The sequence below is a fragment of the Papaver somniferum genome, unplaced genomic scaffold, assembly GCF_003573695.1.
Source record: "Papaver somniferum cultivar HN1 unplaced genomic scaffold, ASM357369v1 unplaced-scaffold_128, whole genome shotgun sequence".
Taxonomy (NCBI): Eukaryota; Viridiplantae; Streptophyta; class Magnoliopsida; order Ranunculales; family Papaveraceae; genus Papaver; species Papaver somniferum.
The window spans coordinates 12274279-12418457 of NW_020621936.1; the positions used below are offsets into that span (position 1 = coordinate 12274279).

At 38.3% G+C, this 144179-nt stretch overlaps 5 protein-coding genes, 1 long non-coding RNA gene and 1 pseudogene across 14 annotated transcripts; 4 read left to right on the forward strand and 3 right to left on the reverse strand.

Moving 5' to 3' along the window:
- Positions 1-40909: 40909 nt before the first annotated feature.
- Positions 40910-42077, forward strand: LOC113331916 (annotated as a pseudogene).
- A 14072-nt stretch (positions 42078-56149) lies between these two features.
- Positions 56150-60179, reverse strand: LOC113331980 (protein TRIGALACTOSYLDIACYLGLYCEROL 5, chloroplastic-like). The gene is made up of 3 exons (XM_026578636.1): positions 59862-60179; positions 57443-57620; positions 56150-56601 (listed from the first exon to the last, which is right to left on the reverse strand). The coding sequence occupies exons 1-3, from the start codon at positions 60034-60036 to the stop codon at positions 56586-56588; spliced, it is 369 nt and encodes a 122-aa protein (XP_026434421.1). The 5' UTR covers positions 60037-60179; the 3' UTR covers positions 56150-56585.
- Positions 60180-65225: 5046 nt separating this feature from the next.
- Positions 65226-69078, forward strand: LOC113331979 (malate dehydrogenase, glyoxysomal). Its single transcript, XM_026578635.1, has 9 exons — positions 65226-65581; positions 65802-66017; positions 66126-66440; positions 66723-66812; positions 66891-66974; positions 67815-67850; positions 67968-68057; positions 68166-68260; positions 68756-69078. The coding sequence occupies exons 1-9, from the start codon at positions 65510-65512 to the stop codon at positions 68826-68828; spliced, it is 1071 nt and encodes a 356-aa protein (XP_026434420.1). The 5' UTR covers positions 65226-65509; the 3' UTR covers positions 68829-69078.
- A 12484-nt stretch (positions 69079-81562) lies between these two features.
- Positions 81563-86002, reverse strand: LOC113331917. Its single transcript, XM_026578556.1, has 6 exons — positions 85916-86002; positions 84422-85136; positions 84138-84307; positions 83149-84049; positions 82938-83059; positions 81563-82060 (listed from the first exon to the last, which is right to left on the reverse strand). Exons 1-6 carry the CDS (start codon positions 86000-86002, stop codon positions 81620-81622), a joined length of 2436 nt encoding a protein of 811 aa, XP_026434341.1. The 3' UTR covers positions 81563-81619.
- Positions 86003-87457: 1455 nt separating this feature from the next.
- LOC113331716 (dynamin-2A-like) lies at positions 87458-88429 on the forward strand. Its single transcript, XM_026578360.1, has 3 exons — positions 87458-87546; positions 87645-87820; positions 88120-88429. The coding sequence occupies exons 1-3, from the start codon at positions 87518-87520 to the stop codon at positions 88353-88355; spliced, it is 441 nt and encodes a 146-aa protein (XP_026434145.1). The 5' UTR covers positions 87458-87517; the 3' UTR covers positions 88356-88429.
- A 3670-nt stretch (positions 88430-92099) lies between these two features.
- On the reverse strand, positions 92100-97565 carry LOC113332018. 9 transcript variants are annotated; one of them, XM_026578682.1, is made up of 8 exons: positions 97397-97565; positions 96707-96895; positions 96561-96631; positions 96213-96450; positions 96001-96128; positions 93497-93860; positions 93012-93378; positions 92100-92859 (listed from the first exon to the last, which is right to left on the reverse strand). In XM_026578682.1, exons 2-6 carry the CDS (start codon positions 96889-96891, stop codon positions 93814-93816), a joined length of 669 nt encoding a protein of 222 aa, XP_026434467.1. In that variant the 5' UTR covers positions 96892-96895; positions 97397-97565; the 3' UTR covers positions 92100-92859; positions 93012-93378; positions 93497-93813. The 9 variants fall into 9 exon arrangements, with proteins under 9 accessions (XP_026434467.1, XP_026434465.1, XP_026434466.1 ...); XM_026578680.1 differs by having other exon boundaries at positions 96213-96459; positions 97305-97565; XM_026578681.1 differs by having other exon boundaries at positions 92100-92855; positions 96213-96459; positions 97397-97564.
- A 31852-nt stretch (positions 97566-129417) lies between these two features.
- LOC113331820 lies at positions 129418-130837 on the forward strand. Its single transcript, XR_003351216.1, has 3 exons — positions 129418-129631; positions 130230-130351; positions 130603-130837. It is a non-coding gene; the product is annotated as an uncharacterized LOC113331820 (long non-coding RNA).
- Positions 130838-144179: the final 13342 nt, after the last annotated feature.

Sequence of the window (144179 nt, forward strand, 5' to 3'; positions counted from 1 at the left end):
GAGAAAAGTTTGATATAAAGAATTGATTTGACACTTTCACCAGGAATGGTAGAAAGTGTAAAACCTTTCTCTGCAAGATCTTTTCGGACGTCTTTTAAGTTTTTCTCATGTTTATGGCCACTTGGAGGCATACTTGAATATAAAGTATATGAATTAATAAAAAGTAAGAAGATTGAAGAAGAAAGGATTACAATAGCGGAACTTACGGAAGAACAATAGAGTTGCAGAGATGAGAGAATAAAAAGAGAAGATAAAGTAAAAAGAAAGTGAAAAGAAGAGTAAGAAGAATATATAAAGAAGAGTTTTTACTCGAAGAAATAAACACCATTAAGACGAAAATACATGAGCGGTTGAAAAGCAGCGGTTACAGAAGACGTGTCAAGAAACAGATGGAAGAAAGAATACGTGTGATAAATGCAGAATATGAAGAGATGAACAGCTGCGGCATTTCTCACATCCTTCTCTACTTTGCAGAGAAGATATGAGAAGAGGCAAGATGTAGGATCAGAATCTCGCAGCAATAATGCCTCAGCGAAATTATCAACAACACAACACAACAGCATCGCAGAACAATTTTAGAAACGATATAATAAACGACGTCAGCTAAAATCACGAGAAAGATGTGATGATCTTGCGAAAATTAGAGAGTCTGCGAGATTAACATTTGTAAGGTTGCGAGAATGTCGCAAGCCATATCCGAAAATAAAGGACAGATTAGCTGTCATCCACTATGTATTTCCCTATAAATAGTCGTTCAATTGTGAAGGAAAAGAGAGAGATCTTTTTTGAGTAAGAAACAAGTAAATAGGAGAGAGAAACTCTAGAGCGGTGGTTATTCTTGATTCTTTTATCTTTTCTTGTAAGATTGGTCAGAGATTCATCAATAAAATTAAGATTGTTAATCTAAAAATGAGTTGAGTATTAATGAAATCATATGAGGGATGTAGTGTAGGATTTCCTGCAACTACAATATTAAAGCATTAAAACACACAATATATTACGATGCAATAACAGGTGGTCTTGAGACTCTGGACTATCTCCACAAAGCTTACAGGAACTGTAAACATCCATACTTTTGCGTTGAAGCATGTTCATTGTGTTTTCCATGGTCTGCATACCAAACCAAAAAATGAACCTTAGGTGGGATGTCCTTTTTCCAAATGAAAAACCACGAGAATTCCTCCACTCCATCTGTTTCACAGACAAATCTGAAGAAAAAGAACAATATATATGAAAGTGCAGACAAGAATCGCCTCTAAGAATGAAGAAAATTATTAAAATCAACGAAATAACTCCTAAATCAAGATCAACTATATAAAAACTTATCAAGATCAACTATATAAAAACTTTTGAAAAACAAGTAATCTTTACTCGTACTTGGTGAACAGAAGATGAAGATGGAATATTTTCTAACCAAACATATTAAAGACCGGTATTCACAACACGCTTAAATTGAATATCATCCCCAAAGTTTGCTTCTCTATGTCAGTTACCGATGAGATCAATAAAAAGTGTAGATAAAAATAGTTGCAAGAATGATATTGTCAATAAAATAAGGAATTACATACATATATTTTACAGAGCCAGACTATGTACATGGAGTCGCTTTCGACTTATAAGTTTTCGAGATGACGTTTTATTATCATCGTTAAACTTTATTTCGTTAGTTACTACCTAGTCAATCAAATGATAGTGTCAAATAAACACTCTTTTAAAAAGTTTGAACAAACTTAATTCCCATCTAGATAAACCTGGATGCTTCACTGATTTACTAATTGTAGGATAAATTATTGGATTACTATGGAGGTAAGCAACTTAAACAAATGTGGTTGTAATTTATCACCACTAGCAAGCACAGATTTATTAATCATTAGTAATTAGTGGTGATAGGTTTTATAATTTCCTTTTCTTTCTTTTTTTTTGATGAAAAGTTTTATAAGACATCTAATATCCAACATTTCCATCTAAAAACTACAATAACTAAACAAGTCATGTCAAATGTATTTGACTAGTAAAATTTCTAGAGAGATAATAATTTTAATCCATATTTTGTTAGTGTGTGGCTACACATACATAAAGAGATTAGAACAAATTAAAACATAACATTAGATATGTATATTGTATTGACGGATGCTTTGATGACGCTTCAAATTATACTTTAAAAACACAAAAAGAAAAAGATATGTTGATTTTACTTGTTTTACCACTAATGACTTGTTAAAGAGCAAAGTTGTAAAGCCATGAAACTGAATTAGAAGTGTCTTTTAGTTCAGAATATTTCTTACCGCTATACAGATTGTAACAACATCACAAATTGAAACTTTTTCTTTCTTTTTTTCTTTTTTTTCTTCTTAGAAATAAGAAACTATAAAGATACAACATTAGTTATTTTGAGGATCGATTATATTGTAAGACATTAAATATCCATGATGATCAGAAATTAATCTCTCAAGACAACTTTTAAAATAACTTAATTAATAGAAAAATAAAGACATAATAATACAAATGAACCCTTAGTTAAATCCTAAAGACATAATAACATAAATGAACTCAAACACACTACTCCAACATTACAAGAATCCTCACATACTTCATAAACACCACTTGGATTTCCGTCTTTCTATTCATGCATCTTGATTTACATCATCAACTTTGGACGACCAGATAAACAATGTGATAATTAGACAAAAACCTGTAGAACAGAGCTGAAAAAGTTGTGATCTTATGGAGACACACATTTTGTCATGTGATTTAAAAAATATCTTCATTGAAAACTAAAATGAAGAAGCGTTTAAAAGCTCCTCTAAATAAGCCAGTGGTGCCTGTCGCAATTTTTGAGCTGATAAAATAAAAAACACTCAACGCATATATCACTGCACTCAAATAAACATAAGGGTTTTCAAGCCCACAGAGATACATACCGAGTTTTAAAAATATTTTCTCCAATCTTCCGAGCTTCATGAATCGCACACACTCTTGACCGAGCATCATTAAACATCAGAGTATATTTGTTTGCGTAAGTAAAAGATGTGTTTTTTTTATGTGAAGATCATGGTAGTTTATTTTCGAAATGAAAATGACCAATTAGTTGACGTTCTAGATTCTTTTTTACTTTAAGTACGACGTTGTTATTCTCTAAATGGGTAGTAATATACAATTTTTTTTATTTTTTTTTTATTTTCGGTAAATGACATAGACATGCCTAGATTTTGATATATCCATAAGCATACTTAGTCCAACCGTGAAAATATTTACACAACATGTCCATTGGGACCCGCCAACACATCAAGCGCGGCTGGGGGACTGAAAATGCCTATCACGTATTTGTAAGGTAAGATATAAACCATTTTACCAGAGTTTGGGACACTAATACTATACAACTAATTGAGGATGATTTAATAAACATTAACTAGGGTATAACCCATACTTACAGAAACAAGTATGGCTAATACTATATTGATTCCTCTAGGAATATCTAAATATCCAATATATAACAATTACATGATGGATATTTAAAATTGATATAATATATGTTTGATAAAATTATTGGATATACGATAATATTTGACAATTACCTAAAATACTATATCCAAAGAATATGTATACTTTTTTTTTGTTTAAGTCTACGCTTCTTTGCTCGTGATTTCATAGTTATCGCATTCTTTTATTGTACTTTTTAAACTTACAATACTAATCTGAAATATATTTTACATGTTATCGGATATAGAATAAATATCGTGTGATATATTGTTGTATCTGTTTCGACAAAGGAAGAAACATCCTACATCCAAAACTTCAAATAGTATCGTAATTTCCGATACTAGTGCAGACAAATATCATATGAATAATCTATTTACTAGCATTCACAATATAGATCGAGAAACGAGTTTATTTGTTAGACTGTTTATGGTTTGTACAATAAATATTCCTTATTAATTTAAGCTAATGTATGTTTTATTTAAGTATAGCCAGATTTTTTTATTCTGGATTATGATATGGTTAATCATTTTAATCACGTATGTTATCTTATTTTTGGTTAAGGCTAGTTTAAGCAAATCAGTGTGAGCTTTCCCATGTATCCAATAAGGTGGCTTTCCAACTCATGATAGAAAAGTTGTGAAACATATGGTATGACCATGATTCTCTTCTAGCCTTATATAACTTAAAGAAAATCAGACTTTATCCATCATTGTAATATGAGAAAATAGAAATAAAAGTCCATGTATAATTTTTTACTTAATTTTTTTTATTACAATCTGTTTTTGGTTTCTACTATGTGATGCTGCTTATGTTAGTTGCAGAACATCCATCCAAATGACAATAAGTTTACTCTCCCTAAAGGCAAACTAGGCATATATTCAATCCGAATATAACTGTTATTTCTTTCCTTCGTATGTGAAGTATCTTTTTAAGTCTAAGCATTGATAGTTAAAGAATTGAATTTCTAACAGTTTTAACTTGTATTTTTTATTTCCAACTAGTAATTATTATGCAGGTGAGTTTTGATCTCAAAACGTAATTTACCATCACAAGAGCATCTATAATTTCGCACCACCTTTGCACAATTTTTATTTTACTTTTTTTTTTTTAAATATTTTGGGACTAATGTATAAAATTCTCTGATACTTGACGGAGAGCAGTGGTGGGGGCGCTTGTGGCAGGGGTAGTGGTAGGGGTAGTGATAGCGGCGGAAGTGGTAGGGGCGCTTGTGGAATGGGTAGTGGTGGTGGGGGCGGTGTTACTAGTGGCACCGATGATGGTGGTTATGGTGGCGGTGGTGGTAGGGATAATGATGCAAATGCATATGCAAGTTACCCTTAGCCTACATACGGTTAAGCTTCCTTCTTGCAATTGGTGACGGTCACAGTGGGGACGTTGGAAGTAGGGGTGGTGCTGATTCTGATGGCAAAAACGGTGGTGGCGGTGCTAGTTTATAAGGAAAATATAAGAATTCACAAGTTTCCGCCAAAATCTTGTGCCTTTGGTTGAGATTTGCGGAGGAAAATTATATAGATATTTTGCCTTCTAATATTCATGGATTCCACAAAAATCACGGGTCCTAGAAATCCATAAAAATCTAAATAAATTGAATACCTCTGATTTTTGTGGAGTTTAATTAATATTCATTAAATTGAACACCTTAAAATTTTAAGAAATTCATATCAATCTAAATTGTAGCGTAAAATTTCTGGGAATCTTGACTATCCTTATGATTCATAATCACATTTTTATGCGCGTCTAAAATCTCTAAATACACTAATGCAGTAACTTCAAAAATTGTACGAGTTAGAAATAATATTAACGTAGCCGTTAATTCTAAGTTGACACCCAAAAATTCCTGATAATACCCTATAAAAAGAATCTAGTGGCGGAAAGTGGAGATGCAGGCATTGAAATGGTAAAAGGGTGAAGTGGGAGAGATTTGAGCAAACCACTCCTACTTTGGGAGCATATTTTTCTAAAGAAGAAAAACAAACTAAATGGTTGGGATTTAATTTTACTTCTGAGAAAAACCATTCTTCCTCTTATTTCATCGGATCTTATTCATACTTGTATTTGTCTTACTCCGGTAATCCTTCTCTTTGTCTTGTCGGATTTTTCGTAATTGTACTCTTACGCTATGTTCTTGTTACTTTGTATTCTCTTATTTTCGATCTTAAACTCATAGTAACATTGTTAAATTATCAATAGGATCGTATGTCCCTTTTCTCATTCATATCAAACTATTTATAATTTTACAATAGTCGGCATTGCCTTTATTCTCAAGGAATTCGTTTCCTAGAATAATTCTGTTTACATAGATATCAAACTCCTAACTATAGAAAGATATATTCTCATAATACCCTCCCCCAAGATGGATCATGTAGATCACGATTGTCCGTCTTGGACAAGAGAGAGTTAAATTGAGCTTTTCCCAAAGCTTTTGTGAAAATATCTGCCAATTGCACCGTTGTATGAGTGTATGATGGTGATATGAGCTTACTTGTTATTGCATCTCTGACAAGATGACAATCCACCTCTATATGTTTGGTTCTTTCATGAAACACTGGATTTTGTGCAATATATAGTGTTGATTTCCTATCACAGTAGAGATTCATTCCTTGAGTATGACGAACCCCTAAATCACCAAGTAATTGTTTTAACTATTTTAACTTACATGTCACAGCTTCCATAGATCTATATTCTGCTTCTGCAGACGAACGAGAGACTGTATCTGCTTCTTAGTTTTTCCAAGACACGTGCGAGAAACCATGAAGTACAAACCAACCAGTTAATGAACGCCTTGTCAATGGACAACTTGCCCAATCTTAATCACATCATCCTTTCAAATGAAGAGCACTATCAGAACGTAAAAGTATACCTTGTCCAAGATTTTTCTTCAAATATCTAACCACACTGAGTGATGCTTCCCAATGTTCTACTTTGGGTTGTTGCATAAATTGTGATAATATATGCAAGATCTGGTATCGTCGCTGACAAGTATATCAAATGACTTACTAATCGTCTATATTTATACACATCCTCTAGTAATTTTCCTTTTACTAAAGCTAGACGATGATTTGTTTCAATTGGAAATTCTGCAGGCTTTGCTCCCAATAATCCAGTCTTTATGATAATGTCAAGTGCATACTTCCTCTGGCATATGTAAAACCCTTGTCTAATATGTTCCACTTCTAGTCCAAGAAAATATTTCAACTTCCCAAGATTTTTCATTCTGAAACAGTGACCCAAGTATGTCTTAGAATTATGAAGTTCAAGCAAATCATTGCCTGCCACAATTAAATCATCAATATAAACCAATACGTTAAGTTGCATCTTCCCTTTCGTCATTGTAAAAAGTGATTAATCTGAATTGGACTGTGTAAATCCATAATTCTTCAAGGCTGTCAATAACTTTACAAACCAACATCGAGGTGCCTGCTTCAAGCCATACAACGATTTCTTCATTCTACAGACCATATTAGGATTTCCCTTAGCAAACCCCGGAGGTATCTTCATGTACACTTCTTCTTCCAAATCACCATGAAGAAATGCATTATGTACATCCATTTGATGCACTTCCCTGTTCTTAACAGCTGCAACTGCCAGAAAAGTTCGTACTGTCGTCATCTTTGCCACAGGTGCAAATGTCTCATTATAATCTAAACCCTCAACTTGATAATTCCAAAATATCACCAACCTTGCTTTCAAGCGTACCATATTTCCATTTTCATCTCTCTTTTATGTATAGATCCATTTACTTCCTAATGCTTTCTTTCCAGGAGGTAACTCCACCAATTCCCATATTCCTTGTTATTCCAAGGCTCGGATTTCTCTATCCATAGTTGTTCTCCAACCTGGATGTTTCATAGCTTCCTTAAATCTCTTTAGATCATTTGCTGCATTAACTGCTGCAAGATATTTTCTATGCACAACGGAAAAACGTTCACAACTAACATAATATGTTAAAGGATAAGGTGTACCTGAGGTAGATGATTGTGCAGATTGAGTAGACGATGCACTATTTTCTCGAACTGTATGCATCACAAAAACTTTGAGTCTAGTCGAAGGAATTTTCTTACGTTGTCCCTTGCCCATCTCATTGGTATTGTTATCTACCACTGTCTCTGTTGGTGTACTACATTCACTGTCACCACTAGAATGCGATATCGTATCTTGTTCTTTTTCCTCTATATGTTCTTTACTATTTTCCTCTATCTTGCTATTGGTTGTGAACAACTGGCATGTATAACTTTACCATTTTCTGGAAGTTCTCTTACGCTTCTAGGTAACGATAACTCCTCCACATCCTCATCATCGCTCCAACATGCTTCATTACTTGTTGTTGCATTATTGGGAAGCTGTTTATCTTTTATCTCAACATATGGAAACTGCAGTTCATAAAAATCCACATCTCTAGACACTAAAAATTGGTGTGTGTCCAAATCATACACTTGCCATGCTTTTTTACCAAATGGATATCCAAGAAACACACATCTTTTTCCCCTACTAGCAAATTTGTCACCTTTGATATTTTGATTATGCACATAACACAAGCACCCAAACACACACAACTGATCATACGGAGGCAATTTTCCAAACATAATCTCATATGGTATATTATTCCCAAGCAAAGGTGTTGGTGTTATATTAATCAAGTATGTTGCAGTCAATGCACACTCTCTCCAAAATTTTATTGGCAAGTTAGCTTGAAATCTTAATGCTCTTGCCACATTCATAATATGTTGATGTTTTCTCTCAACTCTTCCATTCTGTTGAGATGTACTGTTGATACATGGAAATACCTAGCCCTAGAAGGAGAGTATCCCATCACCCATTAAGAGTCCCCTTTAAGAAGGATGAACTTGGGGATTAGGCTTAACCCATTGGAAGTGGGATAATCCTAGTCCATGACAAGACAGTTGGGCCTTAACCCAAGAAAGAAGCCTCTTAGGATTTGGTATTAACTTAAGGAAAGGAAAATGGTAGTTTAGTAATATGTTAATCTTATGGGTTTTTATCCATAAGGAGGTCACTATAAAAGGGAAAGGGGGCACATTTCTTGAGATCATCATTAATTCCCCATTACTTCTACCTATCTACCTTCTCCTTGGGAGTACTTTATGTGATTAGGGCCAGTTCCTCCTTCCCACATTTTACCCATCAACATTGCGACCATAGTGGGAGGTTCTTAGCCTTTTTACCATCATGATACTCCCAAGTGCGAGCCACGAAGTACCAGCATGCGGAGCAGGAGATGTCCGAGATGCAAGAGGAGTTAGACGCATCCATTAAGAAACAACAGAAGCTGCGCGGGCATCTGAAGCGAGCGAGGGAACAGAGCGCGGTAGCAACTAAAACTGCCAGTACAAAAAATTCAGCTCCGGGCATGACAGAGGATGCGATCGCCAAGTATCTAGAGGCAAACTATCGAGTAACAAAGCACAACGCCTATGATTCATTAGAGCCGCCGTACTCTACAGAGGTCGCTGATTACTTATATCCTGAAGATTATACTTCGCCAAAATTCAAAACATACGGAGGAAAAGGAAATGCGCGTGAGAACGTGAGTCGTTTCATCAGCAATGAATGCGTACGCTCAGGATGAGAGTCTCCATATGAGGGAGTTCCCTAAGTCGCTTACAGATAATGCTTTTACTTGGTATGATAACTTGAAACCCAGAACTATCGGCTCGTGGCCCGCCATGGTACAACTCTATATGAAGAAGTTTTATTCCGCCCAAAAAAGAGTCACGACAATAGATTTGGGAAGGTGCACCCAGCGGGTCGGAGAAGAAATTGGGAAGTTCATCACTCGCTTCTGAGATTTCACATTAGAATGTAATGAGGATATCCCAGAGGAGCGCTTGGTGGAGATCTGTATTCGAGGAATGAACGCTATATTCCGGCTGAATTTGACGAACTTGAAATTCCAAACTTTTGTAGAAGTAGAAGATGCTACAGCTCGGATATCAGACTGCACGGACATTATGAACTCAGGAGAAAGTGGACATAATTGGCAATTACATTTTGTTAACGCTGCGTCCAATGACCAAGGAGGCGACAGAGGAAAGAGAGGATCTACTGCTTTTGGCCCTTATCGAGGAGGACAATCAGGCAGGAGAGGTGGGAGAGCGGACGGAGGAAGATCAAACCCACCACCACCACTACCATGCAGCAGGGAGCAGATAGTACGACTTATGAAATAATGGGAAGCTAAGAAAAAAGAAACTTTGCCACCCGTGGCTACATAACCTACCGCGACAGACAAGATGCATGAACGATACTGCCATTTTCACAGAAGAGTCCACCATCCGACCGTAGAATGTTTCTCTTTGCCTTACATAGTGCAGAGAAAGCGAGATAAAGGCGAGTTAGAGATAGGAGAGCAAAGCATCCAGAAGGATCCGCTCCCTCAGCACCAAGTCATGATGATTTCCCATGAACTCACAGAAGGAGAAACCTGGAAACCATGGGAAGGCGAGGAAGATGAGGAAGCGTATGAGGCGACTGAGACGACCATATTTTCGGATACCAATGGAATCGCCAGCAAATTCTCCCAAACGGTTATATACCAGCAACTATTCAACTCTCTTGGTTTCAGTGAAGACCAAATCCGCGAGGCATCCAAAGCTATCGCAACAATCGCATCTAGAAAGGCGTACAATCCGCTGCCTAGAGAAGCCATTACCTTCATTGATGAAGATATATGTTATCCAGGGGAACATCTCCGACCCTTATACCTCACAACCCATATCAGCAAGCATCTCCTTAAGCGAGCTTTCATAGACGGCGGAGAATCCCTTTGTTAGAGCATAGCTCGGTCGACCTCGCATACGTTGTTATATCAAGCATGTTTGTCAATATTAGTGATCAAAACTATGAGTCTTGATTTCTAATCTACATATCTAAGTCTCGGACTAGGATTGAAAAGTGTAGTTGAGCTCAAGGAATTCATGGCGATTCATCATACGATGACGAAGATCTACTCAAGGAACCGTGGAACTTCATCAACAAAAAGGTATATGGAGACTTGAACTTATCTATCACTCAAAAGTCTATCTATTCTATCTCCTACTTCTTATGAGACAAAAGTCGTATGCTATATAGACTGGATCATACACATTTGATATTTCGAGCTGAGTATACTCTACTTATCTTTATCTCGAAATCATGTGTTGGTAAAGCGTTTCGCTTTGATCGGGTTTATCTTCACCTAGTGACGAAAGTCATAATGTTTCACTCACTTTGAAAATCGCTTTGACGAGAAATAGTGTAACAACTATATAACGACCTCTAAGAATGTTTCAATGGTTGGAATGAGAGTTTAGGTCTATATAACCAATGATGGATATAAGAATTGTGTGGAAACATATATGTGCATAAGTCCTATTTCTTAATCCGAAGTTTGCGAACTTTTTTGATTGAGAGAAACCGGAGGAATTGGCTTTGCCAAGTCCGCGAACTCAGTCCCGAACTGACGGAAGTTCTCTTACTGAGAATTTCTGCTGGGATTTCCAAAAACTCGTTTGCGTGTTTAGTCCGCGAACCTAGTCCGCGAACTGGCGGAAGTCTCATTGCCGAGATTTTCTGCTGAGTTTGGAAAACTTTGTCGGTTGCCTTAAGTCCGCGAACTTGTTTGCGAACTTGAGTGGGTTATGATCTAAAGATGTGCTCTAAACATGAAACTTAAATTACTAAGGAATGCAGTATGCAAACCGTGGCTAAAGTTCATGAGCCGATTCAAATCGAATCGAATCATATTTGTTTCAATTGTGTCTCTTGTAGTTATAAGATCTCATAAAAATTGAACAACTCTCTAACTAGTTCATTTGAGTCAATTGAACTAGTTATGGTGAAGAAGAACAATGTTAATATGAAATGTTAACCTTTTGGGTTACTATGTTGAACCAACATACACGTACATGTTTGGGAACGGTTTTCACAAACCCAGTAAACGTATATCTCAAGTGTGTGTGACAAACTAAGTTTTTGATCTAACAGTTGAGAAATATTAGCTTGAATCTAAATCAGGTTTTCATCTAAATGGTGAATATTGATTGTGTTAGAGCATAGCTCGGTCAACCTCGCATGCGTTGCTATATCAATCATGTTTGTCAATGTTAGTGATCAAAACTATAAGTCTTGATTTCTAGCCTATTAGCTAAGTCTCGGACTAGGATAAGAAAAGTGTAGTTGATCTCAAGGACTTCATGGCGATTCAACGACAACGAAGAAGATCTGCACAAGGAACCGTAGAACTTCATCAACAAAAAGGTATGTGGAGACTTGAAATTATCTATCACTCAAAAGTATATTTATTCTATGTCCTACTTCTTATGAGACAAAAGTCGTATGCTATATAGACTAGGTCAAACACATTTGATATTTCGAGCCGAGTATTAAATGCTTATCTTTTTCTCGAAATTCGTGTGTTGGTAAAGCATCTCGCTTTGATCAGGTTTATCTTCACCTAGTGACGAAAGTCATGAAAAGTTTCAATCACTTTGAGAATCGGTCTGACATGAATCGGTCTGTGAATAACGGCTACATAGCGTCCTCTGAGAATGTCTCAATGGTTGAAATGAGAGTTTAGATTACATAACCATGTATTCCTTGATTCGAAGTTCTTTGAACTTTGTTGAACAAGAAGAATCAGAGGATTGTGGAATTGGGTTGCCAAGTCCGCGAACCCAGTCTGCTGGCCAAGTCCGCTAACTGACGGAAGTTTTCAAACCGAAAATTTCTGCTGGGATTTCCAAATAACTCGTTTGCTGCTTAGTCCGCGAACTCAGTCTGTGAACCCAGTCCGCGAACTGGCGGAAGTTCTCTTTCCGAGAATTTCTGCTGAGTTTGGAAAACTCAACCGATTAAATTAAGTCCACGAACTTGTTTGTGTACTTAAGAGGTTATGATCTAAAGATGTGCTTTGAACATGAAATATAAATTACTAAGGAATGCTTAATGCAAACCGTGGCTATAATGTTCATTGAGCCGGATCAATCGAATCGAATCATCTTAGTTTCAATTGTGTCTTGTGTAGTTACATAAGATCTCATATCAATTGAACAACTCTCTAACTAGTTCGTTTGAGTCAAGTGAACTAGTTATGGTGAATGAGGAACCAGGTTAATATGAGATGCTCATATGGTTAACCTTTTGGTTACTGTGTTGAACCAACATATGCGTACACGTTTGGGCATGGTTTCACGAACCCAGTAAACGTTTACGATAAGTGTGTTTGACAAGCTATGTCTTTCGATCTAACGGTTGAGAGATATTGGCTTGAATCTAAATCAGGTTTTCATCTAACAGTGGATATGGATTGCTTTGTAACTAAGGCAAAACCCTGATTTGAAAGGCTATATATATGAGACATCTAGCTAGAGCAAAACTTAATCCCCACACGTCTGTGTGATACTAGTGCGCTCGCTAGAGTCGATCTCCATTAACCCTTGAGTTTCGTCTCTAAATTCGGTTTAACGACTTAAAGACTTCATTGGGATTGTGAAGCCAGACCGATACTACTTTTATCGTAGTTGTGTGATCTGATCTTACTTTTCTATCGTACTGAAAAGGCGAGGGTACCCAAATATACCTCAAACCAAAACTTTTCTTACCTATAAGTCCTTTCCCCGAAAGTGATTGTCTATGGATATGAGATCGAGACAATACAACTAATCGGTTCACACTTAGTGTGATCGTCTATGGATACGAGATCGAGACAATAGAACAACCAAGTGTGTTTACTTGATACAAAGGTTCGGACTTAACCAAACACAATAGGATTGATTATCAAGTAAATAGGATATTAACGTTTGTGTAATTTACTTTAATTATAATAAAAAAATTATAATGCGGAAAATAAAAGTAAATGACACAGCAAGATTTTGTTAACGAGGAAACCGCAAATGAAGAAAAACCCCGGGACCTTGTCCAGAATTGAATACTCACATGATTAAGCCGCTACACAAAATACACTTACTTCGTATAGTTGAGACCAAGAACCTAACTCTATAGTATACCTAGTACCGTCTGTATTCCCATGCCTCCAACTTATAAATAAGTCACGTATTTGGAACAATCCCTTTGGTTTGTATTCCAAACAGTAAAGGAACAAGAAATATATTTGGTATCAACTATCTTCAACCAAGTGATATGAGTCAAATAAAGGCTCTTCTGTTTATCTCAACATAAACTCCTTCGTCAGGTCTAGATCTATCTTATGTTCAATCACCCTAAGGTAATCGGTTAAGATTAAGCCAACAACACCTTTATTCCCAAGGAATCGTGTTGATGCCGATCTACTCAATTAATCAATCCAATCTACCACAAGGATAAACCGATTATTAATTGGATCCTCTTTTCCCAAACAAGTATTGTGCACACAAAAGATTATAAAACCCAAGTTAGATCTTCAATATCTTCTTTGTCTTCAAATCTTCTTTAATCTTCAATAAACACCTGCACACAATCACTTGAATCTTCTTGTGATCAATCACGCACAGAACGGAGTCTGTTAATAATGGATTATCACAAGATCGTCTTTAGCACTAACAACAGTCTAAAGATCCCTGTCGAAAATCTTTACTAGTTTGAGTGAATCTTATATCAGAAGAGAAGATTCTCAAGAATAAACCAAATAGGCGCAAACAGATTTAAACCACCGTTAGTCAATCAAATAAATCGAAAACAAAGATAAACCACAATTATCTAGTTTCCCACCAACGGGTCGCGCTAGAGCTTCTCAATCCCAAAGAAGACTTTAAAACGAGCGGTCGTAAGAGATTTCACCTAATTAGATTATTGTCTTCTCCGATAGGCGGCTACACCAGTAACAATGACAAAAGAGGAAGTCAAATTGTTACGAAGGATTAGTTTGCTAGAAAGGCAAACTTCGTGTATTTATAAACAAGGAAGTTTGGACACCAAGGAATTTCCAAAACCGAAAATATACTCAAGATATTCATTAATGCACATATTCGGTTTTCATAATTCCTGGAAATGCTCTTTCCAAAAATAACAATCGAAATCTCTTGGAAAATATAATTAGTAAATGCACATTACCAATTCCGTAATTTCCATACCAAGATAAATTAATAACCTTAATTAAAAGATTCTTAACTTACTTATGTTTCGATTCTGGGACTTTCTTCCACTTAGCCTTTAAGGAATATCTTTGAACAATTATAGAAATAAACATTCAGCACGTGTTCAAAGTTAGTCGACATCTTTACTTTGTAAGTTCTCTTTCATACTTACAACCTTGAAACCGATTTTCCACACTTCCAAACAAGTTTTGAATTGGTTCATCTGACTTTCAAGAACTATGTGATTGATCAAACCAACATTCAATCACAATCATGGGTTTGCGGTTCTACCAAAACAAGTTTCGGTTCTACCTCCATGTGAGTACTACGCATAGTCACATTAGCTTACCAAAGATATGGTTGACTAGGTACTAGGATCGGTTCCCCACATATATGGTATCTAACTTATATGTGTTGCACCCCTTCACAGGATCGATTCCCCTATCTTCTGTAAATGTGTTGCACCCCATACAAGGATCGGTTCCCCTATTGCACTGCACCCCTTACAAGGATCGGTTCCCCTTCACCCCTTACAAGGATCGGTTCCCCTTACAAGGATAGGTTCTCCTTTACCCCTTACTAGGATCGGTTCCCTTCACCCCTTACAAGGATCAGTTCCCCTCTTCCATTGGCAGCTACAAAACCGATACATACCAAGGTGATTACTTAAGATTGGTTTACTAATAAAAGTTCTACCAATACAAAAGTCAGGCCTTTGTGAATTAGTTCTACCAAGAACACAACAAGTTGTGAGCGGTTCTACTCTATCACACATATTGGTTGATCATAAGATATGCAATGAATAACAAAACCAATAACGCTTGGCAATTTCCTTTTCGGTTCACAAAACAAGTTTATGAACTTACTTCCTTAGAACACATGTAAACATTGTTCCCTAGGATGAAATCCTCACCTTATACCCATACATAATCACAATAGCATTCAAATGATTTTGGCGATGTCTTATCTACAAAGTTTGATGGTTAAGCAATAAACCTCGTATTGTATTCCTTAATACTATGTCTATCTAGAGTTCAACATGCTTCGTAGTTATGTTTTCAATATGCACGACTTGAAAGATACGTTAGGGAATGAAACAGTTCAAGTCAAATATCACTAACCTCAAGTGGAAGGATGATTGTAGTCGTTGTAGCTCCTCGCTTCTTCACATCTTCAAGACTTTGCAATACTTGTAATGTCTCATATCCTAATGCTTTCAAGCTAACCTATACAAAGTTTAACTCTAGTACATAATCAAGCGACTCTTAACATGAGCTTTGATTCACTAAAATATGACAACCAAACTTGACATACCAACGCTTGGTGGGTTCAACCGAGCAATGCTCTTAAAATATCCCCCTTTGTCAATTTTAGTGACAAAACTCTTACATCATATGGATAAACAAATTACAAGAATTCATTACACCGCTTGACTCCCGATTCAACATCACAGTAAACCTGCTTACATTCAATCCTTGAAAATGTCGTTGCTGACATCATAATAACAAAGCAAATACTCCCCCTAAGGAAGATAGGTAGATATTCAATTCGCACGGCTTTGTTATACCAATCAATATGACATGTTACTCCCCCTTAGTTTGTGCTTTCACTCTTTCATTAGATAATAATATTCAAGCACCAATGTTCTTTTCCCTAGTGATACCAATCAATATAAATATCAATGCCAGTATCACCTGTTTACTCCATATATTTCTCCCCCTTTTTGTCACAAAAATGACAAAGAAACGAAAAAATAAAGGGCAACACGAAAAGAATCTTACAAATCTCAGAAATAGACTTGCAAACCTGTAGAGTTAGGCACGAGGGTTCCACAGATCACGTTCTGATAACCATTATCAAACCGAAACTACAAGTAGTTTTATTTTGATATGTTACCAAGGAAACAATTGCCCGAAACAATTTTTCCCATTTAGTTTACCAAACCAAAACGACTAATCACATTAGTTCCTTTGCTAAATCGATTGTTCCAAAAACAACCGCTTAATTTGATAAGACCAAAATAAAGTATAAACTCCATTTTTCTCATTAGGTTCTAATTATCCATAAACTTAGACCTTTCAATTTCAAACAAACCAAATACTAGGTTAGTTAACTAGCATTTCTTTGTTTAGGCATTCGATTAGACTTGAATAACTGAAACCTCACTTTGATAAGACAAACTAAGATTAGAATTAACTTAGTTTCTTATCCGGAATCGAATTGGACTAAACAACTCATCCCGTACACATATTATTTCGTTAAGTCATAAATAATTCATACAAACCAATATAAATCAACTTGCAAAATTATCCACCTCAACCGGAAGCAATTGAATCAACATAAGACGTTATAAGCACCGCAATTGCACCGTTATTTTGTAATCCTAAACCATTGATAATATAAAAAAGCAAAATACCAAAGGTTTTTCTTAACCGGAACCAATTGAATCACACACATATCAATTGTACCGCAATTTTGTAAGCCTAAACCATTGAAACCATACAAAAGCAAGATGACAATAGTTTTTCTTAACTGGAACCAATTGAATCAACACACACATCAATTGCACCACAATTTCGTAAGCCTAAACGAGTGATACCACACAAAAAAGCAAGATAACAATAGTTTTTCATAACATGAATCAATTGAAACACACATCCATACACACATCATGGAATAAAAATCAATTGCACCTAAATTTCGTTAAGCAAAAGCAATAAATATATAATATAAACTCAGGCTTTTCTAAAACAGGAAAACAATTAACTAACAAGATTGTTTCCTCAGATTTCGCATCCACTCCTCCAATATGATTGCATCTTCGTCCAGGGAGAATTGATTACGAAATATCCCCACGTTGTCATCCTTATGCGTAAACAAAACAATAACAACATACCTCAACCTTTACCAGAGAAAGGTTGAAAACCGGTTTTAACTATTGCAAGAAAAAGTTGAAAACCGTCGAAACACATATGCTTTTATGCTAAACCAAAACAGATTCAACATATTGTGACTTTTTCACATATTGTTTCTATCAGAACCCCTCATAATCCTTTGATAAAGCCTACCTACTAGGGCTAGAACTAATCCCGCTAAATCAAAAAGTCACCCAAACCATGAGGGTCCATACCATATGAGATCGAACATTAAGGTAATAAAACCGAAAACATACATCTCATAATCATACATGGCAATAAGATAAAAGCAATAAATCACAAGCTATGTAAACCAAAAACTATCACAAGAAAATTACTCAAAAAAAATAATTTTATTCATAATAGTTTATTAAACTTGCAACCTAATCCTTCATATCAGAACCGAATGAAGGTGCATTAGTACTTTTCAGCTTTTGAATTTCTTCAAGTAGAAAGCCTTGTTGCTTGACCAGAATCTCTTGCAGATGAGAAATCTTCGTGAAGGATTCTGCAAGAGCATGTAATTCTGTCTTCGATTGATCACAAAAGTGTGTCAATGCCTCAATACACTGATCTTTCTTCAAAGTATTCTCTCTTTCCTTCTTGCTAAGCCAATCTCCCTTTCTGATTTTACCCTTAATGTCAAGAGATAAACCGAACTTAGTTTTAAGATGATCCTTCTGATCTTGCATCTTCTCCAGAGAAACCATTTGATCCAGACCCATAATTCAGACAAGGAATGATCAAAATAGGAGAAGAGTCATTTTATATTTTTCATACTTCCGAAAATATAATATTCCTATAAATACGAATATATCAAATATCTTCAAATACTAGATATTATTTCCATAAACTACACAAAAGTGCCTTGATTTTTATTCTTCCTCATTCAAAATTCGGTACACAGGTTGAGGAAAGAATTCTAACACCGATCAAGTGGCATTAGTATGAGATTTTATCTCATTATGGAATTTCGAACAACCAGAGTGTTCTTGATCTAGTATAGTATGAAAAGATCTCCTTTTGTTATTCTGAACTAACAAAATATCTTGAGAAAGATCGGAATTGCACACGCAACTTTTAGCAATTCTATGTTTAAGACAGTTTTTGCATCTTGTCTTCTTTTTCCTTTTACCATTAGATGATTTAATAATATCGTAATACATGTCCATTTTTAAAATGGGTAAATCATTAATAGTAGAAGGAACAATACTGACAATCAATGCAATATTAGTTGTTTCCTCTCCTTCAGGATCATATGACTCAGAGGACTCATCTAGAGTTACAGCCAATGCCTTGCTTCCAGTGTATTTCTTAAGATTGGGACAGTCTTTAGTAATATGACCAAACCCTTTACACTTGAAGCACTGCGACTGATATTCATAATCTTCTTCCCGATCCTTCTTGACAGGAACTCGATCATGTGGCCGAGAAGATCGATAAGTATCCTTAACGAATCTCTTGTTTCTTTTCTTTAAGAGATCTCGAAACTGTCTAGTAATTGATGACAAAGATTGTTCAATCTCATCATCCGAATTTCCAGCAATCTCTTCATTCGAATCATCCAAATGTCTATTCCTTTCTATTGGTGCTTTTGGAACTTTTGCTTTAAAAGCGATTCCTTTACTTTGAATAGACTGTGATTCGTGATCAAAGATCTTCAACTTACCAACGAGAGTACTTCATGAGAGAGTTGAAAGATCGTTTGATTCTATGATTGCATGTTTCTTAGAATCGTATCTAGATGGCAACGATCTGAGAATCTTGCATACTATATCTTTTTCAGAAATAGTCTTTCCTAACGAGAAAGAGGCATTAATTATCTCAGAGAGTTTAAGGTGAAACTCCTCAAAAGTGTCGTTGTCATCCATTCGAAGGTTTTCCCACGCGGAGGTGAGGGTTTGAAGTCTATCTTCTTTCTCAGAAGAGTTTCCTTCGAATACGATCTGAAGATTATCCCAAGCTTCTTTTGAAGTTTGACATGTAAACACATGATGTTGCAAGTCACGACTTACAGCATGAATAATAGCATTCAAACCATCTGAATTCTGCTTTACCAATGTATTTTCTTCCCTCGAAAATTCACTTAAGCGTTTAAACTTAGTTTCTGAATTTTCTCTCTTTGGAAGAGTATAACCATCGACGACTAATAGCCAAGTATTAAAGTCTCATGATTGAAGAAAAGATCTCATAGCAGATTTCCACCATAGATAGTTTGTTCCGTCAAATCTTGAAGACACGTTAATTGAAGTCGATTCGTGAGAACTCGAGTTCATTCTCAGAGGTTGGATCGCACAAAACACAGATTGTTAGATATTTTCGTGTTTGCCTGCTCTGATACCAATTGAAAAGGCGAGGGTACCCAAATATACCTCAAACCAAAACTTTTCCTACCTATAAGTCTTTTCCCCAAAAGTGATTGTCTATGGATATGAGATCGAGACAATACAACTAATCGGTTCACACTTAGTGTGATCGTCTATGGATACGAGATCGAGACAATAGAACAACCAAGTGTGTTTACTTGATACAAAGGTTCGGACTTAACCAAACACAATAGGATTGCTTATCAAGTAAATATGATATTAACGTTTGTGTAATTTACTTTAATTATAATAAAACAATTATAATGCGGAAAATAAAAGTAAATGACACAGCAAGATTTTGTTAACGAGGAAACCGCAAATGAAGAAAAACCCCGGGACCTTGTCCAGAATTGAATACTCTCAGGATTAAGCCGCTACACAAAATACACTTACTTCGTATAGTTGAGACCAAGTACCTAACTCTATAGTGTACCTAGTTCCGTATGTATTCCCACGCCTCCAACTTATAAATAAGTCACGTACTTGGAACAATCCCTTTGGTTCGTATTCCAAACAGTAAAGGAACAAGAAATCTGTTTGGTATCAACTCTCTTCAACCAAGTGATATGAGTCAAACAAAGGCTCTTCCGTTTATCTCAACATAAACTCATTCTTCAGGTCTAGAACTAACTTATGTTCAATCACCCTAAGGTAATCGGTTAAGATTAAGCCAACAACACCTTTAATCCCAAGGAATCGTGTTGCTGCCGATCTACTTAATTAATCAATCCAATCTACCACAAGGATAAACCGATTATTAATTGGATCCTCTTTTCCCAAACAAGTATTGTGCACACCAAAGATTATAAAACCCAAGTCAGATCTTCAATATCTTCTTTGTCTTCAAATCTTCTTTAATCTTCAATAAACACCTGCACATAATCACAATATCGTCTTTAGTGTGCATAATCACAAGATCGTCTTTAGCACTAACAACAGTCTAAATATCCCTGTCGAAAATCTGTACTAGTTTGAGTGAATCTTATATCAGAAGAGAAGATTCTCAAGAATAAACAAACTAGGTGCAAACAGATTTCAACCACCGTTAGTCAATCAAATCAATCGAAAACAAAGATAAACCGCAATCATCTAGTTTCCCACCAACGGGTCACGCTAGAGCTTCTCAATCCCAAAGAAGACTTTAAAACGAGCGGCCGTAAGAGATTTTACCTAATTAGATTACTCTCCTCTCTGATAGGCGGCTACACCAGTAACAATGACAAAAGAGGAAGTCAAATTGTTACGAAGGATTAATTTGCTAGAAAGGAAAACTTCGTGTATTTATAGACAAGGAAGTTTGGACACCAAGGAATTTCCAAAATCGAAGATATACTCAAAGATATTCATTAATGCACAGATTCGGTTTTCATAATTCCTGGAAATGCTCTGTCCAAAAATAACAATCGAAATCTCTTGGAAAATGTAATTAGTAAATGCACATTACCAATTCCGTAATTTCCATACCAAGATAAATTAATAACCTTAATTAAAATATTCTTAACTTACTTATGTTTCGATTCTGGGATTTTCTTCCATTTAGCCTTTAAGGAATATCTTTGAACAATTATAGAAATAAACATTCAGCACGTGTTCAAAGTTTGTCGACATCTTTACTTTGTAAGTTCTCTTTCACACTTACAACCTTGAAACCGATTTTCCACACTTCCAAACAAGTTTAGAATTGGTTCATTTGACTTTCAAGAACTATGTGATTGATCAAACCAACATTCAATCACAATCATGGGTTTGCGGTTCTACCAAAACAAGTTTCGGTTCTACCTCCATGTGAGCACTACGCATAGTCACACTAGCTTACCATAGATATGGTTGACTAGGTACTAGGATCGGTTCCCCACATATATATGGTATCTAACTTATATGTGTTGCACCCCTTCACAGGATCGGTTCCCCTTTCTTCTGTAAATATGTTGCACCCCATACAAGGATCGGTTCCCCTATTGCACTGCACCCCTTACAAGGATCGGTTCCCCTTCACCCCTTACAAGGATCGGTTCTCCTTTACCCCTTACTAGGATCGGTTCCCTTCACCCCTTACAAGGATCGGTTCCCCTCTTCCATTGGCAGCTACAAAACCGATACATACCAAGGTGATTACTTAAGATTGGTTTTACTAATAAAAGTTCTACCAATACAAAAGTCAGGCCTTTGTGAATTAGTTCTACCAAGAACACAACAAGTTGTGAGCGGTTCTACTCTATCACACATATTGGTTGTTCATAAGATATGCAATGAATATCAAAACCAATAACGCCTGGCAATTTCCTTTTCGGTTCACAAAACAAGTTTATGAACTTACTTCCTTAGAACACATGTAAATATTGTTCCCTAGGATGAAATCCTCACCTTATACCCATACATAATCACAATAGCATTCAAATGATTATGGAGATGTCTTATCTACAAAGTTTAATGGTTAAGCAATAAACCTCGTATTGTATTCCTTAATACTATGTCTATCTAGAGTTCAACATGCTTCACAGTTATGTTTTCAATATGCACGACTTGAAAGATACGTTAGGGAATGAAACAGTTCAAGTCAAATATCACTAACCTCAAGTGGAAGGATGATTGTAGTCGTTGTAGCTCCTCGCTTCTTCACATCTTCAAGACTTCACAATACTTGTAATATCTCATATCCTAATGCTTTCAAGCTAACCTATACGAAGTTTAACTCTAGTACATAATCAAGCGACTCTTAACATGAGTTTTGATTCACTAAAATATGACAACCAAACTTGACATACCAACGCTTGGTGGGTTCAACCGAGCAATGCTCTAACACGTACGAGTACCATCGATTGATTGGCTTGAGAACATTCGAGTTCTCCGATAGGTAAGATACAGAAGTCACGAACATCTTCGTCTCACTGTTCGTGATTCCTCGATAATCCTCTTGTGTAGCCAGGAAGGATTATTGAGATGTGATTGATTAATCTAGGATGTTCTTCGGGAATATAAGACCAGATTATCAATTGGTTCATGTTACCTTGATTTCATATCTAAATACGGAACAAAACCTAGGGTTTATCTGTGGGAGACATATTTATCCTTCGATAGACTTTTCTGTGTGAGACAGATTTGTTTATTTATCAATCCTGCGATTTTGGTTCGTAGAAACTCTTAGTTGTGAGTGAGATCAGCTAAGAGAATCAAGTACGTAGTATCCTGCTAGGATCAGAGGCATAGAGGTGCAACTGTACCTTGTATCAGTGGGAGACTGATAGTGTGTATCTAATCTGGACTAGGTCCCGCGGTTTTTCTGCATTTGCGGTTTCCTCGTTAACAAAATCTCTGGTGTTTGTGTTATTTCTTTTCCACATTATATTTATATAATTGAAATAATACAGGTTGTGCGTTAAGATCATCAAATTCTCTAATCCGACCTTTGGTTGTTGATTGTAGTTAATTGATCCTTGGACATTGGTCTTTGGTACCGTCCAAGTTATCTCTCTTTGATTTGACTCATAGATTTCTATTTGTTTGAGTAACAATCAAATTGAGAGATTGAGATATTAACTCGTTGATATACTTTTAATTGATTGAGTCTTGTTGATTCTCTTAAAAGTTTATTCGAGTTTGTCCATACAGATTGCTAAGCGAAATATTGGGTGGTGTTGTTAGACCCCCGCTTTTTCAGATTGCTTTGTACCTAAGGCAAAATCCTGATTTGAAGGCTATATAAAGGAGACATCTAGCATTGTGCAAAACTAATCCCCACACGTCTGTGTGATACTAGTGCGATCGCTAGAGTCGATTCTCCTCTAACCTTTGGTTTTCTTCTCTCTAAAACCAGGTTAACGACTTAAAGACTTCATTGGGATTGTGAAGCCATATCGATACTACTTTATCGTAGTTGTGTGATCTGATATTTCATGTTCTATCGTACGAGTACAATCTATTGATTGGCTTGAGATCGTTAGAGTTCTCCGATAGGCAAGATAAAGAAGTCACAAACATCTTCGTCTCACTGTTTGTGATTCCTCGATGTCCTCTTGTTTATACAAGTAAGACTGTTGTGAGGTGATTGATTAATCTAGGATGTTCTTCGGGAATATAAGACCGGATTATCAATTGGTTCCTGTTCACCTTGATTTCATATCATAAGACGGAACAAAAACCTAGGGTTCTTCTGTGGGAGACATATTTATCCTTCGATAGACTTTTCTGTGTGAGACAGATTTGTTTATTATCAAGTCTGCGATTTTGGGTTGCAGCAACTCTTAGTTGTGGGTGAGATCAGCTAAGGGAATCAAGTGTGCAGTGCCCTGCTGGGATCAGAGGCGTAGGGAGTACAATTGTACCTTGGATCAGTGGGAGACTGATTGGGATTCAACTATAGTCCAGTCCGAAGTTAGCTTGTAGTAGGCTAGTGTCTGTAGCGGTTTAATACAGTGCGTATTCAATCTGGACTAGGTCCCGGGTTTTTTCTCCATTTGCGGTTTCCTCGTTAACAAAACTTCTGGTGTCTGTGTTATTTCATTTCCCGCATTATATTGTTTATCTTTATAATTGAAATAATACAGGTTGTGCGTTTGTATCAATCAATTGGAAATCCGACCTTTGGTTGTTGATTGATATTGATTGATCCTTGGACATTGGTCTTTGGTACCGTCCAAATTATTCCCTGTGTTTGATTAAAGACTCGCTATTGTTTTAGCTTGAGTAAATCAATACAAGTGAGAGATATTAACTCCTTGAGATACTTTAATCTAGATTGAGTCTGACTGTCTAGTTGATTCTCTAGCAAAGTATTTCGGAGTTAGTCCATACAAATTGCTAACCGAAATATTGGGTGGTGTTGTTAGACCCCCGCTTTTTCACCCTTAACATGATTTCCTTACACACATTGGAGTCCTTAGGAGTATCAATGACATCGATCAAAATGCGCGCAACGACTGTGAGATGATTCGGGGGACAGACTCATACGGCAATGGGAATAGTACATTTGATGATGAAAATCGGTCCCATCAGAGCGGTCACTCCTTTTTATGTGCTTGAGGATGATACCACATTTCACGTTTTACTAGGACGAGGATGGATTCTGAACCACAAAGTGTTAGCATCTACATACCATCAGTGTGTCAAAACTAATATTGGAGGAAAACAATTCCGGATCCCAGCTACGAGTAATCCGTTCGGTCCAGAGAAGGCTTACATGGCGGACGCGGTTTTCTACACACAGCCAGTCGCAAGTCAAGGCGAACAATCAGAGTGTTTCACTACCCTACCTAAGTGGGAAGAATTCCAGCCGGAGGCGCAGACAAAGGAATAGGCTAAATCCATTTTCAGTCCATCCCCGATGGGACCTGTCGTAGGGAACAAACAAGCTGTAGTCGAGACAAAGAATAACCATTTTAAACGCTTCTTCCGACCAGAGGGCGGACATGTTATCGCTTATAGAAATTACCCGGGGAAGCTTCCAGTCGAAAACACGACTGTGCTATGTCGTCAGCGCACGAAGAAATGATGGAAGCAACCCCAGGAATAGAAGATTTGCTAGAAGAGGTAGAGTCCTTAATATCAGAAGAAGAAATGATCAAAGGTTTACCTGAAGAAAAAGCGAGGCTCGATCCGACCCTCGACGGGTTAGAGGAAGTGAACCTCGGATCAGAAGACGAACATCGCTGTGTACGCATTAGCAAGCATTTGGAAGAAGAAGAAAGGTCACGACTGATTAAACTGCTCCACGAATATCGGGATGTATTCGTATTTACACATGATGAAATGCCGGGCCTTGATAGTAACCTGATTGCACACAACCTTAATGTCTCGCCTGAGTATCAGCCTGTTAAACAACGGAGGCGTAACTTTCCAGAAAAAATAAATTGGCTATCAAGAAAGAAGTGGAGAAGCTGTTGAAAGCCAATTTCATTAGACCAATTCAACACCCCATGTGGCTAGCTAACATCGTCCCAGTGGAAAAGAAGAATGACAAAGTCCGGTGTTGCGTCGACTATCGAGACCTGAACCGAGCATGCCCTAAGGATGATTTCCCAGTGTCAAACATCGACATGATGGTAAACAACACGAGCGGATACGATATGTTTTCTTTCATGGATGGATTTAGCGGAAACAATCATATCAAGATGTCCGTAGAAGACGCACACAAGACAGCCTTCCAAACCCCATATGGGAATTTCTACTACACAGTCATGCCGTTCAGATTGAAGAACGCGGGAGCGACTTACCAACGAGCTATGGTAGCGATCTTCCACGACATGATGCATCAGATTATGGAAGTATACATTGACGATGTGGTAGTGAAATCTCGGGCACGGAAGGATCATCTTAGCCACTTGAGACATGTTTTCAACAGATGCAGAAAGTACCATTTAAAGATGAATCCACTCACATGCGCCTTTGGAGTTACCTCCGGAAAATTTATGGGGTTTGTTGTTACCGACAAGGGGATACAAATCGATCCGGATAAGGTTGAGGCGATAAAAGAGTTGCAAACTTTCATTGGCAGAGTGTCTTCCGTCCGGAGATTCATCCCAGGGCTGGCACAATTATTATGTGCATTCACACCGCTATTAAAAAAGAACAAGCCATTCGAGTGGGTTGATGATCAAGAGCAAGCCTTTCAGAAGCTTAAAGAATGTTTGATCAGCGCGAGAGTCTTGCGACCCCCCGTTAAGGGTGAACCCCTCTACTTGTACACATCATTCACTAACGTGGCAATTGGATCATTGTTGGCTCAAGATCTCGGCAATGACCAATTGTGCCCAATTCATTATATCAACAGAGGGTTCAGAGATGCAGAGTTCAGATATTCGAAGGTGGAGCAGGCATGCTTAACGCTCATTTATGCAACGCAAAAGTTACGATCGTACCTTCTTACTCATGAAACCGTGGTGGTGGCGAAAACTAACCCGATCGCTTACCTAGCAACAAAACCAGGACTATCAGGCAGGACGGTCGTTGGTTACTACAGTTGTCCGAGTTTGAACTAAAATACCAGCGGCCGAGAGGAGTACGCGGGCAAGCGTTCGCAGACTTATTAGCAGCATTCCCAGGTACGGATATGACAAAAATAAGCGAGGAAATACCTGGGGAGGTCGCGGAACTCGAAGAGGAAGAACGCTGGACTATGTTCTTCGATGGGTCATCACACGGCTCTTACGGAGGAGCGTGGATAGTCTTCGAGAGGTCTAAGAAGGAGTTGTTATCATTCGCTTTTGAGCTAGACTTTTAATGTAGCAATAACATGGCGGAGTATGAAGCACTGATCCTCGGATTACGAATGGCCGAGGAACTCAATTTAGGAGCTATCGATGTCAAAGGAGAATCAAAGTTAGTCACAAACCAGATATCAGGTGATTTCCAGGTAAAAGAGGCGCACTTGGCACCATACCGAGCGGAAGCCCAAAAGCTTATAGCGAGAAGAGGAAGCACTGTTATAGAGCATAGGGAAGATCCACTAATAAGCATGCGGACACTATGGATACCTTAGAAACTAAGATACAATTAAATGGGGCCGATGAAGGCACCATAGTGGTGAAAAGAAGAGCATTACCCAGCACATGGAAAGAAGACGCAGAATTTGAACTTAAAGATGATTGGAGAACCGCGTACATCTAGGATATGACTAGAGAGGCCGATGATCAGATATTTTCCGTCAAAGTGTTAAAACAATTTGTTATGATCCGAGGAGCATTATACTTCCGAACATCCGGAGGCGCTCTGTCACGATGTGTGGGAAAATCAAAAGCGCAGGAAACACTGCATCGCATTCATGAAAAATCATGTGGACAGACAGGAGGAATCCCGCTGTACCGAAGGCTACAAAGGATGGGCGTGTATTGGTCAAGTATGGAAATTCAAGCAGCGGTAGTCCAAGATAAATGTGATGATTGTCAAGCACCCCCACAACAGACGGAAATATGCAGCGCGGAGATAGAAGACTGGAGACATCCTTACATATATTTCATCCAACGTGAGCATATGTCGTCAAATAGACAGGAAGCATTAAAAATATAGAGGAAGTCCGGGCAGTTCTTCATGAGTGAAGGTATCCTCTACAGGAAAAGTTTCGGGGATAAGATATTACGCTGTCTATCACAGGAAGAGACGTAAATAGTTATGGCTACAACTAACGATGCCAAGCACCAGGGCATGAGAAAGCTCTTCTTGCAACTGCACGATGCAGGGTATTATTGGCCCACAATGGAGTTTTATACATCCGAGCATGTAAAGAAGTTCCAGCAATTCCAAAGCCACGGATCGCTAATCCACGCCCCGCGCACCTTGTTGCATAGTATCGTCACCCCGTGGCCTTTCCATAGTTGGGGGCTTGACATTATTGGGAAAATACACATGACTTCATCCGGGCGGCATAAATATGTCATCACCGCGACCGAATATTAAAATGAAGTACACAAATAGTCCAAGAAAGGACTAGGCTCCGGGCATGGCTTAAGATGAAGTGCACCAATAGCCCAAGAAAAGACTAAGCTCCGGGAACGACTTAGATGAAGTACACAAATAGCCCAAGACAGGGACTAGCGCATGACCTAGAAAAGGCATACCAATGGTCTAATAAAAGGTTAAATCTCATACTTGGTTCGACGAATTCTGTCAATGACTCCAGAGAACGATAATCCCCGTGCAGGGTTGACACGAAACTATGCAAGTATAGATTTTGAACAATTCGGAGAACAAGATATTTTTACACAAACAATAATCTAAAAGGAACACGCATATAACACATGGAAAAATAACACAAACAACACATTTATAAACATCTGGCGCAACACACAGAGCAAGCAAAACAATACGTCCGGTGGCGAGCTCCACTAAGTCAAAAGAAATGACGACAAAACCGAGTGGGCGCGCCTCAATCGGCCGCGGGCAACGACCAAATCGCCCTCCTGCCGTTTCATCCGGCAATGAGCTTCAGCAAAGGCTGCAGAAGCCTCATCCGCAGCCATCACGTTCTCTATTGAAGGGTCGATCCGGCTAGCGCTCAAGCAATACGCATAAAGATCCATAGCATGGAAATATTGCACTTGACTAACCGCGAATAAATCCTCACATTCACGAGCAAGCCGGGCATTCCCAGTAACAATAGCTTGCAACAATTCAATCTTTTGCTTTCGTAGAGATAAACATAAAACATTAATTGATTCTTCCATTTAAAAAAAAAACACAAAAGAGTGAAATTTATGTTTAGAATATTTAAACTATATATAAAAAAAAAGAGGGGAAAACTTTTGCATAAAAAAAAGGAGGACAATTCTTAAGTTGACTCAACAGTAATGAGCACGCGACAACGTGCGATTTCCTGCTCCACATCTTGCATCATCACAAGCACCTCTTCACACTGAGTAGTAGCCTCAACTAAAGCCACTCGCAAATCCCCTAGCACTTGATCTACCTCATATAGAATCTTCTCGGACGCGTTACTCTGATGAGCCAAGTTGGAAGTTTCCTCCTGCTCCTCAAACGCTTTGCGTGCATGACCTTGCACCGCCAACCTATGAGTCCGCAAAGCTTGCGACTCACTCTTCAGAACTAGCAACCGCCAATTTCACTGGTATAAGTGTAGGATGCATTAAGGCACGTATCATATGCAAAGATAAGGCATAACCATGCATACGTCGACTTGAAAGATGAGAAGCGGACACATTGTAATCCACAATGACTTGATCAATGTCTATGATCATGAGATTTATCTCTTGTAACAGTTTATCAACTTCATGACGGGCGGAAGCAGCATCATCCAAAGCACTATGAATCTCGAAAGAAACCGGTCCGGATGATCGAGTCTCTCGAGCTTTAAGGAATATCTTGTAACGTTTATCAAATTGAGCTCGTGCGTTTGTACGGCTCGCCAGCCTCTTTTCCCTAAGCAATTCCATCTCGGCTCTCACAAGCCGTAAACGATCTAGCTCGGACCCCCTCCTATAAGGGGACACCAATGCTGGAACGAAAACCAAAGCTAACATATAACCATGTAAGCGTTCAGACATAGAGAAATTACTAAGCACACACAATGAATAAAGTAGAGAATGAAACATTATACCAACACCAAAAGTTCCATTTATAAGAAACATGTACATCGAAGCATTTATTACTTCATAATTACCGTCCCCAAAAAAAAATTAAAAAAAAATCACGGTAACATGCTAAGCGCCAAACGGACTTCAGCAAGAGCAATCTCAATAGACCTAATGCTCTGATCCGCCTCAATACATCGAAAATATGTAGTCATGCGCCGCTCACGACAATGTCCAGGATACTTTAGAAGGGCTAAGTCAGGAAGACCGCCTTCACTTTGAATCCTACGCACCAGATGATCCGCAACAGATAGTTGTTCATGCCAATTTGAATTTTCAATTTCGAATGTATCTCGAGCAAGGCACATCACTCGGAAAAGAAGATCTAGATATTCCATTTCAAGAATTAATCTCACCCTATTATCCATACACCCAAAATAGAAGAACGAAAAAGGGAAAGAAACTTAAGCAAATTTACACTGATTAACCAAAACAAATTCTCATATATGTAATCAAAGGGAACATGACAACCAAGACAACATTAAAAAAAACGACTAGTTATAAGAGAACGACAATACACGATATCATGATCCACATCTTCCATCATCAGAAGCGCCTCATCATATTGCGTAGTAGAAGTAGCATAAGCCTCCTGCACTTCTCTACGCACTTGATAAATCTGAGCCATAATGTCATCAGAAACACGAGTCTTCAAGGCCATGTTAAGCGCCTCATCATATTGCACGATTCTTCTTACCTTGTAATTGTATTTTCGATTTGTTTGAATTCAAAAATTCAAGCACTTGTTGAAGTTGAGTTGCTGTCATTCCGACTAATCCAGCTCCATCTGCAGGTCATGCATTTGAACTCGACTGTTGTTTGCTGACATACTCAAGTTATTGGCACGAACAAGATTGGTGTTGTTATTGTCTCTTCCACCTCTTCCATATGCAAAACCACCACGACCAGGACTATTTCTACCACCACCCCTATTACCTCTGCCATATCCTCTACAAGAGACAGGCCCAACTCGTGGTTTATCTCCCCATCAGTAAGGGTATCCAATTAATTGGAAACAACCATCTTCTGTATGTCCTTCTAGCTAACAGTGGTTACATACCTTTAAACTAGTATCAAAATTACTAGTGCTTCCTTTTTGGAAAGGTTGAACCTTAAAAGCCATCACATTATCTTGTACTTCTTTAGACAGTGAGACATCTCCTATTTTCAAACGCTCAGCATTCACTACAGCTTGGCATGCACCATCAATCGTTGGCAATGGATCTCTTGCCAATAATTGTTCACGAATCGACCCATACATGTTGTCTAAACCAATTAAAAAAATAGTGAGGATAATCTGCTTCTCGTAAAGTAGTGACTTGTGTTGCGATATCACAAGTACACATACTACAACTACATCGTGGTGTCTTCATATATGTGATCAACTCATCCCATATTTTATTAAGCCCTCCAAAGTACACAACTACATGTTCAAATTTTCCTTGCTTGCACTCACTCAGAGAAGATTTGAGTTGGAAAATTCTGGTTCCACTAACGACACAAAATCCATTCTTCAAGTGTGTCCAGAGAACACTTGCATCATCATAATCTCCCAGTGTTGATCGGATAGAAGAATCTAACGTATTGGTTATCCTTGAAACAATCATAGAATGTACAACAATCCATTCCTCCCCCTGATCAACATCTCCAGTAGGTTTCTTTACGGTTCCATCAACAAAGCCAAACTTACGCTTTGCTTTCAAAGATCTTCCAACGGCTCTAGCCCATTCATCATAGTTAGTTCCCTTCAATATGACCGGGGTAATAATAATTCCCGGACCATCACTTGATCCTAGATGATAAACTGGATCTTTCTTCGTCATCTTTGACGTTGTTGCTTCATCATCATCTTTTCCCATTGCTTAAAAAGTCTTTTTAGGGTTTCTGTTTTTAAATAAGAGGTTTTAGGTTGAAACCAGGCTCTGAGGCCATGTTAAATTATCAATAGGATCGTATCTCCCTTTTCTCATTCATATCAAACTATTCATATGTTTACAATAGTCGGCATTGCCTTTATTCTCAAGGAATTCGTTTCCTAGAATAACTCTGTTTACATAGGGTGCGGATCCCCTGTCCCCATGTCCCACCAAATGTAGTCAATATCGGCCGTATCAGCCGATATGTCATCGAAATATCGGATATCGCTCTGGAACGATACGATAAACAGTATATCGGCGATAAGATATCTTCCCGATAATATCGACCGATATGAGCCGATACGATATTTTTACGAAAATCCGGTATGGGTTAAATCAATCGTTTACGTAAAGATTAAAGGTATTTTAGGTTTTTCGAATACGGGAAGGGATAAATCCTTGTTTAATTACCATTTTTGGTAGTAAATTTTAAAGTTATTGAAGTTACTCTCATGTCTCTAGTTTGAACTTGTTTAATTATCATTTTAGGCAGTGAACTTTAAAGTTATTGAAGTTACTCTTTTGTGTTTTTGATAAAATTGATGGTATCTATTACATCTTAACAGAAAATGTATGAAAAAAATGTTTGCTATAAAATTATAGTCTCTAAATTTGGAACCGATATTATACCGACATTTAAATGATAACATCCCCGATATAAAATCGTACCAGTGTATCGGTCCCGACCGAGATGAACCGATATCCCATATTAACTACATTGGTCCCACCCATTAAAATTCGACACGTGTTCCAAAAATATTAACCAAATTAATTCCGTTATGATCTTACAGCACGGAACTGTTATCTATAACTAGGGAAAGTATCCTGGTTTTATTTTACTTTTCCTCTAATCTTGTCTCTTGATTATGATTTTTATCAAAATTGAGAAATTGTGTGAAAATATATCCGAAGCTTATCAATTTTTAAGATATGGCGATATTATTGACAATTGGAATAGGGTAGTGATCCTTACACGGTCATTTCTTTCTCTCTGTCTTTCAACACTTTGAACTTGAGCAGCCTTGATCCATAGAATTGTTATTGCATATTGATCGATGTTCTTATTATCACCATTAAAGTCCTTTTTTTATATTTTTGTGCAATACCACCATTACAGTCCCTAACCAAGTTTATTGTACTAATATTACTTGTTTCTTCCTCCATGATATGATCGATAGCTGTATAAATTTGAGAAACTCTATTAAGGATCTAATTATAGTCATTGTAATCAAAGTCCTAATCAAAATGTTATTTTGGAGAGTCTGATTAAAGGTTGAACTCTATCTAATTTGATGATTCTTTTTTTCTCTCTTTATAAACCTTAAGAGTCTCCAGCATTTTATGATAATAAAGAAGAAAAAAAAAATCAAATCTAAATCTGTATAAAAATCTAAAGCTCAGGAAGACGATGGACACCGCTGCTTCAAAGTTAACGGCGTTAACTTGGTGGTTGTATTCTTGACACGTGGTCTATTGTGATTGGTGGGACACGAGGGGATAGGGGAGCTGGGATAGGGGATCCACGCCCGTTTACATAGATATCAAATTCCTAACTATAAAAAGATATATTCTCCTAATAAACATCGAATTTCCGTTAATAAAAATGTTCCTTCTTAGGAAAAAAAAAAAAAGAAGAAGATTGTGTGCATGGGAACCGGCCTAACGAGTCACAGCCTATACGGAAGCAAAAAAAAAAACTGCAAGTAGGAAACATTTTGGGGAACATTGTGGGTTGTCGATCTTAATAATTTTCACCTTTTCGTCTGTACGTACTATTCTGATTCCTGGAGTGCATGCCTGCACTCATAACAGGTGTTGTTGTTGTACAACACGCACATACTCAGCTAACCACAAAAGGAGAAAAGATTGCTAGCTAGCTAGTAGCCGACGTACAAAGGACAAAATCACAGATTCAGGACTCCCACGGGTTGTTTAGCAGAACAGCTGACTAATAGCGTGTTCGTTTCGAGTAATTGGGAGCCCAGGAATTGGATCCCAAAGGAATAGGTCCAATTTCCTTGAACCGAACGGCCATAAAATTTCCAGAATTGGATTCCTAAGGAATCCGATTCCCTCCTATCAGCTCTATTCCATTGCAGCGCTGGGTGGGTGGAAAAGAATTCGATTCCGGAGAAAACAAGGGGAATTGAGTTTAAATTATCAAACTGTCCATCTGAAAACAAAATCTCGATCTGTTTTTCAATTTTCATTTCTAACCATTTCTTCGTAATCGAGAGAGAAGAAGAATAAAACCACTGAAGAACGAGAGATTGAGATCTACGATGATTAGGTTAGGGTTTTAACTTCTGGTATGTATGTCTTTCATCTTCTATCTGTATGTAATTTCCTTATCATTTTTAACTGCTCATTTAGTTTCTTTTTAGGGTTTTGATTTCTTTTTATTTTGTTGCTGGAGTTATTAATTAAACGACCAATTATCATCTCAATTGGATTTGCAGCTTTGTGATAATCGGTCATCAACTCAGGAACAATAATCTCTTCCACAAGAACTGTAATTTTCATTTTCAACAGTACCAATTTCTTCTTCTCCCGACTCAATCAACTACAGTATTATCAGCTTTTCCCTTTGATTCAATTATTAAGAACTTTCAAGGTATAATTTGTTCACCAATTTCATTTAAATTGATTTCGGTAATTTTTTAGTATGGATTTGAGTGTTGGTTTTATGATAAAATTAGCTTATGCATGTGTATGTGTGTTGGGTTTATGATATAATCCATGAAATCATCTTTTCACTATCTCTTGATTGTGTTGTGTTATGTTAGTAGTAGTACCCTGCATAAATTTGTAGTTGCTGTAATTGGGGTTGTTCTATGTCTTCTCATATGAGTCAGGGAAATGATGTATAACAAAATTTGGTGCAAGAGATAGAAAGCTATTTATAATAGGAAATGCTAAGCAACTGGGTATGTTCTTTGTGGGGGGAACTCATTTTGCTGTTTTCTAGATATCCGATTTCATTTTGTTCTCCGTATTCTGGTTAGCGGATAGTTGGTTTTTGTGATTCCAATTTCTTAAATTTGACTCACCATTCAAACACGGTAACAGCTCGTTGGGGAATGAACTGGTTGATAGTTTTAATGTGAGTTTATACCATTTTGTTAGTACTGAATTTTTGTGAAAACTTTTGAGTTTGGTTGGAACCTTTTCAGTTAGGAAAATAACACTTTCCAATTCTTTTAACTTTTAACATTTTTATGTGAAAACTAGTATATTTTTTACCTTGTCTTTGAACTTTTCCTTAATCACTTTATTTGGAGAATAACTTCTGAAAATATGCCTAAGCAAAGTGTGTACGAGAATCCATCTATAAGCTTTGGAGGAATTTGTGTTCATTAAGATGTATCTTGTTTTGGTTTTGATCAGGTGTTGAGGAAGAAGAAACTGTATCTTTGGTGGTGGTTCATTTCGCAGTTGGCTTTAGCTTACACAGAGACTAACTTTAGAGGTTTGTTTTTGCATTTTTCTCTCATTGTGTGGTTCTGGCATAATTTTTTTTGTCATGCTATTTGCTTCAGACTATCTTGCTTCAAAATATCAAATTTTATTTTGCCATTGAGGACAATGCTTCCCTACTTGAATGAGAATGATTTTACAATCCACTAATCACTTATAACTTAGATTATGCTTGTTTTGTCCTGAAAAACTTTTGAGATTTGATTTGAGGCCTATATTGAGTCACCCTGTGGCTGTATGATTTTTTATTGTTTCTATTTTTGAGATCTTGTGTTTTCAAGTGGTGTGATGGGACTTCAATGAATTACTGGGTCCGCAGTAATTTGCAGAATAATAATCTTCTCTAACAGTAACAAGTAGGTTAAAAATGGCAACACGTTTAGTTTTATTATCTGTCTCTCTATAATCATGTATGGTTGACCATTTTGTTCTTATGCTTTTCAAATTCAGACCCACTTCCAGTATGGCACCTCTAGTCTTGACCAAAAAAAGAAAACTTGAAATGATGACAGACGATATCCGAACAACGTTGGATGCAGTAACTTTATTTTACATTTATTTCTATTCATATGTCTCGCGTCAGCAAAGCTGTGTGTTGAGAGCCAATGATCGTTTTGAATTAACTATGGTACGATTGTGGGTGATGGAAGATTTGGTATACAAAAGTGACACCAAATGTAAATCCCAACTTTGTCTCGATAGATGCACTTTTAGAGTTCTTTGTCATAAGCTGCGCACCACTAGTGGATTAGAAGATAATAGAAATTGTGATGTCGAATAAATGGTGGCGATATTTTTATATGTAATTGCGCATCACCATAAGAATAGAGTTGTGGGTTTTCAATTCAAGCGATCAGGAGATACGATTAGTAGACATGTGAACACGGTGTTGACAGGAGTTATTAGGCTTCAAGGAGAGTTGTTAAAAGAACCGGTAGCAGTCGCTACAAGTTCAGTTGACCAAAGATGGAATTGCTTTAAGGTATGAGATTATCTCTAATTAAATATTAAAACCTTGTTAACCTTATATGTAATGAATATTAACGCTTGGTTTTTCGTATCTATAATGAACTATTAACACGACCTTGTTTACTTTTAGAACTGCCTAGGGGCATTAGATGGAACACATATTAGTGTCCACGTTGCTACAGCAGACAAGCCTAGGTATCGTACAAGGAAAAGTGCAATTGCTACCAATGTCTTAGGTGTATGTTCTCAAGATTTGGAGGTTATATATGTATATCCTGGATGGGAAGGATCAGTTGCCGATTCTCGTGTTCTTAGGGAAGCCATTTACAAAAAAAATGGCTTAAAAGTTCCACATGGTAAGTTTGTTAGAGTATTGTAACTTGAATCTGCGGATTAGCGAGTGTTTTTCATGTTTTTTATTAAGATAATGATGGTTTTTTACATGCTTACTTGTTTAGGTTACTATTACCTTGTCTATGCCGGTTATCCAAATAGTGGAGGATTTCTTGCTCCCTTTAGAGGTCAACGTTATCATTTGAAGGAATGGGGGAGAGATCGTCTAGAACCCAGGACAGCTGAAGAGTTATTCAATATGAAACATTGTAGGGATAGGAATGTGATTGAAAGAGTTTTTGGACTGTTGAAAATGAGATGGGAATATGGTATCCTGTGAACATACATTGTCGTTTTATCATGGCTTGTTGTTTGATACATAACCTTATTAGGAGAGAAATGCCGATGGATGAATTTTTAGCGGAAGATGAATATGAAGATGGACCAATTAATTTGGTTTCTCCTCAAGAAAGTCGAATGATCGAACATGTTGATTCCTCGAATTATTGGGATGTTCAGAGAAAGGAGTTGGCAGATCAAATGTGGGAAAGATGGACTGCACATAAACGTAGGCGCATAGTTAGTTAAATGATTTCATCATTTTCCTGTATTAGCTTACATTTTTATCACTTTCATTTGTACTGTACTGTTACAAGAACAAGGTTTATTACTTATCTTCGAATGGTATAATTTTGTCAAATGGTTTATTTCAGATTTATTTTTGCAAATGGTTGATTTTTTATCTCTATCTTAGTATCTATGTGGGTTTATATGTAGCAATGATTACTGTGTTTACTGCTCTACAAAAATTTAGATGGTGGTAGAACATTGGAGCATGTGATTACTTATAGAAATGAAATGCAGTTTTCCGCCTTTATGGCTTTCTGGAATTACTATTCCTAGACAGAAGTCTGTAGTAGTTGATAATGAAATGTATCATTCTTGTCATCAACAGGTATAAATGTCTGTTAATAACAATTAATTTTTGTTCTTTTATTCCTTGTTTTATTTGATGTTAAACTATTTTTGAAATTATCTTGACGAAACTTGGTTGTAAACAGGCAAGTAATGACACCTCATCGGAATTGGGTACAAGCTGAAGATGATATATTGGTTGATGTTTTGACGGAACTTGCGCTCGATGGCAAGTGGAAAAGTGATACATGATTCAAATCTGGATATTTGAAAGTGATTAAACAGAAGTTAGCTGAGAAAATACCCAATTCCGGGTTAAGTACTACCAACATTGATTCTAGAATCAAGACCCTGAAGAAGCATTCAATGGCAATCAACGAAATGCTAAATGCTGGCAGTGGTTTTGAATGGGATTATGTCAACAATAAGCTTGTGTGTGAGAAGAATTTATTTGATGAATGGGCTAAGGTAATTTCAAACCATTATTAAATATATTCCTTTCGGTTTAGTCAGTTTGTTCTCTTAATCATGTAGTTTTATCCTTGGTTTGGTATTGGTATCAGTATCAGCTCATACAAGTAGTACGGGGTTGATGTCTTAGAATTGCAGAAGAAAATAAACATAGAAGTGTTATAGGAATGCCCTGGAGCTTACACTTTCGTTTTTTTCGACTGAAATTTGTGAAGTTCCAGTTCATTTTTCTTGTTTTTTGGACTGAAATTTTGTTGTTTGTGGATTTTGCAGTCTCATCCAAGTATAAAGGGAGTGTATGGGAAAGTTTTTCCTCATTTGGACGCGTTGGTTGAAATATTTGCTGAAGATAGAGGAAATGGTAAAGGAGCTGCGTCTTTAGCTGAAGAGTTAGAATACATAGATAAAGAAGATGAACAAGAAAGGGAGAACGAAACAGAACAAGAAACAGAGCATGAACAAAGTAACCAGTCTGGATCAGTGGACGAAGCCAATAATAGCAATGGTAAAGGTAGGAGAAGGAAAAGGGTTAGATCATCTTCTTTGGATATTGGATCCGGTGAATCAAGTGGTGATTCGAATGGTCTTAATTTGATGGCTAATTCTTTCAGCAAGTTTGTATCAGGCACTCTTTCACATTTTGAAGCGATTCGTAGTACATTGGCTCAAGAATCATACACTAACAAGCAGTTGTTTGAGGAGCTGCAGAAAATTGATGGTCTTAATGATGATGATGTGATGGATGCTGCATCGATTATACTTGATTCGATTACAAAGACCAAAATGTTTTTCGGGATGGACGAAGGAAAGAGGGCTCACTATGTGAAGAATAGAATACTCAAGTAGAGTAGTGGAAAAGGGAAGCTCTTGGTATGTTTATTGTGCTCTTGTTAGGGCGGTATTATACACAAGTTGGTTGCCAGTAACATTGTGGAGGAAGAATAGTGATCTTAAATCTGTTTTGAAATTTTGAATTCTTAAATTTTTGAATTTGAATATGAATTTTAGTTGTGTATTAGAATTTGGTTGCCAGTTAGATTGTGGAGGAGTAATTGTCCAATTGTTTAAATTTGTTTTGAAATTTTGAATTCTTAAATTTTTGAAATTTAGTCATATATTAAAATTTTCAAGGATATTTAAGTAATATGATAGATTTGAATTACATTGTAATCCAATAACCCCAACCGAACATATTTTCTTATACCAAGGAATCCAATTCCTGAGATTTGAAAAACTTGAAACGAACGAGCTATTAATACGGTTTGCCCCGAACTTTTAATACGGGCCCCCTTTGATAAAATCTACCAGCATCAGATGTATTTATCTCCCGTTGTACTGGTCCTCCTTCCGAGTCATTCTCACGGCAACCAAAATTTTGCCATGATGATTCAATCAGGAGAGCTGGAGAGGAATTCGGTTCCGAGTCATTGTCTAATCAGTGGGCTGATAACATAGTATGATATAGGCTTAAGATATTGCATGATGATTTCCAAGGAAATGTCTCTTGAGCACGGCCATTGTCATAACTCCCAATTAATTGGCAAAGAGAAAAATGCTCTGAGGGGATACGGTAAATAAATGTCTTTTTGTTGTACTACACCATAAAAATTCTTTTAACCAAATATAAATGTCAATATTAACTTGGAAACAATGTAATTAATATCGGATCTCTGTTTATCTCAGCCAGGACCGATGCACTGGTACGATTTTATATCAGGGATATTATCGTTCAAATATCGGTATAATATCGGTTCCAAATTTAGAGACTATAATTTTATAGCTACCATCAATTTTATCAAAAAACACAAGAGTAACTTCAATAACTTTAAAGTTCACTACCTAAAATGATAAATAAACAAGTTTAAACTAGAAACGGGAGAGTAACTTCAACAACTTAAAAGTTCACTGCCTAAAATGGTAATTAAACAAGTTAAAAGTTCAAACCAAAAACAGGAGAGTAACTTCAACAACTTTAAAGTTTACTACCTAAAATGGTAATTAAACAAGGATATTACAGTCTTATTCAAAATCATACGAGCCACTATTGATATTATCATCTTCAGTAACTCCATTAGCTCCATCAAGTAGTCCATAATATGTGTCTAGCATCAATTGATCAGTATCATATCCATCATACTCAAAGTCGGTTGGGTAAGTAGACTTACTTCGAGAGCTACATGCACCTCTACTACCAACTGGCCGACTTTCTTTACCAAGAATATTTTGCAAATCATCCAAAGTTACATTATCACCTTCTACCGCCAAGTCTTCCAAGTTATGTGGATCCAACCATTCATCATTTTCATCATGCTCATCAAGAAAAATGGGATCACGAAATATCCCCGATATATCGGCCGATACGGTCGATACGGCTAATATCGGATGATATTATCGCCAAGATATCGTATCGCCGATACAATGCTTATCCTACCGCTCCAAGACCGATATCCGAAATATCCCCGATATATCGGCCGATACGGCCGATACGGCCGATATTGATTACACTGCTTGGGAAGTAATTACTACTGCCCTGATTTCATTAAATTTGTATATTCATTTATGACTTGTAACAATTAATCATTAATCCATTTCGAGTTTATGACTCATGTAGTAGCATTAACATACCACATTTATCTTCAAAATTTAAACAAAACTAGTGACAAGACCCCTAGGTGAACAAACTAGTGATAAGAAAAAACCGGTCATATTATTTCTACCAAACAAAAACCGTTTCAAATAAAAGTGGGACAAAAACTCCAAACCAAATAATAATGTGTAAATTTAATTTTTGTTACTTTAAAAAAAGACAAACATGCCCTTGACCTTTTCTTCTTCTTCTTCTTCTCTGATTTCTTTTTTCTTCTTTCTTCCGTCTCCTTCTCCCACCACCATCAGAGGAAAAAAAATCTATTTAATAGAATAGATTGAGAGAAACACCCTCCTTCGTGTGAAATTCTAGGGCTTCCTTTCTGAAGAAGAATTAGGGTTTCACCCACAATCATAAAATCGATCGATTATTCTGAACATTCAGCGTGTTTGAAATTCTTGGTATGTTTTTAATATTCAAGGATCTGTTGATTTTGGGAAAAAATTTTCATTTTTGTTGATGGGTTCTTCTTTTTGTTGTTGATGCTGATTATTTAGATTAAAGATGTTTGGAAGAGCGCCCAAGAAAAGTGATAACACAAAGTACTATGAGGTACTTGGAGTACCAAAGACTGCTTCACCTGAAGATTTGAAGAAGGCTTACAGAAAGGCTGCCATTAAGAATCATCCTGATAAGGGTGGAGATCCAGAAAAGGTATTGTGTTTTTTCTATTAGATTATTCCTGATCTAGTAGGGAATCAGTAACTTTGTTAATTACTGTAGATATAATTAAGAATTTCTCTTGGTTTTCCATTTCGAACGTATAGAGGTTGCAAAGGTCAGACCCTGTGTATGTTTTGTTTACTCGATTCTGTTGGTCGTGTCTATGCCCTTCATTTCAGACTATTATTTGGGCTGGGCAACTGAATTTTGAGATAGCTAGTAGATGCTTGAATGATTTAGGATGCCGGGTTTTTCCTGGTTGGTTTGTTGATTTGTGTATGTTTTAATTTGCTCTCTGGGGCAGTCAAAAAGGGGTGTTTATTGAGCATTGTAATATTTCTCTCAATGCAGTTCAAGGAGTTGGCCCAGGCTTATGAGGTTTTGAGTGATCCAGAGAAACGTGAAATTTATGATTAGTATGGTGAGGATGCGCTCAAGGAAGGAATGGGAGGAGGTGGTGGTGGCCACGACCCCTTTGACATCTTCTCATCTTTCTTTGGAGGAGGAAGCCCATTTGGAGGTAGGTGGAGATATCATTTTCTAATGGGTTAATGTTTTTACTAAATTTATTTATGAAAGTGAAAGGTATTCATGATGTTTGGAATTTGTTTACCGTTAGGTGGTGGCAGCAGCAGAGGAAGGAGGCAGAGGAGGGGAGAAGATGTTATGCATTCTCTTAAGGTGTCCCTGGAGGATCTTTACAGTGGAACATCAAAGAAATTGTCCCTCTCTCGCAATGCTAGACTTTGGTCGTAAAGAAGGAACATTTTTATTTTTGAAAGACATGGTGTAAGGTTGGTTGTTCTTGTTGGTGAATGAGTATGTTGCACCAGTCTAAGGAACAAAGTCATGTTCATGTTTAAGATTTAGTTATGATGATTTAGGAGCTAAATATGTAACATATTGATTTTTGATGTAGCATAGAGCATGGATTTGTGTTGCTGTGTTGTTGCTGTCTTGGCTAGGGCTACAAGAATGAGAAGAAGATGGTCAATGAAGCAGATGGTGCTGCTGTGGATAGACGGAGGATGAAAGTAGAACTGAGTTATAGCAGATGATGCTGTAAACTAGAGAAGAAATGAAGCTTAAATGAAGTGCAACTACTGATGAATTCTGATGAAACCAATTATGGTTTCATCTTATTTATGATGAAACCATAATCGGTTTCATCGTATTTATGATGAAACCAAAATTGGTTTCATCATTTTTTGTTGGAACCCTTTTTGGTTTCATCATTTTTTACCGTTGTTCATTTGGTTTCGTTTGCCATATGAACATTATACTTGTACCTTACTTTCTTACATACAGTTATTGGTAGTTGTACTTACCATCAAGATGTTTCTTTTACGGATGAACTAGAACAGACTTACAGTTGAAACTTCATTTAAACATGGTTCCTATATCACACATGAGTTTAAATCTCTTTTAAGTTTGGTTTGAAATCGAACACACAACTAAATCAATTCGACAAGAAAAAATGAATTCAACGGTTGAAACCATTCATAAGCAATTGAAATCTCTTAGAAAATATTATAAGCATTTTGACAGGAAATATATAATGTTGCAAAATGCTATCACAACTTTCTAACAAGTATTACAACTAGTTGATAGTTACACCAATGTTTTCATTGATATGCTTTTGCCATCAGGATTTTGAATGCCAACTTTGCTCTCGTGTTTCCCATCTTTTATGATATCCCCTCTTCAGAAACTTCATTTTCCCTTGAACAGGCTCTTCATGCAATAGCTGAAATGAACTCCAAAATTTCACCTGAAATTACAAACAAATATTTCAAGCACCCGAAAAAGAAATTGATTCACAAATTACAAACACACATAGTTGATTTTAGCATTTCAAAATCAACATAATTGGATTTTAACTTATCCTTTTTGCTCACAACATGTATAGCTTTTAGAATTTGTACGTTTCTGGTTGATTAATTGTGTCATCGATCTCTTAAACGTGGTCAAACCGAATCTGGAAATGGTGAAACCAAATCTGGTTACATCACATAAACTTTAAGTAAAAAAATCAACATAAATTGATTCCAAGCATATATAAACCATAATTAAAAATGATGAAACCAAATTTGATTGCATCAAAGAAACCAATTAGTAAAAACATCAACAAATTTGGTTCCAACTATAAGTAAACCATAAATGAAAATGATGAAACCAGAATTGGTTCCATCAAAGACACTGAAATAAATAAATAAATATATAAATAACGCCAACAGATTTAGCTCCAACCATAAGTGAAAATGATGAAACCAAATTTATTTACATCAAACAACCATTAAGTAAACACACCATCAGAATTGGTTTCAAGCATATGTAAACCATAAACAGAAACGGTGAAACCAAATCCGGTTACATCAAACAAGCATTAAGTAAACACACCAACAAAAAATTGGTTTCAAGCATATGTAAACCATAAACAGAAATGGTAAAACCAAATCTGGTTACATTAAACAAAAGTTAAGTAAACACACCAACAAAAAATTGGTTTCAAGTATATGTAAACCACAGGTAGAAATGGTGAAACAAAATATGGTTTCATCATACAAACATCAAATAAATACACCAATAGAAATTTTAAAATTGAACCGTGAATAATAAAATGAAAACAAATGAAACCTAAACCTAATTAATAGCTACAAACACATGAAAACATATAAAAATTCACTGATGAAACCAAACCTAAACCTAATTGCAAATTTTTTTGATGAAACCAAACCTAAACCTAATTATCAAAATCAGTGATGAAACCAAACCAAAAATCACTGATTCATGTTGATTTCACCAAAAAAAAGAATAACACCATCAACACAGTTTTGAATTAACAAATGAGAAATACGACGAAATTTACTTCACAAAAAAATAGTGCATACAAAATTAGTTGATATGGTTCTTACCTTTTGGAATATTTTCTTCGATTTACTGTTTGAAATTTGTTCCACTGCTTTGTTTAATTTTTCATCTTTCTTTTTCTTCTGTTGAGTTTGTTTCTTCACCATCTTGTGTTTTGAGACGATTTAGGTCAGAAATTAGGTTTAGAAATGATTCGATTCATAATTATGTTTCACTAGTTGAAGTAAGTAAGAATTGAAAAAGAGAGAATCAAAAATCGGTGATGATTTTCACAGATCTGAGAGTTTTTGGATTTTTAGGGAAGGGAGTTTAATGGGTTTTGTTTGTTGGTCGTTTTCGGGTTTACGAATGAAGATACGGTGGGTGCTTTATTCTTTAGTTATTTTAGGCTGAATTAGGGGAAGGGCAGTTTAGACTGTTTAGATTATTTGGGGTTTTTGTATTACTTTTATTTAGATGGGTTTTATGTGGATGGAGAGTGACACCTTTGGGGTTATAACTCGCGGACCGAAATTTAAATGCCAACCTCCTGAACATAAATGAAATTAACTTTCCTTATAAATATTTTTGTAAACCTACTTAATTTTCCAATTAAAGAGAAAAGGACATATCAAATTAAATTTCATCATCAATTCAGCAAAACAATTACTTGGACTTGGAGGAAAGTTAATGATATAATGAATTGATGACGAAATTAAAATGATGAGGACGTATGATGGAATGAATGAATGAAGGATTTAGGTTTGGATAAATACGTGACGTGAATAGAGTCAGATGATGCAACATTTTCATTTATTTATCCGTATGGATGGATTCGCAAAGAGTGACAAAGTTTAGTTCCACACAATACAGCTGATTACTTGATTGGGTTATCAATCTAATTGCTGTCTTTCTTTATAAACCTAAAAAAGATTAACTATTTGAGTCAAAGATTCAAAGTATAAAGATTAATTCACTAATATAAAGACAGATGAAAACATTATCATTAGCAAGCTTTCTTAAAAATCTATGGCCATGCATTCTATGCATTGTTATTAAATATGTACACGAATGGTACTGGTGAATACCATGCTTTCTTTCCTGCTTTTTCTCCATAAAAAAGAAAAAAGAAGGATGCTTTCCTGCTTCAGGAACATATTTCTGTTCCACTTTCTCCTATTTGATCAGTGCACTAACAAAAAGAAAGGTGCTGATAAAAGTGAGTCTAAGTCAATACAGTCGACGATTCTTTGTATGCAGAGAAAGAGATTTTAGTGAAAGATCATCTTGGCGAGGCATTTGGTGGGATCACCTTAGAGTACCGACTTAGTCAACATAACCCCGAGTATCATTTCAAAAGCCCTCAATGATATGATATACTAGTCGTCGTCCCATATCTCTGTCTTGATTCTCACATGCACTGTCTTAGTCGGTAGGCCTACTAACAAGCAAGGGGCATCACAAAATCAGAAGTGAGATTTGGGTAGGCTCCCGTAAAGATTGGTGGTTGGCAAGCCGGATGTTTATCCCCTTCTTCCTTTTAATGGAAGAAGAATGTCTGTTTCACTATACGATGGAATATTGTTTGGTTCAAATCGTTGTATGACAAAAATACTAATGCTAAACTAGCTGGAAATACTGGGATATGGAAAGTAATTTATCATTGCTATAGGGAGTTACCTAAAGACTTAAAGGTTTAGACAAATAAAGTTTTCACGTTGAATGGTGAGGAAATCATCGCTTGTTATTGGCCGAAATAAATCTTTCTTGAGTTTTGTGAAACGATCGTTTTGGTGGGAACACATGATAACGTATGATTGATTTAAAAAGAATAGGAAAAAGATTAAAAAAAGGAAACTACGTTCGATTTGGAATTCGCGAGGACATTTGACAACATATGACTGGTTTAAAAAGAATAGGAAAAAAATAAAAAATAAAAAAACCAAATTTAATTTGGAATTCGCGAGGACACTTGATAACGTATGATTGGTTTAAAAATTACAAACTCAAAAGGAAAACCTAACCTACAGTAGTTTAGAATTTTATGGAAGTCCAAATTCAATTTGGAAATCGAGTATCTACCGTATAAGGACTCTTTTTCCCAAATTAATATGTAAAGGGGGAAAATCCACATATTTTCTGCAAAAATAAAATGTAAAAATAAATAAAATATACACATATTCTCCACCTATTTAATGTGTTTGCCTGCCACACCAAATAAAAAGTACATCACCACGGGGAGGGCGAAGCCCTGCGCACACCAAATAAAAAATACATGGCCACAGGACGGGGCGAAGCCCACCCGCACACTAAATCAAAAATACATCCCCACGGGGCGGGACGAAAGCCCCCACACACCAAATGCATCTCCGGTGGGGGGTGCGAAGCCCCGTACACACCAAATAAAAAATGCATCTCCACGGGGCGGGGCGAAGCCCCGCGCACACCAAATCGGAAATGCATCCCCACGGAGCTAGGCGAGGCGAGCTCCACACACACCAAATTAAAAGAAATAAAATACCCGGTGCGTAGCACGGCCACAAATGTAGTGTATTTAATTGGGGTGTACCAATAGATTGTTTTTTCTTATATGGATTTCGATATACCCAAAAAAAAATCTTGGTAATCCCTTATAGCAATGATGATAGTCAGTGTAACTATTCTACTGCATTTTCAGCTAGAAGGCAAGAAAAGAAAGAAAGAAAACTCTTGATTCTGATTTCTGAGTGGGAATGAGCAACAAATGGGAGGATGTTTATTTGGGGTACCACACGTGTTCCGTCCATATATAGATGACGTATTTGAAATTTCCATCCACGTCCAGTCCATTACTTAATGGTTTTGGATTTTGACATCTACAAGAGTGCGGATGAACAGACAAGTGGAGTCCATTACTTATTGGTTTTGGATTTTGACATCTACAAGAGTGCGGATGAACAGACTAGTGGATTTATGAATGTTGAAGAAAAAAAACATAAATAGGTAAATATTTAATAAGACTAATGGAACCTTAACTATGAAAATTTAAGTGGTTACAACGTAACAAGAACACCGTACTGAATTTGAGGACATCCAAACATAAGACATTCAATGATTTGAAAACTAAGCCCTAATCCATAAGAAACTATGTATATTACCTACCAAAACGGAACGAGGGAGGGAATCACTGAACGTGGGAAGCAAGGAAAGATTAACCTCTATTCAATAGGAGACTATACATATGACCTACCAATTCCTATAACAACGTTCATATATAAATAAAGCAAACATTGTTTGAGAACTGCCGATTTCCACTAGCGTCCAATCCACCAAGTGAAAGATCTGGTGTCCACCCGTTAAAATGCGGATTATTCAGGTAAAATTTGCGGGTTTATCGAGCCAATAATCATGTCAAAGGACAAGAGAATGAGTCTCAGATTCTTAACTTGCTCAATATCAGCATTAAGGAAAATTAAGGTGTCATCTGCAAATTGCAAGTGACTGACCAACAAACCATCAGGCTTAACTTGAAAACCTAACAAAATACCTTGATCATGAGCTCTTTTAATCATGAAGGTTAAAGCTTCTCCCACCAAAAGAAATAAGAAAGGTGAAATTGGGTCACCTTGTCTTATCCTTTTTTGCTTTTGAAATAACCAGTTGCACTGCCATTTATAAGAATTGAGAATCTGGAAAATTCCATACAACATCTAATCAATTTTCTCCATTCAACACAAAACCCCATGAGATGAAAATTTTCATCAAGAAAATCCCAGTTAGCATGATCAAATGCCTTTTCAAAATAAACTTTACAAAGAATTCATGGCTTTCCACTTCTGAGTCTTGAATCAATGAGCTCATTAGCAATTAACACCTCATCCAGAATCTGCCTTTTCTTCACAAATGCAGTTTGATACTGAGAAATAATAGTGGGCAGAGTGAGTTTGAATCTTCAGCATGAATCTTAGAAACAATCTTGTAAGCCCCATAAATTAAACTAATTGGTCTTAAATCCTTAATTTCTTCAATATAATCCTTCTTGGAAATTAGAGCAATGAAAGTATTCTTCAATCTCCAGTCAAGAAAATTCTTAGCCTGCAATTCCTTCACCACATTAAAAAAATCATGCTTAATAAAGTCCCAACACAAAAGATAAAAGCTCATAGAAAATCCATCTGGTCCAGAAGCTTTGTTTTGACCTAAACTTTTAATGATAGCCGCACATTCTTCTCCATCAATATCCCTCTCAAGCCAAGAGAAAGTCTCATCAGTGATAGTTGGAAACTGCGTACCTTCCATATTTACAGTTCTTGGTGTTTGAGATTGAAAAATATAACTTCGTCTCCTTCTATTATTTGCAATTCTATAAAAATATTTGGTGTTGTTCTCCAAATCCCTGATATGTGATACTCTAGCTCTACTTCTCAATTTTTCAGCTTTAAGAATAGTGAGTTTGCAGTACTCTTGTCTGGCAGCAACTCTCTCCTCTTATTGCCCTTCAGTAAGACCATTATTTGTAAATTCCACAACATCCAAGTCTACAAAAATATCCTCCAACTCCTCAAGCCTTCTATCAAGATCCCCAAAGTGTACTCTACTCCACTCCTTAAGCTTTGGCTTTAACAGCTAAAGTTTATTTCAGAAAATATATCCTGCATTTCTTGAAACAAAAAAAGACAACCACATTTCTTTGATAAAAGAAAGAAAATTTGGATGAGAAAACCAGAAATACTCACAGCAGAATGGAGAGGGACCATGCTTCACTCCTTCATAGATTAAGGCAATTGGATTGTGATCAGAACAAGGCCTAGCAAGAGCTTGCTGAATAACTTGAGGATAATTTTTTTTCCCAAGAAGAAGATATGAGAATTCTATTAATTAGACTTTTGATACTTTGCACTTGATTATTAGTCCAAGTGTAAGTCTCCCCATGTAAAAGAAGATCAATCAAATGACGTTTTGCAACGATATTGTTAAATCTCCTCATGCCAGCAAAAAAAAATCACCACATGATGTTCTCTCATGAGTAATTCCAATTTCATTAAAATTACCACCAATCACTCATGGAATTTTCCAAAAACACCAAACTTCTTCAATTTCTTTCCAAAAAAGCTTCACCTCATAAGTATTGTTAGCACGGGGAGCATAGACACCTGTGAACATCCATTCAAAAGAATCTGATATCGTCTTGCAATGCACAGTAATGGAATATGGACCAATCAAAGAATCAATAACCCATACCTTTGAAGAATCCCACATACACAGAATACCTCCGAAACTTCTTTGAGAAGGTGAATCTAACCATTTGAAAGATTTATTACTCCAACATTGCCAAACCAAAAGATCATTGCACTGTTGAATTTTTGTTTCTTGAAAAAGTATAATACTTGGTTTCCAATCAGTAATCTTCTTTTTTTATAATGTCTCTATGATTTAAATCATTAAGACCCCTAACATTCCAGCATATAATCTTGAAATCCATTTAATAAAAAAATTAACCAAAATACTCAAAACCCAAAAGCTAATTAAGAGCTTATGATGCTCCAGATTAAAGTTTAAAAGGTGCACCTTTAAAGTGTCAATCATCCATCAATCTCTTCCTGTGATCCTTTGAAGTTGATACCCAATTTAGGACAAATGGAGACCATTGGAAGTAAAACACATTCAAATTCTCTTCTTAAAATTGGATCCACCTTAAGTTTCAAAGTGCTCCATTTTTCTGTAGTATACATAAAGAAATCAAATCTTCTACTACACTTACTTGAAGAAGAACTCGGATTAGTCTCTGAGTTGATGCTCTTGGTGGTGATGGTTTCTTTGGAAGTAGATAAAACATCAGTGGAATCAATCATCTACAGATAGGAATTAGAAACTGCAGTTTTGAGATACTTATTAATATCATCTTCATTTTGAAAAGTGGGCAAAAGAAATGTTGTATCAGAAACAAAACATCCGTGTTTGAAGAAGTAAGTGAAGTGGAATTTAAATTCTTCACACGTGTCATGGACTTGACGTTATCAAGTGAGGTTGAAACAAAGTTTGAAGAAGAGGCGCGCCCAAATCCTCATTTGAAAATCTTAACCTCTTACCATTAATATTGGAGGTAAATTAGAAATTTGATTTTAAACCTTTTTCTTGAACGAACTTTCCTTTATCAGCAACAGAAAATTTTCGAAATAATTTCCTCCAGCGAGAATCACGGGGTCTTAAAACGGGAAGATATAATTTCGGCTATTCTACATTAAATAAGAGATTTTTGACCGAATCTACAGCTGGCTGATTAATAGAAACCGTGGTCAAGTTCTGAACCCTAATCTTTTGGAAAGGTTGATCAAAAACACCATTAACAAACTTGAAAGGTGAGATCTGAACTGGAAAAGAACTGGCCTCATAACGAAACTAAAATGAAGATTGAAGTCCATTTTAATTTCGTAACTTAATCATAATAGCAGATGCATCACTCCAAGTTAATATAGAATCATGAACCTCCATGAGCCTATACCAAAGATTGAAGCAAAATTCTTGTAAAAATTATTACACCAATGATCAAAAGGAACGCCTTTAATCTCCATCCAAAATCCCTCCGAAGAATATACTGGCAATTCAATAGAGTTTGAAGCACTTCACCACGGCATAAGCCTTATGGACATACCATCTAAATCCCAATGACCATCATTTAATAACATTTCCCTATCTTCAGAATTAGCAAAGAAAAAGACTTTCATAGATGAGAAAGGAAAAATATCAAAACTAATGTCAAGTGACAAACGACGAACAATATCAAGGCCAATATCATTCCAAGAAAAAGCATCATTTTAAGTCTCAATTATGATAGCCTGATTCCAGTTCCCAGCTGGAGAAGATGAAGATTCTTTCTCAGGAACATCTATACCCACAAATTGCGACACAGTCTGTGTAACAGATGATTCCTTCAAAATAGGTACATATTACGACTCAATACAAAAGACATTCATTTATCATCGCCATTTTTTGCTGGAAAACACATATAGTGTTTGATCTTTTCACAGGAGTAAGAAACACGAAAGAACTCACCAAACTTATTTTGATCACGAGAAAAAAGAATATGCTCATTATGTCTATGGAAGATCCAATACCACTTCCGATAAAAGCTTTTTTTTTTATTCTCTTTTCATTATATTTTTCATCCAAGTAACTCATTCTCTACTAATAAGAACTTGAAACACCTTTTTAATATTTCTGGTTTGTTCATCGAAAAAAACACCATTAAATCTAGAAGAAATGGTAAACGACTTGAACTTGCAATTTATAACGACCTCTTTCCCTGCATAAAAGGCAATACTCCTGTTGTTTTTTTCTTTCTTTAAAACAGTCTGCCAGGTTTGGTCATCACCAGTATTAGTATAAACAACAATTTTATCTGCACTTTTTTCTTGTCTTCTAAATCTTGAATACCACGAACCTTTTCCACCCAAGTAGTTGATCCTTCAGAAACCCTTGTTGTTCCCTGTAATCTCTTCTTTCCTTGCTGATCTAATCCAAAAACCTTAAACTGCTAAGTTGAGAAGATGATCTTCTTACCATTCCTGCCGCGAGAAAACAGGACATTCTCTCTCTTCATTTTTTTCCTCTTTCCTTCTGGGATGTTATATGATGGTGACTTATCTGTTTTTTCTTCTCTTCTGGGATGTTATAATGGTACTCTTCCAACAAATTATTTGGGTTTACCTTTAGGAGATAAATGTGGTGGTGTGGCAAAGTGGTAAAAAATTATTGATTGATTCATAGCTAGGCTTGCTGGTTGGAAGAAGCCTCTTCTCTCTAGAGATATAATGGTAATCAATAATGTTCTTGCTAGTCTTCTTTTTTACTATATGTCCTTATATGAAATACTTGTTTCTGTTTTGAGAAAGCTTGAAAAGATTATGAGAAATCTGTGGAATGATAATAAAGGAATGAAAAAAATACATCCTGCGAAGTGGAATGCCTTATGTAGTGGCTTTGGTATCTGATAGACACATTTTTGTGTTTAATTTGATCTCAACACTATATATTGTTGGCACTCGAGTTTGTACTAATTTTGGTGTTTTATGTGTTTGAAGGCACCTTTGGAAAATAAACATTTTTTGGAAAATTCGGCTCGAAAAGTTGGTAAAAGCCCCGAAGGACACGTGTTATTCGGACTCTCACCGTTGGATAAGGGGCACCTCAATTACTAAGGGGCACCCCAGGTCACCCCAAAGGCAGCTGCTATTCGCACCCCAGTTCTGGTTAGTGGGGAGGACATCTTCTTCCCAAATTCAAAAACCAAAAATTGGCGGGAAAAAAATACTATCAACTAGCAGATGTTTTGTTGGAATTTTTGAACGTGTTCTAGGGCGATTCAATGGCTGATTTTTGGTAGGAAGTTGTGATATGTCCTAGCAAACACGTTTTGGGCTTTTGGTTCGATCAAATTTGGCCAGAATTAGCTGGATAATTCACGGAATGCAAAACAGGGAAACACGGGTTGGACACGGGATTGGAGAAGATTTGAGCGTGTTCTGCTCATGCATGAGGGCTCTAGCAACATTGTGGGTCGTGTGTAAACACTTCTAGAGTGACCAGGATGGAAATATACGCGTGAGAAGCTAAATCAGGGAAGAAAATATTCCCAGAATATTTTTTCATCAAACCGAGTTGAGAGAGAATTATCTCGAGTTATAGCGAGACTTCTTGATCCCGTGGAGTATATATAGAGTGCTGGGGACTCATAGAAGGGATGTCGAGAGTTTGGGGTCGAGAGAAGGTCCAGAGAAGCAGAAATCAAGAGTTGATGAAACTCTGTTTCTGCTGCTGCTGCTGATGAAGAACACCAAGAACACGAAGAACAGACTCGCAAGGACAGTGGTTTATCAACAGTATCTAAGACGCATAGCCGTGGGTCGCAGTGCAGTCTAAACATCAGCAGCACTTGTGTTTTATCGTTCATTATGTGACGCTTTTTGTGCGTCGCAGATTACAGTTTTACACCATTTTCTCCTTTTCTCTCCATTGTAAACACCATTTGAGCTATAAAAATATATTTTGAGCGTGTTTTCATCATGAGGAGCTAAAACCCAACACTGGGACGACGAAGGAGGCTGAATTTCATACACGAGTAAATTTATTTTAATCTTTTTTTATGACTTTTGCATTAATTTAAAATTGAAATATGATTTGAATTAATTGGTTGTTATTTAATTTGATGATGTATGCTTAGCTTAGGTTTTTTGATACATCATGCTTAGGACTTACAATCGATGTTTTGAGAATCTATCTTGGCAAAATCAGAGTCTATGTTAATTTTATTGAGTTTTAATTGTCAAAGAATATATGAATGAACCCTGTGTAGTGAATTCGGCCAAATCCTTAGTCCCAGTACCTCTCGCCCATTGTTAATATTTTTGTATATATATTTTTATTAAATCTAAAAATTCCATTTCCTTCACAAGTCTGAAACGAATCCTATTTACTACAATCACAATCAAAGATCTTAATCATTTTGGCACTTTTTTTTTTTTTTTTGAAAACAAAAAATTACAAGACAAAAATTTACATGGCCATGAGAGAAGGACTTTCAAAACATGGATCTTCACAACTTGTGATGTCTTGGTATCATGGATTCTAACAACTTATATCATTTGCTCTTATAACTTCAACTTTGATTTTTGAATTATTCTCTTCTATTGTTGCTTCTAAACCTAAAACGTCTTCAACTTTCTTCATAGATTTTGATGTCGCTCCGCTTGTTGATGATGATAAGTTTCTACTGAGAGAGAGTCGCAATCCAGTAACTAAGACTACATTGTGAGGTTGCTTTGTCTTTCTGGCATTTCCCTGACCTACTTGCCTTTCCATCATGTATGGTTAGGTCCATCACGGTTACCCTCTAAAAGGAACAAGTTCTCTCCTGAATTTCAAGGATCTCAATGTCTTTTTCTCTAATGTCTCAATAAGTTGTTATCCCTAGCATTCCAATTTCTATATTTTCGGTGAGAAACAGTATGTAAACTTAGCTAACTGGATACCATGTGACGCTAGAAGTTTCAAAAGTGCAACTAAAAAGTTTCTCTCAGTATCAAGAGATTAGATTTGATGAATCAAGCTTTACTATCTAAATTGTCTTGGAGATATGCTACAGAGGATGATGCTCTTTGGAAATATATTGTTACTGAGAAATAAGGTATTGGTAATGTGGTATGGTCTCCTAAAATTCCCAAGTGCACTTTTAGTAGATTTGTTTGGAAGACAATCATGAAGTTTAATCCAATTTTCCTTAATTATGTGAGGTTTAAAGTTAATAATGAGAATCTTGTCAGATTCTGGCAAGATAATTGGTTATACGAGCATCCCATTAAATCTTGTTATCCAAATCTTTTTGCCTCTACAAGAGGTAAGCTGCTTACTGTTACTGAAATGACCACTGTGACTAGTAATGTTGTTACTTGGAATTTTCATACTCCTAGAAGACTAATTGTTGCTGCAAGGGTAGAACTCAACATGCTCTCTACTGATTTGCAGTCTTTCACTTTCAACATGAGTCATGACAATGAGCTGTTTTGGTCTTTGAATTCAAGTAAGTCTTTTTCAGCCAATTATGTGTATGATAAATTATCTTTGGAGGATATGCCTGCCATGAATACTGCTTTGTATAACTTCAACTGGAGTTTGAAGTGTCCTCCAAAGATTGGATTTTTCTTTTGGCTCATTGCTCATGATAGGTTACCTACTAGAGATATGTTGAGGAGAAGAAGAATTGAAGTGCCAGAGAATTGCCTTTTTTGTACTGCTATTGAGATAACTTCACATTTGCTACTTCACCGTGTGTTCCCTAAGAAGGTTCGAGATGTTTTGACTTTGAAGCTAAATTGGTTTTTCTCTATGCCTCATGAAGTAATTTCTGCCTTACAAGCTTGACAATTACATCTTTCTGCCGCTGTCGAGAGTGACATTTGGAAGTTAATACCGGTTGCTATCATTTGATGTGTATGGAAGGAGAGAAATCAAAGAGTTTTCTTTGATTCTCATTGCAATGTCGTGGCAGTAGCTAATAAAGTTATTTATGCCTTGTTCACTTGGGCCTTAACTTTCAAAGAGTTTGAGGACTTTAATTCTACAGAGGTGATGAAAAGCTGGAGTAGTATTTACTTTGATATTGTTTAAAAGTGCTTTCTAGGACTTCTGTTTTTATTTTTCTTTGCTACAAACACAAATGTTTTTGCTACCTTAGAATTTCCGCTGACTTCTGTTTCAACTACCAAACACAAATGTTTGAGGAACTTAGCCGTTCAAATTCTGAGTTATGCGAACTAACAAAAGTTCGCTTTTCACCGTTGGCCCACTTAACTAAAGGCTAAAGCATACTAGCGAGTAGCGAAGTATAAGTTCGCTTTTCACCGTTGGCCCACTTAACAAAGCTTTTCACCGTTGGCCGTTCAAATTCCTCTAGCCAAGTTTTTCTTTTTCCTTCCTAAAGGCTAAGCATACTAGCGAGTAGCGAAGTATAAGAGTGAGTCCTCCATCCATACCATATTCTAAGTTGGTTGCCATCTCGTTACTTGGAATGAATCATAGGAGAGCATGTTTAACGGTTTGGAATGAATCATAGAAGAGCATGTTTAAGGTTCTCAAGAATGAAATCTACTAACGATGACGGTTAAGGGACTTACGCTACATCATAAGACTACAACATTAACAGTGAAAAAAAAAGAGCTCAAGTTACTAAACGGTTCAAACCCATCAGATTGAGCGTCAAGAAAACTGATTCTAAGTTATCTTCCAAAGAACTTTAAAATATAGTTTCAAAAAGCTTGTATGAAAGCAACTTAAAATCCCATTAAACTTGATCTTCCACACTTGTTACCTTTTTTTTTCATAGCTTTACCAAAGTGAACGAAGTGACTAAGAGATTAGCATGGTGAAAAACTTGATCAAAGAAGTTTGGTCTCTCACTCTCGACAAGGTACTAGTAGAGAGGCATTCCCCTTGAGTGCACATCGTTTCAATGTTCGTTTGATTAAATAATACACAATAGTTACATACTCAAATTTGAAAACTCGAATAACTTCTTATTTTTTGTTGGAAGAAGGAACTTCGTGTAGAAAACACCTTACAACTGAAAGAAATTGAGTCTTGAACATCTAAAAGATCCAAGAAAATCAGGAATTCACCCCACCCAGACAATAGCCTGATGATGTCTATTACTGAAGGCAGCAACTCCCTAATTTCATTTTTATTGTAAAACATAAAGAAGAGATGGACAGTAAGAAGTCCTTACAAAACAGGAGGGACTTTTCATCTCCAGCTTGAAAAGACTGAACAGGATGTTAAGAAGTCTATAACATGTTTGCTACAAAAACATAATCTTCTTATGACCCTGCTTCACAGAAGTCAGCTGCATCACAATCAAATTCTAAGCCACGGTGTCCTTTGCAGCTAATCAGCAGTGTACCTGATGAAGAATAAAGGATTAGACCTAGTTCACATGCATAATCCTCTGAGAAGCATTTAGCACATGTCTAGCTAGTAAAGTAAGTTGTTGGTCGTTAGTACCAGAAGCCCGAGTTTGAAACTTGTTAGCAATTTAGCATCATAATATTGTCTGTCAGATAACAGAAGATATAAAAAAATACGAAGTAGTCAAACTGATGTTTGGCTTTATGAGCCACATTGCAGACATCCTTCTTCAAAGTAGAAGGAAGAATTTAAGTAGTTATCTATCTCCTGATTGTAATAGACTGCTTGGAAGATTTATCTGCTTTTGTCAAATAACCACCTAGCATCCGAGTTTCCAAATGAGCCAGCAAGTTGGGCCAATTTAGAGGGAATAGGAGAAGAGCCTAGGCGAGCTGAATGTCAATGCTTCAAAGGCTGTTTCATATCAGCATTAAGACCTGGTTGTATTAGCGTATATATAGAGACAGACCAAGCCACATACAACGACATACAGAACATGTGAATAACACATGCACTGCAGATTCACTATCATCCACATCATGGAAAATTGTCAATTTCATGTTTCCTTTGAATAACAAACACCTTAATTCAAGCGAACACAAACGAATAAGAAGCAGCTATATTGTTTCAGAGGAAAAATCCCAATTCCACAATTATATGCAAACATGTCTGAAGTTCTTTCAAAAACAGATGTTCAGGTTGAATTATAGTTTCTGGAAATTAATCGTATCTCTGAACCAAAATGCACAGTGCTGACGGTTCATATCTGTTTGCTTATTATTTAGAAGTAGAAAGACAAGTTGTAATAGAAACAAATGATCATTAGATGTGCTTACCGAAAAGGAAGTTTTCCGTTCTGCCGAGAAAGTCTCCCAAGATTAGCATGTCGCCCACTGTCATCCTGTGCAACTCCTTTTCCCATGCCGTAACCAAAGCCTATTCCAACTCCACATCCAGCACCAAAACCAACTCCTAGCTGCAGTTTAGAAGAAAGTCCAGGACCTATCCCTAAACCTGAGTGGTAGAAATGAAAACTTATTTCCTTTCAGCCAGAATGATAAGAAATACGGGGTCAAGTCTCCTTTCCACCTCTTTTATGCTTTGAATACAACCTATCTAATTGGCCAGCACGACTTAGGCTTGATATTTAAGTGCGGAAGCCAGTGCAAAACAAAAACAGCAACATGTTCATCGCCATCAACTATCATGATGAATAAGCTACTGAGTTAATAGTCCAACCAAACCCTGCATATGTTAACTGTTTAAGATAGAAGGACAACAGAGGAAATAATGGTTACTGAAATTACTAATTAAGAGAAAATAAGTATTGCTTGCCGAAAGTCACTTGAAATAACAAAGCTTTCCCATTTTTGGTTTGACATTGACCTAAACAGTGGCAGTATGGGATAAGGATAAATAACACATATTACGTAATACAGATGCATGCGTAAGTATTGAACTCCAGGAATCCTACAATACATTGCTCTTGCTCAGACTCTATAGTATCCAGTAATTTATCTTGATAGAATGAATAGATGAGAATATGCAGCAACTCCAATAGAATCTCAGAATGCTTCGCACAAATTTATCCCATGTAGACAACATATTAAAAGTAAGAGGTCAGGGGCCAGTGAAACTTTGTTTTCTAATTGTATTCAACACGAGGTCCATCTAAGCTGTTACTAGATAAACCTAGTACACATAAAGTATTTTAAAAAGTTAAAAAAGGAATAAAGAATTCTCGGTATAAAGACTAATATTAGACGAAGAAATTTGAGATGACCCATCTTTATCCAGAAAGTAAGCCCCAAAATTTAAGCAGCAAAGAGCAAGTAGATTTTGTTGGCTATAACATCTAATGTTTCATTTCCTTTGTTTTATCATCACCGTTATCTGATTCCAAGAGAAAATACAAAATAATCCTGAACTCACAATGGTAAAACTGCCTTAAGACTTTATACTCATCTCTCCAGCTCTCCTTCACATAACAATCAGATTACCTAAGATTCTTTTGAACTTTCAAGTTTCAACAGATGTGTTTCAAAACAAAGAGAGTGCAATGTACAACAGTTGTTTGACAAGCTTCTTAATCCTTTAAATTCTAATAGAACTAGGATTCTGGCATTTGAAGCACAGAGCACACAGTTAGTAGGACACATATAGCATGTAGACCCACAACTTTATCTACAATAACACAGTGGAATCACAAAAAACTAGAGTGCCATGAAAAACTGAAAAACATAAGAGAAGGAGATCTTTTGCATGTTTCTTTTCACGAGTACATGCTTTTACTTGGAAGAAAATTCCAAATGTGTCATATATGTCAGCTTGGAAAAGCTGCGATATGAGTTTGATAATTTTACATGACGGTTCCTTTCCATAAGGACACATCGATCTCAAGATTTATAGGTATCAAATATAAAGATGGACTTCTTTAAGACTGAATTGGGTTGTCAAGTCTTTGGAGGATACTTAAACACTCTATCTGGCCATTTCTTGGTGAGGAAATGAGTGTTTCTGCAGCTTGGCCTCTATCTCTCTGTATCTGAGTTGCAGAGATACTGGTACGGGTATCCGATACCAATATGTATCGGGGAGTACGATACGGCATTTCCGAAAATGGCCGATACGGATACCAGCCAATACGGTGTTTACATAATTTTTCAATCGTGGTGTTTTATAGTACTAGAGAATATAAATTCAATGTTAATCCCAAAAATATGATTTCATTCATCATATACTGTGCTACTAAGATTCTTATGAGCAAAATTTCAAAAAGAAAATCTGCAATAAACTGCTTAGGCTGTATATGGCTAGAATGACCTATGTTGTCAGCAAAAAGTTTAGACTAATGAGATAAAGCAGTATCGGAGGGGTAACGTAACGGTATCGATACAGGTACAGCCTCTCCCTTCAGGTATCGGCGCAACCCAGCTCCGTCTATCTTTAGTATAGAAACTTAAGTGAATTTTGCATTAGTTGTCTGCGATAAAAATCAGTTACTGTTTTCTTGAGATAATACTAATAAACGTGGCTTAGCAAACCCATTGAAGTAAAATGTGGAGAAACGTGAAACTGAAATTGTTTGGGCAAACTCTGTACTGCACAATTACAAATTTACATTGTGGAGTAAACAAAGAGAGAAGACAAACAAATATCAAATCAAAGACACCCACAGACATAACTCAAAGTCAACAATCTTAGAGGAGATACACTATGATAAGGGTTTGTGAAAAATAAATTAGAGAGATATACCTCCAAGGAATCCCACACCAAAACCTACACCACAGCCAACACCAAGACCAAATGCAGGGCCAAGCTTCCCTAACTCTCTGGTCTTGAAGACAGGGAACTTCCACAGAAAACCCTTGACATTGTTCAAATTGTTGTCTATCTTTTCTTCTACAATAATCTCTTCCTCTTCACCCATTTCTTCTCTCTCTAGAACTGACCAGGCACAACAACAATTGAAGAGAAAATTGGTTGGATTCCTATCCACACACTAGAGTTTAAATTAGGTTTAGCCACTCTGTTGTTGTTGTCCCTACTTCTTCTTCACTTGCCAATCCAAATTTCAAAGAATTACATTCGCTACTCTAGTCGACTTAGAGCAACTCCAGCGGGGTGGGCAAATGGACAAATTTACCCATTTCCACCCCATAGTGGGATAGGTGCCTTACATATTTGACCTGGACCCTGATTGACCACCCACTGGTTGAAACTCAGCAGGATTGTTTGATTCAGAAATTTTAATTCCATTAAGAAGAAGAGGTGGTTGCAAATGAAAGCTCACTCTCTAAACAGTACATACCCGGTGCTTAACTTTTCTTAAAGAAACCTATTAGAGCATCTCCAATAGAAAGCCTAAAAAATTTTATGTGGCTTTTTAATTTAGTTTTTTTAATTATCAGGTCTAATATATAGAGTAAATATAGGACTTCACATCTAAAAAACCATCTCCAACATTAAAGAATTTAGTAAAATATATGACATAGAGGTGGAGCCAGAGATGTAAATAACACTTTTTTGAACACCTTCATATTTAGTAATTGGTCCTTCCTAATTTATAGGACCCTACTGTTGGAGATGAATTTATACCAAACGGAGTCTAAAATCCTATGTGTAACTTAAAAAAACAAGATTCACCCTCCGTTGGAGATGCTCTTATACGGGCTCCAAGGATTTGGTTTTGAGGGCTCTTATGGATTTAACTATCCTAAATGTGGATGAGGGGTGACCCAATATAGGGGCTCCAAACCTAAAACTAATTAATATAGGGACCCCAAACTTAAATCTAGTTTATATAGGGGCTTCAAACCTAATTTTTCAATCCCTAATTTAATCAAAACTAATCAAGCGATTCTTAGATGAGTTTTGATTCACTAAAATATGACAACCAAACTTGGCATACCAACGCTTGGTTGGTTCAACCGAGCTATTCTCTAACACTAGGTTTTCTGTTAGAAACATAATTAGGTCTACGACTAAAGGACTTCGCTTTGGGGATTCGTGAAGCCATGTCCTACTATCTTCACCTTGATAGTTCGTGAATCCTGATCTGTCTTTTCTGTTATCGAGGTTCTCGTAATCTCTTTCGGACAAGATAGATAGAAATCGCAAAGTTCTCTTTATCTCGGACTTTGTGATTCCTCAAGATAGATATTTGAAAACCGATCTTAGTTCATCTTTCGAAGATTGTTCTCGAGAGGTGGTTAAAAATCTGGCATGCTCTTTGGAAGTCGTAAGTTCCATATTTGTGAAGTTTGCTAGATTTGTCTATTGTAAACAAATTTTTACACCTTGATCTTTGATCTTAACAGAAATCAAATAGGCTTATATGTTAGAGGCAAATTGGTATCAAAAGTCTTCACTTAGGTTGAAGAAAATCTTAGGATGTAAATGATGTCAGCTAAGAGAATAAAGTGCGTACAACGAGGTTCAAGAGACATAAGGAGCGTGACTGTAACTGAATCTCTTGGAGGGTGGATTCAGTCTCAATTACATTTCATTCCTAAGTATGATAGTAGGATAATTTCTGTAGCGGCTTAATAAAATATGGTGTTCAAATATGGACGAGGTCCCATGATTATTCGCTATTGTGATTTCCACGTTAACAAAATTTCCGGTGTCTTTTGTTTTTCCTTTTCCTCGTTATATTTTTTATCTTTATAATTGGATTTACACAGGTTTGTACGCACTCAATCTAAGTAGATACGTCCGCTTAATTATAATCGACTGCAGGACTTGTTTCTTGTATAATTTGTATCTTGAAAGATAGATAACAAGTTTAACCACTTGGAAGAATTCCGATTGGATTATTTGGATACGACAGACTTGATCTTGGATATTGACTTTTGAGATCGTCCAAGTACTCTGCTTAACAATCAGGTTCACAGACTTTGTGTTTATACATATACTGATTGAGAAGATGTTGAGATTTAAGCTCTATATACATATTTTCAAGGATCATTAAGTTGGTATACTTGTTATTGTATTAAATTTTGTCCATACGGGTTGTCAAACGAAAAAGTTGGGTGTATTTGGTATCCCATGCGTTTTCAATAGCAGAAATAGCTGAGTAAGTGAAACTAGAATTAGGGTTATTATTTTACTTCACGTCCTTGTATTATTTAGAAAATGACTAACTACTTGCTACCACATTTTCGTTAAAAATAGTGCATGAGAGCATCCACAGTAATCGTTATAATTGCCAGATTGACAAAATTTCCAACCACAACCATGTGAGGTAAAATATGTAAAAGTTATAAAAGCTAAAAGCTGAACGCAATGACGATGAAATTTAGATTTCGCCAGATATAACGAGTTGCACGCAGTTTTTAGGTGCGACCTGTGTCCAAAAGTTATTAAAGTATACATCCAAAAATCCAACGCTATTAATGTTGTCATCTAATACACATGAATTTGATAATAAGGATGGACGCACCTATTACTTATGTTTGGGTTTAAAAATCCCTTTTATAGCCAAGCTTATTATCAACGTCTGGAATGACACATAAATATTATCCCCGGTTTGATTTGAAATTTTCTCGATCAGTATGAGAAAACCCGAAAGCTAAAGCAAAAAAAAACAAAACTTAACTTAGCTTTGTTTTGGATTTTTCATTTCATGAATGTTGATGGATGCTATGAGTAGTTTTATGTAAATTTAAAATACTTTTAGCATTATATGTCTGACCTAGTAATCCCGGTTGAACCATCTGACTCCCACCTAGAAATCATATAGTTTCGACAGTCAATCCGATTCTTAATACTTACAATTTCGATGTTTAGTCTGGTTCTTAAATTGGTTCTTATGTAAGTGGCAAACCCAAACATATGCCAGGCCACCTGCCACGCCACTATGGTAACAAGGTTAAGCGATGCAGTCTCTATCAAAAGATGAGGGGTTTAGTCTCAATCGTTCGGTGGAGATTTCATCTCCAACCGCTAGTTCTCTACCGATATAAATAAGTAAAATCCAAACACAAAATTTATCCCAAAATTTTTGCACAATTTTTTTCTCTTTATATCTTCTTCAAAAAGAATTCAAATGGAACAATTTGAAAGCCAACTTGACCAACCCAACTTGATTTTGCTGGAGTGGTACTTGAAGCCCCAGTTAGATATGTGACAGTTACAAAGAAATAGGTAAAAAGTAAAGAAGTCTAAGAGTATTGGATATTGACCAAATCAAACCTCCAGCTAAAAAAAGGAAATGAAGAGTTCAAGGAAAGAAAAGAAACTTCATTCATGAGGCATTGATTGGAAGTTATGTGAAATGAAGAAGATAATTAAGATGAAGAACATTGTCCCTGATTTTTTCTTTAAAGTCTTTTTTTTTTAAAGTTAAGATTGTCTAGTTTATATCTCATCATCTAGATTTATGAAAGACGCACTAATGTAAATTAATTTAAAAATTAGATTTATGAGTAAGAAGTAACGTTGAAAATTAGATGTTATTTTTAATCTATCAGATAACATAATGATATCTTAAAAGTATACTGAACTTAACTGAAGTAAATGCATACAACTTACTTAACCTAACTAAACTCATACAACTTATTTAACTTAACTTAATTAAATGCATCATATTTGGACAACACTTTCAAGATTAGATAACAATTTTCGAACTGAAAATATTTTCCGTTTCTGTTGTACCATTCCGTCCGACACATTTGCTCCACATCTACGTTTCGATCGCTTAGCATAAACAAGGAAACAAACAAGTTTACATCCTTATTGATTAGTTGGAAGCGACCACACAACTGACTTGTATCTCGATAATTAAAGTTCAATGTTTCTTCTTGGAATCTCTGGAATTATATTTTCCTAAAAACTGATTTGTTGTTGTTGTTGTTGTTGTGGACGATTGATATTATCCAGTATAACAAAAACATAATTCCTGCAAATGCATTCATCTTCAGTTAAGGAAAATCTACTATCCCGAACTGCCATATTGAGTTTGCATTGTGAAAATATGAAAATTGGAACGAAATAGTGAAAATTGAAGTGAAAATGTGATTGAAATGAAATTGAAATTTGATATTCGTAGGGTGATTAATTTTGGACCGTTGGATATATATACTGAACGCTCGGTGAAATTTCAACTGAGCGGTCGCCACTCTACCCCTCAGTAGAGACTCGACCTCACTCAACTAAGTGGAAAAATTTCCACTAAGCTAGGTCTGTTTGCTAGTTTGCGAGTGGGCGCAAAACTGGCAAACTGACCGGTTTGTTATGACCATTGGAACCGGCTTAACACATTTGGCCAGGGGTGGCCCGGGTGGGGGACCCGTTCAGGTAGAGGTGTAAAACGTGCCGACCCGGCACACGAAGTCGCGTGCTTCACGTGCCATGTGTCGTGCTGTGCTGTGCCAACGATTTAAACGTATTGTGCCGTGCTGTGCTTTACTAGTCAAAAGCTAGGCACAACACAACCCACGACACAACACACGAATAAACGTGTCGTGTTGTGCCGTGCTGATACACATGCTATAATGAAATCACTTAATGTATACATTAAGTCGGACATTATGAGAAGAATTAATTAGACAACATATAATTTGAAATTATTTCAAGTAAAATTAACAAGTTTATTCAATAAAAAGAAATAACCCATCAAATATAAAATTGGATTATTGTCATGTAAATTAATGTTCTAGTTAAATATAGCTGACGACATTATAACAACGATATTGAAATATATTTTCAAAATATTAAGGTATTATATATGTTATTATAAATAAACCAACATAAAATGTTAAAAACTAGCTAGAATAGTGACTCTTTTGTGAAATATACAAAAAATGTGATATATTATGCCCTGTTATATGATGTATTTATACATGTTATGACGTACTTTCTTAACGTGTTGTGCTGCGATGGGCCACATGTTTATTCGTGCCGCGTGCTGTGCTACTGTGCCAATTAGTCAAACTCAATTTAACTAACGTGTTGTGCCGTGCTGGGCTAAGTCACGTGCTGGACTGGACTGTGCTCAAATTTTAGCATGCTGGGCTGGACTGTGCTCGTGGTGGCACAGCCCAATTTACACCTCTACGTTCAGCTACGTGGAGGAAGTGACCAGGATTGTTAAAACTCAGCAAGATTGTTTTGATGAAACTGCAACGGTGGAAACTTCAAGAGGAAAAATAAAAATTAGAAATTTGAGAGCAACGAAAAAAAACTCCAGACCAGAAGGAAAGGATAAGGATCATGAATTTCTGTTTCCACACATCCCAATTCCAATAACCCCAATCACGTCACTCTCTCTATCTCTCCTCAGATCTCCTCGTCTTATTGATATCATATCAATAAATAGTTGTTTGTTACCTCAAACTCCATTCCCATACTTTTGCATCATCTCTATAAGTTCTGATCAGTAGCTTATATAACACACAAAGATGCAGCCTAGTTCAGAAGCTAATCAAAGAATTGCGAGGATTGCAGCTCATCTCCACCCTTCTAATCTCCAGGTCTCAATTCTCTACTCTTAAAGTCAAGTTGAATTTATCTGGGTTTTCTTTATATTCCCGATTTTGGTATTCACAAATTTTCATAAGTTTCTTGAATTGGTTTCTTGTAATTTTGTGGGTTTGATTTAGTTTTCGAGAATTTGCTTTGATATTTAGTAATGGGTATTGCTCATATATGATGATGATTGCTGGTTGTTTACTTTTTGTGCAAATTATGCAGATGGAGGGAAGTTCTGGTTTGAGACGGGCAGATTGCCGAGCAAAAGGTGGTGCACCAGGGTTTAAAGTTGCTATCTTGGGTGCTGCTGGAGGGATTGGTCAACCTCTTGCATTGTTGATGAAGATGAACCCATTGGTATCAGTTCTCCATCTCTACGATGTTGTTAATGCTCCTGGTGTTACCGCGGATGTTAGTCACATGGACACTGGTGCTGTGGTGAGTAATTGACATAGTTTTAATGAGATTCAAGGTAGTTATGCTAAAATTAGTGTCGTCGTATTTGGAATTAAGGTCTACTTATGAATTTAGTTCTTTGGACTTTAGGTACGAGGTTTTCTTGGGCAGCCACAACTTGAGAATGCACTAACAGGGATGGATCTTGTAATCATTCCTGCCGGTGTTCCTAGGAAACCAGGAATGACAAGAGATGATTTGTTCAAGATCAATGCTGGAATTGTTAGAACTCTAGCAGAAGGCATTGCCAAGTGCTGTCCTAATGCTATTGTGAACTTGATCAGCAATCCAGTAAATTCTACTGTTCCTATAGCAGCTGAGGTTTTCAAGAAGGCAGGCACCTTTGATCCTAAGAAGCTTCTGGGAGTCACAACTCTTGATGTTGTTAGGGCTAACACTTTTGTGGTATGTTCTACTGAGAAATCAGTTTATTTTGCTCATTTGTTCTTGTGTTCTTGTATAAGGTAAACCTTTTTTTTACCAAACAAAACTTTTAGGTTAGATAATTGTAAAACTTTTAGGTTAGAATGACCAGAACAACACTATAAAACCTTTAATCAGACTTAAACAAGCTAGTTGCTTTGTGAAGCTATTAATGCGACTTTAAGTTTCATTTTTGTTGAAGCCTTCTATTGTTACAGTTGTTGATGTTGGATTTCTTATGCTTGTTCTTTTGGGTTCTTACAGGCAGAAGTTTTAGGGGTTGATCCTAGAGAAGTTAGTGTTCCCGTTGTTGGGGGTCATGCAGGAGTTACAATCTTACCTCTTCTATCACAGGTTTAACCTCTTTTGATATTTTTTTTATTTCATCTCTTCTATTTCTATCTATATATTAACTAACTGTAAATCATGCAGGTTAGCCCCCCTTGTTCTTTCACTCCAGAAGAGATTAACGCCCTTACTGATCGCATTCAAAATGGGGGAACAGAAGTTGTTGAGGTAATACCATTGTATCTGTTTGACTGTTGTTGTATTCAATTGTATGTAGCTCTTCAAACTGCATATTCTCTTTATAGGAGGCTAAGTAAACCATCACTGTATGCCTGTCCCAATTGTTGCTCAACTCACAACTGTTTTTTTTTTACAACATATGAATTACGAGTCGAGCAATAACTATATCCATCGTTTTTGCTTGACAACGTTACCTCCAGCTGAGGTTAATGATGTCACCAAATAATTTATATTCATTTGAGTAGGACAACAAAACATATTTAATCAGTAAGTCGTTCCTATTCTGCTGAATTTCAAAGATCAAGAAGGATTCAACAGCCACACTAAACATAGGCAACTATGAAATGATAGTATTATCTGTAGGAAGTCACAGGTGAGTGATCCAGGAATAAGATTACCTTCAGGTGCAAAAGATTTGGGTCATTGGTTAGACGGACCATTAACAGAAGTAAAAGTAAGACAAACTAGATACGGATTGTTTGTGGCCAGACAAAGAAATTGATGCTCTTGTTTATCCTCAAGGAAGACAGTAAACCCTCAATTATGCTTGCTTATCTGATTTCTCTTTCTGTAAACATAGTGAATTAGCCACCGATTCTGCGATCCTTGATTATTGATCCCTTAGCATCTAAGCACGAGAAGAGGCTCAAAAGGTATGAGTTTGATGAACCCTGTGGGCACCATTAGTTTATGAAGAAGTCCAGATAAAAGACAAATAGAAAATTCCTCACTATGTTTTAAGCTGGTCAATTGGCGTTCTTCATTTGTTTGGTTTATTAATAGTTTCTTCATTGAGATTAAGTTGAAATTGTTTACATCCTTCTGCAGGCCAAAGCAGGTGCTGGATCTGCAACACTTTCAATGGTCAGTAGATCATCCTTCACGTTTGCGTTCCTTTTTTCTTTAAATTTCGCATTAATTTTTGACCTACGAAAAATTTAAGCAAATGACATTTAAAATAACGTGCAAATAAATTTTCAGGCATATGCTGCTGCCAAGTTCGCTGATGCTTGCTTGAGGGGCATGAGAGGAGATGCTGGCATCGTGGAATGCTCTTTTGTTACTTCTCAGGTTAATTTTCGCTTCTTGTCTGCAAAAAGTAGCATATCTGATTGAATTTTGGCTAAACATCTATACATAAAATTGATATAAAGTACAAGTACTGTTTTCTCATTTTAGGTGACGGAGCTACCTTTCTTTGCAACAAAAGTGAGGCTCGGTCGAACTGGAGTCGAGGAGATCTTCCCCCTAGGCCCCTTGAATGAGTATGAAAGGTATGTTTCCTCAACTGTATAAATGCTCCTAGGACTTGCAAATTAAGGCCTTGTTGGAACAAATTTTGATGATGCTAAATTATTTATCTACCCCATAATTGATTATTGCTAACCTAGTTTTCATCATTGAGATCAAAATAAAAAATGTAACTAAGGAGCTATCATTGAGAATTTATTTCCGTTTTAAGACCAGAAAGAAACTTGGTTTCCCCAGCATAATTTTGCTTTTTGTAATATATGAACTCCCACATTCTATGACTGCACCATTATGGAAATATCACTTCAACTACTAAGGGGGTCGAGTGCTGACTTGAATTGAGAGATCGTTTCTGATGATTCTTACACAGTTTAACTTATCTCTGTTGGAAGTGATTATGTGTCAAAAATGAGGTTTAGCCATAGAAACGTTTTTGTACATAAGAACAGTTTTCATATAACAGTTACCAAAAAAGTGACTATGAGCTGATATTCATTAACATGGATGATGTTCTACAGGACTGGGTTGGAGAAGGCAAAGAAAGAATTGGCTGGAAGCATTCAAAAGGGGGTTTCTTTCATTAGGAATTAATTAGATGGTATTTCAAATAATCTGTATTCTGTGAGTCCTTCGGCACTCTCTCTCTCTCTCTACCTTTCTATTAGCTTTCTCCTTGAGAACATTGTTTGATCATAAGTAGTAGTCTCACTCTCATCTTGTATCCCAAAAGTCTTGGTCATAAGTGAAAAATGTAATCTTGGCGTGGTAGCTGCTAATCCCCCATGATGTAAAATAATTGGGCGCTTAAATGAGGATATCCTCGGTAAATTTTCTCAGATCACTCCTTGGGTTTGATGAATAAACTTATACAAATGGTGCATTGACTAGCAGTAATAATTAGGGCTGCACATACCCGACCCAACCCGCCGACCCAACCCGTACCCGACCAAAAATACCCGCACCCGACCCAACCCGCCGAGGCATGGGTCGACTATGGGTGAGGCACGCCAGAACCCACCTATTTTGGGTCGGTTGCGGGTAGAAACTTCCGTCACCCGAACCGACCCACCCACCCGCCCAAAACTAGCGTAGGATTCCTGACCCTTAGATCTAACCTAGGATGAATTATCAGAGCCGTTGAATTGATGTATAAAAGTAAAAGACCTAACCTAATCGCATTTTCCTTCTCTTCTCTTCCGCGGCCTCTTCTGAGTCTTCTCTCCTTCTCAGACAGACTCCAATCTCCATCCAAGTCTCCAACTCCATTCTTTTTTCTTCGCTCAGTCTCAGATTCGCTTTGTGGATCATCGGCATCACCAGAAGCAAACCAATAACGGAAGGTAAGATTAGGAACCGTTGTAAACTTGTAATTTTTTGATGATGTGATTTCTTGTAATTTTCAATTTAGGGTTTATCTGTTTAGGGTGTTGTTTTTTAATTTCAGTTTGGAATGAATTGGTATGATGTTACTATGTTAGAACTCATTAATGAAGAGTTTAATCAGTAGATTCAAAGGATTCTTGAATGTTTATGTGTTTAGGCAGCGCTCAATTTATCTGAATCTAATACCCTTTATTTTATTTTTCCATGTTAGGGTTTGTCAAGATTGAAGAACTGAAGTTCAGTTCATTGGAGCTTGAAGAAGAACTGGTCAGAGTTGGTTTAAGAAGAACTAAGAAGGTATATTCAACTATGAAATTGTTTTGATTATTTAGGTTCCTTTTATATGTCCTTTCCATTTTATGGTTTGTTGTTTATCTGAATCTAATGTTTTTTTTTTATTCCATGGTAGGGTTTGTCAAGATTGAAGAACTGAAGTTCAATTCATTAGAGTTTGAAGAAGAACTAATCAGAGTTGGTTTAGGAAAACTAAGAAGGTATATCCAACTGTTTTGCTTATTTTGGTTCCTTTTATATTGTTTAGGTGAAGTTTGATAGAATCTCATTGAGCATGATAAAAATGGTCCTAGCGGTGAATCGCAAAAGCTACTTGTAGCTCATTCTCTCTTTGTTGAGAGGATGTTTCTGTCGTTAACATAAGGCCTTCGGCAACCCTACCGCTAGGACTCAGTTGAAGCTACATGTTAGAATTAAATTGGTGTACTTCAATAAATTTTGTATAATCTCTTAACTTAGAAGTTTTTATAAGTTGTATGGTCTGAACTTAAGAATTTTTATAAGTTTGTATGGACTGAACTTAGAAATTTTGTATAATTTCTGAACTTAGAGATTTTTATAAGTTTATATGGACTGAACTTAATAATTTTTGTAAGTCTGATATTTGATTTTGCACACCGACATATTTAGCTTGAAATTGTCTAATCTCTTTGTGTTTAACTCTTAATATCAAGATGTGTATATATTTTAATGTGATAAATGATTTCATGAAGATTTGTAAATCTAGGCATCCAAATAAGTTATTATTACCATCATAAATCAAGCCTTGAATTGATTACCTAGCAAGTTTTAATTGATTTTTTAGAGTAGCCTATAACTGTTTGTGAAAATTACCTAGTCAATTAGAATTTTGAAACTTAAAATACAGTCTATAAATGTCGTGTGGACCTCGTTGATTCATGCATTTTCAATTTAGGGTTTAACTTGTTTGTATATATGATAATATCAGGGAGAAGTCTTACTGTGGAGTGTGGACCTCGTTGTTAATATTTATGTGTTTTTAGAGGTGTTATTCTTCTAAGCTGCAACTGCAACAATGAGTATTTGGAATTACTCATTTATGTTCAGAAGAATCAGAACCAGTAGTTTGATTTTAAATTTTAAATCAATCTCAGTTCTTTAGTACAACCTAGTTAATTTGTTTGGTATTTGAACTAAGTCATGAGTATTTTGTTCAATTCAGTATGGTGTTAGTACTTTCAATTGTTGCAAATATTCAATTGAGTATGGTGTTAGTATGGTGTTTGATTGTAATGTGTTTTACTGATGTAACTTGTTTCTTTTGTGCAGGTTACCATGGTTGAAATCTCAGAAGATGATTCTGCTTCTAATCTTCCAATTATACATGGAGTGGCATCACAAATGGGACCTCCCCCTCCACGTCCACCGCGTTCTGGACAAGTGCATGGACCATCAGCAGGGACAAGGAGTACCGCTGGCTCATCTACACCAGCTTCTGAACCTTCACATGCTTGTGCCGCAGGTGAAACATTAGATAATAATCCTAATGCTGGTGTGAAGAGATCAAAGGTATGGGATCACTATGATATTTATGAAAATGGTGAGAGAGCGAAATGTAAATATTGGAAAAAGGCTAATTACAAGATTGGTAAGAAAAATTTGGATGGTAAGAAACATGGGACTTCTAATCTCCAACATCATTTGGATAAGTGTCAGAAGTATAAGAATGAAATGAATGAGGCTAGAGATGACGGACAACAAACACTTGACTTCCAGCCTTGCAAGCTTGGAGAGGAACCACAGTTGGTTGGGGTGTCTTTTTCTGAAGATGCGTGCAGGAGAGCGCTGATTAGATTTATCGTTACCGATGAAATGGCTTTTAGAATTGTTGAAGGTGAAGGTTTTATAGCTTTTTGTAAGTATCTTGAGCCTCGATTTAAGCTTCCAAGTCGTATGACAATATACCGTGATGTGTGCAAGCTGTTTTTGACAGAGAACGCTAATCTGAAAAGTTATTTCAAAGCAAACAAGATAAGAGTGTGCCTTACTACTGACACTTGGACGTCATCGCAGAATTACAATTATATGGTAGTGCCTGCGCATTTCATTGATCATCACTGGAAACTACATAAAAGAATTATCTGTTTTTGCTTGATTGATAGCCATGAAGGTACAAATATTGGAGAGGCTTTGGCGAAATGTTTGCTAGACTGGGGACTTGAAAAGGTTTTCACTGTGACGCTTGATAATGCGTCTGCAAATAAAGTTGATGTTGACTATTTGAGGAAGAGAGTTCAGAGTTGGGGTTCTGCATTACTCGGAGCTAAACATTTACATGTTCGATGTGCGGCTCACGTACTTGCACTTGTTGTGAAGGACGGTATGAAGAAGTATCATACATCACTTCTCAGGATCAGGGCAGTGGTAAAATATGTCACGAAATCTCCCGCAAGATATAAAAGGTTTACGGAGGCTGCTGAGTCGGAAAGAATAGATTGTAAGAAGGGTCTGATATTAGATGTGAGAACGCGGTGGAATTCTACTTAATTAATGCTTGTTGCTGCTGAAAGATATGAAAAGGCATTTGAAATGCTACGTGAGTTGGATAAGGCATTTTGTGAAGAGTTTTGCTTTGATATTCCAGTACCAGATAATATTATGGGTGATGGTGATGACACTGTTGATCTTGATGCTGATTATGATCTGGAATCAGACAATGAAGAAGAACTTGATACTACTGAAGAAGAAGATTCTGCTGCTGTCAGGAAAGCCAAGAAAAAAAACAGGCCAAAAGTGCATGCTCCTGAACGATACGATTGGTGCAACGCGAGAGTTCTGATTAAGTTTCTACACGTATTTTATGAAGCAACTGTTGCATTTTCATCTTCTACTTATGTTACTTCTCATTCTTTCTTATTGGAACTTGGCACTGTTCGTCAAGAATTAGAAGAATGGAAAAATACACATGAGGACCCTTTCTTAAGCCACATGGGTGCTGTAATGTTGCTCAAGTACAACAAATATTGGGGAACATACCGAAAGATGAATTCGTTGATGTTTATGGATGTACTTCTTGATCCACGAGAGAAAGAACATGGATTATTTGTGACTGTTGAAGATTTAATTGTGCATTATGACCCATCAATGAAGAAAAAACTTGTAGAAAAATGGGTTGAAGAAGTTCTGAAAAATTTTGTGGAGTTGTTTGTAGCTTATAAAGCAGAAAATGTTAGATGTGCAGTATCTTCATCAGAATCTGTGGGCGAGACTAATTCTACTTCTACTCAAAGTTCTTCGAGTTTTGGAAGTACTATTTCTAGCAAGGCCAAGTATATGGCGGTAAGGAATAAACGAAAGCATCAATTGAGTAATGTGGAGGACAATGGGAGATCTGAGGTAGAAAGGTACTTGGCTGAACCGATCTACACACCCACAAATGAAAATGCTACTTTTGATATATTACAATGGTGGAAGGTAAATGCTGCGAGGTTTGACATTTTGCCACTTATGGCTAAAGATATATTTTCTATTCCCGTTTCTTCCGTTGCTTCAGAATCAGCATTTAGTACCGGAAAAAGAATTTTGGATCCTTTTCGAAGCTCCTTAAAGCCCAAGACACTTGAGGCCTTAATTTTGTTACAAAATTGGTTACGAACACCAATAGACATGGATTCATCTACCCTTGGAGTCGAGGAGGAGGAGATTGATATTGCTGAGTCTGGTATGTCTAAATTTTCCTTGGCTCTATTGTTGTTCATGACACTGTGAGTTTTACTGCAACATGTTTATTACATGAAAGTACATGGTTTACTAAACATAATGCATGCTATGTGAATAGATTAACTGCCCTGTTATGTTAACTGCCCTGTTATGTTAGTAATCTATAACAAAAATCTTTTGAAATCCGAAGATCACTCATAGTTATCTCTATATCAACATGTCAGAGGCATTGTCACAATGTCGTGTACCTCATATCAATTGGATTTCTTAAATTCAGTTATTTTGTTCTTGTTCCTTAGATGATTTTTACTTTTATTTTTACATAATAGGATTTCTCTTTAGATGCTAACTGTTAAATAAATTTATATCTGTTTGATGTTTGTTATACTGTTTTCTATGGTTTGAGAATCTTGAAATTTGGCTTTTCAAATTTTGCTTTGATCTGTGTATTGTCTGTTATCTTGATGTTCTTAGTATTAGGATATTTTATATGTTCTTATAGTTGAATTTGGATGTTGAGATTATGATGAAGTTGAGTTTTTTTGCATAGGTCAGGGCAATCATTTTTTGCATCTGAGTTTTTCAAGTTAACGACCTAAAAATAGGGTTGTGAAGCTTTATGTTTGGACATTATGTTATTGAGGTCTTTTGGTTATTGGGGTCCTTTGGTAGTGAAGCTTTATGTCATGTCTGTCTAAACTTTGTGTTCTATATTGAGGTCGTTAATATTCAATTTATGGTATTGTGTTTGTATTAGTATCTAGAAGGATAATGCTCAGATTAGGTGGTGTACTGATTAGAGAATTTTTGGGGTTTTTCACTTCAAGACTTCGAATAGCAGGCAGGACATCTAGCTATCCTATATTTAGAACGTTGCTGTAAGAGAAGTACAATAAAACTGTAAAGCACGCGTAGCTACCGTGTACTATTTCATCTAATTACAGTGACTGTCCGGTGTACTGATGGGCAGTTTGTGTTGGTACTTGCTGTTGTTGTGGATGGATAAACTAAAATGTTCATTTCGCTTGCAGAGCTATTTTACTTGTTTCAAGAAATTCATCTACCGTCTCATTCATTCTAATTGTTCATTTCGCTTGCAGAGCTATTCAGTTTCAGTGACCTTGCTGCTTCTTCTATCGTCATAGACTCATAGATGATTGATTCCTATTGGCCTAGACAAGGTAATGACGCCAAGGGTCATTGTCAGTAGCTTGATCTTTCTGAGTACATCTTTGTTACTGTAACTAATTTACAGACTTCGTTTTATTTCAGGCTTTCAGCCATTCGGAGGTAAAACATCCACAAACTTGCAGGCTTGCAGCGACTCGCTGTTGGTCGCTTTATATGATATTAGGCTTTAGTATAGTAGGCAATACTCAATATTAATGCACTCTTTTATCTTTTGAGCTTTGAACAATTGAACTCTGTTCCTTTTTATTGTTAGCTTTATCAACTTTGTTATACACTTATACTGTTATACAGTTATACTCAATAACTCTGTTCCTTGTTAATGTAATGTCATTTTATTTTATGGTGGGTAACCCACCACCCACCCGACCAAACCCGCCGTCACAATGGGTCGGGTGAAAACCGACCCATTGTGTTGTTGGGTCAGTTGCGGGTGACAACTTCTATTACCCGCCATCAGTGGGTCGGGTGGTGGGTGAGGCCAAAACCGACCCAAACCGACCCATGTGCAGCCCTAATTATAATGTTATGGGTTCTGCTAAAACTAGATAGCACTAGTCTACGAATTTTACATTCTTAGCCAACAATTATAAGAAAAAAAGTACTTGCCTGATTTTACAAATGTCCACTGGTAGAACCTTTACCATCCAGTTGGGCGGACTTAAATGTCTTGTCATATTTGAGACGGATGATTATGCAGCATTCTTGTAAACTTGGAGGATGACCGAGTATCCTGTCCACTGCACTTACACCTGTACTAAACGCCGAAGTCCTATAGTTTCAGTTGCTGTAATAGAAATTTGTGAACTGAAAACGTGCATGCAATTTTAAGTGTATGACTAGTAGTGTTCACATTGAAACGTGCATCTTCTATAAGCCGAGCACAGGCAAAGCAATGTGGATGTAGATTTTCTTGCGGTGGCCGGTGGGAGTCAGAACTCCAAAAAAATTGTAACGTTGCGTCTGCCGGGAAGTGGAACCCGGGTCTATTGCTTGGAGGGCAATTATCCTAACCGTTGGACTGCAAACGCTTATTATTTTAAGTATCAGATGCTGGTAATCTGACTGAATCCTTTTGCAACATATCGAAAATTACCTTGTGGTTACTGGCGTGCATGATTGGAACTCCGGGAACCCACCGGCAATCGAGCAAATTAATTCACTAGAATCAAAAAAAAAAAATGTGTGTAGTAGGGTTACATATAGCTTGGGCTCAATTGTCGTAACTGGAATGCTCAAGGAAATCGATGTTTCAGAGTGTTACTATAGATTTTTCATTTGCTTTGCTCTCCTGTGAAAAAACTAGAACTGCAGGTCTCATCTTCCCTTGTTGCTCTCACATATCAGACAAAGACATGAGCAAGAACCAGGTCAAATTATTTTTTACCTGATATTTTTTCTACCAGGATCTTGTTGTTATTGGTTATTGTAGTCAACGAACTATAAATCAGGAATGAGGTAAAAAAAAATTACAAATTTTTCTTTGTTTCAGACTTTGTGATTCTGCTAGATAAATATCTAAACTCTTATATGATTTGTTTGGATTTTTTTGTGAGGTGGTAGTGATTTAGGGTTCTCTTTGATAAGAGTGTAAGTGTTTCGGGTATTGGAGGTATGCTAGACATCGATCTACAAAAAACATATTTCCAAATCTTGATTGAAACATACATGAAGGGAAATCAAAAGGTTTTATTTTAGAGGAAGATAAATATATCAAAAGTCTTCAGTTCCGCTGAAGCAAGTCGTAGGTTGTAGAAGACGTTCGATAAGGGAATCAAGTATATAGAATCATGTTGGATTCAGAGGCGTACAGGAGCAAGACTGAAGTTGAGTTTCTGGAAGTGTGGACTCGGTTTGTAGCGATTTAATACAGTGTGGTGTCCAAACTGGATTAGGTTTCAGAGTATTTCGACCATTGTAGTTTTCCTCGTTTACGAAATTCTTGTGTGTTGTGCTTTACTTTTCCACATTAAAAGTTATTCTTTTAATTTCTACAAGTATTATACATGTTCATTTTCCTATCGGTGAAAAATTGGTGGTGGTTTGGTACCTTTTCCATTATTTTATTTTTTTTTGTTTTTTTAGGGTTTTTGGGTTTATCCCCAAGACAAATTATTTTTGGTATTTCCTAGACGAACCTCAATATGTTGTTTCCATATTGAGGTTCGTCTGGGTTCTTTTTCCTAGACGAATAGGTTCGGCTAGTGAGACAAAACCCCTTGCTCAACCGAAACAAACCCAATAAAAATAATTTTTCAAATTAAAATTACATAAACTGATCTTTAAACTATTAGCTGAAATATTATATTAGTACTTCCTTCAATTATTTATGATACCAGTGTATTTTGCGAATGGAAGATAAATCAATGATGGCGTTTCGATTACAAATGTGTTCATTAATTCAGGGTTGAGAGAAAAAATGGTTTATTTTGTAAATTAAACACTGAAAAACTTTTGGTCATATCAACTAAAATTGTATTGATATTGATCTGGCTAGATTTCGTTTTGGTAATGATCAGAAGAACTGCATAAAATGGTGTGTGGCTAATACTAGACTCACATTGGTGCAAAAGGAGAAGCCACTAAAATGTTTAGAACTCAGAAAGGTATTAAATAAGGAGATCCAATTTCACCTTTTATTTCATTTTTATTGTTGGTTATTTTCTTGATGATCAAAAAGGTTGTTGATGATGATTTTTTTCATGGATTAAAAGTAGCACAAGTGGATTAGTGATTAAGTCCCTCGATCCAATTTGCGAATGACCTTATTTCCTTTCTTGATAATGATGAAGATTAGGTTCAAAACTTAAAGCACATTCGTCTTGGTATGAACTTATTTTTGGTTTGAAGATGAATTCCAAGAAAAGTACGATTTTAGAACTTTGTAATATGCATAATGGAGAAACGTGTGCATAAGTTTTTGGTTGCAACATTACTCAACTAACTATAAATTATCTAGGTATTTCTTTAGGTAGTAAGTCCGACCGCAAAAATGTCTGGAATAAAATCTTCCATAAATTTGAATAGAAATTGTGAGCTTGGAAAAAGAACCTACATGTCAAAGGGAGGTAGATTGATTATGACTAATAATGTTATCTCTAGTTTACCAATTTGTTATCATTCAATGTTTTAGATGCATGCTTATGTAATTAAAATGATGGACAAATAATGAGGAACTTTCTTTGAGGTTCTTCTATTACCTGTAAATAAAAGAAATTTGGTTGCATGGGCTAAAGATATTGTTCCTCTGTAATAAAAGAAATTTGGTGGCATGGGCTAAATATTTTGTTCCTAAATGTAGAGGATGTCTTAGAATTAGGAAGTTGAAAATAAACAAGTATTTGCATTCTAAGTGAGTGCGGAGATATTGAAGTGAGAAAAGAGATTTCAAAAGCAAATCATCCAACATAATTTTAATGATGTCTTTTTCCTAATAATTCTAGTTTTCCCGTAGGTTCAAGCTAATAGACTGGTATTCAAAAGAGCTTGTTACCCATAATGAGATTCCATCCTTTCCTGGAAAGATAAGTGGATATGTATTTATTTTTTATACAATTTTTTTTTCGATTTATCTTTAAAATATTCAAGTTGAAAAATGATATTGTTAGACATGATTTCCCTGAATGGTGCTTCACACCTTAAATTTAGCCGATTCTCAATAAAATGGAGGGTGAAGTGGCGCAGTTGTCTCTAACCATATTTCTGAAGGGGAAGATGTTAAGCAATACTTTCCAGGTGAGCACTTCATTGTTGCTAATGGTTACAGTTCTCCAGGCACCAATGACTATGCGAGATTCCCACGTAAACAACTCTGGAGCCCAAAAGTTCCATTAAAGATTTTTCCTTTCGGTTTGGATCTTATGTTACAAACTTACAACCATGGATTATTTTTTGAGATCTGATAAGGTGTAAAATCAAATTGCTTGTTTCCAATGACATTGAGACAAATGAACGTTTCGTCTTGCGTTGCACCTATGACCTATCCTTTCAAACTGTGGTCTCAACTGTTTACCTGTTTCAAATACAACTGGGTGTTGAATGATTGAACTAAGAAGAATAAAAATTCTATTTTTTTTGACGGAATTTATATTAAAATGTTAGGAGAGTAAGGATAATGCGGTCATAATTAAAGATATAGATTAAACATGTTCAAATTAGCGAGTCAGCTACGGTTTTTGTTCCGCTGGGATTTTTTTTTTTCCTCTCTCTTTTTCTTTTAACAAAAATCTAAAGATTTTCCCCCTTGAAAATTCATCTACATAGAAGAGAAGGTTGATGTCATGGTTAAAATTAGCATTTCTTTCTTTCTCCGGATTGGCATCCTTAAACCACATCGACAAAGTCGCTAGTGGTGAACTTGAGAATTTGCTCTTGATCATTTTGAGTAAGCATCCAATTGTAGGATATTGGCTGGACCTTACTTACCCCCTCGGATGCCATTTCTTGCATAATGATCAAGTTAAAAACCAAACAGTTTCTTCTAGCTCCGTAAGTGGAAGAGAATAAATAAAGTGAGATTTCAAATCTCGAGTGCAAGTAAGACTTGGAAGTGAAATAATTGAATTGAATCTCTCTCTCAAAAAAAAGACAAAAGTTCTAGACAAGAGAAAGAGTTGCAGACACAAGATTGGAAAAGAAGAGATGTCACAGATCCTACGAAATAGTGTTGCAATGTGCGATCATAATCAGTGGCGGTGTCAGATATTTTTTCGAGGGGGATAAAATAAATTTATAAAAATATAGGAATTTTTAGTGGGCTAAGAGCAACTGCAGTGGACGACTAAACCCAAATTTGGTGTCGAGTGGGCTGGTGTAGTGGGACGGACCATCGATCAAAATTTGATCAAAGAGTAAAACTCGGACCAAATTTGGTCGGCGATTAAGACCAAATCCAAATATAGTCGGGCGTTTATATAATGTCCGCCTACCCGACGGGCGTTGGTATAATGTCCGCCTGTAGCCGCGCGTTCGTAAAGTTAACGCCTGATGCAGGGCGTTGGTATAATGTCCGCCTGGATGGGGCGTTGGTATAATGTCCGCCTGGATGGGGCGTACGTAAAGTTAACGCCGGACACCCAGGCGTTGATATAGTCATGATCCCACCTTCACAAAGTTTTGAAAACTTTGCTTGGGGCGTTGTCTTTATCAACGCCCCATTTATTTATTTATTTTTTTGAACCCGGGCGAACGTATAATCTCCGTCCCACACACCATGCGTTGCTATAGTTCACGCCCCATACAGGCGTTATCTTTATCAACCCCTATACCAGGCGTTATCTTTATCAACGCCCCATGCCAGGCGTAATCTTTATCTACGCTGGACGATGAAGCGGACTTTATATCAACGCGCGACCAAATTTACTCGTCACCCGCTACGCCACAGGACGGACTAAACCCAAATTTGATCTTTTTTTTTAGTCTTTGGTCTTTAGTTATGCTCGCACCACTGTGGACGCTCTAAGAGCGTCCACAATGGACGACTAAACCCAAATATAGTGTCCAGTTGATAGGCGTAGTGGGACGGACCATCGATCAAAATTTGATCAAAGACTAAAATCCAGACCAAATTTGGTCTGCGATCAAGACCAAACCCAAATATAGTCGGGCGTTTATATAGTCCACGCCCCATAACCAGGCGGACGTATAGTCCACGTCCCACCCCAGGCGGACGTATAATGCACGCCCGTCTTTTTTTTTTTTTAATCTTTTGTGTGGGGCGGGCTTAATACCTCCGCCCCACTCTTTACAAACTTCAAATGCATGGGGCGGGCATAATACCTCCGCCCCACTTTTTTTCTTCTTTTTTTATTCTTTTTTCTACACCGGGCGAACGTATACTCCCCGCCCCACACCAGGCGTTGGTATATTCTACGCCCCACACCAGGCGTTGGTATAATGTCCGTCTGACCAAATTTAGTGTTTCCACCGTAGGGTCACACACCAGATTAAACCCAAAATTTGGTCTTTTTTTTCCTCTTTGGTCTTTGGTTATACTCGCACCACTGCAGTTGCTCTAAAACACCATAAACGGTAGACTAAATACAAAATATAAATTAAATCAAAGAGTTTTTCTTCAAATTTTGGGAATTTAGGGGGGGCTACAGTCAAGGTTAGTCAACCCTTGGCTCCGCCCCTGATCATAATTCAGAACCGAAAGTGCTACACTTCTCCCACTCCCTTTTCTCATTCCTTTCCCCCATTACGTATCATCGTTCTTAATCCTTGATCCCTAAATTGAAATTAGCAGGGGATCCCATTATTATTGAATTTAACTAACAGATGCTTGACACATAAGCGGGAGAAAACAGTGGTGTAGGGAGCGGGGGACGTTTAGCATTTTCGACATACATACAACTGAGAAAATAGTATCCGAGTTTCCAAAGTGATCAGACCCGTGACAACTTTTAACAATAGATGATGAATGACATAGATTCATCCATTCATTCACTTTTGCCAGGCGCTTTCACCCTAACCTTTCATCGTAAAACATAAAAGAACAAAAGAATCATTCCTTTCACAAAATTATTGGACTAGACCAATGTAGTCAATATCGGATACCGGTTTGTCTCGGCTGAGGACCGGTACACTGGTACAACATTGTATCGGGGAGATCTCGGTTTCAAATATCGGGGAGATATCGGTTCTAAATTTATATGTATAATTTATATTGTTTCACATAAAATTATACAACATTAAAATGCATCAATTTTAGAAAAACAAACAAGTTCATTCAAAACATAAGAGTCGTCGTATGAAGTTCAAATTGGAAAAGTGGGAGAATTCACAACTTTAAAGTTCACAATCTGGAAACATAATTAAACATGGACATTACAATTTTAATCAAAATCATTCGATTCATCATAGATATCATAATCTTCCGTAGCTCCATCATCTCCACCAAGTAGTCCATAATTAGAGTCCAACATCAAGTCATCAGTATCATATCCACTATATTCAGAGTCAGTTGGATAAGTAGATTTGCGTCGGGAGATACAAGCACTTTTACCAACAACTGGCATACCTTTTTCACCAACAATATCTTGCAAATCATCCAAAATAACATTATCTCCTTGTACAACCAAGTCATCCAAATTCTCTAAAGCCAACCATTCATCATTGTCATCACGCTCATCCAGAAAAATGGGATCATGAGCTTTCGGATCATCATTATATTGACTGATTTCTTTGTATCGACGTTCCAATTTCTTGTTGTATTGAATAAAGACGCTATCATTCAATTTTTGTTGCTTTATGCGATTTCGCTTCTTTGAATGCAACTGAAAGACGAAAGGATAATAATTAAATGAAATGAAACACATCAAACAGATTGAATCTTGATGTTCATCATTATAAATTGAACCAAATAGAAAAGCCAAATATAAATCAAGTGTGTTGGAACATAACTTAGTATTTAGCGACCCTAAATGCAGGGAAAAGGAGAAGACAGGTTTAGATTGACTCACCACCGGTCCATCAAAGGTAGCGATGGCAGCACAGAGAACAATACCATGATCATTTTGATTTTGGGTCATAGACTGATTTGGATCATTAGCACATGACATCATATGGAACAATGAACCAATGGATGTTGAGAAAAAATGATTGGCTAGAGAAATATCATGCAGCAAATCATGACTAACTGTGCTTCAAAAAGAAATGACCAACTGACTAATCCCCATTTTACATGAGTCCATGACAATTAAACCAATTGATACACAAGAATCGAAAGAATATGGGGTTTAAAAATCTCCTCCATGGGGTTTAAAATTAGATGTTGGTGCAGGTTTCAATCCTTCTCTTACTGTAAATACTTCAAATCTTTGTAAAATTCAATTATGACATCTACTCGAGGAAAAAAGAATCACATTCGTTTGTATGCATTAACCAGACCTAGTGATGCAATTATGGTGAAGAATGCAACACTAAAACTAGTTCTGTTTTGGGCTTTAAGAGCCAGTTGAAAAATGCCCTACTCTTGCTCATATAGTGGTATACAATGGTAACATATTACACATTCACTACAACTTGGTGTGTCGCGGCACCTCAGGAAACTGAATTACAGGCATACATATGGTCTAAATACCCTTACAGGAAAATGGTAATACATGAAAAATAATCAGTGCAAGTAAGACTCAACAAGATTAGAATACTTACATTCTGAAATGTGCTCCAGTTTCGCTCACACGGGGAAGCAGAACAAGTAAGACTCAATACCCTTATTGCAAATTTTTGTAGGTTTGGGGTATCGATTCCTCCATATGTAATCCACCAATCATCTGTCATAAACACGGACAAAATAATTATACAAATGCATAGGTAACACAGATGTAATCAAACCTTCAACTTACATAACAAACAAACTTACGAGGTTGATCTTTATATCTTCTTTTTTTGCAAACCGTAGTTCCCAAGATCCCGTTAGCATCACTGTAGTCTCTCAATTCAGTTGTAGCTTTCTCAAGATCTTCTTCATTGGGAATAAGCCTTTGCATTGCTGTATGAAGTCCCCTTTTTATTTCTATGTACTTAAGATCATTATCCATTAGATGAGCAGGGACTTTGTAGAATATGGAAGGATTTAAATAATATGCAGCACAATGTAGAGCATGATTGAAGTTATTCTTCCATCTTTTATCAAAGATAGCCTTAATTACATCCCAAGTACTATCATCTTGACTGAAATTCTCCTCGAGTTTCTCCCTTGCTATCCTCATTGCTTCATAAAAACAAGGCATTGTAGGTTTGCGCTCGATATCCACTAACCTTACAACCTTAACCAAAGGCTTTAGCACTCTACAAGAATAATCAACATCTTCCCAAAATGTACCGCTTGTGACAATTTTAAGTACATTAATTCCCATAGTTTCTTTTGCAAACCTCATTTTCAACCACTTATCATTCACAAACATTATTTGCAAATGGGTTTTATACTTTGCAAGACTTTCTAGTGTGTAGTACTGAGTTGCAAATCTAGTCTTTGTAGACCTATGTAATTCACCACCGATCATCTCCCTCATTAAGCTTAATACTTGAAAATGAGCATAAATATATGTAACGAGTCTCTTACCTAGAATGACGGCTGTCTTGATTCGTGGAAGCTTGTCACCAAGTTCTTCTAGCATCAACTGAACACAATGAGCACCACAAGGAGTCCAAAACATATTTGGGTATTCAAGCATTAAATCTTTCCCTGCCTTTTTAAAATTTGAACCATTATCGGTAATGAACTGAACTATATTTTCTTCCCCAACATCGTTAATTACCTCCTTTACAAGCCCACGTATAAAATCAGCATCATTGGTTCTGTTTGACGCATCCACAGACTTCAAAAAAACTGTCCCTTTCGCAATTCACCAAAAAGTTAATAAGATGTCGCTTTTTCCCATCTGTCCAGCCATCAGACATGATAGAACATCCAAACCTCTTCCAATGTTCCCTAAATGTATCAACAAATTTCTTCATTTCTACTAACCGGTCCTTGAAAAGATTCGTACGAATCTGATGGTAAGATGGTGGGGGCATAGCTAACAAAAAAACAACATAAAAAGCAAAAGTAAACCAAATGAATATACGATAAGAAGAACAGATTAAAGCACGTATTATAGCTAAAATCAACTGAGCATATCACAACTGCTTACCTTTCCCATAGTCGCCTATTGCATATATCATTTCTTTGAAACTTGGGCAACGAACAGTGTTAAATGATACTGAATTCTCAGTCATCCAAGCTGAAATGCATTTCCATGCAGTCTTCATTAACTTCTCTTTCACAGCTGAGTCTCTTTCAAGAGTGGCCTGTTGAGTTTTTTGGTGGTCTGTCTTCATATATAAATCAATTGGACCTCTACTATTACTTTGGCTTATCCTCTTTCTCTTTGTCTGATTCTGAGAAACTAGTTGACTAGCACCCACACCAGCACTAGCACCACGACTGCCCATATTGCCATCAATTTCAACTTTTTGTTCTTCAACATCGGTATCAGCATCAGAGCCTTCATTTGAGTTGTTTGCACGCCGATACGCCAAATCAATGTTATCCCTATGAGATTTTTTGGTCCTCTTTACAGAATACACCAGACTAACTTTGTTCATAATGTCAATGGACACATTTGGACATGAAGAAACATTCCCTTTAATATGTAAAAGATGCTCCTTAAGCCTAGTGATTCCACCACCACGAATTAATTTCTTACATAACAAAAAAGTAATAATATTTTGATTTGCTAGGTCTTGGCGTTCACCCCATTCCCATGCTGGATCTTTAGTTTGAGTAGCCGAAGAAGAGGGCAATGAATCACAGGTAGTGTTTGTGGCATTTGAATTTGATGCATTAGAAGAATCCATAATCACAACCTACAACAGAAATAAAACAAATTAAATTATACTATATGTCAGCATTTTCTCACTGTTTCTAGGGTGGCACACAGCAGACAACCCCTGAAATCTTAAGTGCATTTCTATTTTCCTACTTGATACTTTATTTAAGACCCAAATGAGGGAAGTTCAGTTGAATAATGTGTCATGAGAAATGTCGTCAAAACCTACAGCAGTGAATCATTAGACACGAGAAGGAAACTTTACTTACCAATATCATGATCAGTATTAATATCTGCTGCAAAAAATTTGAGTGAACTCAATTCACCAAAGATGGAGGCCCAAAATTCTGTGACTGATGCTAATGTTGGCAAGGTGTGAGGTAAATCTAAGACTTAACAGATGGACTCAATGTCTATAACCAAACAAAGCACGTAGAACCAATTAAGTCTTCAGATTATGTTTGTTGTATATTCAGTCTCATAGAAACTGTCTACAGTACTCATACCGAAAATTCAAATACGATAGAAGCTACAATTTAACCCACAAAGATATAAACACCGTTGCTTAGATTAATGGAAGTCAGTGGAATGACTCACATGACTATAAAGCAACCTACAGTCCAAACTCATACCAAAGGAACCTGTACAGTTGGTTTGGTAGTTTCATACAGAAAGAACACACATAAATTGATTAGATCTAACAAGAATGGAACTATCAATTAAGATGGAGAAACTAATTTGTTAATGATGAAAACCAACCTTTTGTTAAGATAGAATCAATTAAGATGGAGAAGAAGAACCTGCAAACAAATTTACCTGAATTAAATCTCTTCCCTTTGCGTATCGATGGGATTTAGGGATTAAATTTCTTCCCTTCTCATAGAATTCCGAAAATGCCCTCATAAATTACTGTAAAAGCCAAATATCGCCGAATATCGCCGATAAATCGATGTACCGTTTTTCCCGTATCGGACGATATTATCGGTAAAAAATCGTATCGCGATATTAGGATTTCCGTATCGCTCAGCGTCCGATACCGGTAATATCGCCGATATATCGGCCGGTACGGACGAAATTGACTACATTGGACTAGACAACCTGGCGAGACTGGGCCCACTGGGGTATACCATTAATTGGGATATACTCATTTTATTTCCATCCAAACTAGTGTGCTAAGAGGTGTTAAAAGACCAAATTACCCAAAAAACAAAACCGTGCCGGCTAAAATCTGCCAAAAAAAATTCAAAATCTTTTTCCAAAACTCGAACTATGAAATCAAATCAGAAAATAAAATAAAAAAAAAATATATATATATTGGATTATACGGGTTTTGAGACTGGGTATGATTTTGTACCTAATCTCAAATCCTTTATGATTCAACATTTTTACCAAACGTCGGCATGGTAATTTTTTATCGACCTTGCCGACTAGTATCTTCCTAGGTTTGAATATCGTGCCGACTTTTCATCTCTGAAAATAGCATTTACAGGGTTGGCATGGTATTCATCCCTATAATCGGCATGTTATGGAATTAATACCTTGCCGACTAATTATGCATTTGTAACATCTTTCTCTGCATGTCAAAAATCTTATAGTCGGCAAGGTATTTTTTGTCGACCTTACCGACTATAGGGTAGCCGGCAAGGTAAAAAGTTAATAAGATACCGACTCGTGAAATATTTACAACAGTCTCCCGTGTATCAAAAATAATAAAGTCGACATCTTCTTCATTCACCGACCTTCCCGGCCGGATACAGTCGGCATGTTATTCATCCGTAGACCTTGCCGGCCAGATATAGTCGGCATGTTCTTCATACGTAGACCTTGCCGTCCGACTTTTCACAAAATTCAGAACTAGTGTTGATTGAACTCATGGATAAAAGTTTTAATGTACTCAGTTAATCCATCTAAACTCAACTAATTAAACTAATCAAATTCTTCAATGTTAATTAAACAAGAATATATTAGCCATTTAGAAAATACATGGTTAAAGGGTGACTTCTTTTACATCACAATGATCTATTTTTTGTCTTATTAGGTATACCCCAATTAATGTGCGTATACCCCAATCAAGACAAGCTAGACAACTGATGTTCACAATTTTTACTTTTTTAGTTTTCTCTTCGTTTAGTCCAAGCAGGGATATATCCAAGAACGAAGGTCTTACTTGCTAACGGGTTTGAGTTGAATGGCCGTTCTATAAAACCTATGGATAGCTGAGTCGTGCTACCATGCGTGCCCCTTCTTTATTATGTGCACCATAGGTCCTTTATAATGCACTCTTATATGGACACTCTAATTTACCTTGAATAGAGAACTTAATCGGCTAAATACGGACTAACCATGAATGGCTCTGAGTCGTTGATTTGTTTTTTGTAGGCAGTTGTTCTTTGTCAAGTTGAAAAAGCGAAGGAAGACATGCTAACTCAGCTTTATAGCTCCATCAGGTTTATATACTTGTTCATTTGTCTAATTGTAAGTGTCATTTATACTCCGTCTGTCCTAAGAAAGATTCCCACTTTTATTTCTGGTTTACTATTGATAGTTCTCAAAGCAATGCAAAGATCGGAGAGCTGCTAATGGAAGATCAGAATGTTAAGCGCAAGAGGGAACGCTATCAGAAACAGTCCGCTCTCTTGTCAAAACTCACACGCCAGCTAGGTATCCATGACAATCGAGCCTCTGCTGCCTCTAGCTGGTCCAATGGTAACAGTGGAGCAGGTAAAACAATCACTTATTTCATTTGCCCAATTCCGTTCACCTTGTTTTGACACGAGTGAACAAAATGTGCGCCATTATAAACTTTCAACGGCTCACGACCTATGAGGAAACCAGAATTAAGATTTTGTTTGCTCGCGATTAACACCTTCTGCAAACGCATTTGCATTAGTATCACATTTTTCTTCTACAATTTCATTTATTACTTGCTGTAAGATAATGTGTAGCCTTTTCCAATAAATGCTGTAATTTTTTTAAAACGTCATTGACCCATTCGTCAAAATGGTCTTTATTCCTTACAGAGAGCAGCCCGAGAACTACAGGTGCAGCATCAGGAGATGACTGGAAATCAGCCTTTGACGCTGCAGCAAATGGAGACCATGGTTCATTTGGGAGATCAAACTCCAATGGTCACAGCAGGCGCTACAGTGATCCTGCCCAAAATGGTGACTCAAACTCCGGATCAAACTCTGCTAGTCGGCGTACGCCAAACCGGTTGCCACCCCCACCGCCTGGTTCTTCAGGATATAGATACTAGGATAACTCACCATTTGTTGACAGTTGATCGTATATTATATTTTTGTACCCCATTGTTCTAGGTGGAAAGTATGGGGTGGGTGGGTCATGAATTCGAGCAATTTGATTGATGAAAAGTCTTGTCATTTGAAGAAGAAAAAGAAGAGGAAAGGCCGAAAGGGTGGCGTTGTGGTGTATAGTAACACAATATTGATTTGCACTTACTAGTATGGTCGTCGTGTGATGCTGGTGGTATCCCTACATTAAGGTTTTTTTTCTCTTTCTTCTTTCATTTTCTCGCTACCACGGTACCGGTTTCTATTAATTCTTATAAACAAGAAATTTTGTTTAGTCGCTTCCACACATTGCTGAAATTTCGTGGTTATCGCAAAACCATTTCACCTACGTACCTCCGTTTTAAAAAAAATAATATTCAAAATCAATAGACTTGTTTGTGTGCAATTGAAACGGAGGGAGTGAATCCAGCTATAATAGTACTAACAAAATTATAATAGTACTAGCAAAACTGAGACATGGTCTATATATTCATCAGCAAATTCTCTTTTCAGATGCACAAACTTGATATTCAGATATTTTTTAAGTAATACTTGAGATTCCTCCTCCTCCTTACCAGAGTCTGTCTCTTCTTAGAAGCTGTATAAATTTATGTAATATTAACCCTAGCTGGTCGTGTTTTTATGTTCATAGATCTTGTAATAAAACAGCAGACGCTTTAGCTACAGCTGTTGGAAAGTTCCATCCACCTCTGTTGTTAATTCCTCATCTAGTTAAAGATGTAACCTCTCTTGCTGTTTAATAGAAGTTCTTCTTTTGTTCAAAAAAAAACACTTTGAGATAGAGAGAAACTTGATACTCAGATTTTCTTTCTTTTAAGTAACACTTGAGATCGAGATCGAGAGAGAGTATGAAACATTTGAAATTGTTAAGGGGTCTCATCTTAGCCCTATGCTCCATTAGGTGCCTTCTTTTTAGTTGAATCATGCTACACTAACCAGGAAACAACTTCTCATATTATGCCCTAGTTTAGGTTGGTAAGAACGTGAAAGTTACCGAATGTGAATGCGCAGCAGTCAAGCATAAATTCCAGTACAGCCACAATTTACGATGTTCTAACAGCTAGCAATAATAGAGACAAAAAAAACTAAGACACCAACCTTGAAGAAATTTTCTTTCCGCAGTAATCCTAGACTTACAATTGCCTCACTGGCTTCCCATCTCGCATACATTCAAATTATAGAAATTAAGAAGCAGGTCACCCAAGATTAAGTCCAAGAGGATGATACCTCATGAATGCAATGGCTGAAATTAGCACAATAAATTTAGTTACTAATAATTTAACTGGTGGCTGCTTACCTAGTAATAATCTAGCCTATGCGGGAAGGTTCACAAAAACCAAAACCAACACCAAATAACTTTGTTGGCAAAATTATGGCCACACAGATAAGTTGTCAATAAGAAATAACAGCACCTACATATCCATCAAGAAGAACACCCAGATATCTACCAAGCACTATCTCACCTTCTTAAACAGTGTATCGTAAGGACATCACTGACTTTGATCAGCATCTCTATAGTAAGCCAGGAGCTGATCTCCTCAACATCAAAAAGTGATTTTTTTTTTTTTTTGAGATAGGTCATGAGGAGAATTTATTGAAAATAAGGTACTTAACCCAATAAATACAACTGACATAAAAAAACGGAAACCGACATGGGAGTCGATCACCAAAAAGAAAGAAATTTTTTACAAGAGCAAGAGTAGACACATACTCTTGCCACTCCATGCCCTCTCAAATACTTAAGGGGTACCTTAACCCAATAAATACAACTGACATAAAAAAACGGAAACCGACATGGGAGTCGATCACCAAAAAGAAAGAAATTTTTTACAAGAGCAAGAGTAGACACATACTCTTGCCACTCCATGCCCTCTCAAATAGGACGATAGAAGTTTGAATCCCATAAACAAACTACCATATTAGCCGTTAAACCTATCATCTTAGTGCTTGATTCGGCCCAAAGATAAGCTTGAATCTTGATATCTATAATTTTGCTTGCTAAATTTCTCTTTTTGTTGTTGAAAATCCTTGCATTCTGTTCCTTCCAAATGCACCACCATATCACAACTGGAAGATTGTTCCAAATACGGTTGAGCCGCTCATCACCCCAATCATAACTCCAAGTTTGAATAGTTGTGGCAATGCAAGTATTGTAGTTCCAATGGAAACTACATCCTTCAACAAAGTAATTCTAAATTCTTTTGATTCTCCAACAATCATAAAACAAATGAGAACTTTTTTCAACTTCTTCTTCACAAAACCGGCAAGACCTATCCACATCCATACCTATTCTAGTAAGATTATCGGTCGTCATCAACTTATCGTGGGAGAGAAGCCATAGAAAGAAATTGACTTTATAAGGATATAACCGACTCCGTATAATCTCGTTTGAGAAATTTATATCACCCGTCTCACTTAGAAAGATAACTCCATTCTTTACCGTATATGCCTCCAACTTGCCATTATCCCCAACCATCCATAATCTAGAATCTACAACTCCTTCTTAGATATTTACCAAATCTAATGAGGATTTTTAGAATCAACCTCCCTCATTATAACTGGTGAGTATCTTTCGCGGGACATAAACTTCCATTTGATGCCGTCACTTGATATCTCATACAACCGAGCCACTACACACCCTTTAGTTCTTGAAGCTTCATATGCTAACAAAAATCTATTGTGTAGGACAACATCTCCGAACCAAAGGTCTTCCCAAAATCTAGTTTCGTTGCCCGCCCCAATCTTGAATCTTATATGTTTATTGAAGTCTTCAAGCTCATTATATATATTATGCCACAAACTACACCACTTCGGCCCTTTTAGTTTAAGAGTTTCCCATCCCGTCGAAATTTCACCAAATTTCTCTACAATTATTTTTTTTTCTCCAAAAAGCATCTTCCCCCCCCCCCCCCCCCCCCCCCCCCCCCCCGAATCTCCACCACCATTTTTTGAGAAGAGTGGAATTTATATGCTTTTCGGCGCATACCTAAACAGTTTCAGCTAGCCGAACTGTTCATAAAGGGTTCGGTTCGGCTCATAAATGTAAGTCGAACCTTTTCATCCTCCAATGGTTTGGGAATCATTGGTGTAGTTGATGTGCATTTTCCTAGGTTTTTTAGATGATATATGACCCTCCTCATCCTCCATTGAATCAAGAATTAGAATTTTCTCACTTTCTCCTTCTCTTTCTCTCCTTCTTAACCAAACCAAAACTTTGATTTTTTTTCCTCAAATTTTTCATCTAAACAACTCTTATAATTCTGAAAATTATTTTAATCACTAAACAAAATATTTAATCACTAATCAAGATTATTAACACTAATACGTAAAGGGCAGATTTGCCATTAAAAAAAATTTGGGTTAAGGGGTTATCTGATTTTGTTATTTCACAACCTTTTTTGTCTTCATTCAGTATGCCTTGGAAGATTTTGGTATGCCCAATATTATGGTTCTTATACAAACACTTAGTTTGGGTTATTTCTAATTAAAAACATCTGGGTTAAGTCGGAGACCAAGCCCAACATCTTCCACTACATTATACCAAGTTCAAGTGATATAAAAGCATAAAACTAGTTTCAGAATGCTCCGGAAGAGGGGGAAAAAGATGAATCAACTCTATTCCATCAGACGACAAAGGCAACGAAAATCCCTTATGGTTCAAGATTTTAGTAAGTAATGAAACTACAAGCCTGAGAAAACCAAATCTGGGCATTAAACCAAAATATTACTGAGCATACTCAAAAGAAAGTCCTGGAAATAATTTCTACCTATGTGTCTCAGGGTTCCCTATGGCCTACACAGAATTAAAGAGCCATATCTTACTGTTTGAAATAAAAATACTGTTCAAGCACCTCATTCCATGAATAAAACAGGCATTAACACTTCATGAAGCTAGGCCTCCATCTCTAAGTCTACAGGAAATAAACCTCCTTATGGGAAGTATTTGGTTCCCTTTGCATCATGAACAAGATATTCCTTGGCTATTTGCAGCTTCTCTGGTAGCTGATTGCCCTCTTTGTCAAAATCTGCTTGTTTGAAAGGAACCTCATCGTTTGGCTTAGTAATGAAATGAGCTATCTGGTTAGCAACCTCATTTGCACCTCTACGCATGTCGAACATCCGTGAATACTTTATTTGGCCCTGAAGTGAAATGATGTTATTAATAATTGCTGTCATCCTTTTTGATCTTCTGGAGTTTTTACCTACAACTCTTTCCCTTGCGAGTCCTTTAGCAATATGAAGAATTGTCTCAATACAATCGCAGGACAGCTCAACTTGATGAAGGTTGCGGTCTAAAGCTTGCCTATATCCACACCGGACCCCCTGCATTTCATGAACGAGCGACGAATCCGGTCTGGCACCACCAGCAATAGCCACCAACACTGTAAGCTTGCCATTTTTCACTATTCGGACAACACAACTATATCCAGCTAAACATCCTTTATCTTCCTAATTTTTCACATTCAAAGAAGACATTAGAATACAGCACAATTAATACACAGCAATATATATGTATACGTGCAGAAGAAGGAAATAAGAACATCAACTTATCTTAAAAAATCAATGAGGCTTAACATACTAAAGATGTATTCGTTTATTACCTTTCCATATAATGCTCCATCGCAGTCGATCCTGCTCACAACTCCATCTGACATGTCGGATGGCTTAATCCACGACACTGATCCGTCTTTATTTAACTCCTGGAGCTCTGTGCTAATAAGTATGTTATCAAAGCCTTCTGCTGAGCTCTGTGCATCAGGTATGGTCGTTGAAGGTGCATCAGGTATGGTCGTTGAAGGTGCATCAGGTACGGTAGGTGAAGGTGCATTTGCAGGTGTGACATCATGCATCACAGTATTAGCTTTAGGTTTATCTCTACACCATCTATTCTTTCGTGATACTAATGGTGCATCAACTTTCAACTTATCAAGTCTTTCAATTTCAATCTCGATATCAAAAGCCACCAGTCTGAGCATATAAATAAATGGAACATATTCAGGTGAGTCATATCAAAAGCCACCAGTCTGAGCATATAAATAAATGGAACATATTAAAAGTCACCAGTCTGAGCATATTTTCAACTTACCCGGAATAATAAGAGGTAAAAAGCAACTGGATGGCGCACCATCCAAGAGCCAAAAGTTGATCAGAAAATTCAGTGCCTGTGATACTCGAGAAGATGATTATTATATTGCTGACCCAACTTTTGTATCGCCCTACTTTTCTCAAGGTTGTTTCTAAATCATCCGTCAAGGAAACTGAGCCTTTCTCTGAAGTTGTAATTAACTGGTTCAAATCAAGTTTAGCATAACAGTCTTTTTCTTTCTCTGCATACTCGGTCCCAATAATGTCGCGTTTTTCTCAGAAATGCACTCTTATCAAGAGGACCCAAACACATATCCACTAATTTCTTCTTAACTGAAGCATCTTGGGAAAACCAAGCTGGACGACTGCAATACAACAAGAAAGTTTGATATACATTAAAAATGGAAGCACAGAAAAGTGTAGGAGCAAAGCATGAAACATGGAAGCATTTCAACTAGTTCTGGTGAACCAGGGGACTAAACCTTCCAGAAAAACTCCAAACAATCAATACCAATCTACCTCAAGAAAACACAATATATCAAAGACAGGTACAGAACCAACACACAGACTTGCGATAGCTACATTCCTGTGTTTCTAACTGTCAGGTTCTGCAAAGATGTTTCCAGTGTCATGTCAATTTTCTACGAACAAATTCATCATCTAATTGCCTGAATCTACTAAAATATAAATATAAATATGAATGATACTCCCTTGCTGATTCCAAGTTACTAACATATCCCGAACCTCTTAACAATTTCTGAAGTTGTCGCTGTTTAGAGGATAACTACATATCAAACAAAACTAGACATTAAATTTATGGTAGCGTAACAGATTTCAAACTGGTTTCCAACTTATACCGTGACGATAACCATGTACCAACAAACAACACCCTTCAAGAACAAAATGATTTAACTGTATTAACCTTCCAGAACAACCCCAAACAATCAATACCCATCTACCTTTAGTGTTTCTAACCGAAAAACTAAAGGTGGACCAATTTGGTGGACCAACCCTCTCCATCAATGGATTGAATAAAGGTAATCTCACCCATACCTTTAAAACCCCAGCCCCTACAAATCCAAGGGTGGAATGGCTGGTCCATTAATTTGGTACACCAAATCGGTACACCCCTAGGCAAGCCGGTTTCTAACTGTCTGCACGGTAGATCAAAGACAGGTACAGAACCAACATACAGACTTGTGAGAATCATGCACGTTCCTTCACTTTGTGTTTCTAACCTTCTATAAGGTTCTGCGTAGATGTTTCCACTCTGCCATCTCAATTTTCTATGAGCTAATACAGCATATAAGTTCCTAATAATATCTACCAAATTGTGAATGATGTTTCCTTAATGGTTTAGCTAACTACATACCAACAAAAGATAGTCATCAACAAATTGTAGTAGTCTAACAAAATTTACCTCTTCTATTCCCCAACTTTTACTCTTATGATAACCATGTACCAGCTGACAACACCCTTAAAGTACAAAAGCATTTATTACTGTATAAACCTTATTAATATGAAATTAGGGTCAGTCTGCCTAGTGCATCGCAAACAAATGACTTCAGCCAAATTATCAAAACTGATACATAAAAGCCAACTTACTAAAATGCAACATATACAAAAATAATGTGAATGACACACTTGCGCTATATCATAACTCGATACACATTCCAACATATACAACAGTATCACTAGTGAAGAGTAATATGACTGGAATACTTGCATTATATTGCAATTGCAACTAGTTACATATTACACAGATCTCCCAACCATGAGCAGTAATTCAAAAATAGCATAATGTGAAATTTATATGTCCAGATAAAAACAAGGCATCAAGTATGAACCACAGAGACATGGAATGCAACCAGACACACAATCAACCATGCTACAAAAGCTAGCTGTAATACCCATTCAATTGAAACATGATGCACTACACTATCATTTGAACAAAGCAAAACAGGCGCAAGCATGAATAGTTGATAGTAGACAACCCCAAATTTATATTGTCAAAAGATGATAACATGTGCTACTATAAATGTCAAAAGACAGGACGTCCCCGCAGCATAATTACTTCAATACCAAAATCCTAAACCCATTTCTCAAATACCCTGGCTGTAATCGATATACATTATTCATTAAAGAGCTAAGAAATTTCCCTACTATGGATCCACCACTACTTCCACCAAACTAGCAAAAGAAAATACAACTTTGGTCACTCACTCTCACTGTGACGTGAACAGGCTACAATTTGACTACATAATACTAAATTGAGGTTTTACATATCTTGCTCAACAAGCCCCTCAGTAAGCAGATAAAACAAGACTTTAGTAATGATTAAACTAGAATCTTTCCAGTATGATATACTAAGCTAAACAATGAGTTACTGATAAAATTGGTGAACTTCCACAGACCTTCCACAGACAAGTGCTAGATAAAATCCTACTCAAACCTGATGATAATTGAGAGAGAGAGAGAGAGAGAGAGAGAGAGAGAGATTATTACATTTTTCTAAACTCGCAACGCACTCCAAGCAAACCTTTTGTACTTCACGTGTTACTTCTTCATGATAACAAGCTAACATGAAGGACCTAGCATCTACTGACAAATAAGTGCCAGGATCTGTCTTCTTTCTGCTAGAACAACAACACGTGATTAAGTCATGTACATGTGTGCTTAAAAAGCTTTGCATCACGAAATATGAAGACTTTTTGTACCTCAGGATATGCACATAAACAACAAACATGAGACCATCTTTGTCACCCTTCGAACCCCCTCCAGTAATCACAAATCCCTCACTTTTTGCTTTTTGAAGTTCCAAGCAATTAGCAAACTTGTGCCTGTATTTGCTTTCCGAGAAGGACACTATCGTATTTAGGCACCGATTCTTCGAAGTATCTCTATCTTCAGATTTAAAATAATGACTATGAACTAATTCGATCGAGAGAAGTGCATCTACGGGCGCTGTTAATACATTAGGAGGGAAATTCATCGGAAGAATAAAAGCTAAACTCGTACATTACAATGAGAGATCAAAAAAAAAGGGAAGGAAAAGAATCACAAACCTTTTGGTCCTTCTTCCATGCGCAACAACAAAGACGCAAACTCTGAAGACTCGCTTTCAAGACCTATAAATCTGAAAAATCAAATATTAACAACATACAAAATCAACTACTGGAGTAAAAAAGAAAAAAGAAAAGAAAATGCATACATGTTCTTTGTCTTGATGAAGTACAGTTCAGCTAGATCATTGTCCAATCGAAAAAAGCCACAACCAGGAGACCAACCAGGGTCCTCCAGCATCTCCGATTTGTCACCGGGTGTTTCCAAGATTGGAAGCCTCACAGCACTCTTATCACTAAATGGGGGGCTCCATAGGTATTCTGGTGTTGCCATCTATCTGGTAGAGAGAAGAAGAAAATTACAAAGCCATAATCAAATAAAATTTTCAAAAGAAACCATAACCCCGTAAAATAAAGTACATGATATTGATATATCATTGAATACATCACGAACACATCCCAAAAACGGTGAAACAAATCAAAACCCTAATCCAAATCACAAACAAATCACCCAAATCTTACAAACAATCATCCAAAATAGTCCTGTAACAAACAACCTAGGTCTGTGAACTTTGAACACTCAAAACCAGACAAACATCAGAAAGAAAACCCTAAATACGAATTTAAAACCTACTTAACTCATACATGAGTACCATCTTTTATAACGAAAATAACCCTAATTACACTCTGAACCAGAGTAACTAAACCTAAATTTGAAAAACCCCAAATATTGGAGTAAGGGAATACCTAATTTCAAAATCCCACCGCTAGCACCAAAATTTGAACACCTGTTTACCTAATGAAGATGAAGAACAGGAAGAAGTAGAGAGAGATCGTACCTTAACTTCCAGTGAAGAAGAAGTGAAGAAGAAGTGAAGAAGAATATAGTTGCTGGCGGTGGTGGAGACTGGAGGTGGTTAGACTCTCGAACGAAGAAGAGTAGAAAAAGGTTTTGTAATTTTGTCCGCACCTTCTTGTGGGAGATCCCTCCTATCTTAGGCGTGAGAACCCGAAATCAAACTTGTCAACTATTTTAAGGCATGAGAACACGAAGTCAAACTTGTTAACCAAGTTTACAGTAAACCAAACCAATAATGGATTCCTTATAGGGATTACACAGTAGAACTATATATAGGGACAAAAATATGCCATTAGAGCATCTCCAACGGTGTAAAATATCTTAGGTGAATTTTTTATTTAGTCTTTTTATTTAGAGGTCTTAGGTAAATATAAGACCTCATATTTAATAAACCATCTCCAACAGTGAGAAATTTAACCCTTAGAATTAAATGAAAATTGGTTAAAAACATGACGTGGAGGTGCAACCGAAGGTGTAGATAACACTTTCTTGAACACCTTGATATTTAATAATTGGTCCCTCCTAACATGTAGGATACTGTTGGAAATGGATTTATGCCAAACGGGGGTCTAAAATCCTATGTGTCACTAAAAAAAAAAAATTCCACCCTCTCTTGGAGATGCTCCTAGGTATATGTTGCGACACCAACTCCTCACAATGGTTTACCTTATTTAGAATTACCATATTTAGTGATGTTTCCTAGTTTAAGTTAGCTTCCTTTAATTCAGTTTTTATTACGTGTTTATCAAGCAAGTTAAACTATAAATACTTGCTCCTGGGTGTTACCACACAATGCTTATATCCACCATTGGTTATATAATCTGAACTCTCATTTCAATCATTGAAACATTCTTAGAGGACGTTATATAGTTGTTATTCACAAACCATTTCTCGTCAAAGCTTTTCAAAGTGATTGAAACATATCATGACTTTCGTCACTAGGTAAAGATGAACTTGGCTAAAGCGAAAGCTTACCAACACATATTTCGAGAAATAGATAGGCGGGATAAACTCGGCTCGAAATAGCAAATGTGTATTATCAAAGTCTATATAGCAAAACGACTTTTGTCTCAAGATAGGAGATAGAGTAGATAGACTTTTGAGTGATAGATAAGTTCAAGTCTCTACATACCTTTTAGTCGATGAAGATCCACCAGTCCCTTGAGTAGTCCTTTGTCTTGTATGATGATTGTCATTGAGTTCTTGAGCTCAAATACACTTTATATCCTAGTCCGAGACATTAGCTATAGTAGACTAGAAACCAAGACTTATAGTTTTGATCACTAACATTGACAAACATGCTTGAGATAGCAACGCATGCGAGTTCGACCGAGCAATGCTCTAACAGTTTATAATGATATTTCAAGAATTATTATTAAGCTCTTTTCTCACTAATTCACTATTAATCTATAAGGTGTCCAAATATTATATTGTAATCCCTAAGCATGAATTATCAAAGAATTGATTCTAAGCATAACACATCGAATTGATTCACAACTAATTAAGAAAACCAATTTTATCTTTATGTTGATCCTAGTGAATTGAATAAAATAAATAATTAAAGAAATTACCAATCAAGCATGAGTGAGTAGTTTCCTCCGTTGCCTCACTCACCGGGTAATTTAGCCGCTCATCATGTTGAAAACCCTCTCAAATAATTTATTTATGCTCAAAAATGGTTTACAAATGATGAATAAGGGAGAAATGATGAAAAACCGGGTTTGTAATAATTATATTTGTTACAAACCAACTGTTACAAAGAACGATATAAGAGAAGTGTCACTGTCATTGTAGCGTAAACGACTGTCAACATGCGTCTTATGTTCTTCGAGCTCTCTTCAGTGGCAGCAGCAGATTTTCGAACCCTCGTTTCTTTGCTCTGTCATCTCCCCAATCACTCTGGAACCATTCTCTGAGTCCCCATCACCCTATATATACTCCACATGACCAAAATATCTCGCAGTATTGTCTTCAAATTCTCTCACAGCAAAGCCATTACTCGGGAATATATTATTTCCAAATTTATGGTTTTATATCCTTCTTTACTTCCTTCACGCGTCTCCGATTTTTCCAAAAATGTTTATTTCCCAAAAATACCTACAAACACAGAAAACACCATAATAAATACAAAATCAAGTACCAACATAGAGAAAATTGAGGACAACCTAGACACAAAATGTGCCTATCAAATACCCCCAAACTTATTATTTGCTAGTCCTCGAGTAAAACTAATTTACAAAATGAAATCCTAACTCACTGTCGCAAGCATCACAGCTACACTTAGCATGTGCAGCAAGCCGTTAAACCGCTAGGTGGCCCTAGCGGCCGAGTGTTGTCTCGGGAGGGTTTACAAGAGGTGTACCACAAAACCTTTTCTCCAGACCCTAGCTATCTACCCAGAACCTTGAAAGTCACTAAAGAATCTCTTTGGTTGACATATTCTCATTGACTACAGGAGGAAGTACCCTGATACGAAATTCCAATTGATTTACACGAGTTTGCACTCAAGCATACTAAAAATCATACAAGTGACATAGCTCTACTCAGATAGTCTCACTATGGACATCATAACCGGAGTCAAACGAATCACATGAAAAGATCAAGAAGATGGATATAGATAAAAACGTAGATGGTTTTAACGTGAACGGTGTTTCCTATATTTGTCTGAAGGCCACTACCAAGATGACCTATCCTAATGGACTGAGATACCGGTCTGACTATTATCAACACAACTGGCATATACAAGGGGACCAACGGTTGATAATCCCAACTCTAGGTCAACACAACTGGCATATACAATGGGACCAGTGGTCGACTTTATTGAATTTATTATGGTTGGTCTGATGGTCTGGTCTCAATTTTTTTTTTTATCTCAATCACTCTATTTCACCCTAGCAATGATAATAACTTGAATCTTCTTCCCTACCAAATCACTTAAAAGAAAAGAAAAATAAAAACAGATGGTGAAAAGGACTCAACGAGATATGACGAAACTACCATGTTATTTCTAACACCTGAGCTCTGTGCTTTTACGAATCACATGAAAAGATCAAGAAGATGGATATAGATAAAAACGTAGATGGTTTTAACGTGAACGGTGTTTCCTATATTTGTCTGAAGGCCACTACCAAGATGACCTATCCTAATGGACTGAGATACCGGTCTGACTATTATCAACACAACTGGCATATACAAGGGGACCAACGGTTGATAATCCCAACTCTAGGTCAACACAACTGGCATATACAATGGGACCAGTGGTCGACTTTATTGAATTTATTATGGTTGGTCTGATGGTCTGGTCTCAATTTTTTTTTTTTATCTCAATCACTCTATTTCACCCTAGCAATGATAATAACTTGAATCGTCTTCCCTACCAAATCACTTGAAAGAAAAGAAAAATAAAAACAGATGGTGAAAAGGACTCAACGAGATATGACGAAACTACCATGTTATTCCTAACACCTAAGCTCTGTGCTTTTATGAATATGCTCTATAGATGTTAACATCTAATCAGATTGGTTCCTCGACTCCTACAACCAAGATGTTTCCATCCATTTATATTGGTTACTGCCAACCTTAATAAGCATAAATTTCTAGGTTTTGGAGTTTATATATTGCAACTAAAATCTAACATTGTCCTCAATGTTTCTAATGAAAGAGCAATACCAAAAAGGAAAGTAACATGAGGACTCGGTAAAGAGAGAAGTCAGAAAGATAGTACCTGGGTAAAGCGTAACAATCCTTTTACGGAGATTAAGGAAGAAAATAATATACAACATACAAACCTCCTTGATGATCAATCAAGGTAAACATGGTCCTCCAGAAGGACCTCCTCAACATCACCTGTAGGAAAGGGCTCTAAAAAGGGTTTCAATCTCTGACCATTAACCTTCGAAGAACTTCTACCATCTGGTGTCTCGATCTCAACAGCTCCATGAGGAAAGACAGTGCGAACAATAAAAGGACCCGTCCACCGAGAACGTAACTTCATAGGGAAAAGAAGCAAGTATGGATATGGAGCAACAAAGAAGATAGCAAGAACAACAAGCAATGACAAGATGCAAGAAATGTTAACAGCAAATGATGCAAGTGCAGCTGCAAGCTAAGAGCAACATCAAGCAAATGAGCAAGTGACAGGAATTGATGAATAAAACAAGAAACACAAAGAAACTACACAGCACCGCTACCGAGTCCCCGGCAGCGGCGCCAAAAACTTGATAGCTAAGGGATTATACCTAAAACTACGTTTTATCCTAACCTGCAAGTATACAGGATCTAAAGTAGTGAGTGAGTGAAGTAAGGGTTTGTCCTCAGGGACTTGGTGAGTGCTATGTTGTTTTCTAGGTTTTCTTACTAAATTCTAAGGTAAAGTGATATGGTAAAAGCTAGAATATTGAATCCACCCTAACCTATGCTAAGTTAATATCAATCTCAATCCTCTTCTTGTCCCTTGTTTAGACAACAGAAAGCTTCTAGGCTTGCTGACTATCTAGATGACAGTTGAGGTTCTAGCCTGATGTGCATCTAAGGGTGATTTTTAGGAGAATCAATTAAGATCCCTAAGATGGTTCTAATCTCAGTAATAGCTACTTTCTCACAAGGTAACTATCCTAAAGACAATCTGCTTAGGTGAGCTAATTAATCCTGAAGGTTGTTGTAATTGCAACTAGAATGTTCCTCCTAAGCATTAACTGTCTGATTAAAGTACAACTAGTCTAAGGATCAAACAACAAGCATTTAAACATGAGTTGGAGCATGCTTAACATGGTATTATCCTAACTACAATGGGTACATGATACACATTGTGAAAGTAAGATGTTAATTCACACAAAATTACATACATCCATGATTTTATAGCATAACAAGAAAATTCTCAATACATGAATTGAACTCAGTAGTGAGGTAAGGGTTTCATCAATATCTAACCAAGTGAATTAGAACATGTTACACTGATAAGGGAAACATGAACTGTTGGCTAAGAATGAAATGAAAATTGCAATTAAAACTATGAAGAACAAGTACTGATAGTATTATGGAATTGAAATTGAAAGCAAAAACCTAAAACTAACCTAATGGTGCACTGGCTAGCCCAGGCATACCCTCTCACACACAAACCTAATATTTATTTATAGTACAAGAAATCCCCAAATTTTACAAACTCTAAATGAAAATCCCCAAATCAGAAAAATTAGGGTTTCGAAAATAACCACTAAAAATCAATACTTTCCTGAAATCTGCTCGACCCATACTTGTACTTCTCTTCCTCTTCTGTTATTGTCTGCTCGATCAACTCCTCTTCAACTGTGATGAAACCCTAGTTTCATCTCTCTCTTGATTGTATCACCTAGTGTGTATGGGTGCTAAGAACGAGAAAGAGAGGCAACTAGGGAATGGGTTTATGGGGTTTTGGTGATGGAGGGGGTATGGAGATGGTGGCGCAGCGGGTGAAGGGATGAAGTTGCAGACTGTTGTCGGGGGAAGAAGAAATAAATTTGGGGAAGAGAAGATCGATGGGAAGAAGGGAAGGGAGTGTTTGGGTGAAGGGTATAGGTTCCTATGCTAGGGTGTGAAGCGGGGATAGCGAACTTTGATAAACAGCGAGTAAAGAGCGTTGGATGATCCCATATAGATTGAATCGAACGGCTACGATGGAGAGGTATGTAGCGACCGTTGGATTATGAGATACAACAAAACTGACGGCTTCAGATGGAGTTAGGTACTATGGTGTTTGATAGGATCTTCGGATTTTGATGCACAATGATGAGGCGGTCGTTGGATGATGTGATGGATCCAATCTGACGGCTCTCATGGAAATGGGTATGGATAATGGAAATGGATTTGGGTATGGGTTTTGGGCCTTGGGTATGCCAAGCCCATATCTTCTTTAAGAACAATTCTTCCTCTTCAAGCCCACTTCTAATTGATCTGGCTCTTGCAAACACCAATCTTCGCTTCCTCCTAGCGGGAGTCTTTGCCGGTTCTTTGCAAACACCCTTCCTTGCTTATTACAATAAAACAACAAAAGATGACTCTTTACATGACTCTTATTTACATTGACTACTCTCTTTTTATTATTAGACAAGAGAGAATGGAATTGATAAATACTTGATTTTTTTGATTTGATTTGATTTTTTTTTTTTTGATTTTTTTTAACATATAAAATTTTTACAACATGGTAACTCACTTTTGATATGTAAACAAAAAGAAACAAAAAATTACATGACTCTTAGCAAGAGGTAGCCCTTTTTGATGCACCCAGTTAAATTCGATGGTTGTCTTTCTTAATGTAACCTCCACCTTCTATCCCAACCAACCAAAGAACAAGCTAGTCAAGTTTCGTTCAGTATTCTAAAGTGATTGGCAATCGTGACTTCCGATAGAACACCTCAAGGATGAGGCTATACATGTATTGGTAGATCGTGCGCGTGCAAGTTTCTTATCACTATGTGAATTGTGCTATAATCAGAGTGCCTAAATATCTAGACTAAGAATCCTTATGTTTACATACATGCACAAGAGTCAACCTTTCAAGGTAAATGAGCTCCATTTTTATGTTTTTTTTTTTTAATTTTTTATTTTGATTTTTTAATTTTTTTTTGTTTCAAAAAGAAAGAGTTTTGTTTTCAATTATAGCATGTTATAAGGGTATGTAGTGATCATCACCCCTAAACCTAAATTAAACAGTGTCCTCAATGTTTAAAAAGTGCAGAAGAAAGAACTGTACAGAAAAGGAAAAATAAAATGGAATGTTCAACCTGGTTTATGTACAAGGGTGGACCAATCAGGCCACATAGACGGGATCCTCCATATCGGTCGTCTCAATGTCAGGGGGAAGTGGTTCAAGGAACGGTTTCAATCGCTGCCCGTTCACTTTGAAAATGTTCTTGTTGGGGACATCTTCAAGTTCCACAGCTCCATGAGGGAATACCGTGCGTACTAGGAACGGGCCTGTCCATCTGGACCGCAATTTTCCTGGAAAAAGATGCAACCGAAATTCGTATAACAAAACTTTCTGACCCGGCGTGAATGACTTGCGCAGAATACGCTTATCATGAAACAACTTCATCTTTTGCTTATACAGCTTGGCACTGTCATAAGCCTCATTCCTCAATTCTTCTAACTCATTGAGTTGAAGTTTCCGTTGAGCGCCCGCCTTGTCGAGAGAAAAGTTAAGTTTCTTGATAGCCCAGTAAGCTCGATGTTCTAATTCCACAAGAGGATGACATGGGTTTCCATACACCAGACGATAAGGGGACATGCTAATTGGTGTCTTATAAGCTGTTCTATAGGCCCAAAAAGCATCATTCAATCTCAATGACCAATCTTTCTTTGACGGGTTGACCGTCTTCTCCAGAATTTGCTTAATCTCCCTATTAAAAACTTCTACTTGTCCACTTGTCTGAGGGTGGTACGGAGTTGCAACCTTGTGGGTTATGCCATACTTGCGTACTAAAGACTCAAAGTACTTGTTACATAAATGCGAACCACCGTCACTGATTATAGCTCTAGGGGTACCAAAACGTGAAAATATGTTCTCCTTCAGAAATGAGAGTACCACCTTGTGGTCATTTGTCTTAGTTGCAACAGCTTCAACCCACTTCGAAACGTAATCAACAACAACTAGGATGTATAATTTTCCTTCCGAAGTAGGAAATGGACCCATGAAGTCAATCCCCCATACATCAAATAGCTCAACGATCAAAATCGGATTCAAAGACATCATGTTTCTCCTCGAGATACTTCCTAGCTTCTGACAGCACTCACAAGCAATACAATACTCATGGCAGTCTCTAAACAGCGATGGCCAGTAAAACCCACACTGCAAGATCTTTGCAGCGGTTTTCTTGGCACTGAAATTCCCTCCACATGCTTGGTCATGACAGAATGATATCACATCTTTCTGTTCCATGTCGGGTACACATCTCCTAATGATTTGGTCTCGGCAGTACTTAAACAAATATGGGTCGTCCCAAAGGAAATGTTTAACTTCAGCCAAGAACTTGGAGCGGTCTTGTCTCGACCAATGTGAGGGCATTCTACCTGTAGCAAGGTAGTTAACAATGTCGGCAAACCAAGGAAGGTTTGACACAGACATCAATTGTTCATCAGGGAACGATTCTCTAATCAGCGCAGATTCATCACTAGACTCACTAGTTAATCGGGACAAGTGATCAGCAACCACATTCTCACAACCTTTCTTATCACGGATTTCGATGTCGAATTCCTGTAATAAGAGTATCCATCGAATAAGGCGAGCTTTAGCATCCTTCTTAGAAAGAAGGAACCTCAAAGCCGCATGGTCAGTGTATATGATGATCTTAGATCCTATCAAATAAGATCTAAACTTGTCTAATGCAAATACCACGAAAATCCTTCTCGGTAGTCGTATAATTGAGTTGGGCATCATTAAGAGTTTTACTAGCATAGTATATCACATATGGTAGTCTATCAACACTGTCCTAAAACAGCGCCAACGGCATAATCAGAGGCATCACACATGAGTTCGAACGGTAGTTTCCAGTCGGGTGGTTGGACAATAGGAGCTGAGGTAAGGAGAGTCTTGAGTTCTTCCCACGCCTTCACACAAGCAGCATCGAAGTTAAAGACAACATCTTTGGCAAGTAGATTACACAAAGGTCTTGAGATTTGGCTAAAGTTTTTGATGAATCGCCGGTAGAAACCAGCGTGACCTAAAAATGATCGAATCCCCTTCACAGAGTGGGGTTGTGGTAAATGTTGAATGAGGTCGACTTTAGCTTTATCTACTTCAATTCCTTTTTCTGAGACGATGTGTCCTAGAACTATGCCGGAGTTCACCATAAAGTGGCATTTTTCCCAGTTTAAAATCAGATTCTTTTGCTTACATCTAGATAGCACAAGGACCAGATGGTCCAAACATTCGTCAAAAGAGGAACCAAACACATAGAAATCATCCATAAAGATCACGAGAAAACTATCTATCATGTCTGAAAAAATGCTCATCATGCAACACTGAAAAGTAGCAGGTGCATTACACAACCCGAAGGGCATACGTCTAAAAGCAAATGTCCCAAATGGACACGTGAATGTAGTTTTTTCCTGATCTTCCGGTGCAATGTGAATTTGGTTATAACCGGAAAAGCCATCTAAAAAACAGTGGTGACTGTGTCCAGACACACGTTCTAGCATTTGGTCTATGAAGGGAAGGGGGAAGTGATCTTTTCTTGTTACTGTGTTCAACTTCCTGTAGTCGATACATACTCGCCATCCTGTGGTTGTACGTGAAGGGACTAACTCATTCTTTTCGTTCCGAACTACAATAATGCCTGACTTATTAGGCACAACTTGAATGGGACTAACCCATTTACTATCTGAAATCGGATATATGATACCCGCATCAAGTAGCTTCAAGATCTCACTCTTAACAACGTCTCTCATGTTAGGATTAAGTCTCCTTTGCATTTCCCTACATGGTTTGGCATTCTCTTCAAGATTAATGTGGTGCATGCAAATGGTGGGACTTATTCCTTTGAGATCTGAGATGGTCCATCCTAAGGCTTCTTTCTACTCCTCAAGTACTTCTAAAAGCTTGTTTTCCTGTTCTATGTTTAATCGTGAAGAAATGATAACAGGTAAAGTATCAGAAGGACCTAGAAATGCATACTTCAAAGTATCAGGTAATGGTTTCAATTCCTACTTGGCCTTAGGAGACTCATCCGAAGATATAACAGACTTCTCAGAAAGTGGGAGTTGTTCCACTTTAGTCTGCCATTCAGTGATGTCCATATGAGGTACAGATTCGAGCAAATATTGGACTTCACCAATGTATTCATCATTATACAACTCCAAGTCAACTTCTTCCAGACATTATTGCAAGGGATCTACTGATAAAATGCTAGTCAGTGAATCTTGGATCAAACTCTCCATCATATTAATCTCATGTACATCTTCATCATCAAGACTCACATGTTGTTGACTAACATTAAACGCATTCAATTCTACAGTCATGTTTCCAAAAGATAGTTTCAACACTCCATTACGACAGTTAATGATCGCATTGGACGTCGCCAAGAAAGGACGTCCTAAAATGACAGGAATATGACAGTCTGGGTTTTGTACAGGTTGAGTGTCTAAGACAATGAAGTCTACAGGGAAATAGAATTTTTTAACCTTAATCAAAACATCTTCTACCACTCCACGAGGAACTTTGACGGATCGGTCCGCCAATTGGAGAGTTATGGGTGTTGGTTTCAACTCTCCAAAACCTAACTGCACATAAACAGAATATGGCAGGAGGTTCACACTTGCACCTAGATCTAATAAAGCTCTATTGATCGTGTGTTCTCCGATAGTGCAAGAGATTGTTGGACAGCCTGGGTCCTTAAACTTGGGTGGAGTTTTGTTCAGAATGATGGAACTCACCTGTTCAGCTAAGAAAGCACGTTTGTGCACATTAAGCTTGCGCTTTTGAGTACACAAGTCTTTGAGGAATTTGGCATATGCAGGGATTTGCTTGATTGCCTCAAGAAAAGGAATGTTGATGTTGACTCTTTTGAACATTTCTAACATCTCATTGTAGTGGGTGCTTATCTGTTGGCGAACTAACCTCTGAGGATATGGAGCAACAGGAGCATTAGGAGGTAGAGGGACATTCACAGCAGTGGGATTGTCGGCTTCACTAATGTGCTCGGACTCTTTTTCTAAACTGGAGGTTTCCTTTGGTGGTGTAGGCAGTGTTAGGTTTGGCTCAGATTCACTTGTTTGTGGTATGCCCACATTGTTCTCAACAATCTTACCACTTCGGAGAGTGGTGATGGAATGGACTTGATCGGGTGAGGTTTCTTCGCAAGATGATGTGCCTGCTTGGAATATCCTCTTTGGATTTTGTTGGGGTTGGCTAGGAAGTTTACCCTTTTCTCTTGTATTCAGTGCATCGCAAAGTTGACCCATCTGTAGTTCTAGAGCGGAGACTCGCTGATCAGTCGCTTTCTCATTTTTCATCAGATGTTGGGTCAACTGATTGATACTCTCTTCAATGCTAGACAATTTCTTTTCAGCAGTGTATTGAGGGTACGACTGCTGCTGAGGATTTCTAGGGTATTGATAGCCTTGATTGTTTTGATAGCTTTGATTGGGTTGAGATGGCCCTCCTTGAAAAAGGCCTTTGGACCATGAAAAGTTTGGGTGGTTTCTCCATCCTGGATTGTAGGTCTGAGAATAAGGGTTGTGCTCTTGTTTTTGAAACATAGCGTGTGCATGTTCTAGCCTAGATTCTTGGAATGCATGCATTTAGGGACAATCACTGACCTGATTGTCAGAACCGTTACATATAGCACAGATAGCCATTTCGACATGTTCACAGGAAGCAGTGGTGGAAGGTTTTACGTTTTTCTGTAGTTCTAACGCTTCTATTCTTCTTGCTAGCGCTGCCATTTTTGCATTTCCCTCAAAATCTGACTTAATCCTATGAACCTTAGATACATGTGTAGTCTTTCTCGGTTCACGAATGGATTCCCACTGTTGAGTCTTTTCAGCTACTTCAATTAAGAAGTCCCAAGACGCATCAGCAGTTTTGTTGACAAATAGACCATTGCACATTGACTCTACAGTTGTTCGGGTGGACACATCTAGACCCTCATACAAAATTTGCACAAGTCTCCATTTTTCAAAACCGTGGTGGGGACATTGGAGCAATAACTCATTGAATCTCTCCATGTATCTAGCTAAGGTTTCACCCTCCAATTGCACAAAACTATTCAGACTTTGACGAATTGTCGCAGTCTTGTGGTTTGGGAAGAATTTTTTGAAAAACTCCTTTGTGAGGTCATCCCATGTCATGATGGATTGTGGCTGTAAAGCATACAGCCATGCCTTGGCTTTTTCCTTCCAAGAGAAAGGAAATAGCCTTAACTTCAGGGTCTCATCGGACATTTGAGTGAAACGTATAGTTCCACATATCTCCTCAAATTCTCTCACATGATGGTAAGGGTTTTCATTGTCGATTCCTCTAAACACAGGAAGCATCTGTATTGTGCTCGATTTTAGCTCATAATGACCATTAGCTTCTAGCAAAACAATACAGGAAGGATGGCTTGCCCTTGTGGGGTACATGTAATCCTTGAGAGTACGGGGTTCTCCCATTGTCTCAGGTTGGTCCGGTGTGTTTTCCTCAGAAGTTGTGGGTATGTCAATTGGGTCTATCGGATTGACTCTAATTAGTCTATTTGATTGGTCTCCAAAGGTTACAATCATATCCCAATTTAATCATGAAATAACAAGCCCACAGATAATGGAGAAAACAAGGACCACGATTTGGTTTTAAAAGGGTTTTTTGAAAATTTGGTTTGTTTAATGGGTTATAAAAATTTTGGTTATAATGGGTAATTTGTGAAAATCAATTTGGTTTTGTTTGGTTTAATTGGGCTTGGGAACTTTTGGTTTGAATGGGTTTAGAACTTTTGGTTTCAAAAATAAAAGGGAAGCCCACTACTTGGGTTAAATGAGGCCATGTTGGGTTATTTGACCTAAGCCTAGTTTGGGTTGAAGTTGGTTTGGGCTCACAAATTTGAAGCCCAACAGAAGTTATCACAAACCCATAAAAGAAAGAAAAAAAAATAACAATACAAATAATTACAAGCCCACAAAAGAAAGAAAAAAAAAATAAAAATTATTACAATCCCAAAATAGAAACACTTAATTATTACAAGCCCAAATGAATTTTAATGAGGCCCAGTTGGGTTAGCTCATGGGTTAGGCTTACCTATTTTTGGAGGGAAACCCAGTTGGGCTTTGGTCCCTTTGTGTTTGTTGCAAAAGCCCAGTTGGGCTTGGATCTTCCTTAGCTTTTCTTTGCAGCCCAGTTGGGCTTGTCTTGGAAGCCTTACTCAACAGCCTAGCAACAACTTCAGCAGGCTTGGAAAGAAGCAGCAGCAGCACCAGCTAACAAGTCTCACCAGCTCCTTCAGCAGCACCAGCTTTGCAAGCAAGCAGTGAACAGCAATAACAAGTATGGAGATGGAGCAACAAAGAAGATAGCAAGAACAACAAGCAATGACAAGATGCAAGAAATGTTAACAACAAATGATGCAAGTGCAGCTGCAAGCTAAGAGCAACAACAAGCAAATGAGCAAGTGACAGGAATTGATGAATAAAGCAAGAAAAACAAAGAAACTACACAGCACCGCTACCGAGTCCCCGGCAGCGGCGCCAAAAACTTGGTAGCAAGGGAATGATACCCTAAAACTATGTTCTAAATACTTGCAAGTGCACAAGGCCAAGAATAGCTAGTGAGCAAGCAAGGGAAAGTCCACAGGGACTTGGAGGATGCAAATGTAACTTTTTTGTTCTTTTCTACTAAAACCTAAATCTAAACAGTGATAACAAAACTAAACAGGACACTAACTAACAAGAAGCTAACTAATAAGGACAACAACTAACAGGACATTCACTTGAAGAAATGATTCACACTAACATTAAAGTCAACTAATCATTAAGCTGAAACTAATCATCAAACATTAAATAGAACAGAATTTTTGACAGAAAACTACACTAATTCAACACTGACAGTTGAAGCAAGATTAACAATGAAACTTAAACATGAACAACAAACATTGAAGTTGAGATTTTTGAAACAACAATGAAGTGATTGAATATTTGATAGAGGGGAACTAGGGCTTGAGAATTCACCACTCAACCCACACTAGCATGTTAGCTATTGCACTACTCTAGCTTCTTAGATGGACAGTTTAACTTCAATCACTATATCAAGGCAAAGTATTAGTTGTCTGCTCAAAGAACAACTAATCAAATCTAACTAACATGAAACTGAATGCAAGTGAAACATACATAGGATGCATATAACTACCTAGGATGCTTGACATTCTAGGTGAAAGTAATATGTCATCCACATGCTTAAACTATCCTAAACAGTGAGCATGGCATGAGTAAGAGCAATTTTCTTAACATCCTAGCATTAAGGCTAAGGGTTTCATCTAAACCCTAGCTAGGATGTTTAGAACATGAAGAACATCTCTAGCATATTACTAACAGTGATGTTAAACATGGAAATTTGCAAGTGACAGGGCATACAAAAAATTGAAAGTAAGCTTCTGATTTTTACTCCAAAATGAGCTTGGTTATCCCCCACTAGCTCAACATCATACACAGTGTCTCAATTTATACCTATTACAAACCCTAATTGAAAATCCCCAAAACAGAGAAAAATAGGATTTTGAAAATTAATAAAATTACTCACCAAAAAAACTGAAATAACAACAACCCATGCTTAACCCATGCCTTCTCTGCTCTCCCTCTGCTCCAATTGACGCCTATGATGCTCTAATTGTTCCCTAACTTGAGTTGTTTTATTCACCCCAAACCTAGGGTTCAGTGGTTGTGATATGAGTAAAAGAACTAGGCTAGGGAGATGGTGGAGATGTTTGGAATGATTTGATGGAGATGGTGGAATTGAACATCGGGGTCTGGTGGTGGCAGGATATGGTGGTGAAGGAAGTTGCAGGTTCTGCAATTTTTGGGAAGAAGGGGAAGAAGAGCTCGAGAGAAGAATGGGTTAGGGGCTGTTTGTTTTGGGGTATAGGTATTCTAGGTTATGGTGTTGAGCGGGCTCATCAAATTTTGATGTCAGCGAAGGGAAGATGTTGGATGAAAAGATGAGAGAATGATCCAACGGCGCAATGAAAGTGGATGTGGAGCGACCGTTGGATATGGAATACATCAAAACTGACGGTCCAAGATGGAGTTAGGTGCTATAGTGTTAGACAAGAACAACAAAGCTCGATGTACTCTGATGAAGCGACCGTTAGGTGATGGAATGGATCCAATCTGAAGGCTAAGGAGAGAAGCGGGTTTGGGTTTGGATTTTGGGTTTAGGATATGGGTTTGGGTTTAGGAAATGGATTTGCGCTTAGGTAATCTTGAGCCCACTTCTTCTTTAAGAACAATTTCTTCCTTGTTAAGCCCATTTTCATCCTTGAGTCTTCCATACCGCATTCTTCACTTCTTTTCCGCTAGAGTTTCCTTCGGCTTTTTCCCGTGTCTTTGCTCTTTTAGCTCCGTGAGTTAACCAGGCTTTATTTAGTACCTAAAAATGCAAAATTAATTGAGAAAAGTATTTATTCTTGAAAACAACGAAAACACAGAATATGGGATAAAATGGAGCGTTAGTGCACAAATGATGAGTTAAATGCCAATAAAAAGGTGCAAATATATACAATATTTGGCACTCATCAATCATACAGAAGAATTTTTTGACCTGGAGAAAATGTCTTTCTTAAAATATTCTTATCATGCACAAGTTTCATTTTGTTCTTATACTCCTTAGCACTATCGTATGCATCTGTACGAATCTCTTCCAACTCATTGAGCTGGAGTTTCCTATGGGATCCTGCCTCGTCAAGTGAAAATTTTAGCTGCTGAACAACCTAATATGCTCTATGTTCTAACTCAACAGGTAAGTGACATCCCTTGCCATACACAAGTCGATAAGGTGACAATCCAATGGGGGTCTTAAACGCAGTAAGGTAAGCCCATAAGGCATCAGTAAGCCTAAATGACCAGTATTTCCGATTAAGATTAACTTTTTTCTCTAATATACGTTTTATCTACCTATTAGAAACCTCTACTTGACCATTAGTCCGTGGATGATACGAGGTAGCTACCTTATGTGTTATACCATATTTCTTCATCAAAAGCCTAAAAGGTCCATTACAAAAGTGCGACCCTCCATCACTAATTATAGTTCGTGGTTGTTGATGGTGGTTTTTAGCCTAGGGTTAAAATCGTAAAACTGCACATCTGACATGACGTCATCATGACCATTAGCACATTTATTGAATCGATCAGCATGCTTATTTAAGAATTACCAGGGTACCTTTTTTTTTATGTGTCATGTTTCACGGCAGAACCCTTAACATTGATTGACATCACCTGTGCAAAACCCTAATTCTCACGCTACCGCGCCAAGGCATGCCAACCATGCCAGCCGCACCAATGTGCCAATGGCAAACCATGACAGACACATCTCCGCGCCAAGGCATGCCAACCATTCCATCCACATCTCCGCGCCAATGCATGCCAACCATGCCAGGCGCACCACTGTGCCAATGGCAAACCATGCCAGCCACATCTCCGCGCCAAGGCATGCCAACCATGCCAGGCGCACCACTGTGCCAATGGCCAACCATGCCAGCCACATCTCCGCGCCAAGGCATGCCAACCATGAAAGGCGCACCATTGTGCCAATGGAAAACCATGCCAGCCATATCTCCGCGCCAAGGCATGCCTAGCCATGATAGCCGCACCATGTGCCAAACGTCATGCCAAGCCCTTGGCCCCTTCATTCCAAACGCACCTAGCCATGCTAGCCGCACCATGTGCCAAACGACATGCCAAGCCCTTGGCCCCGCCATGCCAAACGCACCTAGCCATGCTAGCCGCACCATGTGCCAAACGGCATGCCAAGCCCTTGGCCCCGCCATGCAAAACACACCTAGCCATGCTAGCCGCATCATGTGCCAAACGGCATGCCAAGCCCTTGGCCCCGCCATGCCAAACGCAACTAGCCATGCTATCCGCACCATGTGACAAACTCCATGCCAATCCCTTGGCCCCGCCATGCCAAATGCACCTAGCCATGCTAGCCGTACCATGTGCCAAACGGCATGCCAAGCCCTTGGCCCCGCCATGCCAAACGCACCTAGCCATGCTAGCCGCACCATGTGCCAAACGGCATGCCAAGCCCTTGGCCCCGCCATGCCAAACACACCTAGCCGTGCTAGCCGCACCATGTGCCAAACGGCATGCCAAGCCCTTGGCCCCGCCATGCCAAATGCACCTAGCCATGATAGCCGCACCAAGTGCCAAACGGCATGCCAATCCCTTGGCCCCACCATGCCAAACGCGCCTTTTCATGGCCCTAGTCATGCTATCCGCGCCACCATGCTGGCCTTCCCTATGCGGCTACCAAAACGAAGGCATGCGACAATCAACGGTCGTCCTTCAATCCCAGGAGAAAATCCTAGACATCCAAGGTTACCAGACAACGCATGGTAACCTTTGGCCCGAACCCTAGTTTGGCCATGCCAACCTAGTCGCGCCACCATGCTGGACTTCCCTATGCGTCTACCAAAACGAAGGCGTGTAACGATCAACGGTCGCCCTTCAATCCAAGGAGAAAATCCTATCCATCCAAGGTTACCGGACGACGCATGGTAACCTTTAGCCCGAAACCCTAGTTTGGCCACGCCAAACTGCTCCAAGGCATTCCATGCCAATGGCATGCCAAGCTATCCGCGCCACCATGTTGGCCTTCCCTATGCGGCTACCAAAACGAAGGCGTGCGACGATCAACGGTCGCCCTTCAATCCCAGGAGCAAATCCTAGCCATCCAAGGTTACCATACGACGCATGGTAACCTTTGGCCCGAAACCCTAGTTTGGCCACGCCAAACCACGCCAAGGCATGCCATGCCAACCTAGCTGCGCCACTATACTGGCCTTCCCTATACGTCCACCAAAAACGAAAGCGTGCAATTATCAACGACTACCTTTCCTCTTAAGATGCAAAATCTCGACCGTCGAAGGTCACCAAGCCAGCAAGTCTCCCAAGCTCGACTTGCCAGGAAACAACAATATGCTGCATGTTTTCTAAGAAAACATTCGAGACATCAACACATATCACAAACTGGGGGATCCTCGTTGGGTATTGGTTTGACGGTTTACAGCGTGCGGCGTACACTACGCCCGTCATAAGGAAGTGTCATAAGGATGAGGCGGTTAGTAAATACATGGAGTAATGTTGAAACACTCTTTTTTATGGAAAATTAATTCCATGCGTTAACGGTTATCACCTCCTCCCATTTACTCACCCATTTTTCCAATCCTTAATGAGACCAGAGTACGTTACACCTCGACTTGTATAAATAGGTCTTACCTATTTCCACCGAACAACAAGTTCAGTCAGGAGCATACAACACTCAGAAAACATTTGCTAACTTTCCATTTTGTTAGCTTCCCACTTTTTTATACAAGTCGTAGAAAAACAACTACTCTTCCAGAAATCAACTATTCTGGTCTCATCGTTTCCTTGCTTCCGTCCCCAAAACCAACCCATTCTCCTTCACTTTGTGACCGAATCAAGCCTGTAACGACAATTTCTTGGTTTAGGCCGGACTTGTACAGATTGATCTCTCGAATCTAAAGTACTCCCATGCAGTACATTGTTTAGGGTTTAAATTCGTTTCTCACCCACACACCCGAAATTACCGAAATCAGCAGAAACCATTTTCACCCACAAACAATTGGCGACCACAGTGGGAGATTGATATTTCGGTTACAATGTCATTTTTCAACCATCGATTTCATGCTTCGACCCAGACATCAAGACGGTAGAAGCAGGCGATCCGCTCAGGGATCGACGACTCAGTTACCAGACGACCCGATTATCAGTCTTGACACGACAAGGGATGACTGGGGACTTCCTAGAGTTTAAACGCGAACGATCCAACCTGTCTTGACACGGGAAGGGGCAACTGGGGACTTCCCAGAGGTTAAAAGCAAAACGATCCTCTCAGGGATCGACTGACTCGATCATCAAGTGACTCAGGGACGACTGGGAACTTTCCACAATCGTGGTGTTTCCCACGAAATTCGGACTTGCACCTGATTCGTTTTCGTTAGCAGATCCAAAAACCGAGTAAGTCTTGCCTAGACGAAATACATGGTTTACTATTTCAAGTTTTCACGGGAATGATAAAACCGATAACCATGTTATGTTTCATCCCATGTCATCTACCGACAAACAACGTTCATGTTTCCATATCTTCCCTAGGAGGTTTGTGTTACTCACAATCATAACCAAAAATGGCATCATCCTAAAACAGTTCATCCAGAAAAATAATCCAAAACCTTCATAGGTAACACTTGTCTATCAACCCAAAAAATTCAGAAAATCAAAACCATAAGCCAGGTGTTCCATTTGCCTTTCAAAAAAAAAATGAAACAGAAGAATTTCAGAAGACAAAAGTGCATTCAAAGGAAGCCATTCAACGGTGTTTTGCTCTTCTCGAAGAAGGCGTCCTTCGTCATTTGGAGGACCGCTTGTTTCAGCTCCAACTCTTTGGACAGCCTTTCGACCTCCGCTTCTTGTTATTTGACCATGTCCGCAGAAGGACCTTCAGTCACCTCGGCCTGCAACTTTTGGATCTCAGAGAAACCATAACGCCCAGTTCTTTGTGGGATCAGTCACCTGCCATACGTACCTACTTTTCATAATAACGATTACCAGTCACTATTCATGAGGTATTCGACGCTACTACGGTGATATTCGAAGAGAAGAACAATACTTCTACAGATTTATGGAAGGCATACCTATGGCTAGGGTATGCACCAACACAAGAAAACAAATTGGAATATAAACGTTGGAGTACAGACCTGGAATATGCTTGCCCACTTTATTGCTACCGCGCCATGCCAAGCCAGCGCCGTGCCAAGACAACAGTCCGCGCCACGCCAAGCCAACGACGTGCCAAGACAGCGCCTACGCCAAGCCAGCGCCCTGTCCAAGCCGATCCAGCGCTAACAACTTGCATCCTTCCAGCGCTAACATCTTGCATCTTTACAGCAGCTCGCATCCTTCCAACGCTCACAACTTGCATCATTCATCTTTCCAGCACTAGCAGCTTTCATTCTTCCAGCGTTGTTTCTGAACGCCCAGTAGAAGGGAATCAGCAACCCAATTTCATAACACGTAAAGATCAGGAATGGTTTCTCCAAAATTGAGGCAAAGAAAATCAGCGACCCCCTTAGTTCACAAGGACTCTCTTCCTGCTAGGAGATGCATGATTTATGGGGACTTCGCCCACAAAATTGTGCAGTCTATGATGAGACATTTATATGAGATTATATATTTCCCCAAGGCACAACGTCAAGGCATATTTGCAGCCCTCATCCGCACTGCATCAGGGAAGCAGCTGTTTCCAACCATAGAAGTCGTTACCAAGCCCCAATCTCTCCTGGAAAGCACGATTGATAGATGGAATTGGGGATTCCTATCCATTGATCACTTGAAGGGTTTCCAGTATTACAGCATACTGATTAACGCAGTCGCTCCACTTCAACGTTCACCCCGACAGCTATTCCGCTTCAACGCTCGCTCCAGCAGCCGCTCCGCTTCAGCGTTCTCTCCATAAGCTGCTCTAGGATCCGAAGCCGAAACTTTAACGTTTGGCTTATTAAGTTTCAACATCATCTCCAAGAGTCGAAGCTGCTTCAACGCCGCTTCTTCCTGCAAAGGGTCGTACCACCACGCTTCCCATGTCAAGGATCATGATCACAACCAGCCAATCTTCGTAGTCACGGCCGCCTTTTGATCCATCTCGCCGAAACTGGTGATCATGGGCAGTTTACTCGCTTGCGCATCCAGCCAATCCTTTTACTTCCACAGATGCCCATACAATTCCATCCAACCTACTTTGCTACCACGACAATGTAGTCTCTTCTGATTACAACTGCTATCAAGAACTGTTACCGCTCATTTGTTAATACCAGCCAGAGCTTCACTACAACAACAATTACTACAAAGATGGAAACATGTAAACCATACTTGAGGAATGAGGATATACACGGAATCCCTTCACTGTCAAAACTCAGAAGACACGGTCAACCAAAAAAACCATATCCACAACAAGGCCATCTACTCTTCAAGGGTGCAGCACAAGAATATCATCACCTCTCTGTCTAGAAACGCCTTCGACACTTTATGAGGCCGCGGAGGATCCCAAGCCTGCTCAGAGGAAAACAACTTCAGAAACTGAAGAAAAATATGACATGGGCTTCTTATTGCAATCCATCCCGACAACCATCAAAGACTCATGAGATAACTCCAGAGACGCGGCTGAAACATTTTCTTGAAGAAATAGAGGGACCCAGGATAAACAACATAACTCTCTCATTCCTACTACTTCACTATCCAGAATATTTCATCATGTAATTTCTGAGCATCTCAGCGTCACATCCAAAAGAGTACGATAAGCTCATATCAAAATCCCGTGGACGTGGATTCAAGGCGATGCAATGAAAGTAGGCTACGCATGGGGGATACCAGCATGAGACGCTTTCACTCCCCTCAACCAGGTTATTTCCGATTTCAATATCATCACTGTCGAGGTTTTACGAGCCGCTGGAATTTCTCAACATGAAGCTGTACATGTGCACCGGAGACTCCAAAAGCACGCTAGAAGGTTACATTCACATATTCATCCACTCCATCAGATCAAACCGAAGTATAATTGAGGACTTCTCACCGCATCCCATTCCGTACGATAGTCCAAGATTCATATGATGGTTCGAAGGATGTAGCTTAGAACAAAGTCTCGGGAGACTTGATAACAACACATCGGCAACGGAACGTCTCCCTATTTCATCCAGGGGCGCCATAAGTTTTCGACCATGCAAGCATTCACGACACATCATCATCACAATCAGAAGGTCCAGGCACTGAACAACCTAAGGTCGAGGATGGACCGACAAAGCAACCACAATCTCCAAGATTATCCCTGACGTGATCGTTTCCGAGCATATATTTCATCCATCTGTCCCAAGAATACATCGAAGTTTTGGTAAATTTTGGAATCCACTGGAGAGACACTGCATACGAAAACACGGATTCAGACGAGCAACAGAAAAACAGAAGAGGGTCGATACCTCTTTTCATGCAGACAAAGTTTTTAGAGCTTGAACAGAATGAAGATTCCTTCTTGCTCCATGAACGGGAATAGATGACTGGCGCGACTACGTCACCTCGGGCCCGCAACATCCCTCCTAAATTCTTCCTGAATTTTACTGTCGGGCTGTTTTCACATACCTAACGAGTTTAAAACCTAAATATTCCCGCGTAAGGAAATAGGAAATTCTTTTCCGGTAAGATGGAGAGGCGGACCGTCGAAATCCGAGTTCGTACCATAAGTTTACAATGAATCTACTAAAGAGCGCTAATTAGGGTTTCGCCATGCCAAACCCTAATTTAGAGAAAGTTGTCAGGCTCCATCACCACCATTTGATAGCCGAAGTTCCAGCGTCATCACCATTTCCTCCATACCAAGACGACCGATGCTAACGGCTCCATTCCAAGCCGACCAATGCTAACGGCTCCATTCCAAGCCGAACGATGCTGACGACCCCATTCCAAGCCGAACGATGCTGATGGCTCCATTCCAAGCCGAACTATACTGACGGAACCATTCCAAGCTGAACGATGCTGATGGCCCCATTCCAAGTCGAGCGATGCTGACAGCTCCATTCCAAGTCGAATGATGCTGACGGCTCCATTCTAAGCCGACCAACGCCGACGCTCCATTTCACGCCAAGTCTATGCTAGCGGATCCTTTCCAAGATGATGCCAATAGTCTGCATCTCAACCAGCAACCGACTCTAACACTTCACGGTCTAGCCAGCAACACCACATGCAAAATCTGTGCAAGACCGCCAACACGGGAAGCACAAACTCTCTTTACCTCTCGAAAAGGTTAGTCAGACTTTCCTGACCATCTTATCACGACTTGTTTCGATTTCTTGTCATAGCCAGTCACCATCTTATGCTTACCTCGCAACGATTCCCCCGATCCGAGCTAAGCAGGGGACTTAATGTTGATGGTTGTTTTTAGCCTAGGGTTAAAATTGTAAAACCGCACATCTGACATGACGTCATCATGACCATTAGCACATTTATTGAATCGATCAGCTTTCTTACGTAAGAATTACCAGGGTACCTTTTTTTTTATGTGTCATGTTCCATGGAAGAACCCGTAACATTGATTGACCTCACCTGTGCAAAACCCTAATTCTCATGCTACCGCGCCAAGGCATGTCAACCATGCCATCCGCACCACTGTGCCAATTGCAAACCATGCCAGCCACATCTCCGCGCCAAGGCATGCCAACCATGCCAGCCGCACCACTGTACCAATGGCAAACCATGCCAGCCACATCTCCGCGCCAAGGCATGCCAACCATGCCAGCCGCACCATTGTGCCAATGGAAAACCATGCCAGCCAAATCTCCGCGCCAAGACATGCCAACCATGCCAGACGCACCACTGTGCCAATGGAAAACCATGCCAGCCACATCTCCACGCTAAGGCATGCCAACCATGCCAGCCGCACCACTGTGCCAATGGCAAACCATGCCAGCCACATCTCCGCGCCAAAGCATGCCTAGCCATGCTAGCCGCACTATGTGCCAAACGGCATGCCAAGCCCTTGGTCCCACCATGCCAAACGCACCTAACCATGCTAGCCGCACCATGTGCCAAACGGCATGCCAAGCCCTTGGCCCCGCCATGCCAAACACACCTAGCCATGCTAGCCGCACCATGTGCCAAACGTCATGCCAAGACCTTGTCCCCTCCATGCCAAACGCACCTAGCCATGCTAGACGCACCATGTGACAAACGGCATGCCAAGCCCTTGGCCCCGCCATGCCAAATGCACCTATCCCTGCTAGCCGCACCATGTGCCAAACGGCATGCCAAGCCCTTGGCCCCGCCATGCCAAACACACCTAGCCCTGCTAGCCGCACCATGTGCCAAACGGCATGCCAAGCCCTTGTCCCCGCCATGATAAACGCACCTAGCCATGCTAGCCCCACCATGTGCCAAACGGCATGCCAAGCCCTTGGCCCCGCCATGCCAAACACACCTAGATGTGCTAGCCGCACCAAGTGCCAAACGGCATGCCAATCCCTTGGCCCCACCATGCCAAACGCACCTAGCCATGCTAGCCGCACCATGTGCCAAACGGCATGCCAATCCCTTGGCCCCACCATACCAAACACACCTTGCCATGGCCCTAGCCATGCTAGCCGCACCACCATGCTGGCCTTCCCTATGCGGATACCAAAACGAAGGCGTGCGATAGTAAACGGTCGCCCTTCAATCCTAGGAGCAAATCCTAGCCATCCAAGGTTACCGGACAACGCATGGTAACCTTTGGCCCGAAACCCTAGTTTGGCCACGCCAAAACGCGCCAAGGCGTGTCATGCCAATGGCATGCCAACCTAGCCGCGCCACCATGCTGGCCTTCCCTATGCGGCTACCAAAACGAAGGCGTACGACGATCAACGGTCGCCCTTCAATCCCAGGAGAAAATACTAGCTATCCAAGGTTACCGGACGACGCATGGTAACCTTTGGCCCGAAACCCTAGTTTGGCCACGCCAAACCGCGCCAAGGCATGCCATGCCAATCGCATGCCAACCTAGCCACGCCACCATGCTGGCTTTCCCTATGCGGCTACCAAAACGAAGACGTGCGACGATCAACGGTCGCCCTTCAATCCCAAGAGAAAATCCTAGCCATCCAAGGTTACCAGACGACGCATGGTAACCTTTGGCCCGAAACCCTAGTTTGGCCACGCCAAACCACGCCAAGGCATGCCATGACAATGCCATGCAAACCTAGCCGCGCCACCATACTGGCCTTCCCTATGCGGCCACCAAAAACGAAAGCGTGCAATTATCAACGGCTACCTTTCCTCTTAAGATGCAAAATCTCGACCGTCGAAGTTCACCAAGCCAGCAAGTCTCCCAAGCTCGACTTGCCAGGCAACAAAAATATGCTGCATGTTTTGCACGAAAAAATTCGAGACATCAACACATATCACAAACTGGGGGATCCTCTTTGGGTATTGGTTTGGCGGTTTACAGCGTGCGGCGTACACTACGCCCGTCATTTGGAAGTGTCATAAGGATGAGGCATTTAGTAAATACATGGAGTAATGGTAAAACGCTCTTTTTTATGGAACATCAATTCCATGCGTTAACGGTTACCACCTCCTCCCATTTACTCACCCATTTTCCCAATCCTTAATGAGACCAGAGTACGTTACACCTCGACTTGTATAAATAAGTCTTACCTATTTCCACCGAACAACAAGTTCAGTCAGGAGCATACAACACTCAGAAAACATTTGCTAACTTTCCATTTTGTTAGCTTCCCACTTTCTGATACAAGTCGTAGAAAAAGAACTACTCTTCCAGAAATCAACTATTTTGGTCTCACCGCTTTCCTTGCTTCCCTCCCCAAAACCAACCTATTTTCCTTCACTTTGTGACCAAATCAAGTCTGGAACGACCATTTCTTAGTTTAGGCCGGACTTGTACAGATTGCTCTCTCGAATCTAAAGTACTCCCGTGCAGTACATTGTTTAGGGTTTAAATTCGTTTCTCACCCACACACTGGAAATTACCGAAATCAACATAAACCATTTTCACCCACAAACAACGGTGTACCAAAACGTGTAAGTATATTATCTTTCAAGAACTCAATCACAACCCTATGGTCATTGGTTTTACGCGCAGCTGCCTCAATCCACTTAGAGACATAGTCTACAACGACAAAGATGTATAAGTTACCAAAAGAATTAGGTAACGGAACCATAACGTCAATACCCTACACATCAAAGACCTCAACAACTAAAATAGGGTTCAAGGGAATCATGTTCCTACAGGAAATGGTTCATAATTTCTGGCAACGTTCACAATCTCTTGATGTTGAGTTATACCTCCAGAAAGAGCAAGAATCTCTTGACAGGCTAAATCAAGTTATGATGAATAATATTCATGTTGAGGTTGATATTGATTTACTAATAAGTGAGAGCAGTGCTCCTCCTCTGCGTAATCCAATTAGTTGTGATAAACTAAACGATTTACAAGAGGAGTTTAAATTTCAGTCATCTGAGTGTATCACCTCAAAGCATGAATTGATTCGTTGCTCAATTCCTGATACTTCCTATCAAGATAGTAGTATTGTCTTCTTTTATGAAGAAACTAGGACATCTCTTTTTATCAAAAGAGTTTCCCTTCTGTTTGTGGGTGAAAATGGTTTCTGCTGATTTCGGTAATTTCGGGTGTGATACCCTGTATTTTCCGCCACTCGTTTTACATGTTTTCCGGTTCGGGTGTTAACCGTATTCAATAACATGTTTTTCGTTTAGACCAAATGGAAGTTTGGTCTTACCATATGCTTGAATTGTCCTCTGTTTATTGTTGACATACTAGCCCAGAAAAGTTTCTGCAAGCCCATATTACATGAGTAAAACTTAGAAATGTGACTACTTGAGATCCACCCACCTGGTCTTAATAAGATGGGGTGTGAATATCCATCACTTGCATATACTTTTAGAAGAGAATTCTAGAACAAGAAAGTTTTTATGTAATGATAAGATGATGCTCAGCTAATTAACTAACTTAGCATAAAGTACTACATACATAGATAGTACTGCATGGACGAACCACTATCTTTAAAAGAGAAATGAAGTGAAAGGATTTTATTACTTCTTCTTAAGTTCTGTTACATTTCAAAGTGGGGGGACCACTCGGCTATTTATAGCCAGAACCATTAAGTCGGTAATTTAAACAAGCATACACGTGTTTACAATTTAAACTATAAGTTGACAATGCTTATCTAGTTTTTAGGCGGTTAATCCTTGACAGAGAAGTAAATCCAGTGTTTACTGGAATGTTCCGGAAATGGTGGGTCATCCCTAAAGACGTGTTCACACAACACTCCCCCTTGAATTACCATTCTAAGGATACTGCCTTGTTAAAGCTTTGCTGGTAAAACCCGATGGGACAAAAACCGAGCACTTCAAATTCCGAATGAGGTTGGTCTCTTCAATGAATCTCCTCCTTTATAAAACTGTGTCAGAAAAACCACTAGGGAAAAATCTGAACTGCAGGGTGCATACAACGATGTTGATGACGCTGCTGATTTTGCTTCGTTAAAATCTTGTCAGGAAAAACCGCGTGTGGCAAAAACCTGAACCAAAATATAATGTGACTTTCTAGTCGCTGGTTCTGCTAGGAAAATCTATGGATATAATCTGTTTAGATGATGGTCACCATTCTAAGATTGTTATCTCATTAAAAACCTCATTAGAAAAATCCATTGGGACAAAAACCTGAACGTAGGAAAATATGAATCCTCAGAATAGTGTTGGACCCGCAGATGTTGCCTCATTAAAACCTTGTCCGAAAAAACCCAGAGGGACAAAAAACCAAGACGAAGGAAAAAGAGTACAACATGTTGAACTTCGGATATCACTGGACCCGCATGCCTCATTAAAACCTTGATAAGGAAAACCCAGTGGGACAAAACCTTGATTAAGGAAAAAGAGTACACGACGTAATGTCCAATGTTCCCATATCCATAGTCTTCCATGGATTTACTCCCCCTGATGAGTAACTGTCTCATTTCATCATTCTGTTTGATAGTATCGCATAGGGATCACGAATCATCTTCTAATGTCTTCAGTAGTTTTAGCTTTCTTTAGTTAAATCGGTCTGATCTTCCTTTGTGCAATTTCTTAACGATCTTCTGATTGTATCAGCTTTTTATTCTCCTCTAGCTTTGTCTGAAAAATCATAATTGATCGGAGGATGAACAAGTATCCTCTACTACCAGACTATTATCTAGAAAAATGTTTTAGCTGCTTTAACAAACCTTTCAAAAATCAAAACTTGAACAGTCTGATTAGCTTTTCTCTGTGGGAGACATCTAGCGATCTTTTATGTGAAAGATCAAGCTTAATGGTACCACGAAGATGAAGGGGTTTTCTTCGGACCAATGTCTAGATATTGGTGTTGGATAGAACCAGACTTACATGTTTACTACAAACCCAATATCAGGTACCTATAACATATCTCAGTTAATGTACCATTAGTTTAAACATCTTTTGTGTAATACAAACCACAGAGTGATACATCTCCTTGTTTGAGATGTAAGCTGATCAATCTTAAAAAAATAAGAGATCGAATGATTAGCTTATCCATTTAAACATGTATAAACCTTTATGGTTGACGAAATTGAAGGACTTCTATCTACAATGCTCAGTCAAATTGAGCCCTTGTTTTACCGAGATTTTCCATCTCGAACTCCTGCTTTAAGCATTTTTGTGCTTTGGAGAATTCTTCAGGAGTTCCAATAAAGTAGATGTTGTATTTATAAAATCTAGTAAATGCACAATATATGAGCATATAAGATGGTTCACATATCCCGGGATAATATAAGCATTCACTCAGACGATTGACCATTTTCGTCCTTATTGAGCGAACGTATATGACATGGTAATTCTACTGATAGGTGAAAACCTTCAGGAATTTGTATACAGTTTTTTTGTATCTATTTTTTCATACAAATCTGCAGTAACCACATCTTTTGGATGCACGTCGAGTCCTTAAGGACTGCCAGACAAATACCAAAGAGGTAGCTTCATCCATAACATGGAATATGCTCAAAGAAATCCATCTCATGTCTCTGTGAAAGACTTTGTGCCATTAATTGACTTTACTTTTCTCACCATGCACACACACCCACCTGTAGCCACTAAGGGTTACATTATCGAAAGTCGGAACTGCAAACACCCACCTGCGGCTAAGAGTGGCTCATATTATCGAGTGTTCGGGCTGCAGTACCAATGTTATACTTTTTGCAAGAAAGCTATTATTCTGCTTCGATTTCTCTTGGTTTAACCAATCATACCTTTGATGACGTTCCCATAGAGAGTGGTTGAAAACCAACAACACCTACGGTAGTATCAGTGGATACTTTGACTATGTCATCAACAATCATTGGATTACGATAAAAAATTTCTCTATTGCGTGTGTGCCTTATGGAAATTCTCTCATTTTGAGGTTTCACAGCCTTTGCAGAGACATTCTCCTATTAGGAGAACTATACTCAGAGAAATTAGATCTTCCACTGATAGTCTCTTTGATAGCACTATATTTCAATGACTGTGACTGGCTCTTCCTTTTAAGAGGTGCAGAATATTTCGAGTCAACTAGTCATCTACGCTCAAGGTGTGTTCTAAGTGACACACTTGCTACTACATTTACAGCTTCTCAAGGAAGCAATTTGATTTGCAATCTCCGAAGATGTCAAATATTCGGCATGTCTTTCATTGATGAAAACATCAAGATGAGATACATCCTGGTTTATCTTTGTATAAACCGGGATACTTCACATCATTTTTTAGGCGATAGCCTTTCCTCCCCCAAACGGTGGGAAGACTTTCTCATAAAATTTGCAAATCTTGTAATAGAGTAGTAACAGCAGTGGAATATAACACGTCTCAAACAGAAAAACATGACAATGGTTACATGAGTAATAAGTTCAAAGTGCACAAGAGCATCAAATGTGCTCACCATCAATGGACAAAGCATTACTAGGATGATACAACATCAACGGATGACAAACAAGAGTTTCATTTAATATCTATATGAGTATAGATACACAGTTACCACCCAGTTGATATGTCGAGTCACGTATGACTACCAGACCATACTTCCATCAACCTGGTTAGTATCAGAGGAAACTCACTGTCAAGGGTTGGCGCTATACAACAAGCGACCTTCATTTTCTCACTAGGCCTTCATAAAAGCATCAAATTTTCACTGATGCTAAGACCAAGGTCTCGAAAGCGTACACAAGGGAGAAAAACACTTCAATATGAACCGAGGTTCATATCTTCCGATCATATAAACTTTGTCGATAATTCCTTTGCAAATGGGGGGATATCCACAATGATTCCAGTAGCTACTCTGAGTATTATCGACGACCAGTTAACAATCAGTTAATAACGATCTCACATAATTCTCTAGAGTACGAGGATATTCTAATCCATTTGGTACCAAATCTTAACATGCGGATATTCTCCGCCTTAAGATATTAACACAAATTTCATGGATATGCTCCTCCTCAGGAGTTATCAGCTCATAACTCAAAAAGGATATGGACGTTATCTGATTAGATTGGCATACCTCATATAAGAGGTTTTCGTCTATGCTTATAAGCATATTCTCAGACGAAACAATCGTTGCGATTTTATGGCATGCCTTGCAAGGACTTTCTTACGGCGAATCAAGCAAGCGCACTCTTGCTAAATCTAGCAACAGAGTAGTCTCTAACACCTCAGTCATTTCTCGGTGTGAGAATTTAGATGAGACACAATTGGATTTAACCAATGTCATCGACGATTCTCCCCCTGATCCTTAGGCGGGATGTCTCATTAACATAACATTCAGTTATGCATGAATCAACCTATCAAGGGAGCAACTGGGTGCAGAAAACAATAATAACATGCAACCCAGGAGAGGTAACTGATCAGGTTTCCTCTCTCGTTTACTGTCCAGTTGGGATAATTTTAAGAATTTACATTGCCATGTAAAATTAACAGTAAACTGTAAACGAATTCTGTGACCATAAACACTATCTCAATATCAGTATCAGTCCTGCCAAGACGACCGATAGAGATCAACAACAATGAACGACATTTGAAATGCGCGTATCGTGTCTTTTATGTCACAGCGATAGCAGAGCTCTTCCAGGCTCAAAGATGGCTTAATCAAACCAATCATTATGCTATCGTCTCGTATTTTTCCACTTCTGGTGGAACGGGGCTCATCAGGTACTTAAACCCTAGAACTATTGTGCTTTTCATTTTTAAATATGCCTACCACAATTGTATTTTCCTTCTTCGCCAAAGATAAAGTTATTTGCATAGGTACTGCTGCAAATTTAATTTACCAAATTCAGGATTTTAGGTAATAGCTCAGGCGACGAGAAGACATGATATTAACTCTAAATATCATTTACAAAAATGCAACACTCATTATCGCTCGACGTTTGTATATCTACGAGGCGCAATTAACATTTGCAGCACTCGGTGTTGTTGACACAACATATACAAAGTGCAAATTAAGCACTAGGTTCTAAAGATCGCCGATGCATATAATAGGTGCATATCATGCATGCCGTAAAGCTCGCGAAAACACATAAGGGCGCAAAATATGCCGCTCTCCTTATTGCTCACCACAACATTTTATACGGTGCATATATATTCTCTAAAATCAAGCCGAAAAATTTACCACAAAAACCAATGGTGAAATGGTTCTAACATAATACCGACAAATCTCCAATTTCGTCTATTAGGCTCGACGAAATATTAATTTATCAAAGTCGAAATATGAACACATTTCTTAAAAGAAACTGTCTCGATATCAATTGCAGGTCATTTCAAACACCGCTGATAGAGACTGGCTAACCATGTTAACCTGGTGTCCATTTTTCATCGCATTCCACTCCTTAGGCGGAACTACTTTGAATTCTGGAGATTACTATAGCGAAGGAATAAAGTTCTGCTATCCCAAGGATGCAACAATTCCTTGCTCTGCCGATATTAAAACCCTTAACACCATAAAACTCATTGGTGTACCAACAAAGGTAATTTTATTTTTTACGCTATGCAAAAGGACGCGGAAAAATCTTCCGTTGGTCGGCTAAAGAGGAAAATAGCAAAATGCTACAAATTCAAATATTTGGCTAAATTCGGAAATCGAATAATGTCACAAATATGAGTCGTTGCTAATACGTACCTATTTGGATATCTCCTCATATATCGTGTAATTTCCTGTGCTCCAACTAGAACATATAATACGGTAAGATGTCTAATTTTCTCTTTAACAAATCCTAATCAAAATAGAAAACAAAGTTAGACACTACAAAAACTTATGCATAGAACTATTCAACAATAGTTAAATTAAATATGCAAGAGTTGAAGAGAATTATTCTTTTTCGTATCGTCCGTCCTATGCCTGAGTACCACAGAACAATTCGTGCCGATAACGTTTTATGTAATGATAAGATGCTGCTCAGCTAATTAACTAACTTAGCATAAAGTACTACATACATAGATAGTACTGCATGGACGGACCACTATCTTTAAAAGAGAAATGAAGTGAAAGGAGTTTATTACTTCTTCTTAAGTTCTGTTACATTTCAAAGTGGGGAGACCACTCGTCTATTTATAGCCAGAGCCATTAAGTAGGTAATTTAAACAAGCATACACGTGTTTACAATTTAAACTATAAGCTCACAATGCTTATCTAGTTTTTAGGCGGTTAATCCTTGGCACAGAAATAAATCCAGTGTTTATTAGAATGTTCCGGAAATGGTGGGCCATCCTTAAAGACGTGTTCACACAACAAAAGTAATTTAGGATTTCATTAATGGGAGAAAAATAGGTTTTATTACTTTTGGAAAATGAAAAGATGGGAATTGAACTTAAAAACATAGGAATTATATATCAGAGATTTTTTAAGAGTTGAAGTTAGGGCATGAGAAGAATTCTAATGGGAAGACATCTAGGTGCATGCTAATTTGACGTAGGTTTATTACTCATCTTCTTTGGGATTTTTTCTTAATTATATGATTTGTTTCTTCCAAATTAAGATTTAAATCCCTGATTTCTTTTGTGTTTATTTTTGAATTGCTCCATTCGATTTGAACTAATGGCTTGTTTTCATGAATTATGAAATGAGGATGTTTGGTTTTGTGAAGGAAATGCCTGGTTGAAATGATTGTTTGGTTTTGTGAAATAAAAATAGGGTTTCAAATGATTGTTTTCAATGTTCCCTTTTAGAACTGAAAGTGCTTGTGAAAATGCTTATTAGACTGCAATTCTTTTATCTTGAGTTTGTAGATTTCGTTGTTAACTTAACCCTTGTACTTGTCAGTTTATAATAATGGATTGCTTGCTTTTTTGATGCACGGGAATGTCGATTTCAACTATAAAGTTTGCTGATTTTAGAAAAATGGAAATGAACTCCATATGCATAGAGGTGTTCTTGTCGAGGAATGCCTTTCTTGTCTGTATGTTTTGATAAACATAGTCAGTTGAGTCCCTTTTGTGAATGAACCACACTTGATGTGAATGTAAGAAGATTTATTCAGAAAACTGATTGAGTTCATGTCTTCCGTTAGTTGGAACGTAGTTCCATCTTGCGCCAGGTAATGATCCCCGACATAGAGAAATGGGTAATGATCCCCATGGGAACGCAGCTTCCCGACCATCGATGGCGGCTGTCCGTGCCGAGAAACGATAGGTGGGTGTACGAACCAAGGTTTTTGTGTCGTGGACTCAATGTGTCGAAATCTAAGTGACTTGATTTGTCGAAACTTCAATGGTTTTGTGAAGTTATTGTTGAATGTACCGTTTGTGATTTGAAGTTCTATCGTCGCTTATTTATATTTAATCCTTATATTTTCTTGTGCTTTTTGAGATTTTCCGTTTCTCTTTGAGGATGGGAACGTAAGCTATTGAGCCGTCATCTCACCCCAATTGACGATTTTGCAGATTTTATCGAAGGGCGAAGCAAGTAGAAGTTTCATAGTTTAAAGAGTGCATTATCCTTGGCTTGTTTCCTATGTATTTGCTTGGATGTTTCACCTGTGATAGATGTTGGATACTTGAGCATATTTTTATATTCTTAGAAGTTTCTTTACTGACATTTGAAAGTACTTAAGTATGGATGTTTTTCATTTGAGAATTAGATTGAAATAAATGTTGAAAACGTTTTGTTTTAATGTCAGTTTCTGCAGTCTTTTTCCCTTGATAACTGGCACCAATTGGAAAGGGATTAGACCATAGTTTCTTTTGGAAAATGTCTATATATATCTTATCTAAGATGGGTTCAAAGTTCTTTGTGTTTCGATTCTTTGTTTAGGAGATGTGGCCCTTGAGGTAGATTACAATAATTCTGAAATTTGTAGGTAGGCAGTTCTGCGACCTACTTTGCCTACACTGTTGACTGACCAAATGAACTCCGAATCTGGATTTTTAAAATGCACTTGAAATCTGGTTCTTTATACTTTCTAAATTGGGGTCAAGATCATAATTACGACTTTTAACGAAGTTTGTGGAGCCTCGACAACTCAGATGGTCAGAAACGCTATTATCCATTATCCGAATTCTGGTTAAATCCATTATCCGAATTTTGGGGTGTTACATCGGGTGTGTGGGTGAGAAACGAATTTAAACCCTAAAAAATGTACTGCACGGGAGTACTTTAGATTCGAGAGAGAAATCTGTACAAGTCCGGCCTAAACCAAGAAATGGTTGTTCCAGACTTGACTCGGTCACAAAGTGAAGGAGAATGGGTTGGTTTTGGGGACGGAAGCAAGGAAAGTGATGAGACCAGAATATTTGATTTCTTTAAGAGTAGTTGTTTTCTACGACTTATATCAGAAAGTGGGAAGCTAACAAAATCGAAAGCTAGCAAATGTTTTCTGAGTGTTGTATGCTCCTGACTGAACTTGTTGTTCGGTGGAAATAGGTAAAACCTATTTATACAAGTCGAGGTGTAACATACTCTGGTCTCATTAAGGAATGGAGAATGGGTGAGTAAATGGGAGGATGTGGTAACCGTTAACGCATGTAATTGATGATTCGGATTTTTGATGTGGTTGTTGTAGTAGTAAAGATTCGAACTCTAAGACTTGTTAAGATTAATTTTAAAGGAATAAAATAGAGAGTTATTGGGTCTAGGATTCGGCCAAACTCATATCAATAGGTTCAATTGTTCATTTTCAAACAATTATCGCTCGACAAATAAAACAACATCGACTCTTATTCTTGCCAAGGTAGATTCTCCAAACATTAATTATAAATCGTAAGCATGGGACATCAAACATCTAAGCAAGCATGACCCATATAATAAAATAATAACTATTTTTTTCAAATCATAATTCTATTTTAATTAAGTGCAAAATTCAAATAGAAAATAAAACAAATTCACCCAAGGATGAAGTACGACTTCCTCCATTGTCCCAGTGATGGGGTCTAGCTCATCATGTTGTTGGAAACACGCTCAAAACTCATTATTATTGCTCAAAGGGTGTTTACAAATGATGAAAAGGGAGAAATAATTCAAAACCGGGTTGGTAACAATTATATTTGTTACAAACCAGAGAACTATGACCCTCGGCTGTGGGTCGTTACCACTGTAGCATATAAGACTGTCTTGCGATTGTCGTATTCAATGTAGCATAAACGACTGCTTGTGTGGGTCAATGTTCTTTGTTCTTCACTGTTTTTCTGCTGCTGCTGCAGATTTCTCTGCAGCTATTCTCTCGACTCTGTAGCCTCCCCCAATCACTCTATATCCCACACTGACATCTCATCATCCTATATATATATACCACAGCAACAAAAAATCTCGCTCATTAACTCCCAATAATCTTCCTTTATTCGGTAATAAAGAAAATATTTTCTTTCTCAAATGCAGTTGTGAATGACGTGCAGAATATCCTTGTTTATCTTGGCTTGATAGGGTAGAATTTTGTTGAGTAAAGAATAAAATCTTCTCCCATGCAATACGTATCATCAAATATTCCGTGATAATCTTCCTCTTGAATGCAGTTCCCTGCATTATCAAAACTCCGTGTAACTCCTTGATTTTCTTAATTACAACGCACTTACTATTCCTGTTTGGTAAGAATAAGTCATTCTCCAACGAAAACAGAAAGAAAATCTCGAGAAGATCTCTTGTAATCACTTCCCGAAACTCGATATCTTTTCCACACTCTGTTTCGCTTCACACGGATATCCAGCCCAATTCTTTCGAATATAATAACTACACCAAGCCTGTTTACTGCTAACAGGTCCAACAAAACTGAATCCAACGATTGAATCTTCTTTAATTGCCACCAAAAATCGAACCCTAATATTTGCTGCCATTTTCTCGCCAAAAACCAGATTCAAATGGGGAAAGAAGATGGCTGCCCCTTAACAGAGATGGGGTGCGAATAGCCAAGGGTGTAAATAGTAAAGAAGGTGCCCCTTATCAATGAGATGCCCCTTAGTAATTGAGGTTCCCCTTAACCAATAATGAGAGTCCGAATAACATGTGTCCTCCGGGGGTGCTTTTAACAACTTTTCGAGCAACATTTTCCACAAGAGCTTATTTCACAAAAACACCTACAAACAAGTTTATTAGTGATAAAATGAGTCCCAACTAATGTATTTATGGGTGAAAATGTGTCTCACTTTCGTGCTCGTCAATTGATGTTCCATAAAAAAGAGTGTTTCACCATTACTCCCTGTATTTACTAACCGCCTCATCCTTATGACACTTCATTTTGACGGGCGTAGTGTACGCCGCACGCTGTAAACCGCCAAACCCAAAGAGGATCCCCCAGTTTGTGATATGTGTTGATGTCTCGAATGTTTTCGTGGAAAAAATGTAGCATATTGTTGTTGTATGGCAAGCCGAGCTTGGGAGACTTGCTGGCTTGGTGACCTTCGACGGTCGAAATTTTGCATCTTAAGAAGAAAGGTAACCGTTGATAATTGCACGCTTTCGTTTTTGGTGGCCTCATAGGTAAGGCCAGCATGGTGGCGCGGCTAGGTTGGCATGGCATGCCTTGGCGCGATTTGGCGTGGCCAAACTAGGGTTTCGGGTCAAAGGTTACCATGCATTGTCTGGTAACCTTGGACGGCTAGGATTTTTTCCTGAGATTGAAGGGCGACCGTTGATTGTCCCACGCCTTCGTTTTGGTAGCCGCATAGGGAAGGCCAGCATGGTGGCGCGGCTATGTTGGCATGCCATGGCGCGGTTTGGCGTGGCCAAACTAGGGTTTCAGGACAAAGGTTACCATGCGTCGTCTGGTAACCTTGGATGGATAGGATTTGCTCATGGGATTGAATGGCGACCGTTGATTATCGCATGCCTTCGTTTTTGTAGACGCATAGGGAAGGCCAGCATGGTGGCGCGGTTTGGCGTGGCCAAGCTAGGGTTTCAGGACAAAGATTACCATGCGTCGTCTGGTAACATTGGACGGCTAGGATTTGCTCCTGGGATTGAAGGGAGACCGTTGATTGTCGCACGCCTTCATTTTGGTAGCCGCATAGGGAAGGCCAGCATGGTGGCGCGGCTAGGTTGGCATGCCTTGGAGCGGTTTGGCGTGGCCAAACTAGGGTTTCGGGCCAAAGGTTAACATGCATTGTCTGGTAACCTTGGATGGCTAGGATTTTCTCTTGGGATTGAAGGGCGACCGTTTATTATCGCACGTCTTCGTTTTGGTAGCCGCATAGGGAAGGCCAGCATGGTGGCGCGGTTAGGTTGGCATTCCATTAGCATGGCATGCCTTGGCGGGTCTTGGTGTGGCCAAACTAGGGTTTCAGGCCAAAGGTTACCATGCGTCGTCTGGTAACCTTGGATGGCTATGATTTTCTCCTGGGATTGAAGGGTAACCGTTGATTGTTGCACGCCTTCGTTTTGGTAGCCGCATAGGGAAGGCCAGCATGGTGGCGCGGCTAGGTTGGCATGCCATTGGCGCGGTTTGGCGTGGCCAAATGACAGACACATTTTTGTGTCTAAATTGTACTCAATGTCTTTAGTGTTAGTGCTCGATTTTTGTACTAATTTTGATGCTTTGTGTGTTTGTAGGTGTTTTTGGAGAAATACACTTTTGTAGAAAAAGTTGCTCAAAAAGTACTATTTGGACTCCCGGAGAAAAGTACTAAAGGCACCCTCAATTTGGATAAGGGGCACCTCAGTTGGGCACCTGCTATTCGCACCCCCAGTTTGGTTAGGGGGACACCATCTTCAACATTTCAAAAGTTCGTTTTGGCGGGAAAATTTTATTCTCAACTGTGTAACTTTCGATCGATTCTTGAAGGAGTTCTGGGTAGACTAAAGGGCTGAAACTTAATGGGTAGACGTGATATGTCATAACAAAGCTGGTATGAGTGTTTGTTTCAATCAAATTTGGCTGAAAAATCCGTGAGAAGAAAACAGGGAAGCACGTACACGGAAGAAGATATCCACGGGATTACAACGAGTTAGACGTGTGATGCTCGTGTTTGGAAGAACCTAACCACTATTTGGAGTGTGAAGAAGTTAAATATGGCAATATGGAAGCTTCAGAACGCATGAAAATCAATATCAGTGATAAAAATGAAAAGAACATAACCCGAGTAAATGAAGATTATTTGGAGTTAATGGAGGAGATTCAATGTCGCAATCACGTATAAATATGTTCACAAGGTATCATGTAAGGGGGTCGAGAGTTTTGGGAGAGAAAGAGAACACAACAGAGACGAAAAATCAGAGTTTCAGAAACCTCCATTGTTGCTGCTGCACCAAGAACACGAAGAACATAAGACCCACACTGAGCAGTCTTATTTTGCTACAGTTTCAGCGACTGTCGCAGGACAGTCTTATTTGTTACAGTGACAGCCGAGGGTCGTAGTTCTTTGGTTTGTAACAAATATAATTGTTACAAACCCGGTTTTGAATTATTTCTCCCTTTTCATCATTTGTAAACCCATCTTTGAGCATAAATGAAATCAACTTTTGAGCGTGTTTCCAACATGATGAGAGGCTAATTTCTCCCACAACCAAGGCAGTGAGGAAGCTATTTACGCATGAATAATTGGTAATCATTTATTTCCTCTAATTTATAATTTATAATTCACTCAATCACTGCTTTTGCAGAGTTTTTAATTGTTTGCAAAAAATTTCTTCATTCGTTGTGATTCAATTAGATAGGTTATGCTTTGTTTAGATAATCTATGCTTAGGGATACAATTAATTTTTGAGAATTTTCCAGATTATTTGTGAATTAAGAAATAAGATTCTTAAAATATAATTAGAGTTTTGGATTGTTTACCATAATTTATTCATGTGTAATAGTGAAATCAGTGTCTTGGTTGTTTCATAATATCTTGAAGTCAATTTTGTAATAAGTTTTCTTTGTTTTTAAATTTTTATTAAGTCTAAAATTCATTGCTTTCACAAGTCTTAAAACAACCCTTTTATCACTATCTTCAACAACTTTGAAAACACATCAAATTTTTGGCGCCGCCGACGCGGACTTGTCTTTAGGCTAGAGTTTTTAGATTTTTTTAGGTTTTTATTTGTTCTTCTTTACGTTTTTGGGTTTTTGTCTTTTCCTTACAGATTTTGGAATTGGGAGCGAAAGAAAATTTTGCCAAAGCTTTGGTGAATACTTAAAGACTTGGAGTAAAAGACAAAGCGAAAGGAGCGAAAGAAGAATTTTTTTTTTGTTTTTATTAAAAAAAGAGAGAGAAAAAAGATAGACATTTCATTTTATTTTTTTATTATTTTTTGTTAGACTTTCCTTTTCTTTTGGACTTTGGACTTGGACATTTGGACATTCTTTTATTTTTAAACCCTACGGAAGGGTAGTATTAAATATTAAACTGTTTGCAGAGAAGGACGGTGATTACGATATCACCTCGGCCCCTCGGGTTCGTACACGGCATTGGAGTTGTGGCCCGAGTCGACTTCAGCGGTTCATCCCCCGTCTGGAACGGGAGGTAAGTTTGTCGAAACACTCGCGAATCCCCTGTCAGCGAGTTACTGTATTCCTTCGTTTGCATATATGCCGAGGACTTGAAAACGGCTGCTTTAATTTCCTAGTAAAGGGCAAGGACTGGCCATACAAGATAAGGGTTCGGATTTCATCACCGTTCTCTTCTTGACCGCCTTAGGAATACAAAACCAAACGCGAACCTAAACCTAAAATTTGGAATAGAACGAGACCTATAGGGTAACGATCTTAATAGGAAAGTCGTTCGAAAAATATTGGTTACTCTTTTGAGCATACTTCAAAGTTCATGATGGTTTCCGTGAGTTGAATGCGTGACTGCGTCGCCTTGGAATGCGGTGAGGCCTTGGGTATCAAAGCTTTACGCAGCTTCCCTCGCCTCTATTCAACTTACTTTGACTCGGATTGATTCCAGAGGGGTTTGCTCAAATTGTAACGAATTCCCATTCGAAGGATTAGAAGCTGGTCTAGAAACAGTCTAAGTGGAGCCATCATGCTTTTTGTTTGCTAGAAATCAGTAGGTTTGCTGTGGTGGAGTCAGCCTTGTTTGTGTTTGCATAAAACTTCCCTTCCTTTTAGGACTTTTATTTTTCTTTTGTTTTTCTAGTCTATGCCCGAGGTTATCAGAGAGCGGGCTTGGAAAAGAAACACTCTAGGTCGTTTGATTAGTGATAAACCTAGTAGTTCTTCTTGTGAAGGCGATGAGCTCGAAGACTCTTCTTTTGAGAGCCCCGTTTTTGGAAACTTCAGTTTTGAAAATCTGTCTCTTCGTGAGGAAGGTACCCCTAGTACTTCTGTTGTGCCAGCGATGGCAACTTTGAAAGATTACATGTTCCCTACTAGGTCTACCCGAGCCTCTTGCATTAAATTGCCAGCCACTATGGCTAATTTCGAGATAAAACCTAGTATTCTTCAGATGATCCCTATATTCTTAGGGAAAGATGATGAGAACCCTTATTTTCATATTAGGGACTTTGAGGAAATTTGTGGGACAATTAGAATAAAAGACCTTACTGATGAAGTCTTGAAACTTAAGATGTTTCCATTTTCCTTGAGAGATAAAGCCAAGAACTGGATGAACAACCTACCATCTGAATCCATTGAAACATGGCAGGAACTTATTGCTGCTTTTTATATGAAATTCTACCCTAAGCATAAAACTGCAGCTGTTAGACAGAAAATTAGTGCTAGTGTGCAACAAGAGGGAGAGTCTCTTTATAGGTTTTTAGAGAGATTCAATGATCTTCTATCCCAGTGTCCTCACCATGGATTTGATAAGATGAAACTTGTAGATATTATTTATAATGGTTTAGACTATTCGACCAAATCCATGGTCGAGTCTATGTGCGCTGGTGAGTTCACTAGTAAAAATGTTGATGATGCTTTTACCTTCTTAGGAGCTATCGCTGAAAAATCCCAACAGTGGGAGTCTTCTGTTGAACCCCCTAAAAGACTCTTGGTCAATAGAAGTAGCACCAATGTGGTAGATACAAGCTTCGAGTCAAATGATAAGTTTGCTGCTTTGTATAGAAGGTTAGAAGCTTTGGAATTGAATCAACCTAATTATAGGTCTCTTGTTGAACCTGATGATAGGATTAGAGCCGCTCAAGTCTCTAGTTGTGGAGTAGAGCCCAATAACTAATTTTGGGAAGGTCATGTTAGTGAAGAACAAGCCCATGATGTCTATAACAATGCTAGGTTTGAGAACCGTCAGAAGTTTGACCCATACCCAGAAACCTACAACCCTGGTTGGAGAAACCATCCTAATTTTTCTTGGTCTAAGGGCCAGAATCAAGGTCAGTCTATTAATTCTTAGCCTCCCCCAGGTTTTGGTTATGCTAAGAACTCTTCAGGTCAACCCCAGTTTCAGAACCCTTCGGATAAAAAGATCACAAGTTTAGAAGACACTCTAGCCTCGTTTATTAAAAACTCTGATAAGATCAACCCAATGGTTGCTCAAGGGATAGAAGAAAGTAAAAATATAGGTTATGCCAACTCCCAAGCTATTTCTGAGTTAAAAAACCAGGTTAGTCAGATAAATGAATCTTTGAGGGAAAAAGGTAAGTTTCCTAGTCAAACTCAACCCAATCCTAAAGCAGAGAAATCGTACAATCATGTGAACTCTATTACAACCCTTAGGAGTGGAAAGAAAGTTGACAATAAGGTTGACATGCCTGATAGTGAACATGCTGTAGTTCACCCTTCTGAGCCAGAAAATGAGGAGACTGATAGAGTCTCTAAAAAGACCAATGAGGGTCCTGCTGAGCTCGGCTTTGTTCCCAGAGCCCCGTTTCCCCAGCTGCTAGTTCCAACTAAGAGCGAGTCGAACTTTAATGATATATTGGAGGTTTTTAAACAGGTTACTATCAACCTACCATTGTTGGATGTGATTAAGCAGATTCCCGCTTATGCTAAGTTTCTTAAGGACTTGTGTACACGAAAGCGTAAGCTTAGTGTCCAAAAGAAAGCCTTCCTAGATAGTCACGTGAGTTCCATTATTCAGAATACCACTACTCCTAAGTATAAAGACCCAGGGTCCCCTACCATTTCTTGCACAATAGGTAAATACCGTGTTGAGAAAGCTTTGCTTGATTTAGGAGCCAGTGTGAATTTACTTCCATACCATGTGTACCTCAAGATAGGACTTGGTGATATGAAACCTACCCAGATGACACTTCAGTTAGCTGATAGGTCTGTTAAAATTCCTCGTGGTGTGATCGATGATGTTCTTATTGAGGTCGACAAGTTTATTTATCCAGTGGATTTTGTTATCCTAGATACCCAACATGTCCCTGACCCAGAGAACCAGATACCAGTGATTTTAGGTCGCCCATTTTTAGCAACATCCAATGCGATCATTAATTGTCGAACTGGTATTATGAACTTGTCTTTTGGTAATATGACTATTGAGCTGAACGTCTTTCATATTAGTAAGTTACCCTCTGAACTAGATGACTCGAGCATAGAAGAGGTAAACATGATAGGAACATTAGTTGAGGAGTCATTAACAAACACTTTGTTAGAAGATCCATTAGAGAAATGCCTAGCTCACTTTGGGATTGATTTCGATGATGATAATGTGATTAATGAGGTGAATGCTTTGTTAGATTCAACCCCTTTGTTAGACATTAGTAACTGATGGAAACCTAAGTTCGAACCACTACCAGTTTCTAAGTCTACCCTCGTTCCTTCGTTATAAGAGCCTCCTAAGTTGGACCTAAAACCATTACTAGATACCCTGAAGTATGTGTTTTTAGGCCCGTCTGAGACTTTACCTGTGATTGTTGCTTCCAACTTGGATAGTGATCAGGAAAGTAGGCTAGTGACCGTCCTTCAAAACAACAAGGAAGCTTTAGGGTGGACCATAACAGACATTAAGGGTATAAGTCCTACTGTTTGTATGCATCAGATATATCTAGAGGAAGATACCAAACCGTCTAGGGAGATTCAACGAAGACTAAACCCTAATATGAAAGAAGTAGTTCGAAGAGGTTCTTAAGCTGTTAGATGCAGGAATTATCTACCCCATTTCAGACAGTAAGTGGGTCAACCCCGTTCAGGTTGTTCCCAAGAAATCCGGTATTACTGTAGTCCAGAATGATAACAATGAGTTAATCCAGACCCGAGTGACCACGGGTTGGCGTGTTTGTATTGACTATAGGAAATTGAACAAGGTCATTAGGAAGGACCACTTTCCCCTTCCCTTTATCGACCAAATGCTAGAGAGATTAGCTGGACATAGTCATTACTGTTTTCTAGATGGCTACTCAGGATACAATCAGATCGTTATTGCCCCAGAAGACTAAGAAAAAACTACTTTTACTTGTCCCTTTGGTACCTTTGTGTATAGACGCATGCCTTTCGGGCTATGTAACGCCACTGCGACTTTTCAGCGTTGCATGATGAACATATTTTACGATATGGTAGAAAAGTTTTAGAGGTCTTTATGGATGATTTTCCAGTGCTTGGTTCGTCTTTCGATGAGTGCTTGCATCATTTGTCATTAGTGTTGACTAGGTATAAGGAAAAGAATCTAGTGCTTAATTGTGAGAAATGTCATTTCATGGTTCGATCAGGAATTGTCTTAGGGCATATCGTATCTTCTAAGGGTATAGAGGTAGATAGAGCCAAAGTTGACCTTATCAAGACTTTAATTGTTTGCAAAAATTTTCTTCATTCGTTGTGATTCAATTAGATAGGTTATGCTTTGTTTAGATAATCTATGCTTAGGGATACAATTAATTTTTGAGAATTTTCCAGATTATTTGTGAATTAAGAAATAAGAGTCTTAAAAGATAATTAGAGTTTTGGATTGTTTACCATAATTTATTCATGTGTAATAGTGAAATCAGTGTCTTGGTTGTTTTATAATATCTTGAAGTCAATTTTGTAATAAGTTTTCTTTGTTTTTAAATTTTTATTAAGTCTAAAATTCATTGCCTTCACAAGTCTTAAAACAACCCTTTTATCACTATCTTCAACAACTTTGAAAACACATCACCAAACTAGGGTTTCGGGCCAAAGGTTACCATGCGTCGTCTGGTAACCTTGAATGGCTAGGATTTGCTTTTGGGATTGAAGGGCGACCGTTGATTGCCGCACGCCTTCATTTTGGTAGCCGCATAGAGAAGGACAGCATGGTGGCGCGGCTAGGTTGGCACGCCGTTGGCATGGCATGCCTTGGCGCGGTTTGGCGTGGCCAAACTAGGATTTCAGACCAAAGGTTACCATGCGTCGTCTGGTAACCTTGGATGGCTAGGATTTTCTTCTGGGATTGAAGGGAGACCGTTGATTGCCGCACGCCTTCATTTGGGTAGCCGCATAGAGAAGGCCAGCATGGTGGCGCGGCTAGGTTGGAACGCCGCATGGCATGCCTTGGCACGGTTTGGCGTGGCCAAACTAGGGTTTCAGACCAAAGGTTACCATGCGTCGTCTGGTAACCTTGGATGGCTAGGATTTGCTTCTGGGATTGAAGGGCGACTGTTGATTGTCGCACGCCTTCGTTTTGGTAGCCGCATAGGGAAGGCCAGCATGGTGGCGCGGCTAGGTTGGCATGCCATTGGCGCGGTTTGGTGTGGCCAAACTAGGGTTTCAGGCCAAAGGTTACCATGCGTCGTCTGGTAACCTAAGGATGGATAGGATTTTCTCCTGGGATTGAAGGGCGACCGTTGATGGTCGCACGCCTTCGTTTTGGTAGCCGCATAGGGAAGGCCAGCATGGTGGCGCGACTAGGTTGGCATGCCATTGGCATGCCTTGGCGCGGTTTGGCGTGGCCAAACTAGGGTTTCAGTCCAAAGGTTACCATGCGTCGTCTGGTAACCTTGGATAGCTAGGATTTTCTCCTGGGATTGAAGGGCGACCGTTGATTGTCGCACACCTTCGTTTTGGTAGCTGCATAGGGAAGGCCAGCATGGTGGCGCGGCTAGGTTGGCATGCCATTGGCATGGCATGCCTTGGCGCCGTTTGGTGTGGTGGGGCAAAGGGATTGGCATGCTGTTTGGCACATGGTGCAGCTAGTGTGTCTAGGTGCGTTTGGCATGGTGGGGCCAAGGGCTTGGCATGCCGTTTGGCACATGGTGCGGCTAGCATGGCTAGGTCTGTTTGGCATGGTGGGGCCAAGGGTTTGGCATGCTGTTTGGCACATGGTGCGGCTAGCATGGCTAGGTGCGTTTGGCATGGTGGGGCCAAGGGCTTGGCATGCCGTTTGGCACATGGTGCAGCTAGCATAGTTGGCATGCCTTGGCGCGGAGGTGTGGCTGACACGGTTTGTCATTGGCACACTGGTGTGGCTGGCATGGTTGGCATGCCTTGGCGCGAAGATGTGGCTGACACGGTTTGCCATTGGCACAGTGGTGCGGCTGGCATGGTTGGCATGCCTTGGCGCGGAGATGTGGCTGGCACGGTTTTCCATTGGAACAGTGGTGCGGCTGGCATGGTTGGCATGCCTTGGCGCGGAGATGTTTTGTTGGCACGGTTTTCCATTGCCACAGCGGTGCGGCTGGAATGGTTTGCATGCCTTGGCGCGGAGATGTGGCTGGCACGGTTTGCCATTGGCACAGTGGTGCAGCTGGTATGGTTGGCATGCCATGGCGCGGAGATGTGGCTGAAACGGTTTGCCATTGGCACAGTGGTGCGGCTGGCATGGCTGGCATGCCTTGGCGCGAAGATGTGGCTGGCACGGTTTGCCATTGGCACAGTGGTGCGGCTGGCATGGTTGGCATGCCTTGGCGCGGAGATGTGGCTGACACGGTTTTCCATTGGCACAGTGGTGTGGCTGGCATGGTTGGCATGCCTTGGCGCGGATATGTAGCTGGCACGGTTTGCTATTTGCACAGGGTGTGGATGGCATGGTTGGCATGCCTTGGCGCAGTAGCATGAGAATTAGGTTTTGCATAGGTGATGTCAATTAATGTTAAGGGTTCTGCCGTGGAACATGACTCATAAAATAAAAAAGATACCCTGGTAATTCTTACGTAAGCATGCTGATCGATTCAATAATTGTGCTAATGGTCATGATGATATCATGTCAGATGTGAGATTTTTCGATTTTAACCCTAGGCTAAAAACCACCATCAACATTAAGTCCCCTGCTTAGCTCGGAATGAGAGCATCGTTGCGAGGCAAGAATAAGATGGTGCCAGGCTGGGACAAGAAATCGAAGCAACAAGTCGTGATAAGATGGTCAGGAAAGTCTGACTAACCTTTTTCGAGAGGTATAGAGAGTTTGTGTTTTCCATGTTGGCGTCCTTGCGTGAATTGTGCTAGTGACGCAGACCGTGATGCGGTGAGATGAGAACTGTTGGTCTGATCTGGCTGTGCACTCCTTGGATGGGTTAGGGAAACTCGTGACGCTGGCTGGGCTAGTTTGTTGGTATTAGCGCGGAAAGCTTGGAGAAGCAAAGCATGCGCGAACCGCTTGGAGAGGCAAAACATGTGCAGACGGCTTGGAAAGGCAAAGCATGTGCGGACGACTTGGAAAGGCGAAGCATGCGCGGACGGCTTGGAGAGGCAAAGCATGTGCGGACGTCTTGGAAAGGCAAAGCATGGCGGACGGCTTGGCATAGAATGACGCAGTCTTGGAGAGGCAAGCATGGAGCAGACGGTCTTGGCGTTGTAATTTGTCTTCGCGGGACCGGTTGCCCTTTTTCCTAATTTTAATTTATTGCCTCATCCTGCCGCCAAACTATCGCATCCCTCTGTCTCGTTCGGATTTTATTAAGGTTTTGATGAGGGAATCCGTTTAGGATGATTTCCCGATCATGATGTAATCACGTTCCGTTTCTATTTCCTTCTTTAGGGTTTCCCCAGTATTTATGCCCGGTAAAGTTGCATCGTCTCCCCAGTTTTACAACAAAGGTTTCTTCTCGTCGAGTCCACCTATCCTCATCATGTCAATCAGAAGTGAATCATCCTCGAGCAAACTAGATTCTCCAGGCAAACGCGTGAGGCTTGGCTCTTGCAACAGTACCCCAATCGGGGTCATTCGGGTCAAGAAGATTATACCGGTATGCTTTTACTAATCAACATATGTTTCTTTGTTTGCCGGTAAATGACAAAAATCTTATTATGTGTAGAGAT

What these genes read in the sequence shown, in the direction of transcription:
- LOC113331980 (XM_026578636.1), bottom strand. Translation starts at nt 60,036, where the DNA reads ATGGGTGAAGAGGAAGAGATTATTGTAGAAGAAAAGATAGACAACAAT. An exon ending in TGGTGTGGGATTCCTTGGAG is followed by an intron (nt 57,621 to 59,861) that starts GTATATCTCTCT and finishes TCTACCACTCAG; the next exon opens with GTTTAGGGATAGGTCCTGGA.
- LOC113331979 (XM_026578635.1), top strand. Translation starts at nt 65,510, where the DNA reads ATGCAGCCTAGTTCAGAAGCTAATCAAAGAATTGCGAGGATTGCAGCT. An exon ending in TTAGGGCTAACACTTTTGTG is followed by an intron (nt 66,441 to 66,722) that starts GTATGTTCTACT and finishes GGGTTCTTACAG; the next exon opens with GCAGAAGTTTTAGGGGTTGA. An exon ending in GATCTGCAACACTTTCAATG is followed by an intron (nt 67,851 to 67,967) that starts GTCAGTAGATCA and finishes ATAAATTTTCAG; the next exon opens with GCATATGCTGCTGCCAAGTT.
- LOC113331917 (XM_026578556.1), bottom strand. Translation starts at nt 86,002, where the DNA reads ATGAGGGCATTTTCGGAATTCTATGAGAAGGGAAGAAATTTAATCCCT. An exon ending in AATAGGCGACTATGGGAAAG is followed by an intron (nt 84,308 to 84,421) that starts GTAAGCAGTTGT and finishes TTTTTTTGTTAG; the next exon opens with CTATGCCCCCACCATCTTAC. An exon ending in GACATCTTATTAACTTTTTG is followed by an intron (nt 84,050 to 84,137) that starts GTGAATTGCGAA and finishes GGGCTTGTAAAG; the next exon opens with GAGGTAATTAACGATGTTGG.
- LOC113331716 (XM_026578360.1), top strand. Translation starts at nt 87,518, where the DNA reads ATGCTAACTCAGCTTTATAGCTCCATCAG. An exon ending in CAGCTTTATAGCTCCATCAG is followed by an intron (nt 87,547 to 87,644) that starts GTTTATATACTT and finishes TACTATTGATAG; the next exon opens with TTCTCAAAGCAATGCAAAGA. An exon ending in CAATGGTAACAGTGGAGCAG is followed by an intron (nt 87,821 to 88,119) that starts GTAAAACAATCA and finishes TATTCCTTACAG; the next exon opens with AGAGCAGCCCGAGAACTACA.
- LOC113332018 (XM_026578677.1), bottom strand. Translation starts at nt 93,260, where the DNA reads ATGCATGATGTCACACCTGCAAATGCACCTTCACCTACCGTACCTGAT. An exon ending in ATGGAGCATTATATGGAAAG is followed by an intron (nt 92,860 to 93,011) that starts GTAATAAACGAA and finishes GTGAAAAATTAG; the next exon opens with GAAGATAAAGGATGTTTAGC.